The 144,179-nt window shown below is 37.4% G+C and overlaps 2 protein-coding genes across 2 annotated transcripts; one reads left to right on the plus strand and one right to left on the minus strand.

Annotated features, from left to right (window-relative positions):
* The first annotated feature begins 12,828 nt into the window (after positions 1-12,828).
* SGCG (sarcoglycan gamma) lies at positions 12,829-63,608 on the plus strand. The gene is made up of 7 exons (XM_062514665.1): positions 12,829-13,023; positions 25,391-25,492; positions 29,073-29,160; positions 39,449-39,568; positions 44,961-45,033; positions 61,809-61,932; positions 63,435-63,608. The coding sequence occupies exons 1-7, from the start codon at positions 12,829-12,831 to the stop codon at positions 63,606-63,608; spliced, it is 876 nt and encodes a 291-aa protein (XP_062370649.1).
* A 7,104-nt stretch (positions 63,609-70,712) lies between these two features.
* On the minus strand, positions 70,713-93,212 carry SACS (sacsin molecular chaperone). Its single transcript, XM_062514666.1, has 5 exons — positions 93,182-93,212; positions 91,944-92,090; positions 89,175-90,657; positions 86,181-86,272; positions 70,713-82,273 (listed from the first exon to the last, which is right to left on the minus strand). The coding sequence occupies exons 1-5, from the start codon at positions 93,195-93,197 to the stop codon at positions 70,713-70,715; spliced, it is 13,299 nt and encodes a 4,432-aa protein (XP_062370650.1). The 5' UTR covers positions 93,198-93,212.
* Positions 93,213-144,179: the final 50,967 nt, after the last annotated feature.

A 144,179-nucleotide genomic window follows, 5' to 3' on the forward strand; every position in this document is an offset into this window, starting at 1 on the left:
GCACCACAAAAGGGAGTTATTTTGTAATTGTGCTGAAGTCTACTAAATGAACTGGAAGTATACTTCTCAAGAGGTAACAGCATTCTACCTGGGAGTAGCACTTTCATAAAAGCAGCAGCAAGACAAGGAAAAAGAGGGGAAAGTTATGCTAGGGTGTGTGTCTTTATGTACTTAAGTAGAGCTATTTGTTTTCGTTCTCACCTCTTCCGAGCTCTGATGACATGAAATACTTTTCCTGCAAACAACATTGAGGATAGTGTTAAAGGGCTTTTGCTAAAAGCCCTCTAAAACAGGACTTGCTTTAGGAACACTATGAGATGCATTTTGGCCTTGCTGCTGGTAATCACTGTGGTATGATAGGAAACCTCTTCTAAAAAAATAAAACATAAATTTTTAAAAAAAAAGTATAAAGAGAAAGTTATGCAATTGCTTTTCTAAAAAGTATCTAAATTTATTCTTTGTCTGGTAAACGTATATACAAGATTATGACAGCAGAGATTCTTTCATCAGTTGCCTGCATCAGAGGGATTGCTTTCATTTTCTTCACATTTATTTGGCATTTCAGGTCTTTTGTTGTGTTTTCAATGACCCTAACAAAGATTTTCCCATTCCTTCCCGAGTTAGCTTTGCAATTCTGGTCATCGTGTCACACTTCTAAGTGTGACAAATAACCAGAAAAACATGACAAATGACATCAAGTATTTTTAAAAAGTTATGCCTTCAAGTGTTTTGGGATTTCTGGTGTTGTCTCCAGTGAAAGGAAATTGAAGGCCACAAAACAATTTTTATTTACATTTAATGGTGCTTAGGAAAAGAAATTTGGTACACAGATTTTCCTAATTTTTGCTGCAATTTGAACTGACTGGCTACCACATCCTGTCTGCACAGTTTAACTTTGGTGTGGATGAAAGTAAAACTTTGTGGTTCTTTCTTTTCTTATGATACTGTACACTGATGATAAAGGAGGAATTAAAAGTAGCTGAGAGCATCCAAGTTGTACAGTAACAATGCAGAGCAAAGAAACCTAATTTATAACAATTTAAATGGCAATACAATGGCATGGGATGTATCCATTGTCAGATACTCAAACTTCTCTTAATGTCCGTGACACCCAGGACTTGAAAACCATTCTAAAGGAGGTAGAATTCTGTTTAATCACCTAGGTTAAGAGTTTGAATGTGGTGACTTAAGGGGAGTTCTTAGATGTTATTTCCAAATAGGTAGTATGCTAAATAAGTACTCCAATTTGTCAAAATTTTCACATTTGTGAGAAAAAATGTAATTTGTGAAAGCTATGTGAAATATTACTCTACAAAAGGTTGCTATTGATATTTCATTCTGGTTGAATTTTCTTTTTTTCTTATTTAACTGACAGAATTCAGCTTACTGTTGCTCACCTCAGAGTTTTGCTGCCTATCCCACCCACCACCCCCCCCCCCATTTTTTTTTTACTTTGAAGGCAAATTTGAGTACGATAAAATAAAGGCTTAGAGGTTTTCAAGGTAATTAATTTTTTCAAGTTTAGTGAAAGTGTCTTGTGAGATAATGCCCTCATCAGAGGAAAACTGTCATGGTACTTTCTGTTGGTATGTGAATAATATCTACTGGATCAGAATACACAATTGAAGTTAGCTAGTATTGATGTGTGTTATATTTGGCTCAGGAAATTTTTATAAAGCACATGGATAGAACAGAATTAACAAGATTACTGTGTTGATGTGAGTACTTAACCAAACATAGAAATCTGTACAGAATCTGTACAGCCTCATCACTATTTCTGCTTATAGTACAGATTGTTAATTAAGCTTTCACTGTTTCTTTGCTGTTTTTAAAGGATTTGTAGACACAATTGAAAGCAACAACAAACATACACGGGTCCTGTAGTCTAGTCTCTTTTTATTCCCCCTGTACTTTGCTACTAGCTTTAGTTTCATCTCTGCTGCTGATTTAAGTGATGAGCATAAACTGGGCTTTGAGTTTGCCCTTTCTCAGTGCTTCTCCCAGATGAAACAGTTACCTCCCAACACAAATCCTGAATTTGTTTCAGAATATTATTGTTGCGTTCTTAAAAGATGTCCTATATGTTCAAGTACCATGTGTGACCTACTTCGTGATCAGAGGTAGTGAGGACCAGTCCCTCATGCCTTGTGGCTTTTTGTAACATCTAAGAATTCCTGTGTTGGGACACTCTGAGGTATCACAAGTCACCTTTGATAGGTGTTAAATTAGTATTTAGACCATAGAAACTCTGCTTTGTGGTACTTCCTGAATGACTTTGTATGTACCTAGACACACATGAATCACTGTCTTAATAGCGATTTTTTTTTTTTCTACATGGATTTTAGCAAAATGGCCAGAGAAGGTAGACTTGAATATCTTCCTCAACAGAAGATGTGCAGAGTTGGATAACTTCTAGCAGTCATTTACCATGGGTGTTAAAAATTATTAAATACTGTGAAGAATGTTTTTGGTGATTGATGCTGCAAGTATCTTACCTGATACTTTAGAGAAGAGCATGTAGTCAGAAGTATTTATTCAGTTCCTTTATGGGATAGGGTTTTTTTTAATTGACTTGTATTTGTTTTTGAATATTAATACTATACATTTGATTACTGGGTATACACAGAAGATTTGTATTTTGAGTGCCTGAACAGAGATATCAGAAATAAAATTCTAAAGGAGTTAACATCAATGTTCCCCACTGAGGAGGTCTGGGAACTTTCTCTATATACCTTTTCATTCTGGAGGTTGGCTCTGAAGAAGTGTCCCAAATGAGAAAAAAATCATTAGAAGATATTTTGGGACAAATCAATAAAACTGATAGTAATGATTTTTCTGTCATCAGGACTAGATGTTACTCATTTATGTTCAGAAGGCATAAAGTTCTTCATGTACCTTTCTGGTAAAAGAAGCAAGATAGCACCAGACATGGCTTCATCTTAATTTTGGTCCAAAGAACTTACAATATATTTAGGTATTGCTGACTGCATGATTCTAGCTTTACTACCACAATATATCCCCACTGTCCATTCTTCCAAGAGTTTGAGTACAGAATAGAATAGTGATGAGAAACACAAATAAATCTTATAAATATTATGCAATTTGTATTCTAATAAATATTATGCAATTTGTATTAATTTTTATATGCGAACAGGAAGTATTTTGTCGTTGTCAGAGAATACCCCCAGGCAGATTATCCCTATCTTCATATTTTGAATAAACAAAATAGCACAATAATGTCAGTTTAAGCCAAAATGCAACTTCTGTTGTGTTTAGAGATGGTTGTAAAGGGATTGTACAGGAAGAGCCACTTATAAGTAAAATGTAGAATAGGCAAACAGAGACTATCAGATGTTTGCAAGCAATTAGGGGAGAATGTTTTATGTTACAGCCATTGAACAGAATAATTTACAATAAGTTTAGAACTTCCAAAAGTAACGTGGACATCTCCATAGTCCATTGCAAAGCAATGTGAAAACCAGCTTTTCTCAAAGGCAATGTCTTAAAAACACATATTTTCTGTAGCTGTCTCTCAAGTGCTGTAATTTTCTGGACTTGCCAATGATATTGTAAATCTAAGTGAAAGAGTTTTTCTCTGGAGGACAGTAGGGAGTTTAATGTACAATTGAGAATACAAGAATACTTCTGTAGAGCAGTCCTGGAAATGAACAGCAGACTCGCATGTCATTTTCTGTCCAGCACTTTCTGTCAGGTCTGGATGTATTGCTTTAGAAGACACAACAGCTTGTGGTGTAAAAATATAGTATCAAGAGAAAAATTTGAATTTCATTAAGTGTCTTCAAATTTCCTAATACAAAATAGAAATGTATCTCTAAATAGCACAATATGTTTTATCTTTGCTAGGAATTTCAAATATTTAATAATTTAAATTATTATTAATATTAAATTTTAATTTAACAATTTTCAGACAAAAACTCTATTTGGAGTTTTTAATGAAAAGGCTATAGCAGGGAATTAAGAAAAATCATGCTATAAATATCAGAGCATATTCCAGATTTTTTTTCACTTATAATGATGTCTTTTGTGCCCTACATACAAATCTAAGTTGAAAATACATTTTAGGTATATGGCCCTACAGAGCTACTACATGATGCAAAACAATTCAATTCCTCTGTACAAGTTGATAAAACGTTTTATGTTTCAAATGAGGAATTATCGCCTTTTATAAAAGCAATAAGTTTTCTCTAAGAAGAAGACTTGAAATTGTATAACACGTGGCATTTTTGTTCTCCACAGAGGGGTTTTTATAATCTTAGTAATTTCCTCAAGTATTATTGACTTCCTTGGGTAGGTAGATACACAACAAGATGTTGCTAAATCTTGGTCTGAGTAAATATGTGATTTTAATTGTGATGTTTAACTTCTGATTGCGCTGACTTTTGTCTTGCCTGACTTAATTATTTTTAGTAGTAATAAAAAATTGGATTTCTGGAATAGATCACATAAGATAACACAATTTATATACTGTAGTCTGTAGCCATCACATCCTTCTTTGGTATTAGATTTTGTGTATATGAAATTTTACAAAATTATATAATTTGATGTTTTATTCGGAATTTTGGTCACCAAGTTACATGCTAATGACCTTCAGAATTTGATGGCAGACTTTTGCAGTAATTAACTATAACAAGGACTGAATGGAAAGACTTTATCTGCATACAGTGTAATGTGCACATCTCTTGTGAATAAGGAAATCATTTAGCTGTCACGGAATGAAAGAACTAAAATTCTAGTGAGCATAAACTACCTGTGGTAGATTATAGTGAAAGTTCCATAAATTTGACAGCCACCTTCTCTTCATTTCTCTCCTTGAAGTGTCAGATTATACGTAGATTTCTTTGTAAGTCTTTATTACTTGCAAGGAATGACAATACCAAAGGAAACCTTCCACTTTCACCTGATGAAAAGCCCTTTGACACCTGGAAGGATCAAATGATCAGAATAAGAGAGCATGCAGTGTTAAGTAATTTTATATTTTTTTCAAACTATCATTTTGTAAATTAGACTTGGAAAGTTAAATTAAATCCTCAAGACATCCCTGTGTGGTTTATTTTATTTTGTCCTTCTTAGTGAGAAAGCCCTTTATACAGGAGACTAAACGCACACGGTTCTTATTTTTCATAAAGACAGGATTTTTATTAAACTATAAGGAGACAAAGAGGGATTCTCCTAGCCTTTCCATAAGAACAAAAAGGCTCTCAGTATTCCTTGCACATTAATATTTTCCTTTCTTCCACCTATCCACCACTCAATACAGGTGCTACAGATCTCATGCTAGTTGTTTAAAAACTTGCCCAGACAAACCCAGGCAGTTAAAGTTCATACCTAGCTTAGTTATAAACACTTTCTTAAATGCACAATTAAAGAAAAAAGGGAATCTAGGGGAACGGACCTACTCTGGCTTGTGCTTCAGAGAGAGAAACCTCACAGCCAGAAGACTAGAATGATTTCTGTTCTGATATTCATGGCAGTTCATTATGTATCTGGTGTACTTGCAGTCCTTCGAGGAAAAAATAAATCATGTTGAAGAGCAGCTACCAGGAGGGAAAAGTGCATTGGACTTTAGAGGGCAAAATTTATTTCACAATTGAGTTCATTAAAGGAAATTGTTCACCATCACATTTTTATCCTCTACTCGAGGCCCATGAGATACCTTCTGAAAGGGGTGGGAGAATAAGAACTGTAAGAAGAACTAGTAAGAAGAGATTTAGTTACCTGTTGTAGGTTTGATGTTTTAAAATGTCTTTGTGGTAATAAACACCGTTGAAAAACACTGAATGACATTCAACAGTACAAGACAGTGTTTTGCACACTGAAACAATGAACGTTCATTATACAAAGAACAGTAAGTAAGGAAACACTTAAATGATCTTGACACCATTAATGGGCCTCAGTCTTTAATTGTTAAGTGTAAACAATGGCTGTGCAGACCACTCTTTTCTCTCTTCTTAAAGGATTATTTCTAAAATCTGTAATAGTAATGAGAGCTCCACAGGGTTTAAACAATAGCCTTATACACATCATCATTCAATCATTTCTGCATCAGTTATTCCAAGTTCTTTGTGTTTTTGTTTGTCTACCAAGACGTTGATATGTTGATATACGTCTTGGTCATAACATTTGTGTTGAAAAACCCAGAAAAGTAATTTTAAAAATTGTGACATTTTCATTTTCCTTTCCTATTATGGTACTCAAGGTCACTTAGCTGTAATAGTGACTGAATTTCAGAGGGACAAGATTCACTTCTTTTTTTTTTTTTTTTTTTTAATTGAAATGATTTCAGGCATTTTACATAAAAGACAGGAAATTTCTCATACCACAAATTAGCTACTTCTTCAAATGTTCATACGTAAGTAAAAAATTTAAAATAATTTACAAAAAGTCAAATATTTTTGTGTGTGTTTTTTTTTTAATTCTGGGGGCAGTAACATGATTTTTTTTCCTTATCTGATCCATGTTTTTGGAATTTTTAAAGGAGGAAGACAAATTGAAAAATAGAAAACAAAGCTTAAAAAAAGTACTATAAATGAGATTCAAGAGTGGACATTAGACAAAGAATATTTTATATAGCACATTATATTAATGTTATGCTCTAATACTAGTTTTGCATATATGTATGTAATATCAATAATTATGTAATTCATATTTTTATAATATTATGCTGTCAGACTGACTTTCAGCTCTACTTAAAATGTGCAAAGCTGTTAATTGTGACCATGTCATAGTTATTATGCAAATGGACCCTGCAGGGTATGCAAACAGTTAACTAGGCCATATGAATTTCTTCACTGGTTTCCACAAATCACACTGCAGGGATCCAGCTCTTTTCAGGTGATGGTACTAGTTTGCAATTCAAACTTTAATATGCTACATAACACAAAAATTTCAACAAAGCAAGGTTGGGCAAGATTAAAAACAATATAATGGAAGGGCTGAAAGTAATTATAAAATTTTCACCTTATCATGAGTCTGATTTCTCCCTGCCTTTCTGTTTTTTTCTGAAAGCTTTTCCATATGGATTCCAAAGGTTTCTCATTATTTTGTCTGAACAATAGGATTGCCTCAACTGTCTTTCATCTTTCAGGAAAACTCTCCAACAGCACTTCTTTCCTATTGGTTAATCATTGGACTGCTTCTGTGTTCACAAAGGCAAAAGTGTGTGTGCCTGAATGCACTAAAGTGTGAATTATTGGTGTGCTTCTGATGTTCCTGCTGTAATAATACCCATTTAGCCCAATACAACATACACAGAAATGAACGTAATATTCCATGAAGATACTGTATGTAGAATGTAAAAGTAATTCTCACTTGTCTCAGTTGACAGGTTGTTTAATTTCAGTTTAGAGTTTGTATACAGTGGTGCAAGAATTTAGTTTAAGAGGTTGAAATGGTCTTGTCACTGTACTGTTTTTGCTTAGCACTATCACCTCTTTCATGGCTACACATACTGTGAATTTTCTTGCATGCAAATGAATATACTTCACGTAAAGAGGTGTCATGGTTTAGGGCTGCTGTTCTCCAATTCAGTATTCCTAATAAAACCATGCTACCACTTGCTCCCCCTCCCCTCCAACTGGAAGCAGAAAAGACAAGGATCATGGGTTGAGATAAGAACACTTTGCTGGAAACAGCAATGAAATAAGGAAACAGGAACAGCAACAATATTAACAAGGGATGGTATAGCACAAAGAAATTACTTTCCCAGAAAGCCTGCAACAATAAAAAATACCAATCAGTTATTCCCAAACAAGTTTTCTTCTGCTGAAAGGAATGCCCTTTTCCTCAGAAGCCAGTCCCTTCTCCCTCACCCCTGGCAATGGCCTGCTGGGGTATAGAAGAACATTAGGGTCTTGGACACACCCCTTCAACATCTCCTCCTAGCTGCTGCAAAAAATCAGCTTTGTCCTGGCCAAATCCAGAACAAGAGGGAAGAGTAGATGCACTGAGGTCTGTTCATGAAGAACAACGTGCATGGTACGAGCACCAGTGGTGCAAATTTCATTGTCAAACCTCACCAGTTGTTCTAAACTCTGATTTGAAAAGGTTTTATTGAATGTTAAGCTTTTTGTCTCTTTGCTGAAAATATAAAATGGTTGATAATTACATAATTATTATTGGAATTACAGCTGGTTATTAGTATTAACCAACTAAGTAGTTTCGTATTTAAATTGTGTTTCTAATTGTATGTTATTATCAGTTGTTTTATGACAGCATGACAGAGCACTTTAGTAACACAGTTCTGAACTGTGTATAAAGGGGAATTCTATTTACATTAAAACAGTAGCCATATATTAACAAAAAAAATGAAAACTTATTTTTTCAGTTGAAATATACTGAGATTACTTATTTTAAGTGAATTAGTATTCAATCTTCAGTATTTCCTACAGATAAGTCACCCCTGAAAATAGTAAGAATAACATGCTTTTACTCAGGCTTGCTTTCCAAAGCAGACTAAAGGATCAGTCTTCAAATTACTTTTTAAAAATGCTGCTGTATTAAGTAAATATTTCAGAGCTGTCAGAATAGCTTTTTGAACTTGATGCCCAAACTAACCTTAGTCAAATAGCAACATTACTGATAGACAAGTTTTTCAATGTCTTTCATTAATCAATATTAATATAAACATCTCCTGGACCTCAGTCACTCAAATAACAGAGACCAGTTTCTAAGTCTTGCATGGAAAAAGGTGCACTAGAGCTAGGGAATTGTTCTGTGATAGTTATGTGTTTTTAGAGGACAATTTTAAGTGTGAAGAACATACAGGTCTTTCATGGGCAGCTCATATGTATTACTACAGACAGGAATCTCATGCCTTACACGCAACACATACAATGTCTGAATGAACACACGGGAAATCTCACGAGGCCAAAAAATCTGCGGTGTTACTGGTTGTTCATGAGTTTGATCTATCATTTAAAATCTGTAAGAAATCTTTTGGCAGCTAATTAGCATTCAGTATCTGGTTTAAATCAGCAGAGAGGCAAGAAGCAATTGGATTTAAATGGATTCCAGTAAAATAGATTATGACAATTAGAAAATACTTCTAAATAACAAGCAAATCCTGATAGAGCTTGATCCCATGAATTATGGCCTAATCTACAAAATTCCATAAGGAATGTGCTGATTGTGTTGGCACTTGAATAGGAACACCAAGAACTTCCAATTAAGTAGTTTATTTGTAGTAGCTTGTTTATTATGGTACTGCTGACCTGATGCAAATAAGACATTTTCATGGCCCATTTGAAAGATGTAAGAATTTTCATTCTGAAACTCAATTGCCATTTTATCTGCACTGTAGGTTGCCAGTATTTCTTACTGTTAGTCACTGTCTGCTACTTCCTTGTGAAAGGCTACAAAGATAACATTTAATGAAGTCATTGTGCATTCTGCAGGTTTCTTGCTTCTACTAATACAACTAACTTGGGTACGTCACTTATGCAAGTAACTTGTGTAAATCACTTGTGTGCACCACTTCCTTCTGAATGCCTGTTTAGAATGCTCCTACACAACCAGTTTTATGGTTATTCCACTTACAAATCACATTTCTCATCATAGTACTGCCTGTTGTTCTTCTTCTGTGAGTCTATCTTGAATCTTGGCAGACTTTACAAAACTTCACAACCATGAGGTCTGCCTATCTAAGGCTTTGCTTTCAGCCCACCTTTCTAAAACATGCCAGAATTATAAAAAGATTTCTCTGGGTTCTCCAGACAGGTCTGAGATTATTTTCCTATGTAATTTCAGCTTGTGAACATACAAGTCAGTAATATGGAAAGTTGATGCTCCCAAAAGAAACAGTCCAACAGTATCAGTTCTGAAAGGATTTCAGCTGTAATAGTTGGACACTAATTCTCTTAAAAATCATGAAATATTATGTTAGTTAGAAAAACTTAATCCTTCTCAAAGCATTCGGTTGTCTAGGCCATCACTGCCTGTTTACTATGACCAAAGCAATTTTTGGCAGTATTAATAATGCTCAGAAACAGCAGAACTGTTTTCTGTCAGGAAAAAATAATTCATGCAGGGAACAATGTTGTGCTGGGAGATGTCCCCTGGGGAATTTCTGCAGGGCTGAAAACAATCACAAAACTCATAGGCTTTTTGCTGAAATGCATAATGGATTTTGACCTCACCTCATTAAACAGCAGTACATAATACATTATGTATAAAACCCTCAACTCACAAAATAAACATTTTGCAACAGGGTAAAAATGGAACAGAGGAGAGGAACATGAAATAGAAAAATCCTATCTTGTTAAATTACATGCTTTTGGAAATCATTCTAATTGAAATGTCTACAACATATAGGCATACATGTATGAGAAAAACATCCCAGGCTCTCTTCCTTTCTCTTTTGATGAAGAGAAGGTATGTTCATTGGATGTCTAAAGTTCACATCTAACATAAGTCAGATAAATAATTCCCAGCAGGGAGACCTATCTCCATTAACCATAAAGGGAGTCCAGGTTGACTGGCTCAGATATTCAGAGCTAAATTGTTCGTATCTAACATTGTGAGATGAATTCCAACCTCAGAGACCACTCTAATGAGGCTGCATAAGAACATGAAGATATGACAGTTAATTAATTCTGTGGCAAATGGTCTCTACTGCAGAATTTACTTTGCGGGTGTAGGGAACAGCAACACAAGGAACAGGCAAAGCAGTCTGCCCTGTGAAAGGGGAGTGGAAGAGATGCAAACAAATTCACATGTGGGTACTCACCACAGAGAAACTGGCAACACCCCACCGCTCACCTGTGTCCAGCAGGACCAGAAGGGATCCACTCTCTTCTCCACCACCCCCTGCACCCCCTGAGGTTGTGTAGGATGACCTCAGAGTCCTATCCATGCCTCTCCTGGATACTGCAAATACTAACCATGTCCTGGCCAGAGCCAGGACATAGCTGTACTACTCATGGGCAAGAACTGCACAGCTTATTTCTCAAAGGTCGCCTCTGGTTGTTACCTGATAAGAGTTACTGTATCCTGTTCTGTACCTTATGTGTGGAAAAGAAATCTGTGTGGAAGTAAGGGTAAAGGTTTGTATAAGCATCTTATGGAGCCCCATTGTATGCATAAATGTCCCAGTATCTCATGGCAGTGCACAGTAACAGAGATTTCAGATAAGGGGCAACCTCTGTGTGAGTAATGTGCTTTACTACACAATAATTAGTAGAAAACAGGATAAAATAGTATCAATGTATCAAAACAGCATTCTGTAATCAGTACTGTGTGCTTGAGTATTACATGGAGCTAAAATACATGATCTGATATTTTTAAACAAGCACAGTTTATGTGGTGAATATTAAATAACATTTTGTAAATCTTGTAAATAATTTTTCACTGATATTAAGCCAAGTTATTTCAGAATCTATTAATTCCTCAGTAATAAATTGTTATACTATTTTCAGCAATGAAAATATTTATATACATACTCTGTGAGCAACTGAGAATGATAGTGGGAAAAAAATTATAGTATTATGCCATAATGTCTGTAAGCAAAGTTACATTATGAACTGTGAATTATTTGGTCTAATTTTTGGATATAAATAAACAAGAAATATTTTTTTTTGTAGAAGTGAGGAAATGAATACTGCATATATACAAAGGGCTAATGCATGGGCTTTTGTTCAATTGTAAACCAATATGGCATTCTCTGTCTTGCTAGGAAGCTACAGGAACAAAAGATGACATCTTTAGAAAGATGAGAGTTAGAACTGAGAGCCATAAGCATGTTACAGACACAGGATGGCTCTGCAGGAAACTTGAACAGAAGCAATGATGTCATTTGATCATGTTTTGAAAGCTGTGTGAGCAGAGCATGGCGATCTCATTGATAGGAGGAAATTCAGAATTGAGAGCAGACCTTGTGTGAAACCTTTCTGAAGGCACTCTCATTTGGGAGCATTATATTATAGGAAAGTGGAACAGTTTTTGGGTGTAAGATGGCCTGTGGCCATGCCTGGCTCATGGGAATGGCTTGAATTTACAATACCTGTTTTGTTTCTGACATCTATGGTTGGGGTTTTTTTGCTTTATCTCAGTATAAATGAGACAGATATTGATTGCCCACTGTTGTTCTTGATAAGCAGCTTCAGCTGCTGAGCTTTTATTCTTTTGGCCAAAATTGTAAACTTTAATGAATGGTTTGAATTGTTGGTGATTTCTGTGCTGTAAAAGTGGAAGATAGTGACTATTCTCATGTTTTAAGGAAGTGCAACCTTGTAAGATTCCTTTAAATTCAAACAATGCTTCTTTAAGAACTGTAGTATGAAGTGAAGGTGTTTAAACCCAGTAGGCAATGTTTCTAATGTTGATATATCTTTAAAATGAATATCTGTTGAATTGAGAAATCATTATTTCATGTACTTCATAAAGAATAATTTCATTTCTTTATATACATATTCTGAAGCCTAATATATATTGGCATTCCAACTGATGCACACTTGTGAGCTGTAGATTATGATATGATTTCATGAAATATTTTATGATGGGAGAAATAGAATATTATGACAAATGGGAGGAAGGTTTTACCATTCTTTATAGGATGAAATAAATTTAAGCCTCCTGAAAACAGCAGTTAATGCAGCTCATATATTAAAAGGTCACATTGTGTGTATCAAAAACTAAGATGTAAGTTGAATGGGGCATGATGAAAATGCTTTCCAGGTAAAACTTTATAAGAGTTTCTGGTTCCAAGCTATTACAATTATATCTTCATATTTTCCTTGGAGTTGTATATAAATATTGTCACTTAAATTAAGCAACTAAGCAGTTCCCTTTCTCTTTTTTTCCTCTTCATAGCAGATGGTACGTGAACAATACACGACAACAACACCAGGCACGAGCCTAGAAAGGCCGAAGAATGAATATAACTACAAAATTGGAATTTATGGCTGGAGAAAGCGTTGTCTCTACCTGTTTGTTCTCCTCCTGCTTATCATCCTAGTTGTGAATTTTTCTTTGACAATTTGGATTCTTAAAGTGATGTGGTTTTCCCCAGTAAGTGTCTTCTTTAATTTTCCATTTTTGTCTTATCTTCCCTGCCTCAGCACTTCACTTAATTTGTATGTACACCAGCTTCTCTGTAGGTAATGGATGATTCTTTTTCCTTTCTTCTCAACTGTGATTTGTACTTTGGCTGAAAGTTGTTAGAAAAATATCTTTGAATCTACTTCCTCATATGTGATTTCTGTATTAGTAATAGTTTTTGAAATACTGAGGTTGTTGATGTTTTAGATTGCAGTGAATTCTAACCAATCTATGAGAATGTTTTTTATCGTTGTCTCATAATCTCTGTTTAGTTGATATTTTATAAGTGTGTTTGCTGTAATTTTATCTCATACAGAATTCCTTAGTTAAAATATTGCTGACAGTTTCTGTGGTTTTTTAGTTTCTTACTCATATTTGCCAGCATCTAAAATTTAACAATGTATTTGCGCAATTAATTACAGCTCAGAGGTAATTATCACTACTTCATGCTTGAATCTAAGCAGCTATATAATTCAGAAGTAAATTTAATAGTTTTCCGCTGTCATATATATTTTAATATTTATAATGTAATTTTGCATGTAGTAGATTAAAGGGTAAGTTTCAGAAGTCTGCAAGATACAACTTTAGTCAGAATGCAATAAAATGCATCAGTGAATATTGAAGCGAAGCTAATTTGCTCCTAACATGCAGCTGTGATACACAGATGATTTGAATAGACTTGTTACAAGAACAAAAATAATAATAAATTTCTACAGCTCTGCCCTAGCTACTGAAGAAAGTTGCTGTTATCTATTGTTATTACGCCTCTGTCACTAAGTGAAGAACTCTTTATCTTAATATAAATATTTCTATACTCACTAAAAAGATTGTATGTTAATTTTAAGTCCTACTTACTAATACAGATTTTAGTGCTTGAATTCCTGTGAAGGGTCTTCCCCTACATGAATTCTTTACAGCACTGGTACTGTCATATAGATTGCAGTGCAAAACGTCTTAGATCACATGTAATTTTTCTCTTATGCAACTCACATGAAAGATATGCTTTTAGTGCCTACATGTCATAAATCACAGAGAACATGAAAAACATATAATTGTTTTCTGGGTGTCTCAGGATTTTATTTTTAAGGACTTTTAAAAAATATTTTATGTTGATCTGATTTCTACTTATGAGCCTGGGTATTTCTTGTCTGATACCAGTGAGGACTAAAAAAAATAACTTTAGAAAGTCTACTTTTAGGAATGGCTATCTCCTTGTAGTTCCTGTGTGGCAGACACCAAATGTCTTGATCTGCTGAAGGGACAGTGTCCTTCTGCTTTTGCAACAAGAGCAGTGTTGGCAACAGCTCTAGCAGTGCAGGTTTCCGTCTTTTCACAGAGTCGGCTGTGAATTCCTAATTCTGTGTTAAAGAATCTGTGTGCCGGGCAGACCCAATTGGATAGTGATTAACTGTAATGTTTTCATTAATTTGGATAATTTTAGGGAAATACTGAAATTCAGATAAATATCACTGTAAATGCATTTGTGCAGAGTGCCCATGTATGTCACAATCCTCAGCAAAAGTATACGTGACGTCGTCAAGAAGAGAGAACTTTTTTTACTGGATGTTGTTTTAACAGACTACTATCTCTCAAGAAGTAACTCTGAGGTTACCAGAAATATCACACAGAGAATCACAGAGAAGCACCACTAACCACTGAGTCAGAGAAAGATGTTTAGTGCACATTCAAAGTCTGGAAGTATAATTGAAGCTTCACTGTCCTTTCCTCTGTCTAAGGAAAAACCAATTGTGAAGAACTAGTGTAACAGTCATAAGAAATTTTTAATGCTATCATAAAACATTAAGCAATTATGCCTCCAAGTATTTTGCTACTGTTTGAAAAGAGAGGTATCAATATAGTGTCAGAATTAGATTTTTATGATTCATGAGTTCCAAGCTTGACAAGTATTTTCTGTTTGGGAAATGAGTTGATCCATGTATATCACACTTACCCAATTAGGCATTCCCATGACTGGGAAGAGTTTAAAAGTAATTGTGAAATATTATCCTATGCAATCATCAGTTATTTAGCAAATATTAATCTGTCAACTGTGATAATGCTTATATTTATTAATTGTAGTCTAGGTATATTGTGTCCAGTTTATATGACTTATGTTTAATACTCACAATAGATATTGTATTTCTAGCTAATACTTTAAAAACATTTAAAAATACATTTAAAAACTAAAAAAATAATTAAGATCACTTAATATCACTCTTGACAATATTTAAATATTGATAGCTAATAATATATTAACAGGTTTTTTCTCTGTAAAATAATACAAGAAGCAAGTTGTGTTCTCACTAAGGTTGCTAAACATACTTGGAAAAAAAAGGTTGCAAACATTTTAAAATATATTTTTACAGTAGAGTCCTGAAGTGGGTTTATGCTGAAGGAAAACTTTAAACATGACATGACAACATATAATTTTATTAGGAAAAGTTTTTCAGTAATAAGGGAGTTGGTGCTTTAGTGATTGGTCAACATGGTTCTACAGCACAGCCCTTTCATAAGCCCACTCAGAGCTAAAAAATTGGTTATTTAGACATCAAAGTTTCTTTTGTTGTATAAGTGTTCTCTTTTTCTATAAAGCATCCTTGACTCTTTCATTAACCAATAACTTGCAGTATACAAAAATCACATTCTACCTCTGTTCAGACATCCAAATTAAAATAATAATTAAATTATGAACAGAGTTTGAAGAGGCTCTGGCATTGAATTAATCCATGCACACATGTCTTGCCTTAACCCCCATAAAACCAGACCATGTGATAAGTGCTCACAAAGAAGCTAAGCTGATAAAGGAGAACATGAACCAGACATGGATATGCTGCAAGATGAATAGATTTTGATCTCCTTGTAAGAATGTGGAATGATGAAAGACAGAAACTTTTCTAAGCTGTATTGTTTGAGAGGCCTTCAGCATCAAATGTAGATTACTAAATTGAACAGAATTTCATTGTTTCATTTCATTTCATTTCAGCTAGACTAAAAGAACAACGTGAAAAGAGAATATATCCCTTTTTTCATGCTGCTCCAATTAAAAAACATGTGGGCATCTCCAAATTGTGCACATTAATTCAAAGGTATCAGCTGTGTCTCATTCCATTTTTTTCCCTTTTCTCTCTTGGAGTTCAGAGGGACAGGGTCTCAAGTTTTTTTGTGGGGATGAGCAAAGAAACCTGTGAATTCATTATATTCAGCTGTTTCAGAGAAGGCATTCAAATAATTATACCTTGAGCTTGGTGAACAAGGTGAAATAGAGTAATTTAAAAACTAGCATTATTTCTGCACAAAAATCAGTTTGAAAAAAGGTTGGATTTTTTCCCCTTGGACAACATATCACTTTTTTGCATATAATGGAAATTTCAAATTCTCTTTTTAACATAATGAGGTTTTCTGAGCACTAAAGGGAACTGCTAGTTTTAAGATCTAGAAAACTAAGAGTCTTGAGGTATTTGGGGCTACAAGGATCAGAAGTCCTGTGGGCAATTCTGAAAGGTCCAGTAGGTCTGAAAGAGGGGAAACTTCGATGTCTCTGATACATGCTGGAAGACAAGCATGGCAGGATGGAAGCAGTGAAGATTTCTAGAGGTGTCAGCAACAGGTTCTGGAGAGTCCAACTGAAGGTGGCACACAGCTGGATCTGCAACTCACAGGATCCCATGGGAGCCAGATCTGAAGGGTGAAGTTACCCAGAAAAGCTTGATCAAGTTTAAGGACTATATCCTCCAAATGCAGGAATGATCAGTCCTGATACTCAGGAAGATAAATATCCTGGCTTAGCTAGGCAGGTTACTTGTGATGGAGCCTCAATGAAAAAGCAACATAGAAGAGTTGGAAGCAGATAAAGGCTACAAAGAAGAAATTTCAAAGCAGTGTCCCGGCCAGGAAATGTGTCAGGCTTTCTGTGTCAGGAATGCCAAAGCTCTGATTCACTTAAGAATTACAAAGGGCAAATGGCAACGAGATGGTGTGCATCCATTGGTGCAGAGACAACTGATTCTCTTGCAGAGTCACCTTCTGCAATGTTTGAAAGGCTTTGGAGATTGGGGAGATCCTTGATTTGGATTTTCCCCCTTGACCAGGAGAATTCGAGTGTTGCACTTGTCTTTAAAAAAGGGGCCATGGGTTTATTTACCAAGGGTGAATTATGCCTGACCAATCTGATTGCCATTTTATGATTAAATGTCTGCAAGGAATTACAGATGATGGGAGGACACAAAATATCATTTACCTTGACTTCAGCAAGGCTTCTCACTCTCTCCCACTATATTCTTTTACCTGTAAATTAGGATATTACAGCCATGAAGAGTGGACAAACAGATAAATATAAAAAGTAAACTGCCTGGGTAGTCAGGCTCAGAAGGTAGATACTAATGTGTTGTGGTCTGCATGGAGGGCAGTAATAAACATTGCAGTTGTGTTATCCTGGGTCTTGTCCTTTTCAAAAACTTAATCAACGACTTGGAGGAGGTGACAGAATGCTTGCTCACTAAATTAGGGTTATACCAGCTGAGGGGGGGGGGTGCCATTCAGTACTTCCAAGACTCAGGCTGGAGGTCACATTAGCTCTAGTCCAAGATTGTCATGCTAAAACTCAGGCGTGAAAAATGCCCCTGATCAGGTAATTACCATTCCTGATTCTCTAGCAAATCTTTTTCAGAAACCCCTCATTAATTCAGCATTATTTAGGTTCTGCCATATTATCATAACACCAGGAACAGTTTTGTGCCAAAGATAATTTCTAATTTTTTTTTTACCTCTGATGAAGAAACCCATGTTTTCCATGGATTTGAGTGGATGCCCCAGCTATCATGGTCTCCTGGAATAAGAAGGGAAATTGCACTGTATTTCATTTTGATAAGGACAGATAGTAATGCAACTGCAGTGTTCACCAGGATATCTAGTTGCCTTTCTTCAGTGTGGAGTTTCCTCTGACAAACATTTTTAAGCACAGTGTAAGAGAAGTAGACAGGTCTTTATAGTTTTAGATGTACTGTTAGACAAACATAATTCATATCTGCGTTCAATCTCAAGTTCTCTTGCCATCTATATCAAATTTTACTTGGGTTTGAGTCTAACAAGAAGAAAATCAAGGCCTAATACTAAGCCTTAGAATAGCCCCCAGGTCACCTTATCATGACAGGGAATAACTTGGTCTGTGGAGAGCAGTGTCCAATGTCCAGTCCAACAATCCATATCCTAAGCATGGTTCTTCTTAAGAGCAGGACAAATATTTAGCCTGCTCTTGTGCCTGCACCTCAGCTGGACATAGAGACAAAGGCAATGAGAAACGGACACTGCAGTGGTTTCTGCACACTTAAAATAGATTGTGGACTTTTGCTTTCCCAATTATTCACATAAATTTCTGGCAGTGGGATAAATAGGGCAATTGCCACAGCTGTAGAAAAACATAGAGTTTTCTAGATATTATTGACAAGTGTTTTCTTCTTTTGGCCTACTTTTACTAAGGGAGTACTCTTCCCATGTAGCCATTCCCAGAAACTTTTATCACAGACATAGCACCCTTCTAAACTTCTGCAGTTCCCATTAAAAATGAATATAGGCGAAGTATTAAAAATTATTTTTTACTTCTTTTTCAAAGTTTTCTCTAAGGAAATAGTAATTTGTTGATAGTTCATTTAATAAGATATGTTGAAAAGCCGACTATATATAATCTTGCTATATATACATATTAGCTGGCTGATAATGGTAACAGTCTAAATCTATAAATACAATATGTATTTTGAAATTTAAAAACTGATTTTAATGTAATAGAATACTTGTGTAAACAACCATTTAAGCACTTGATAAACTCAGGCACTGAAGATGGAGGGAATTACTTAAGGAAATATAGAAATATGAAACTTGGAACGCAATGAATTAAGAAAGCAAAATTTTAACAGAAAATCAGTTAACGCTTTCTGACAGTGAGACTTAATAGACTGTGTAATAGCATGCCTTATTTAATTGGAGATGTTCAATCATTTGAAACACCTAAAACCAGAACAGACAGCGATGAAAATGTACAGTAAAGAACACTTACAGTAAGTTCTCCTTCACTAAAGACATCCATTAGTGAACTTGTACAGCCTTTCCATGCATTTTGTGATTAACAGTGGGTGCTCCATGAAATTAGTTGCCATTTTGAGAATGTTGCATAACCTTAATACTCAAATTAAGTAAATTATTGCATTTTTCACCAATTCTCATCTAAATTTTCATGTCAGAACATGAACATTCCATAGTTTCTATTTCTGAATAATCCAAAACATCTGTATTTTGTAACTTTTCTATTAAGTACAATTTGCCTCCAATCAGGCTACAGTCATTCCCATTGTCTCAGACAAATATTTAAATATTTTATGCAAAAAGTAATAATTTAATAGAAAGATTTTGAGATTCGTACTGCAGAAAGCTTTTGCCAAAGAAAGACTTTTCAGTAGTGATACATATTTTCATTTAAATACATTTTCTTAAAACATTTGATTATTCAAAATTATATTATTAATTAAATAATGTGGGTGTAAAAGGGTGTGGAGGAACACTTGTTTTAAGTGGACTGTTGGAATAATCTATAATATTAATAAAGAGTTATAAAAATCTGAGTATAGTGAGATTAGAGTATACATGCAAGTTTAAGAACTGGATTTAAGAAAACCCTTTTGACAAGCTTTAAAAAGCAAAGGAAAATATTTAATTCCATTTCTTTAGCTAAGTTGGATAATTACAGAGGATAATAAAATAAAATTAATTACCCAACTTACAAAAACCTAATTCCTGAATAAATACATGTAGCAGTGGGAGTAGCAGCCTATTTCTTCAGTCTGTTTTTCTAACACGGGAGGTGTAATGCCAGATGTAATGGTATTTTTTTTAGTACCTGCACAGTACAGAACCAAAGACAGAATTTGGTCCTTGCTGAACAAGGAAATGAAGCTAAAACTGAACCTCTTTTGAGAATATGTTATTTCCTATTGAGTAACACCTGTTTTAATTAATACTTTAAGTAAAGAAGTTTATTATTCTGTATATCTGGACAAAGATAAACTGAAAATATCTTGAAAGTATGCATCTTAAATATGAATCCTATTTTATGAAAGAAATGTTATAAAAATAAGCAAACGTCTGTGTTTTGTTAATTTGCGTAATTCATAGCTGTTGTCTTACAAATCTGTTGAATTCAAAGTGGCCATCTACTTTTCTAAATCTCAAAATATTATCTACCCAATTTTCAGTCTTGTCTGCAGTAGCATTTTGGTTTCTATCCAGCCCTGAGCCAGGTGCAACTAACTTCTCTTCCAGGAGTGCTTGCTGTTGCCAAGGGCTCTGATTTGACCCATGTCTTTGACTGAGATGACTCCACTGTCATATAAGCAGATGAGTCAGATAACCTCTGTCTGAGCCCAGCAAATAGAGTCCTTGCAACTGAAAATGAGACGAGGCATCAGTAATGTTATTATACCAAGCACGTACTTAGCTCCAGAATTGATATTGTAAGTCAAACAGAGAGTTTCATCAGATTCATTACCAGTCCTGTTTTGCTGATTGGTCTTTAACAATCTCTACCCACGGTCCTATTATCTCAATGAAACAGTACACTCTTGTTTGCAAAGCAAGTTCTCTAAATAGTAATTGCTGCAGGAAGTGCTGCAGTGCAAGCTGGATCTATAAAGCCATTAATTGAAGTAGCTTTGGGGCACAGCAAGTGATGTCTTGGTCTGAACTTGCCAAGGTCTTTCTCTGATCTGGCCTAGAAGGAGGATGTAAGGATCCTACAGGAAAGAAAGGGATTTAACTGAGTGGAAATGCTGCATCCTTTCCACTCTGGAGTTAATACCATTACTGGTTTCATTCAGCCATTACAGCATGTGTGGACTTTTTAATATATGCAAAAATTGAATATTCAAGGAGCAGATACTGCAAATCAAACATGCTTTTAACTCCTGAGACAGAAGCTACTTGATTTGAATTGAATGTATGTTAAAACTAATATTGGAATCAACTTTGAGAATTTTTTTGTCTAACCATGCTAACACATGGGTCAGCCTGTCTTTCCAGCATTTGATCTCTCCCCAAAAGGAGAAAATACACATCTTCCCTTGCAGCTATTAGCTGATACACAGAGCAGAAGTTCAATTTCTCTTATTCAGAGGAGTTTGAGGGACTGCCTTTGAGTCTAATGCTAAGAAGGTGCAGAAACAGTGATGATGTGGTATAACATATGATTGACCAAATATAGTGAGCCAATGTGTATCAGTTTCAGTGTTGGTAGGAAAATAAAGTTATAATTGTTGATTGAATTTAGGTGACTAGAAACACTCAATTTTAAACGGAATGATTGTTCCCAATGCGTCAGGCTTATTTTTATGGGACACATGCCTACAGCAGCAGACCTGCATTGTCATATTCCTGGGAGGTAAATCCCAAATAAATGACCTGATCGTCTTTTGCTTCCATATGCCATAGGCAGCATGAGGCTCAGCTACCTGAGAGCAGCCACTGCGAGTACAAAAGCCCTAGAGCTGCATCTGCTTGTCTTCTACTCCTAGAAGTCTGGAGTCTGTGTTTAGAGTCTAAGAGAATGATAACACATCCAACATGGTCCTCCCATCCAGATGTTTCACAATACAGTGCATCTTACCTAGGATTCTGCAGTGTTGGATACTCATTTCAGCTGGTTTGGAGTATCCCTATGTAGATAATTCACTGAAAAGCTAGATGTCAAATTTCCTTTAGACTAAGACTTCTCAATCAAGGAGTCTTTTGATGAGCTTTTATGAGAATTCAGGGATGGATATTTTTTTTGGTAGAAGGCTTTGTCTCTTTTCTCCAAGCACTTACCTGCTTGGGAGCATTTTTCAAATTATGAAAAAATGCTTCTACTGTAGTTGAAGATATTTGGTTGCTGCAGTTAGAGTAAGTCAGTTCTGAAATGAAAACTGGTCACACCTTTGTGAACACTAATGCTAAGTTGCATCTTTGGTGCATAAGACTTCGGCAGCTGCCAGCAGTTTCCACGCTAGTCAACTCCTTGCAGCAATAAAACCTGATTGCTGTCTACAGAGATGTCATTTCATCCTTCCGTGCAGTACAGCTGCCTACCTGCCTCACTGAGGGCTTTGAGTAATTACAAAATGTGAGTCTCAGCTATATCTGTATGTACAACAGTGTGTTACAGCTCAGGGCCAGCAAACTCAAGCAATGAGAGTCACCAGCATCAGGATAACCAGAATCCAGACTTTCCATATATCTCCTGTGTTTGATGAAGCACTTTTTTTTTCTTCACCCTGAGCAACGGCTTACTGTACAACTGCATCAAAGTCCATATCTAATTGATATTGTGTCCTTTTTCTCAAGTCAGTAGAAATATTTTTATTCAGTTATTTGAATAAGAACAGAATCAAATCCTTGAAACAGAAAGCATCAAGTTTGTTCATCACTGAGGAAGCCTCAATACTCAGTAAATAGCAATTGGTAATGTAAGAAGCAGAGTGGTTGTTGAGAGAATATTATGTGTAAGTATGCTCTTTCATGGAACTTAGCATTGGATCTTAGTGCATTGGGGTTGTTGTTTAGTCTTAATCCCTCTCTTTTATATTCTGTGTAACTTCAATTTGCCAGTTTTAGAAGGGGCATAATAGAAATCCCCTATCTCACTGTACTGTATAATTCGGTACTTTTACAATATTAAGATGCTCAAATATTGTGGTACTTGGATCATAATAATTGTTTGCAGTCACAAAGGTAATAGAAATGAGTATCATTATATACAATCCACATTTTTATTGTTTGCATGCATGTTACAAAGTTTATGTTAGTCTTCAGATTGTCATTTGTGCACATAACCCAAATCTAAATTTCCCTGGGTTTGCACTTCCCAAGTAGTCAATGAGAATGGATAATGAGGCTGTTAGGCAAATATGTGACAATGTGAGCTTTGTGTCAATGCTTAAATTAAATATCTTACGAAGAAAATGTGGCATAGTGGAGGACATACTTATACAAAGTAATCCTGAGGGATATGACTGGATTTACTGAAAAAGTGGGAACTTTTAGATAAGTTGAAAGTATTGAGTTTTGTCATGTGCCATACTGTTCTTTATGTCAAAGACATTTCTTTGTCTATATAGCATTTTCACAATAATAATTGCTAGGAAACCTGAATCCTTTAGAAAGAGAGTGCTGAGTAAATCGCATAATTTTTTTTTCCACGTGACCTTTTTTCTTTTTTTTTTTTTTTTTTGGTCTCTACTAAAAATTTCTTCCAGCCAAAGGCAATCTGCTTCAGACCAAAATTAATTGCTACTTCTTCCTCTGCCTTCTTAAATTTCAGATTTGTAAATGTCATTTTTTTGTACTTAGTCTATAATATGCTACTTATTTATCTCTTTATATTCCATAAAAATATGCAATCTCTGTTTAAACCTGATACCTAATATAAACTACTTTCACTTGATGGGAAAAGGTATGAACTCAGAGCAAATAATCAGACCATAAATTTGCTTAATAAGAGGAGATACTTGGTGGTATTTCTTTAGAATATCCTGATATTTCACATCAGTTTTTTCAAGTGTTTCTCTTAAAACCTGCGTGTCTTTGTAATGTTGGAGTATTGCAGGTTAGAAAAAAAATGTCCATAGTCTTCACTAGAAAAACATACTTCTAAATCAGTCAGTGCTGGCTAGGAATTGTCATTATAAAAGCTCATTTTAGGTATTATTTCAGTTTTGCCTTATGGGTTGTATCAGTATATACTGGGTACTTTTTGAAAGCTTTGCAATGGTCTAGTATTTGGAAACCATATCTGTTTTCACTGAGAAAAGCCACTACTTTATATATTTCAAAACAGTAAAATATTTGACCCTGAAAAACAGGTTCCATAAATAGCTGTTCTTAATGCCTCTTTGCTGAAGCAGATCTTGCTGAGGAAGAGTCATGGTTGTACTCTCCAGTGGAGTGAATGAACATTTCTCACCTTATGGAATTTAAGCAAAACTTGTTTCTCTGTCTCCTTTCAGGCCTGCTAAAATACAGCTATGATTTTTCATGGAAGGCTGGTTGGATATGTTACTTAGCATTGCATGTATACATATATAATCTGATTAGTCAGAACATACATTTGAAAGCAATTACCATCTCTTCAAGTATAACTTTTAGCTGTGGCAAGCATAATCCATTAGATTATGAACAATTTATTGGTGTCTAATCGGTGTTATGTGTCTCTTCTGCTTACATGGAGAACTACCTAAAAACTGTTTGGAGTGGAAATACTTTTCTGGGTGTATTGCTTTATATTTAGCCCTCCCCTCTGTTCCTTGTAGTTTGCAGCAGTTGTCTTGAAATATTTTCATTTGGCCAAGCTGGAAGTCTGTTTTGGTGGGGGTTTTTTGGGGGTTTGTTTTGGTTTTGGTTTTTTTTGTTTGTTTGGGGTTTTTGTTTGTTTGTTTGTTTTGGGTTTTTTGGGGTTTTTTTTTTGTTTTTTTTGCCAGTATTCTGTCACTCTTTGTGTCAGGGAAAGGGGTGAATCCTTTACAAATTAGCTGAATACCTGTGAAATACCTTGCAACTGAAGCCTGCATTTCTTCAGATGTACTTACTGAAGTAAATCCTCACTCATTTTCCACATTATCAATTCTGTGATAATGATGAAAGGAAGTAAAAAGAAAGAAAGGAGTTATCAGCTGGAAAGAATAATTGGGCTGAAAGCAGGAGGGAAGGATGAAGAAAGGATGAGAAAACTGAAAAGCAGGTGATAGAGAAAAAGGTACATGATAATGAGATATAGAGCCTTGACCTACAATTAAAGGAGAAAAAAATCTAAACCAATGAATTAAAACTTAATTATAAAGAAGTAATTGCTGAAAATGAAAGCAAATAAAAATCCCTCTTTGCCTGTTTTATAGGCTTAAATTATTGATAGAATGAACCCTGAGATGTTAATGTAAGGTTTTTTATGTGTGTGCTCATATGTAAAAGTTTATTGTTCATTACATTTTTAGAAGGCAAGTACAAAATCTGTTTTAGCACAGCCAATACGAATGCACTTCTTTTTAATTTAATGACTAAAACTGGATTTCCACTCCACACCATGCTCCACCATAAAAAAAACAAACACCAAGTTTAGTAACTTCATGAAACTTGCAATTTCACACAGAAAATTACTCCTGTATAGAAATAAGGAATTCTCAGCATTTTAAATGCATTACTGTTTGTATATTTATCAGTAGACTTGAGGCAGGCAGCTCTTGAAAGTGTTTAATTCATGAAAAGAACACAAAATAAATACAGCAAGAATAGTAAATTTTGCATAATTCTCATATCTTCTCCTCAGACTGGAATGGGACACCTGCGTGTTACAAAAGAAGGCCTTCGACTGGAAGGGGAATCTGAATTCCTATTCCCTCTTTATGCCAAAGAAATCCATTCCAGAGTGGTAAGTGGGTAATCTTGTAATAATGCTAAATAAAATGAATGCACTTCTGAATAATTGAACTTTCCATGATTTATGTCATGGAAAAAAAATATATATGCATGTATATCTGTATACACACGTTTTTCTGCACACTTTACAAGGTCAGTGTTATGAAGCTTTGTCAGAATTAAAATTTATCTCTTAGGCATGTGATAAGCAGCTCAAACAGGAATTATAATTGTTATCATATGTAAGTAATGCTAAAACTTGAGGAGTGTGTGGAAAGGTTTTTAATTATTTTTACTGAGATTATTTTTAATGTAGGTTTCCCTGGGAAACTGTTTTGTTTATTCAACCACTGCAGAATAGTTTCATTATCTCTAAAATTAATGGATCCCAATGGAAAGTTATAGTTTCTCTAAAATATATATGTTTTTTCAAGGACAATGCTGTGAAATGTCCAGCATGTTTATATATTTATGTATATAAAATTTACAAGTCTAAATGGAAAGACTTAGTATTTAATCTAGTTCACCTAGACAGAAAAGTTTGTTGTTATTACTAGTGAGGTAAAAAAGGAATTCCATATTTGGTCAAATATTTATCAAAATTATTAACTTTAAAATGTCACCAAGAATGGGAAAGGAATGGAAGTTGTGGGTTTAGAAAAAGGAAGTGAGAAACTGATCTGGATTTTTTCCAGGGGGACTCTGAAACTTATTCCAGTGTTTTTTTTTGTAGAGAAATATCTGCTTCTGGCCAATAAAAAAAAAAATTCAGGACTGTTATCCATAGTCCAGTGTCTCACAAAATGAAGTTTTATGTTTTGTAAATATTATTGTCAATCAATGGAGCATTTCATTGAATTCCGTGACAGTAAAAGCCAAATATGGCTCTTACATAGGAAGAAATGGCCAGTCATGAGACTTTTCTGAACCTAGGAAAAAAGCTAGTGCTTATACTGCTATAGCAAGAGAAAATGTACATAAATTGATCAGAATGAGGTTCTTAACACGCTTGATTGCTAAAATTTAAGCAATGCAAACATATTTTACTTATATTGGGCTTTTCTTTTTCTCTATTTTTGCAACAAATATTTCCAGTTTCAGGAACAGCTCTTAATTAAGACACTGAAATTCCTTTACTGTATCTGTATTTCCATTCAGCTTCTTATGCTATATTCTTTTCTGCCTCACAGGCAGTGAGAAACTATTTATGTGCTTTGGTGAATTTCCCTTGAGGTTGTTTATCCAGTAAGACATGTAACTTTTTAAGACCAGCACAGCTAATGTTGAAGAACTCCCTCTAGTCCCAAAGATCGTTATGCAGTGTTAAGCTACCATCTCTTAATATTCCTTTCAGCTTTTTGTGCATTTAATACAAAGAAGAAAAAGAGGTGTGGCAGCATCTCATATAAAGTGAGCTGTCCAATGACCCATCACAGTTATTAGTAGCATGCATTAATTAGAGCCTTCAGGCTACTGCTTCTCTCTGCCTACTGACAAGTCATCAGTTTTTTGTTTGTATCCTTGCTTTTTTAAATATTTGAACTCTCTAAAGGCTTAGTTGCCTGCAGCTTGGTCTCCTGAGTTGCCATTTGTGTGTTTATTCTCTTAGTTACTTATTTGTTAAGCTTTCTTTTTCTAAGTTTGGGCCCCTCTCAGCTTTCAAAGAAGCTTTCTCCCTGGCCTTAATAGTTTTCTTCTTGTAATCTTCTAACAGATTTTCTCACCTGATGAGATCTCCAAAGTGCTAAGAAAATATGTAGAAGAAAATCTATGCACTTGCTCTGCATTCTCTGGAGCCTATTACAAGTTTATGCCTTCATTATGAGTCCAGCACAGAGCTGTGGGCAAGACCATTGCACCTTTGCTAAAGCTTCTTCATGGAAAGATAAAAGACAACCATTTTTAAATATATTACTAGATTTTAATTAGTCAAAACCACCTATGTGGCAGCAGCAGGTGTAGAGTACAATTTATTCACACTTTCATTTGATATCACAAATTAATAAATTATTTCTTTAATCAAATGGCAATCAAATAAATGTAAATAAAGACACACAGATTTGTGGGTCATTTAGCAGATTTACTTAAATGTACTATATTTACCCAATCCCCAATCTTTGTTGACCTTCCTTTTCCACTTCATGCTAGCTTATTACCATTAATGTTCATTCTAACACAAGCCTTTTTTCGTAAGACTTTTCATTATTTGTGTTAATTCTGTGAGCTTTCATGTTTTTCTGATAAAATTTAGAAAGTGAGATTTGTTTATTTTGCTCACTTAATGACTTCATTTGAGAGAGCCTTTCTACCTACTGGCAAGGTACCGTTTGTTTTCTTTAAAAACAATGTGTAAGTTTAAGTCCAAATTGTGTGTTGCTTCTATTTTGTCATTTTTTAATCAGGTTTGTGGTTCCGTTACTAAATAAGTGTTTGTAGTAAAATTCATCACGTAAAAAGTGTTTAAAACTCTCAGGTTGTCTCATACTCTAAGCATTAAATTGAGATGAGAACATGCCTTGGGTTATTTTCAGGGGTTAGCCCTTCAAGGTAGTGCACAGTCTCTGGTGAGTCCAGAAATACAACTAGAAGCCATTGCTATGAAAGAGGCTGATCTTTTAACAATATTCCAGTGGTTAGAAACTCACTTTTTTAGGAATGGGTATTTCCACAGAGGTCACAAGCAGGCAGCTGGCTGATATCCTCTTCATATCGTGTATTCCCTGATACTTTGGCAGCTGATATCTGCGTAGGCACTTCTTATCACTTACTGAGTTCTTGTCCTTTAGACACAAAGTATGTTTTAGTATGAGAGCACCTGTACTGCAGAAAACTTTCTGCCCCTTTTTGAAGTCTATCAGTGTATTTACAGTTTTCTGATCCAAATGAGCGTAAGACTTTGTGCCCCCAGATAGTTTTCTGATACTTTATGTCAAATAAGGACAGTGGCCACTATGATTACCCTGAAAATCACCTGTACTGTCATCTGTTAAAGTCAGCATTGATCTAGTCAGCCTGCCACTCTCTCCATCATTCACTATGGCAGCTTCCTTGTCTGGAGAGTCAGTTCCAGATGCCAAAATTAGGCCACAGCCTAGAGACTGCATGGACCATTGAGGAAGCAGAATGCACTTGCATATTTCTCACCAAAATAATACAACAGTATGAACTCTCAAAGTGGTGTGCTCACACTCAGTTAAATGGCTGTCTTCTAGGAGTCTCAGTTATGTACTGAAAGGTAGTAGATCTAGTACTAAAGCATTTTTTCCAAAAGATAAAATGTTAGCAGCCATGTTCATTGGTCCAGTAACAGGTTTTGTTCACCTGATGTATTCCCTTTAATTATTTTTCTTACTTTAAATCTATAATTGTAGTAGATATAGTAGCAGTAAACAAAAATATCTGCCCACATTATTTGATGAGAGCAGTAAACAAAAATATCTGCCCACATTATTTGATGAGATCTGTGGGTAGTTTTGTAGCTTCAAAGACTGTTCAATGACTGTGTTGATACCAACAGTAGACTAAATTTTGATAATCGTTCAAAATTTTAACTGTTCTGTCCAACATAGTTTTTTTCTTTCTCCATGCTTCAGGACTCATCGCTGCTTCTCCAGTCTACTCATAACGTGACTGTGAATGCTCGCAATTCAAACGGGGAAGTCACAGGCAGATTAAATGTGGGTAAGTCTGAGTGATTATTCCTTGTCCACTGCTTTGGAAACACTGTAGTGAATATTTGTACTTCAGAACATAAAGCACTAAACACACGATTATTTATTACTATTATGGTCATATTTGAATAACCCACCTGGCACTCAGTGAAAAGCAGCAGTATATTTTCAATTTCTCATTTAAGCATTAATTCTTTAAATATTTGAAGCACTTCTTTATTGCAGAGTTATGCAAGAAAGGTCACTTTCTTGCAAAAGTTACCCTTTTTTCTTCTGTAAATATCTATCAGTAGTTGCAAATCAATTTCTGAGAAAATGCAACAAGGACACATGGCTAGAGTCTCTCTTTATTTCCTAGTATTCTAGAAACTAATACATTTAAGCAGACATCGTAAAAAAAAAATTCAAGTTCAAAACTCGGACATTTATATCTTTTACTATCTGTGGTAGCAGTAAAATACATTGGTTTACTCAGTGAAATCTTTAGATCTAGACAGATGTGAGAGATCTTGGCAGCAAAACTAAGCAGACCTTACTCTTTAAATCATATTTTTAAGGGAAGAATGACAACAAGATGAGCTATGACAGCTTTTTTCTTAGCTTTGTTACTATTTTTCAACCTTTATTTGACATTGGAGGAAAATGTAACAATTTATTAACTCATTTCTTACAGGGTATTCAGGTAACTAAGTAGAAATTCCTGGTTATTTAACTGTAGCCTAACCTGATATGTTTAAGTAGTTTACTAAATTGGAACCCAGCAGAGCATGGGTGAGCAACTTTTCCATGCTGTTGAGACTATGTAACTTCTGTGACAGCTCCTGTTTGAAGAATTGCCATTTCAATTCATAGAATGTTTTGCAAGATTCACTGTGTTCGAAGAAAAATAAAATATATAAAGGAGCCTGTTATTCCCCTTAAAAATGTATAATTGTACACTTAATCACAGGTCAGCCTTTAAATGTTTTCAAATACCCTTTTATAAATTCAGTCAGTCGTAAAGATCTGAATGACTTGTCTTAAGAAAATACTCCTAAATATTTATCAAAAGGAGTATGATAAATAGGTGTATGGCATGCTTACTTTATATGCACAAGCCTTTTCTAAAGAGTTGATATCTTCCACAATTGCCAACATGCTGGAATTATGTCTTAAAACTCTAGTCATCTTATAAATAGGACTTGATGCAATTGTGTAGGAGTCGTATAGATAAGCTTGGAATTGTTCCAGAGATGACAATGTAATATAACATCTCTCACAAGATTATAACAAAAATACCTTTTAACTCATGGAAATTGTGATTCAAATTATCTGTTAAAAGAATTTAATCAGTTACTAAGAATGATTTAAATACCCAATCTTCAACAGAAGTAATTCACAAGAGAGGTGTGAAATAAATCTTTACTTGAGTTTCTGTGACATTCCCCCTATGAAGATAACAGGCACACATTATGCATTCCCTCATGAATCACAGATATACTAAAAAGACATAAAATGTGAGCAACTTCCAACATGATCACTCTTGCTTTAAAGCTTCTACATGCCCCTTAGTTCATCTGCATGAAATACCTCTTGGAGTTGTTTGGATATTGTTTTTTAAAACAAAATGTAGATGTTGAGTTTTGTACCATGACCCATAATCACACTGTTTTCAGAAGTCTCACTAAATGCAAATACTTTAAAAACTGCTTGCCAGGAAAATTGTACTTTAGAAATAATAGGGATCATAATTTTTTAAAAAAACAACCAATTACGTTCTTTACAGTTTTTTTTTTTTTACTTCAGTGGCCCCCTGGATGACCAAAATACCCATTTTGTTTTAATTTCTTTTTACAAATAAACAAACAAGAACAAAACAACAAGACATAAAAGGATATAAGAGCTTTATTTAAGGGAAGTAATTGCTTTGTTAATATTTGTAAGAGAAATGGGACTTGAAAGAATGTTGGCCAACAGACAGCGAAGAAGGAATCTAAGCAAAGCATTGTTCTGGGAATGTACAGGCTTGATAGTCTTAGGGAATTCAGAAAGTTGTGGATAGAGTTGAGTTGTTTATAGGCAAGACAACAATGTATACAGAACAGATAGTAAATATTTTCATTAGAATAGCTCCTCTCCTTAAAATAATGAATATGATTCTAGTGTCATTGTTACGGCTTGCTTATCAACTTTGAAAACTGAAATATCTGGGACTTTCTTTGGTAATCCAAGAAAGCTGCTAATTATGATCTCCAAGATTCTTGTTCTTAACCACCTCAAAGCTGTATTCAATTCTAGAATAAAAAAACAATGCAGAACTTTTGATTTATATTCTGACCAATAATAAATCAACTTAGGAATCAACTTAGTGCAAAAAACTTGTCAAACTTTTTCAATAATGAGGGATGATAAATATGTTATGTGTAAAAGAAACACAGAGACTATATAGCCAATAATCAAATCAGTAAGAGCAACATTGGTATCAATCAGTAAATCATGTTTTACCTAGGCTATGTGTACATAGGCTTCTATGTACAGGTTATCAGCAGATGAAAATAATACAGTCAGCTTTTCCAGTTGTGTTCCAGTCATGGATAATAAGCCAGTGAAGGGCAGCAGGTTTTTAGCTGTCACTGCTGAAAAGTGGGGCCAGGTTTTTAAGATATCTGTCTTTCAAGGACCATGTAAGGAGGCTTCAGCCTACAGAAGACCCTAAATTCTTGTGATATGTCTTTTTCAGAAGATTTTTTTTTTAAATAATTAAAAACTTATAAAGAAAGATGTTTCCAAAGTCATGAAAGGTCTGTGAGAACAGATTCCAGTTCCAGATGCTAATCCTCATCCTAGTTCAATTTTTTACACCAGGGAATAGTAACATCAGTAGCTTCAGGTCAGGGGTTCAGTTTAAAGTGTTTAAAGCTTGTAGGAATTTATTTAGCTAGTTGCATTATGAAGCTGTTCTGCATTGTTAAGCATGAAATCAGCTTCACCCAGAAAGCATGGGAATATGGTGAAAGTCAAAATGGCTTATGCAGTGTAAAAACAGAATTGCAGTCAAAATTCTGCTTAGAGACTATTTTCATGTCTGTAACATTAATCTGAACAGCTGTTACAATGAGAGTATTTGTGCTATCTCCTTTTTCAGACTGGAACAACATTCTGAGGAAACAGATGAGTGTCAGTACCTCATACGTTGCTTTAGCACTAATAATTGCCATTTAGAAAACTACTGCTTTCCAGAGTCAAATCATGTTCAGTGTTCTTACCAGAATTTTAATTTTTCATTTTCAAGTGATGGTATTTTTTCATAAGAGACATAGGAAGAAGAAAACAGTGCTAAGGAAGCATGATGACTCTAAGAAGAGTTTGATCTTGTTTTCACAGGGAAGACCCTGAAGCCAGTTTCATAAACTTAATGACATTGTAAAATCATTTTGCTTTTCCTTCTTTATTTTTCCCAGAAGTCTTTCATTAAAAACCCCATTTTTGTCCAAATAAATTCCTTCTTATCTTTAAGATAAAAGGCAGAATGTTTTTCTTGAAGATCTTTGTCTGCAAGAAGATGATTATTTGCATAACTTTAATTGCTGTCCATCTGGGCTATAAGAAAGGAAGATACAACATAGGAGCAATTAATAGATAAATCTGAAAATTCATTGAAGTATTTTTGAGGTGATTAAGTCTTCCTGTGATCATGAATTTACACTATTTATTCCAAGGAGATTAAAGTAAGAATGTTTACTCCCTAAAGTATAAAAATTTAAGCTATCAGTGAATCTGATCATATCAAGACACACATGCTAGTTTATTTTAAAGTATGATTTGGTTAGATATATAAGATATAGAGAATGAAAGGTGGCTGCTAAAACATCCTACAGACATTTTAACCAATTCTTTTTTAAGAGAATATGCATTAAAAAGCATATTTAAAAGCATATTCGTGCTTTTTAATATGCATTAAGTGCAAATGCTTTTAGTCTTTTGTGAGACCATTGTGTATTTAAATGTGTATCATGTTGAAAAGAATTAAAACAAAGATCAGAAAACAGTAAGAAATATTCAAGATGCATTTAAATAAGAGCTAGCTAAGCAAAGTAAACTGCAGTTTAATATTTAGACTCAAATGAAAAGTATCCTCTTCTGAAAAAAAAAATACCACTGATGGTCTATGCACCATGTAGCATAAGGTGCTTACCACAGCAAGATATGCACATCCTGTCCCCAGATACAATAATCTTTATGGATAAATACATGATGATGTTCACAGTCAAACAGGCTGACTTCAGCCAGAATTAAAACATCCTCTAGGAGTTAATCAGGTAGTTATTGTGAGGGTGAAGGGGCACTGGGACAGCATGCCCAGAGAAACTGTAGCTACCCCCTCCCTGGAAGTGTTCAAGACCAGGCTTGGATGCAGCTTTGAGAAACCTGATCTAGTGGAAGATGCCGCTTCCCATTTCAGGGGGTTGAAACTACACATTCTTTGAAGTCCCTTCCAACCCAGACCATTGTATGATTCTATGGTAATGTTCATTCCAACTTGTTAAATATTACAGCATCACAACAAGGGGAAATTTAACCTGGCCCAAGGCACTTGAATCCTACGCTGTGACTTTTCTTCTCACTGAGTCTAGAAGAGAGAGTCTACAGAGTTTGGTTCCAGAAAAAAAACCACTAATATTTGGGAAACCATTTTTTATTTGGAAAATAACCATTTGGGGGATACCTGTCTGTCATCAGAGAACAGTTACTCACTTGAGTAGCTTAATTGCCCCTTTATTCCAATGGAAGGAAATAATTAAAAATAGGTGAAAAAGGGGGAATTATTAAAGAATTTTAACCTTCTCAACTTTATTTCATTGAATTTGAAATCTCAAATGTATTTTGGTTTCAGTCATCATTAACATAAGTAATTAGGTGGTAATTAGAAGGTAGTAGTTACTGCTAAAGGTGAGGATAGTTCCTGCACCAAAAATAATTGAATCTTTGGCATTGGTTAATCCTAGATGAATTTATAAAGGTTGGCTTAAAGTAGCAGAAAATTACTGAGACTATAATCTAAGATAGAATTTGGATAGTTAAGTACAACTAAAATCCTAGTCACTTCACATGCAATGGTTGTTTTGAACCCTGATGGCAGCTACTGCCCAAAAAAGGAGCCACACCCCTATCTTTGTGCAGCCGGTCTGCAGAAGACACCCCCAGTCCTGATGGACAATTTGAACATGTGCCTGCAGTGTAGCCTGGTGGCATTGAACACGAAGAGCACACTGGGCTGCATCATCCCTCACCTGGGAGGCTGAGGCTGGAATACTGTGGAGCCCTGGAGCCAGCGGAGGAGGCGCCTACAGGGAGCTGTGCAGATAGCCAGGGCGTGGAAGCACATGACATATAAGAGTCTGGAGAGGTTCTGTTTGTTTAACCTGCAAGAAAAGAAAGCTTAAGGAGAGCTTCTGACTTATGCCTGATACTAGGAGGGCTAGAGACAAAATAAATCATAAAATCATTAAGGTTGAAAAGGCCTCCAAGATCAAGTCCAACCTTTGACCAAATGCCAACTAAAGCATAACACTAAGTGCCACATCTACTCATTTTTGAACACTTTTGGACTGACTTCCCTGGGTAGCCTTTCCAACGTTTAACCACTCTTTTAGTGGAGAATTTTTTCCTGATATCAAACCTGAACCTCCCTTGGCTGAGGCCATGTCCCGCTGTCCACTCCCTACCGAACTTGGGGTGCACAGCAAGAGAGCAAAAGGCAATGGTCATGGGGTTGCAGAGAGACAAAATGGAACTGGATAGAAGGTCAGGGGAGAATTACCACTGTTAGAATGGTTAACCATGGGAACAGGGAGGCTGCTAAATCCCCTTCCTCAGACTTATTAAAATTTCACCTGGACAGGACCCTGAGCACCTTTATCTGGCTTCCAACCAAGCTGACTCTGATGTGGTTAGGAGGTAGGGCATACAGAGTTGACCTTTGGTTTGCATTCTCCTGTGATTCCATCTTGCCCAATCTTCAGCTGACACGCTGGAAGGGCTCATGTTGCTTACAGACCCCATGTCAGACTTTCTGGTCTGATATAGAAGTCGTGGATACTCTAGGACATCTGGAATAAGCTGAAAGCCAAGCAGAGAATGTATAATAGTACTAGACAGTGATGCTGTGAACTGAATCGTGCCCCATCTGTTCAGCTGATCCTCTCACACTGTCCTCTGCCCAGATCCAGTAGGTATGCTTAGAAAACTGCTGAAACACAGTGCAGGAGTTGACCTTATGGAAGTACACTCATGGCTTTCTTTTTTTTTTTTAAAAAAAGAGGAAAATAGGAACAAGGATATCCATTATACAGACGATAAAGTAGTAAAAGTACTCACTTAGGAATGAGAGACTCAGATCAGCTATCCTCTCTGCATACAGGGTTTCAAATTATCATGCCTCATCTCCTTTAGTATTTTCCTTTTCACCTTATCTTTTTGAGAACTGTGTTTCAGCTTTTCCTATTGAAGTTCTTCATTATGCAACAGAATTTGGATTCATTAAGCCTGTGAGAAAAGGTGACCAATTTTTTAAGATCTCTAGACTTGTGTTCATTCAGATAACAACAAAGCATAAACAGTGATGACAGTAAGGCCCTCTTACTTTGATCTGAGAGGACATATTTGTTTCATCCATTGCATAAAAGCAGAACTGAGAGAAAAAGAGGAAACAGGAGCAGCAAGTGTTCTATTAATGTATTAGAGTTGTTCAAAGATATGAGAGATGTTTGATATGGACATAAAATGTGTATTTGCAACGTGCTGCATATTATTTGTAATAATGCCTTTGTTCTAATGAAATACCATACCATTCCATATGAAAATATAGCTAATTTTATGCTTCTGGAAGTAAGGACTTTACATTTATTGGTATTGTATTCTGTCACTCATGGAATGAGAACTGAATCTGTAGGAGTATTATATTTTTTAAACACCTTTAATAGATCTTTTTTTAAGTAAGGTGCTTTAGTTTAATAAAAATTAACCAAAAAAGGAAATTGCATAGGAATACCAAAAAGCACTCAGGATTTTGATTTATACCCAATACTTCAATGATTCTAGGTAGTATGAGAAGAGCAAGGCATACAGAGTAGCTGACAGCCTTAGTAGCTGCCGTTAATTTGAAACGGCAGATAAGAAAAGAGATTAAGAAAATAAAAGATATGAAATTACTTTATGATAGAAGTAAATGCAATGTTGGAAAGCCTTTTCTTCTGAAAGATCTAAATACACACTAAAAATGCTTAGTGTTTGGCAGAACTAACTATTTGAAAAGTCTGCCTGCTGGTAACATGTAGGCAGACTCTTCAAATTTCGGACTCCACAAATTTCATTGGCATTAAGCATTTGTGGATATTTATTTTATGGAAGGCCCTGTTTTTGACAGAAGATCCTTTGCTGTCTGGTACATCTATATTTGTATTGGTCCAGAATTCAAAGGTTGTATAGCAGTAGAAGGCCGTTTATTAAAATGCTTTTCAACTGAAATGGAGTTACTAAACAAAAGAACTTCTTTCCCTGGAAAATCTCCAGGGAATTAAAGAGTGAGGAGGACAAATGCAAAGGAGGACTGTTTAGCCGTATGTCAGTTTCTTTTTGGAAAATAAAAGTTCATCATTTAAAGCAGCGTCCTCAGTGTCAAGAGGTATGAGATGCAAAGATCACTTACAAGGTCTGCTTCAGGCTGCACATTAAAGGAGGAAACACACAGAAACAATGGGCAATAATCGGCCTGATTAGCAAGAATAACCCATTGACCTGGAAATTCATGTGACACATCTGACAGCAAGCAGAAAACAAATACTTTCTATGTCCTGCATTCAGTCGGGTTGCATTTTTAATCCTATTTTTGGATTTTATCAGCAAATGTGATTATATAGTCTTCGTTGACTTACATGTAGTTGAATATACTAGGGTGGTAAACAAAACACATTTAGGCATTAGGAGATTACACTTTCAGAGGCTGAGTTTGGCTGCTGTTTGTGAGTTGAAAATTAATCTCACTGGGATTACAATGCAATTAGTGTTATTGCAATATAGCTAGTTTATGTGTATTGTGGAATACCATTAAGTAAAATTAACGGCTAGTCTTCATTACATAAAATTATTCCCAATTATGTAAAAGTCTATTATTTCTTTTTGAAACCCTGAGATGTCTCATCTTTAGCATGAATAAAGCATATGCTTGAATTTTGTTTACCTTGGAATTCCCTCTTAATATTTAAAATACATCAGTTATTATCCATACCATTCTCTGATAATGAAGATTATCTACAGGACAATCCTTGTCTCACATTAGTGGGGCACTTGTGTTAAGAAAACTGTGGACCTAAAGATTCTTGTTAAGGACATATTCAAATGTGCAAGGTCCAGGATCTAACAGTCTGAATGCAAATCCAGCATGGGCAAGGCCATGAGCTGGAGTTTCAAAGAGAGACAAGTTAAAGTACCTTTGGAACATATAAATATATGTTCAGTGAGCCCTCTCACAGTGCCTGCAGAGTTTTTCTTAATTCAGCTAGTCTTAAAAATTGTGGAGTTGGATGAATGGTAAGGATGAGGGACCAGCCCCTGCTGCACCAGTGAAGTTGTTAACATCCATTTTACGCAGGCCTTTGATTTGTTTGAATACACAGGGATCTAGCTACACTACATAAATGGCCAGTTTAATTATTGTTGCTGGGCACAAACAGGGACAATCGATCACTGAGCCATAAAATGGCTTGGGTTGGAAGGGACCTTAAATAAAACCTTAATCTTAATCAAGATTCTCTGGGAAACCATTGACAAGGATCCATCCCTGCCTCACTTACCCAGAACTGTTACTTTTGATGTAAAAAAATTTTTTGAAATACTGTTTAAGGCCTTTTCACTTGACGAAGATATTATCTGATCTCACTTTTTGCAACATACTTCTCAGAAATAAAGTCACAGGCTTCAGAATAGCTTTAGAGAAGAGCCAAATTTGGGTCCATAGTGTTGTGCTTCGGTGCCCATGTGCAGCAGAGCATAACATAATGCAGAGCTCAGCCCTCTATCCTGACCATTTTCAGGTAGAATCAGTATTGGCTTTTATGCCTTAAAATTGTTGCCCTAGTTTAGGACATTATGGCTTCTCTAACTCTTTCTGTGTTTAGTGAGCAGTTAAAATCAATGCTTTGCATCTGCTGAGTGAAGCAGTAAGCGATTTGTATGGACCCTCATGGTGCACATCTCTCATACCAGATTTTGTGAAATACCTGCATGTATTTCATAGCAGTATCAATCATCTGTCACCTAATGCCCCTTTAACATAAGATTAAAAAAAAAAAATTCCTATTTCTTTTGAGAATTACTGCCTGGAATATATTTAACATTTATGGGAGCAGACATGGGAAAACAGGTTCTTAATGGGAAAGAAGCAGTTCAGTGCCTCTCAGTCCTGTGGGTAGTCTGTGAAATACATTTATTAAAAAATGCTGAAAATGTGTCTTAACTGCTTTGACCATTCTCTGTAATTTTAATTCTGAATACAGATTTATGATGACAACTCTGTGTAATAGATATTCAGGCTCGATGTGGTGTGAATTTTAATTGGTCAGGTTGTTAGAAGAGGGAATATTAAGGATTTGATTTTGATCTACTTACCAAGCCAGTACTGTAGAACAGGATGTTTTAGTGAATTTAGGATCTGCAAGTATGCACAGACTCTCTTGTTTATATTATTTTCATTTTTGTAGTACCAGAATCAGTTGCAAATATTCTCGTAGCTTTTTGAAACCCTTACATGATCAGGAACGTTTGTTAAATATGTGGAACCAAACTGGCATCTCTTATGAAGAGCTGAGGTCCTGCTCTTACATGGGATGTTTGTAATTTTAAAGCATTTGAGCTCCCTAGTGAAAAGAGATGGTGCTGGAAAGACCTTATGATTAGTCTCTTAAAAAATAAAAAATTGATAGAAAGATAGATTGATTCTGATCAAAGCAGTTTCAACACCAAGAACATGAGTGTTTGTCTGGATCGATTTGTTTGGAATTTTCTAGATTCCCTGGAAACCTAGCTATAAAGGAAGACTCCACGCATGGTTTTGAACAACAAATTAGATCACATAAATAGACTTAACCCAAATTCAGAACTTACAAGGCCGCTATCCATAGAATATCTGAGTGCATCATGACCTTCAGTGTACTTAAACGAGTCACTACACTATTAACACACCAATTAAAATTATTAATAATTTATATAGAAAATTGAAGAAAGATGATGAAAATATTGCATTATTCCACTTTGTTTTGCAGGTCCTAAAATGGTAGAATTCCACAGTCAGCAATTTCAGATCAACTCAAAGGATGGAAAGCCACTTTTTACAGTGGATGAAAATGAAGTTGTAATTGGCACAGATAAGCTTCGAGTCACAGGTTTGTAATGGTTTAAGAAGTGCTCAGATAATACCCATATGAAAAGCACGATAAGAATGGCATTTTTAAATATGTTGTTACGTGTGAATGCAAGTTCTGGTTTTACCTCATTAGGAAAGACTAATATGAAGATAATCTGACCATTTTCAATTAATAATCAGTAAAATTGTTTGGCACAAAATTTTATACATATATATATATGTAAATATTTCTGTATGTGGGTATTTTATTTAAAAGCCATTAGCAACTGGAACTGTAACGATACATCTTTTTAAGAATTATTTAATGTTTCCTGTGCATGATGTCAGAGGCTGAAAAAATTCTAGATATACCATTCTGAGTAGTAACGAGTCTGATCTATGTAAACTTCAGGGAGAGAAATATCTCTGATATTTTTATGTGGTTTTATCTTTCAAAGTGAAAGTTACTGTATTTCTGTTGTGTGAGTAGCACATATGTCACAGGAAGATATTTGTAGTATATCTTAAATGTCACCTGTCAGGAGAAAAGTTTGGCTTAGGCTGTTTCTTCAAATCACTGAAGTACTCATTTACAAAGTAATATGTCAAAGTTATCACATGAAAAGCTGCTTCCTTTCATACAACTTGATAAAGTCAACTTTCATTTTCTTGGTGTAAGGTTGCATTAAAATAGAGACATCAAGGTGTGATTTCTCTTTGAGCAGAAAGATCCATCAAAGGAAATACTGAAATTATTCTGTAATTTTTTTTCAATTAACTTTTTAATATTTTTACCTGATTGTGACTATCATGTTTGGCTAATTACCAGTCCTCTGAAATGGTGAGGTCTTCATTTTAATGAATAGATTCATATTATTTCACTGTCAAAACTATAAATATGGTAGTAACTATACAATTAGTGTTTCAAAGCCAAAGTTAAGTTATAATAATTGTGTAAATACATTTTGTTTACCCCTGAGGGTCTTATCTTAAGTTTTTTTTTACTTTTTAACCTAATTGAAATTACAACTTTGTTTAACCGGGAAACCATATCAAATAATTATTGTTTGCCCAAGGGATGTTAAACTTTAATAGAAAAGTGTGTTTAACAAAGATATGAAAAACTGCATAATTGTTAACTGATTTGGAAAAGGTCTGTCTCTGCTCAAAGTAAGTAAAAATCATTATTACACGAGTTGAAATTGTTATGCTAATATTAATGACTCACTCATCCAATATTAATCTTTACAGTGTGTTGATAATTATTTACTTCAGCAGATAGTGTACTAAGACACATTGCCTGTTTCTTTTTTTGCACTGCAGTAAAAATTCAAAAGCAAATACATTAAAGTCAGTAAGGTTATTTCAGTGTAAAATTAATGTAAGTGAGAGGAGATTCATGCCTACTTTGCTTCAAATTAATTTATTAAAATTGTGATTTAAGTGATACTATTAGCATGAAGGATAAATTATTGTGATTTAAATGATGCTATTAGCATGAAGGATAAATTAGTAATACTTTGCATGCCGAGATTATTTTTAAACATTTTAGATAGAGAATAAGATCAATGTGGAATAAATTTTGAAAAGTTCATACCATAAAAAACATGGGCTTAAAATGCCCAAAGAACATTCTGCAGTTTTTACGCACAGTGTAGTGAACTATTTGATTTTACTACTCCTTATTTATGTGAATTATGAAAAGCTCAGTAATGATTTTTAAGAAAACCTGGCACTTTTCAACTAAAACATAATATAGCGGAGAGCAAATATGTATGATTCATGATATTTCGAGACGAAGGAGGAAGTCTAAGAGTAATATAATCCAATCCAACACCTCAAGAATTGTCATTTTCCTACAAGTTAATATGTTTCAACTCATGCTATTTCAGTCAGACATTCTCTGACCCCTGTGTAGAATAGAATAGTGCAAATCAAAGAGGAGCAAACGCCTGGGGAAAGCCTCAGCCAGGAGCGTGCCTCCGATAGCCCGCAGGGTCACTGCCTGGTCTGGGTGGCCACATTCCCCTGGAGCACGGAGAGACGCCAGCACCTGCCCCAGGCAGAGCTCTTGAACCCACCAAATGCTGTTCTCTGCTTTGGGGAGGGCTCCAGGGCTTGTCATCTCCCTTGGATGTAGTGGCTAGAGGCTGAGCTGATGTGCTCAAACATCAACATCCAGCTGTGTGTGAAACACCCTGGGCTGTGTGAGACACCACATCGTATCACTTTACCTCCAGGAGATGTTTCCTGTGATCGTGGCAGCTGGAGGCCAGTCAGGATGCACAAGGGTGATCCAGATGACAGTAAGTACATGCAATTAGGCAAAGAAACACTGCCTCTGGCTCATCTGTGACACCTATATCACATACCCATTTCAGTGTGTACAAAACTGAAGTTCAGCTTAACCCTTCATGACAATTACTGCTCCTGAAGGAGCATGGACTCCAACTGCATCCTCTTTAATATTATTTCAGTAAGGACCTGTGTTTTGCAGGCATTTATAATGTTGCTGTGGCAGTACTGAACATCCATGTTTTGCTCTGGGAGGGTTTTGTACAGTCAGCTGGGATTGGTGACAGTGAAACCACCTTGTAACTGTATTGGCTGGCAAAGGTCTGATTGCATTGTAATGTCATCATGGCAGGCTCATAGAAACACAGAACTGTAAAGGTTAGAGAAGATCTCTAAGATAACATCCAATCATTAACCTAGCACTGCTGTGTTAAACCACATCCCCAAGTGCCACATCTATACTTTTTTGGTTTTTTTCCTTAAAGAAAGGTTGGCAGGGCAGAGAGGATCAGTATTTTTCTGGAGAAGCATATTTATATGACCATTTCTCCAGTTTACTACTTGGCCTTCGGCTTGTATGACTTCTTTAAAAATCTAAAGTATTTGCAGATTATTGTCTGTGAATTTCTAGTGCTCTGTTCTGTGCAAAGGTTTTCAGTTTGCATAGCTAATGCTAAAGTGCAATGTGACAGTGTGAGCTTAATTTAAACATTTCTTCTCAGAAGGTAAGTTAAGTAGGCGGCAATTTGAGGGTATGAGTAAACATTCTGTTAGACTTTGAGGAGGCAAGTGGTCCTTGCCTGATAGGGTTCGTGAGGTGTTAATGAATCTTGCTGACTTCAGTCCTCTCATTGAGAAAATTCATATCTTTTTATTGGGTATTTTAGGAATAAATTACAATATCTTAATAAACAGTAGTCTATAAAATAGTAAATATAGTAATAGTCATACTGCAGTTAAAAAGATAAAGTAGGAAAGGAAGACAGGAAATCAGTTTAGGGCCATTTTCCAAAAAAAGTTGCCCTGAGATTTTTTTTTATTAGTGGCATACTGTTAGAAATTAATGCTGTTTCATGAAGACATTTTACACACATTAAAGGCAAGGTTTTACCCTTGCTTAGAGGTCACAGCTCTAGAATATGGAAATAAACCTTTTCATTCCATTTTATACCACCTGCCCACTGCCCAGAACATGAACACTTATGATTCCTGCTCTCTTCCTTCCATCAGCCCCTATTTCCATGAAACTGATACTATCTCTGTGACCACTTACTCATCTTTACAGAATCATAGGATCATAGAATCACTTAGGTTAGAAGAGAATTCTTAAGATCACCAAGCTGAACCATTAACCCAGCACTGCAAAGTCTACCATTAAATCCTGTCCCTAAGTGCCACATCTGCACTTTTGACATATCAGGATATCCCAGCAAAATATCTTAGTTGTACCAAATCAGCATTTTCTGATAAACATTTTTAATTCTTTAAGGTGCAGAATAATCTTATTGTTAATGAAAATGAAATGAAGTGTTAATGAAGCAGGGTTAAAGCTCTGTATGAATTAATAAATTTTAAGTTTTCTGGTATTATATCCATGCCCGTTTGTAATTCACAGAAAGATTAATCCATTTAAATTGATGAGGAGGGTATCAACAGTTAAATAAAACTTAAATTCAAGCTTGGTAAATTAATGAATCCTCAAAGTGCTGAAATTATTTAATATGGTAATTCTTCTATCTCTTGTGCTTCTCTTCCATCCAAGCTGAGAATATTTAATTCTAAGGAATCGCAATTTTAGCTAAAACCATTCTGAAAAAGCAGCACATTTCATGCCCTCTCAGGGCATCCTGAGAATTTTCCTGCAGTCCTCATGAAGTGACAGTCTTCTTATCAGTCATCTCAGCAATTTATTAATTTTTCATGTTTTTTTCTTGATTTCACTTCTTTTCCTTTTACCATGTTCTCTGAGATTGCCCTAACCAATTTTTAATTCTCTTTTTCCCTTTATACCATGCTTAATACAACACCACATATATACAGTTTACACCACGCTTTTTGATCATCCATTGCCATTCTCTGTACAGACAGAGCTCAAATCCCTAATGTAGGGATTTTTACAGCCCAGAATTCTTTGCAAAATGTAATGGCGTAAAGACAAGCCACCTTGACCAATATCCTATCTATTAAAATATATTGCCTTGCCACATATTCACCTGGGAAGTGCTCAGGTATGTGAACCCTCAAAGCCAGAGAAGATCTCTCAACCTGAGAGCTCTCCAATTTTTCATGAGTACGTTCACCAAGCCAAGGAACAGAAGTTGAGAGGCTCTGTCCGCCCTTGCTGTAGAGGGTGGTGTTCAGCTGCTTTTTTTGAGCTGACTCTGTTGCTGAGGGGCTTTTGTCCTACATCAGACAATTTCCTGATTCTAGTGGAGCTTAGGTGGAAGGTGGTCACCGGGCTGGTGATACCGAAATAATGCTGATAATCAGCAAAGCAGAAATTGAGGTCTTTGGAAGATTTTCAGGTCCAACAGGGAGGCTCCTGGTGAGGCTGGGTGCCCACTGTTTCTTCCCCTTTGGAATGAAACTAGTTGTATATCAAGATGTGAACTATCTGATCCCGTAGTCATTAACATTGGGCATGCAGAAACACCATTTCGTATTCAGGGAGTCTGCCTATAAATAGGGGAAAATCTTTCTTAAAGCTATATGACAGAAGTTGTGGTATCTATGGAGCAGTCTAAAATAAATATGATTATGTGGGACTGTAGTATTTGCAAAGGTTTTGTGGAATTTTAATTATCTTTATTAATTGTAATGAAAGTTACATTATATAAATCTTACTTACTTATTTTATTGTCCAAGTAGTTTAAAATTTCTCTATCTTCAGACTATTTTGGATTTCATTTTAAGAATTTCATTTACAGCTGTACATTTACATTACTTATATATTGTATTTTCCCAACCAATACTGCAACAGTAATAATGGAATAAGCTATATTTCAGTTCTCTTATAATTTTTAACATGTGTTCTCTTCTTTTGATTTCCAACATCAAAGTGGCCGTATGAAAAAAAAAACTTGCTATTTTTGTGTTATATTTGCACTGTTACATTACAGTATTTTTCTTTTTTACAGGGCCTGAAGGAGCACTTTTTGAACATTCTGTAGAAACACCACTTGTGAAAGCAGAAGCTTTTAAACAGCTTAGGTAAGAATTTATACATAAATCTGATAAGTAAATGTTATTTTCTGTAAATATTCACTTTTTTTGACCATGTGATTTTCAACACAGGATTGCTAATAATTTTTTTCTGGTTAATGTGACAAGTTGTTATTTTGAAGAAGAATCATATATAGTGTTGTGCAATTTTGAAATATTAATTACTTGTTGCTAATGGTGAATGTATTTAAAACCCCTGTGGAAAGATTTTCTGTAAACTTCTATTTTTGAGTTTTGAAACACTTTTGAAATTTGACTTTTTCTGCTATGTTACAATATAAGTTGCTTGTCTGCAGTAGCTCATCAACCTGTAGTTAGTCAGGTTTTTGAAAACTAGTATCTGAGGAAGCAGGCTAAGAAGAAAAGTTTGGAAATGTATGAAGCTCTAATGTATGAAGATAATTAAAGATTGGTTGGGGCAACCTCAGAGAACATGGTAAAAAGAAAGTGGTATCAAGAAAAAATATTTTAAATGGCTAAAAGCAGTCTGGGCTGAGAACACCATTATTAAGTACTTTGTATGTTTCAGAGCTCCTTAATTCTGGGATACCATTTCTTTGTGCATTACTCTATTTCGAGTATCCCCAGTTAGTTTATAATATGCTGGTTATGATGATGTAATAAACTCAAATAATATTCTCTTCATGAACATGTTATCTTTCATTAAACCAGTTGAAAGAAAGATTTGAAATGAAAAAGGATCTCTTTAATGATTGTATTGCTGTCCTTACATACCTTGACAGTTTTCTACTTTCTGTCATAATTTCTCTTCTTAGTTCTCCTGTCCAACAAGGATAACTATAGATAGTACTGGAAGCTGGTGAATACACTGTCTGTATCTTGCTGACTGAATTTTGAAATTGAGAATGACAAATGAGAGAGAGACTGCTAAGACAATTGTTTTCTCATTTATATTTAAGATTGACTTTACATTGTGCTTGCATTTGAAGACAGTGTGACCTCAAGACATTTTTAACACACTAGTGTCCACTTTCAAAAATGTGTTTCTTCTGTTATGGTAGAATTTGGATGTGAGAGACTTTGACCAATATTCTGTATTTTAAGTGTACGCAGTCTGGTTTTGTAGGGAGTGGATTCATTATGTTGTAAATTTGACATTTTCTGTGATTATCTTGACTTCAGTGAAGTAGGAAATCGAATTTTTTAATTGGAAAGTCAAGAAGCTCTCCGCAAATTTTGATTGAATACTTATCTCTTATTTTCTGTGGTTGTTGCATTGCTTCAAATTCATTATCAATTAATATTTTAATAGGCTTTATATAGTCTTATTCTACATCTGTTATGCACTGTTTTATTTTGAGTTCTTATTTGCACTTTTGTTTAACAACAGTTACAGTGTTCCTGACTACACACAGCTATTGTTAGTGTAATTTTTCTACCTTTTTTTGAAGCAGGAAAACAGTAGGAAGGAAAACACTTAGCTTAATTCAAAGTGGTCCTGAAGAGTTCTCCTACATGGATGAGTGTACCTCACAACTTACCTCTTTCAGTGACTTTTATCATGTCAGCTATAAACACACATTTTGATCTAGAATGTTGCTATTTGTTAGCAGAGCTCAAATGTGACACATAAAATCTCACACAGTTCTGTCTTTGGTGAACTTAAAAAATGGGAATTACAGAGTTTTCCAGAATTAACAGTAGTTTGCTAGTAATTATTGTGATGTCAGGGAACTAGCAACATGGCCACTGACACACTTGTGACTGTATTTGACATGAATCCAGAGCTGTTAAACATCTGTGTTAGAAACTGAGTCAGCTTAACCCTACAAAATCTGGTTTTCTGGCCATGAGCTGTGCAATGTATGCACCACTCACTTGTGACAGCGTAGAATAACTTGTGCTGGAAGGAACCTTAAAGATCATCAAGTTCCTGCCTTGGGCACCACCCACCTGACCAGGTTGCTCAGAGTCCCACCCAGCCTGGCCTTGGACACCTGCACCATCCACAGCTTCTCTGGGCATCCTGTTCCCTAGTGCCCTGCTGTCCTCACAGTAAAGAATTTTTTCCCTATATCCAATCTAAATCTTTCCTCCTTGTTCTATCACCGCATGTCCTTGTAAAACATCCCTCTCCTCTCTCCTGTCCTGGTAGGCCTTTACCCATAGCAGTTTAGGTTACCTCAGTCCTTTGATTCCTTTTCTTTTTCTGCCATAATCAGTGTCAAGTTTGAAAGCAGTGATGGCAATGATTTCATTTTTTTCATTAAGGGCTTCTGGGGAGGTTTAGGAAGGAAATGCACTGGTTTGCAGTGCAGATAGTAAATGAAGATGTAGGCAGAGAAGACCATTTTGTCAAGCTGGAAAAAGGTTACTTTCAAGGGTAATCTTAAATGTCAGCATAAACAAAATTCGTGTGTTCTGTTGTGAAGGAGTTCAGACAAGTTTACCAAAAAAATTGGTATTTTTTAAAGCTTCGTAAACATTCTGTTTCATTCCACACTGTTAAATACAGGTAACCACCCACTGAAAAGGACTTCAATATGAACATTTAAAAGGCAATTTTAAGTATGACTTTCCTATTTTAGATTTGAACATGCTTCCTTTCCAGATTAGGGTAGTGAGTAGAGAGTTATAGTTAATACAATATATTTGTTTACCTTGAGCCTTATCTCCACATTTTCACTATCTATTAGTCTTCTGCTATTTTTCCTATGTTTTTCCTTCAATGGTTGTGCTGTGCCATGTGTATGTGATATGCTGAATGATATGGATGAATGTGTTATAAAGTGCCATGGAGTGCAGCATTAAATGTGGGGAATAGTGTTTTGAGAGACCCCATCCACTATAAATGGAGTTGCAGGTTTCAAGGAGCTGTTTGGAGAGCTGTTAATGCTCCTAATTTTTCAGCTTGTGTCATATGAGCAGGGGGCACATTCTTTCTCTGTCATTCAGATTTAGAGCAGGATTTCAAACAAAGCTGACACAAATGGCCTCTGAATTACACATTCTGCTGGCTTTCTTGTCCAAATGCCGAATTTCAAGATAGGCTGTTTTTCTGGAAACAAAGAGATGTGTTAGAACGTGTCTTTTTGTAGCTAACTTACTGAGACAGAGCAATGCAATTGTACTGAGGTCAGTGACTGTCTTTTCATTTGTAATTTGAAGGAAAATTATAGAGTCCTTTTCAGTCTAAAAGATCAAATTTTTGACTCACTCATAAAGAAAAGGAGATGTGATTGCACTTGCTTCCGACTGGTAGGAAGAATTAAAACAACAAAATTACGTTTCAAGATTGTAGCTTTCCTAAGTTTAAAATAACATTGCCTACTTTTTAATACCTTTAATGGACTTCTTATATCTAAAGAAGATACATAGTTTTCATTTACAAAATCTTTTAAAACTTTAGGACCAGGTGGGCACTTATAAACGAGGCTTTGCAGGTAATAAGTGTCCAAGAGACATCTCAATGACATGTTTGCAATCAACAGGGAGGTTTGGATATATCCAGGAAATAACCTTCCCAGACAAATACCACTGAGGAGGCACCTTGTTGAAAACAGCCAATTGTCATTAGCAACAGCAGAAATATGTCAGTGATTGCCACGATCCAGCTCTCTATCTTTGCCAAGCAATTCTGCAGTCTTTTCCATGGCTCTTCATTCTTGGACTTTGGTGTGTATTTGGGCACCTTGAGAACTTGCCCTCAGTCAGGTCTCCTGGGGCTTCCCAAGAATTTATTTAGCTGACACCTATAACTGGATCACAGTAAAACTTTAATGGAAAACAGGTGTTTGCTTCCCAGAAAAACACAAATTTAAACAGAATTAGGAAAGCTCATATTTAGACAGATACCTTGTCACCCAAAATGTAGGTCCAAAATCTATAACAGCAACTACTGGACCTAGATGATGTAGACAGAGACATTTGTAACAGTTTCCTAAAAGTCATCTTTTCCCCAGGTTCCATGTTAAGTACTAGAAGTAGCCTCTTCTGATGTTTATGTCATTTTGATACCATTCACTTCTTGTGATCTACATGGCTTGTGGTTTTCTAAGGGAGAGCAGTGGATCAGCAAAACTCTTTAAATATCAAAACAATGTTCCTAATCTGAGCATTTGCATTTCCCCCATTTACAAAAATGTGCCTATGAATGTGGCGTTTTTCCATTTATCAACTAACTGTATACTATGAATAATTTATATAATGCTTATGAATTACTACTATCTTTGGTCTCATATTTGCCATGTATGGCTGTCTGACAGCCAGCAACTGTGCCTTCTGAGCACAAATCCTGTGGGAAATTGCTTCTGGTATGCTCAGCCTGTGGTGTTCTGATAGTCCTTTAACTGAGGGTTTACATCCAAGTTCAGAATGAACCACATCACTCTACTACTCTTGATTTTGCAAAGCACTATAGCAGGAATGATATCACTATTCCAGAGAGTCAACTTTTGTCAGAGTATTATTATAAATGTGTAGAGAGATATATGTTACCAGAATATGGGTATATTTAATGGTTTATGGGTATATACTGAAAATATTTCAGTATTCCCCAGGGAAACTGGTGTATTCTAAACAAATGTATAGTATTGGCATTAAATAAAACTTTAAATGTGTAACTTAAGAAGCACTGTTTTATATTTAAGTGAAATATCTGTCCAACACTTAAAAGCATAGAAATATGTATTTACTGATATGTGACTGACATCTTATAGAATATTGATAATTTGAAAGTGAATTCTATGGTTTCTAGGTATCTGATATGGGTAAATTACTGCACTCATGGTAGACTTTTCCCTGTCTACATATTCATCATTGACATAAACCCTTTAATTTTACATCTGTTCTGTGGCATCCAATAACTCTACTGATGGAGTTACAGCTTCTGCTTTTCTCAGATTTTTTCTGAAGTTTTATTTTTATCCTTTCCATTCCCCTTTGATATTACTTTTTCCTTTTGCACTTGAAGTATTTGCTATGGTTAATAAGACTGAGAGGAAACTGGAACGTGAATTTGTGGAGTTTTATGGCTGTATGAATAAGAACTATGAAGGAAATCTAGAGAAATGTATAGAAGCCAACCAGGGGAAAAACATTTGCCAAATAATTGCTTAATCATATTTGTAATACTAATGCTTACATGCTAATTGCCTAAAAATACCATCTAACCAATTGAAGTACAGTCATTTTAATTTGCATTCATTATGTAAATCACAACCCCAGTCATTCAGAAGAGAATGAATTACATAATAGAAAGTAAGACTACGGTTATGATTCAGTGTTTGCAATGCACCTCTGCTCCCTGTGAGCATATAGTGAGATATTTCTACTGCAGTGTAATATTATGAGCCCAGGCCTTAATTTGGTAGATATAAATTTCATTCATATACTTTTCATAATCAGGTTAACTTAGAACATCATCAAATATGTCTTTTGAAAGCTTTAAAGAATTTCTTTCCATTCATCTGATGGACTCAAATGTGTAAAAAGGTGTAGTTTAGAAGGATTGGCTAGTACAGATGTACAGATCATCTTTTCAGAAGCATTTCTGACTAAAATATTGTTTAAAAAAACTCTTGTAGCAAAGTCTTATGTATTGCATCACATCTGGTTGTCTTGTAAGCAGTGTTTTTACCTGCAAGTGTTAGTCTTAAAGTGAAAGGAGTTTTGCTAGTACTGTCATAAATGATTTTCACTTGATCCAGTCACCTGTCTGATGTTCTTCCTAAAGCCTCAATTTTTCAGAGATGTCACTTAATACATTAAAACCAATGGAAGTTGTTTCTGCTACTTGCATGGAGCAGTCATTTGAGTATTTTCCATGGCTGCTTATGTCAGTAGCACAAAGAGCAAAGTGATTTAATGATTAGTGCACGTGTTGAACTGGGTCCCTGACAAATGTCAGACTGCTCAGTGCATTTGCTGAAGTGAACTTGTCATCAGTGATTACAGCATATTCCACCAGAGCACAAGCCTCTGTGAAAACTTAGTCAGTGATTGTCACAGTTTTAGACACCATGTTGCAGGTGACCACCTGGAGCACTGTTTGTAAGCCTGATGGTGCTGTCACTGATCCAAGTTGTAATGGTGAGTTGAGCAGATCATCCCTTACATTATCTTTCACCTACCTACCTATGTAGATGCACATATATCAAGAGAACTGGGGAGGAGGCATGAAACAGGAGACACCCACCATAAGGGTGTGGCAAGCACTGGAAAAAGAAGCATTTCCTGATAAGAGTGACTTTTCCAAGATGTGTTGCATATGTACACCATCACTACTCCCTCTTTCCCCTCTCCCTCAGACTGTGTGCACAGTTGTGATTATTCAGTTGTGAAGAATCTGATGACAGCATGGCACATTCAGCCCCTGCACTAACACAAAAAGGAAAGGGTATGACCTGCCTCTCAGCAAAGCCTCTTCACTTGAGTGCTTGTTTTCATGGAGAATGTGTGGACACCATGAACAGCATGTAGTGAAGAACTCCAGTTACTTGAAATCTTGCTGTGTTTCAGCATATTAAATAAAAAATTGTTTGACATACATATAAAAGAAAGGCATGGCAAATTTCAACCTGGAAGATAATTTTATGAAACTACTCATAAGGAAAGTACCCTGTTTTTTGCGACAATGATGCAAGTGCTGCTATTATATGAGATTAAAATTTTATAATACAAGACATTATTTTATAATAATATTAAAGTAATTTGAAAAAGATAGCTGTGCTGGAAACATCTGTGATGTGCCAGATTTAATCACATTCACTGGGGCCTTGGTCATTTTTAATTACCTGGAGAGTCAGCGCATCATAAAATGGAGGTCATCACAGAGACCTCTTTTGAATTAGCTCTTACCACTCTTCATCACGACTGTCAGTCTTGAGAGAAGCTTCTGTTTTAATCATGTCTCAGTCTTATCTTTAGTCTTCATTCCTTCAGTGACTTTGCATTGAGTGACAGTGGGCAAACAGGAAAAAACACCTCAATATTTAAAATGGATGGAGAACTAGTAAACGAATAAGTACACTGTCATAATCATATCTGCTATGTTTTGGAATATGTTATAAATGTTGTTTTAAATTGATTTTAGAGCCTTTTCAAATTGCCATTAAAACTGGGAGCTGTTTTATTTAAGAGAACACAAATTCATTTGTCCTAGAACTTTGAACACTTCTTTTATGTGGCTTACATTAAAAAAAAAAAATCTGTTAACCAAAACCTCGGGAGCTAGAAACATCTGTTATTCAAATCTGGCTTTGTAATTGTGCTTGTACACAGAGATCCCCCCTAAGCCATAAGCAGTGTTAGTGCCTGCTGTGCTTATGCTGAACAATTCCCTTGAATTCACTCTCATAACTGAGCTTTACTGGAATCATCTGCTTCCACACATTTCAGATTTACAAAGTAAATACAGAACTAACTTGGAACACAGGTTATTTCAAGAAATAAAACTATGATTATTTTTTTTAATTTAAATTGAAGGAAAGAACAATATGCAGAGGAAAACACCAGCTGACACCTTCAAGAGCAGCAGATACTCCCAATATTTAAGGATGGCACCAAAAAGGAATGCAGAACCTTAGGGTTCTGCCCTTGATGATTATCCTTGATCATTTTTAGCACAAGGCAAAGTGAGCTTATAAAACCCCAGTAGATTTATTTATTTAGAAATCAACTGTGCTCCCTATGCATATGGAGTAGGGCTAAAAACTGAAAATGTACAAAAACCCCTTCATCTGCATGTGCCTAACATTTTTGCTGATTCTAAATGATTTCTTCATTGTCAATGTACATGATTTAGCTGATGGTTCAGCACACACTCCTGGTTATCATTCATCTGTTACATATTTAGGCTGCATTCATACAACAGAGTCCAGACCTAGAGGACCTCTGTGTGCCCAGAGTAAGCAGATGCATTTTAGATGTCCATCCAGGTTTAGAATACTCCTCTGTCTGCAAGCAAAATCAATCATTCATTCATTCATTCATTCATTCATTCATTCATTCATTCATTCATTCATTCATTTACTGGAGTGGAAAGGGATCCTCCCACAAAGCCACCCACACAGAAACTAATATTCCTGGAGCGTGGCCCTGGGGGTTTACAACTGTTTGGGCAGATATTCAGGTGGAAATTATTCCATTTATTTGAACATCTAGGTGCAGATACCTGTACCACATCTCATCACTTTTGGTGGAAAGCAACAGGTATTGTGTGAGGGTACTTTACAGAGATATCTAAAACAGAGCAGATTATTTATGTTCTAGCACTAGTTCTTTCTTTCTGTTAATTTTGAACAATGCACAGGGGATCAATGGCATTTATTTAGGAATTGTGCAACTTGCCAACTACACCATGTTTGGTGAAGGTCTGAAGAAATGAAAATTCATCATAAGAAATGAGAAACTGTGCTGGGAAATATTCAAATTGCAGAATAAAGGCTTTCCACTTGGAGCCTAGTATTTAATAAATTCATCTAAATTCCTAATTATAGTTTATATAACTATGTGACTAGGATTAGAAAAATGCTGTCAATTAATAATTAGCTTGTAGGCCCAGCCATGCTATGAACTTTTTCTTTTCAGGAAAGTCATGACACCATCATATTTACCTAAAAGAAGTATCCTTTCTTAGTTGATAAAAATCCATGGCTGTCTTATACTCACTAAAGACATAGAGAATTTCAAATACAGTCTAAGCATTTTCATTGCTATCAAGTTTCTGATCTCTTCTTCCTTGAAAACCTTCTCTGCATCTTCCGCATCAAATTCAGACTTCTTTTTAATACTAATGTTGATAATTGTGCATCCCATGTATTTACATTTATTATCTTCTACAGTTGTCCCCTTGGCTCCTGCAATTCTTATTTTGAACATTTTTCTGGTTTTCTATCCTACACTGCACACTCTTCTCCAATGTCCTCTCGTAACTGACTTGTTTCTTAAAGCTTATGAATACTCAAATATGTATCAGGAAAATAGCACAATCTTTCTTTTCTTGTAATCTGGGGTCATCAGACTGCCCACAGCCTGAAGCACAACAGAGGATGAAAGCTTTATATTGTTAGTGCTTTTCTTTCATAGAGTCCTTAGCACATAGATCATTAGAGGAGCACAATCCAGGTCAGTTTCTTGAGTGAGTCCTGCATCTCTAATGTTGAAATATGTGAAGGTTAGACACCCTGATGCAGCAGTAGGGCATGTAACTGACTTCATATCCAAGATCTTTGAGCTATAAGCTTGTATTAAGTCTGTGGGTAAAATTATTTAAGTACAGGAGTAAATAAGGATAAATTGATTAATTTATATATTAAAAATTAAATTTACCATAGAACCTGATTAATTATTAATTTATTTTTCTACAATGATTGTCTTAACATAAGAAGCATAGAGTCTAAGATCAATTACTGCAGTGGCTCATTATTCCAAAAGGTCATTACAAGATTGTTTTAGCTTTGGAAAATGCATTCCCTGTACACTGCTTATTTGAGCCTAGTGAGTATTTGTGATCAGACTTCTTGGTTTTTGCTGTGACTCCCTTTCATTTCAGGCAAGCTCAGTAAGCCCAGCTGTGCTATGTGTGATGAAAACTCCTTCCCAAGAGCTAGAAGAAAGGGAAATATGAAAGTGGTTCACTGAGGTCCTTTTACCCTCCAGATATGAGAATGCAGCCCTGAAATGGTTCAGTAATGAAGAGCTCCTAGGCTTTACCAACACAGACCTCTGGAAGGGGAGTCTAATAAACATGAAGGAAAGGATCCTGCAGCAGTATTACACATGACATACAGAAGTCCTGTGCTCTATTAGTAATGACTTGCTTGTGTTTCACACCTTAGGACTGACTGTCTATGTGCATGAACTTGATTGTCCAGAGAAAGACTACCAGAAAAAGCAGACTACTAAAATGCCTACTACAGCATTCTGTAGTTATTTCAGGATAGTTCTGCTGTTATGAAAGTATTTGAGATGTTTCAGTGCATTACAAGGTACATTTCTGTATATTTTCAGAGGTCAGAGCTGTTACCAAGCTGTCATCAAAGCACAGCACATTTTGAGACTTCCCCAAGTGATTGGAGACAAAATGATGGACCTTCCAAAATGAAATTTTCATTAATGCATTTAAGCAATAAGCAGAAGAATCAAGGAAAAAAGGTTACTTTTAAAATCAAATTAGAACAGATTGCTCTATCATTTTGTAGTCCCTAAGTTAAAACATAGGGTCAATGAAGTTTTGGGGTTTTTTTAAAAGTTTTGGAATTCCTGGAAAAATTAAGTGCTTTATGAACAGCTGCTTGTATTCCAGCCAAATAATTTTTCTCTAATGGAGCTCCTGTGTACATACACTTGCCTCTAAACAGATGTTTTCATAGTATGTTCCTCTGAATTCACTTGTACTCTATGTGTTTTCTTACAAAGAAAGAAAACTCCTCTGTATTTTCACAAGATAGTGGTGATCTTTTTTATTACTGGCACAAAAACTGAGTTAATAATTTTAGCACAGTTAAGTTGAAAGCACAGTTTTAATATTAAACTGTATCTCATGCTCCTCTAAGTTTTCCTGTAAATTTTTCTGCAATGCAAGCACCAGATTCACTTGGTAGAAAATGATTAAATGTTCTTTTTTTAAGTTTAAGCTAATTGCTGTTAAATTTTGTTTCATTAAAAACAGACTGGTTTGAGTATTATATTTTATTGTGGCATAAATAATAAATTAACTCAGTATTCAATGTATAGGCGTTGTAGATAATGACATTGGTCATACTGAAACAAAATATGCCTCCTAGTTCAGACAACTCCCAGAGGCAATCATCCTTGGAAAATGATTTTTTTGAAATAAGCTACAAAAAACTGGGCAATAGATTATAACCACTGACCAACTAATGGGCTTGACAAGGAAAAATGGATGAAGTTTTTCAGTCAGTTCTTCTCATTATGTTCCATTTAGTATAACTCAGTGAAGTTCGAACTTAGAATATCAAAGTGAATGCAGGCAATATGGAAGACAATATCATCTGGGTGGGAAGCAATTATTCCACCTCTAAATGAAGGAATTCAATGGGTGTGATGCAAAATGGGACATTTTAGAAAGAAAAATCAGTCAACATTTGAAAGATTCATAGAAGTAACGTCAAATCAGAATTTTGTGCTAAGGCCTGACTAAGTAACTGCTGTATTTCCATTATGCAGAAACTGATTGGGGAAGAAGATTTAATGAGTCATTAGTATTTTCTATTCTTTGACATTCAGTAAAAGCTATCACAGTTTACTATTGAATACTGATACTTCCATGTCCTTAAGATAGACACGGTTGCTGGAATATGCTGTGAAACTCATTTTTCCTCTTTGCAAGGAGATGTAATTTTAGGAGCTGTTCCAAAGAAAATACTTTTACAAAATACAGAAATGAGGCATATATTGAGACAGATCTCAGTCCTGTTGCTTTGTCCTTCTTTGCCTTTGGATCTTCTGGCAAGCAACCAGAAGCCACAAGGCAGAACACCAAGATCCTCAGGTCTGGGTAATCATATTCTTCTTGCTACATCCTGACCGCCCACTCCACTCACCCAACCTCAAAACAGCAAGATGCTGAGAGATAAGTGAATATGGGTGAGGATTGGCAGCAGGCATTACTCTATGCCTGCTGCTCACTCTCCACCCCTAGCTTCAGCCCAGTTTTGCTCAGCTCTTGTCAACAGGAATCCAGCTTCCTCATAAAGAAAGGATATGGTTTGAAATTGTGTATATGGCACCATAAATTAATGCTGACAATCTCTTTTTCCTGTGTGACTAGTGCATGCTCTGCCTATGGTTTACTCTCTTACAATGTCTAGCTGCATGGCTGGGGAATTAGACTGCTTTCAGACTAATCAAAAAGTCAGTATACTCCTATTGCCTTTTAAAGGTTAACATGCATTCAAAAAGCAGGGCTCAAAGCAGACATCTACAGAGAACCAAGGCCAATTAAGCCCACAGAATCCTCTAGGTTGCTTTTTTTGCCTTTCAAAACATTAGTTCCTTTACGGTTAAAGATTTTCCTTTTTCCCCTTTTTCCCTCCTGTATTTTCTTTTTTCCGTCTTAATTTCTTGCATTTCCTATTAATCCTTTGCTTCATGACCTCTGTTCCCCTTTGACCTCAGACGAACTCTGACTTTGAGGCAGGTGCTCAAGGCAGGATTCCTTTTTGCACACCAAATGGATATGAGGGTCTCTTCCTTACCTGATGATGTGAAAAAGATGTTTTGATTATAGAATCACAAAATTATTTGTGTTGCAAGGGTCCTTAAAGATCATCTGGTTTCAACCCCCTGTCATGAGCGGTTACACCTTCCACTAGACCAGGTTGCTCAAGGCCCTGTCCAACCTGACCTTGGATGCTTCCAGGGATGCACAGTTGTTGGATGCACTACAGTATTAGAGGTAGTGTTGATCCCAGACCTTTTCAGTTACAGTAACCCTGATCTTCCTTAGATAGGTGCTGGGAAGAACGCATACAGATGGGCAATTTCTGTCTAAGGTCATACCACAGAATTCTCTTCCAATTCAGTTTAGTAGAGATGATGACTCATGAGCTGGAAAGGTCAAAAAGGTCAGAAGGAAAGGATAAACAATTACCCAGGAGCAAGCTGGTTGCTCTGTCCTGCTCTAAGGGTCAAGCAAACTGCAAGTAGGAAACTTGTGGTACTCTTTCTTCAGTGCTAGAACCAGCTTTCTCATGTCTTGTGGTACTTACAAGATCTGTAGGATATCCTTCTGACTCCTGCCAGACCAGGATGAAAAAAGAGATCAATATTCCTGCAGCACGCACAGGCAGTGCCATCTGCTTCTTTACCAGAACTGCTGCAGGCTGTCACTGCCCTCACATCCTCTCTAACAGCCAACTGAGCAATTTCTGGTGATCTGACATCTCCACGAGTTAGCAACACGCTCATAGGAAAAGGGAAATCTCCAAGCCTTTAGGTTGTTGGGATGGTTTCAGATCCAGAGCCTGGAGGCTGTTGCGGCTCCCTCAGAATATTTTTCACACAGTCCTTCATGAATTATTTGGCACAGCTCAGCACCAAATTTCTTTGGCAGCCAGACAAGACAATATAGTTGACTCCTGGAACCCTTATCCACAGGTAAGAAGACAGCAATGAAAATACTGTCTTTTCTGCAGTCAATTGCTTTAGTTGCAATGGACTACAGAGAACCAATATCCAGCAAATGACAGCTGTAAAATATTACCAGGGACCACCTATTCCCTCACCCTTCTCTGCCTTTTGTAAGCTGACGTGGTGCAGTTTCTCAGGCTGCAGGGATTGGAGTGAAGGGAAGCAAGGCAAAATAACTGTCCTGCAAATGGGCCCAGGTGAGGCTTGCATTGCCTTACAGTCTGTGGGTATGTCTACTTGAGTGCATTTAGAAACATGCTTCTGAGGGAAATCTCCCAACAGCCTGGGAAATCTCCACATCTTGATTTTCATTGTGGAACTGTTTGGGGTACATGGACAGGGTGACATTTGTGTTAAACTAATCTGAAAGCTGTGATCTCTTGGAGAACACCTAATGTGCTCCAACCTTTCTGGGCATCCAGTTTGTAGCAGCTAGTCCAGAGTACTCCTCAGGACACATATAATGCACTGTCAGGTCCTTGGCATCAAATGTTGTGCTGCCCAGATCGATTTCTTTTGCACCACACCCCTTGCTAATTGACCCTGGCAGTTACCACAGTACCTAGAAGCTACCTGTAAGTACAGAATCCATCTTCCCAAGTGAGATAGAGGCTGTGACAGATGTCACATTTAGGACAGCAGATTACATAGATTAATTCCCCTAGATAGTAAAGATCATTCACTTCATCCTCTTAAATGTAATTTATGTGTCTGTAAGTTTAAAAAAAAAGATAAAGTGACTGGTAACAATGTATTCCCTCATCATTCTAATGCACAAATTCAAACACTATGAAGTGACCAAAAAACTCTAAGACAATTAATTTCTTCCCTCTTACTCTCCAAGCACCTTCCGTCATTTGCAAACAAACTGAGTTGTGCCAGGACACCTGAGGAATGCACATCAATGTGGGGACTGAGAAGGGACATTCAAAGTCAAGGTTCAGCTCCAGCTGTTTTTACACTGGGTGCCCATTTCCCTTTGAGTACATCTGGACTTCAGACACTGAACCTTTGAATACTGTATGAAGAAATGCATCATTAGTGTTATTGACTCTTGCCTTTGCTAGAATCTCACGTATTACAGTTCACGTCACTGATTCATGACAGTTTGCATTGCCAGGAAGCTTCAGTGACGTGCTTAATTAGGCAAATCCAGGCTGAGTTAATCTAGAAATAGGACCTGTATAAACAGCAGAAATTTAGCTTTGTGATTAATATAGCAAATGTGATTCTGCAATGTAATTTAAATTATGTGTATGTCATATCATAAATCTAAGTGCTTCCGAAGTCTGTAGACTTCATGCCATAATTAATTTTTGTAGAAAGTAAGAAACACTTCTCTTGTGCTTGATTACTTTATAAACTCCAGGTCTTATACACTCTCAGAAATTTGTCCCAGTCTACTTCAATGAAGTTTAAAAATAAAAATTTATGCCTACATATAGTTTGCTTATGTAGGTGAAATACTTTACAAAAGAACATGAGCTATTTCAGAGTTTAAAGCTTTTTGTCAAGACAAACTATGGCAAAGTTATATTTGACTACCTTGACACTAACTTATGAAAATGTATTAAATTTAAAAGATTGAAAATAGAAACTGTGTTTAATTTTGCAGTATATAATGCATACAAATGCGCACTCAGAAATATTCCCATGAAGCAAGACCTCCTACATTAATCACTCAGGGAAGAACTGATTTTCTATTTCACAGAGGTATAAATCTAGAGATCTAAAGCAAAATTTCCTACAAAAGTTGTTAAATTTCAAACACTGCTTATAAAGACTACTAATACTAATATTTGCTGTCTGATGCAGAACAAAATCATACTCATGCCCTGGTACAAAGCACGGTCGTGACAGAGGTTTGTGCTATCTCAGATTCATGGGATGAGGCATCAAATTTTTTTGTGGATATGGTCTCAATATGGGGCCATGATGCATTTACTTATTGTTAGTATTTTATTTATCTATCAGTCTAGACTTTAAACTAAGTGAATGTGATAAACCCAGGAGATGTCAGGGAGAGGCTGATCATAGAAATATGAAGTCACAGAATGGTTTGGGTTGGAAGGGACCTTTGAAGATCAGAGAAGATAGAATATTTTGCTAACTCTGGCCAGCAGTGATAAGCCAATATTGCTTGAGCTATTTTCAGATTTGAGGATAAAAAATGAAGTTTCAGTGACTGTGCTTAGATATCATGGATTTAGGTTTTCAGTTATCAGCTGGATTTAGCTTCTTCAGAATTCAAAGATACAACTGAACTTTCTCACAAGCACAAACTGTCTTCTTTTACCTTCTAATTTTAATGAAAGAGCAGGAAAACAAAAAGAAAGGGAATAATTGAAAGAGTCTCAGTAAATTAGACAAGTTAACTCCTGCCAATAATTGGCAGTCAGAGTCTGGACTCACTACACAATGCATTCCCAGTAAAGGACTTGCTTGGGCACAGCTTCCACTCACCTGGACTGGCAGCTGTGGAGCACCTGTGGAGCCAGCACAGCATCTGCTGGGAGTGCATGCACACACACACACACACACACACACACACACACATACACAACCGTCTCCATTTCTGGAAAACACAGTGGGTGAGAACATGCAGGATTGGGAAGAAGTGTGTCTGTGTGGATGCAGCCCACATTCTGTGGTATGTATCCAGGGAATAGGAAAGCTAACACAGATGCAAACAGGGACCACCAGTTGTCTCACTTTCTCTAGCCTTCATATTCACCTGTTTAGTGTTGGCTGGTGTCATCAGGAAGGATGAGTGAGTACTCATGATCAAAACCTAATAGGTAACAATTCTGATCCTGCAGTGCCTCCATATGAAGCAGTTCTAGGTAATGGTAAAAAGAAGCAACATAATCACTAGCTTGTTGCTAGGATTGTGCTTTTTCTTTCCTTGTGATTTTAAATTAGTACTTCTATCCCTGCTACTTAGTATGGAAATGATACCAAAAATTCGGAAGAAACAAAGCCTTATCTCTGAAAAATAAAAATCATTATTCCTGCACAGCTGATCCGATGAGGAGATTACTCAGATAATACAGTGCCTTCCTGCCATCTTGTGGCAGTGCAGGGTTTGCAACTCCATTTGTTATACTGTATAATTTCTATTCCAAATTAATAGTTTTTACGTTTCAGATGTCATCTATTTAAACAATACACACACACATACACACACACATACACACACACACACACACACTCTGAGTGAAATCTTGCTCCAACTAATTGCAGTGTCAAAAATCTCATTGATTAAAAAAAGTTCCAGATTGTATTAATTGTATTTATTTCAATGTCTTACTGTGTCAAAAATGAAAAGAAAATGAAACTAACTAATGTAAAACTGGGTTTCGGGTTAATAGATTAAGTTACTGTTATAATGAAATAATATGCAGTTATGTATTAAATAATACCTTGCATTTGTATTATTAATTAATTAATCTATATTTTTCATTTGGGATTTTTGTTGGTTTCTGAAATAGCTGCCTCCTTTTTCAAGTCTGCATGAAGGAAAGCTGCATCTTTTATATGACTTCAGGCAAGAGCTTGCAAAGGCATATTCAATGTTTACATATTTCTCTAAAATAAAGGAACTTGTGAGATTGTGTTACTGTCCAATTTCCCACTCCTGCTTTTAGGCTGGAATCACCAACTCGATCTTTGAGCATGGATGCACCACGAGGAATTAATATCAAAGCACAAGCTGGGAATATTGAAGCTCTTTCCCAGATGGATATCAAACTACACAGCAGTGATGGCGTGGTGAGTGCAAGCCCTTCTTTTCCATAACTGTGGTTGATTTTCTATGTGACTATAACCTCAAGTCTTTTTTTCAAGTTCTGTAAATTTAATTCCTCAGGTTTTAGATGACAGGATAATAAAATTATTAGTGCAAATAATAAAACTTTTACTTATGTAAATAATACTACTAACAGACATAATGTTGCATTAGCTTAGAGAGATGTTTTCTAATAAAACTTGGATGCTGCTTTGTTCCCCACTAGCACAGTGATTCCCAGGTGTGCCAGAGGGAAACGGCTCAGAGCAGATGCAGCCCCAGAGTGGCAAAATTTAGGCATGAAGCTCTGCAGACATCAACAGGAGGCAACATGCAGCAGCATATCTATTCCCTCTGGAAAGTTGTACTGTGCCAGTTCTTCCACAGAGGAAGTACAGACCACCCCACATCCATCCTTAACCAGCTGGCTCCGCAGTGAGCCTCAGTGCTCAGGCCAGGACAGACCTGGGTCCAGCAGCAGTGCTTGTGTCCTGCTGTTCTGTGCATGGGCAGGAACCCTGCCACTTACCTTAGAATCACAGGGAAGGGACCTGGAAGATCATCCTGGTCCAACTTCCCCTGCCATGGACAGAGACACCTTCAACTAGACCAGGCTGCTCAGAGTTCAATCCAGTCTGGCCTTGAGCACTTCCAGGGATGGGTCATCCACAATTTCTCTGGGCAATCTGTTCCTGTGCCTTACCATTGAAAGAAGTTCTTTTTTATATCTAATCTAAATCTGTATTCTTTCAATTTAAAATCAATATCCCTGATGAAGGGTTCCTCCTCAGCTTTCATGTAGGCCCCCTTTAAGTACTGGAAGGCTACAGTCAGGTCTCCCCAGAGTCTTCTCTTCTCCAGCCTGAACAATCCCAGTTCTCTCAGACTTTCCTCATAGGAGAGGTGCTCCGTCCCTCTGAGCGTCTTTGTGTCCCTCCTCTGAACTCACTTCAACAGGCCCATGTCTTTCTTATGTGGGGGACCCCGGAGCTGGATGCAGCACTGCAGGTGGGGTCTCACCGGAGCAGAGCAGAGGAGCACAATCCCCTCCCTTGCCCCTGACCACGCTGCTCCTGTTGCAGTCTAGGATGTGATTGATTTTCTGGGCTGTGAGTGTGCATTGCTGGTTCATACATAGGTTTTCATTCATGAATACCCCCACATCTTTCTCCTCAGGGCTTCTCTCAATCCGTTCATAACCCTGCTTGTATCTGTTTTGGGGATTTCCCCAACACAGGGCCAGGACATTGCACTTGGCCTTGTTGAACTTCACGAGTTGTCTGCTAAGAAGAGTGGGCACCAGCTTATTCCTGTCCTGTGTTCATGTCTGCCAAGAGCCTAGGGCTCAGAGAAACTTGGTATATAACAAGTCCTGTGTAAAAGGCCATTCTTATGGCTCTGCCTGGACAAATTCAACTTGCCTCATGGCACGTTACCGCTTTATTATCTCTAACAACCTGATTTGTCCTGCTTTTTCCCCACACAGCTCTTGCTCGATGCTCAAACTGTGCGACTGCCCAAGCTGCCTGAGGGTGCAAGGGGTGGATCCGGGATTTCTCAGGGGCTCTATGAAATCTGCGTGTGTCCAGATGGAAAGCTCTACTTGTCAGTGGCCGGCGTGGGCTCCACTTGCCAGGAATACAGCCGAGTGTGCCAGTGAGGCACCCGAAAAGGCCACACGCCCCCTTGCGCATCTGAGTTTTGTATTACTCCTAAAGAGGGATCGTTACTGAAAGCTATTTTTCAGCATTTTAAAAACAAAGTACTTAAAATTTAGGCAACAAATCTGCATCTGCAGTTCTGGAATACAGGGTGTAAGGGGAAGAAGAGCACAAATGACATTTCCACTTCAGAAGAACGACTTGAATCAAATTACAAGTTTAGTCAGTAACACTTGGAAAACAGCCTTACAGAGAGCATAAAAAAATAAAACAAATATGTTTCCTTGCTGAACTATTATTCATTCAGACAATTATGTCATTATTCATATTTTTGAGATCCGTGGGTTTTTCCTCTCACTACATGTAAACACTTACTGTATTAGTGGGTGAAATTAAATTGAGGGAACTACTTGAATTATTTGTAAGATAAAGCATTATTTGGAGAATTCAGAAAGTGCCAGCAACTGGTCTATGCAATTTTGTTCTTGCAATAACACAAGATAGAAAAATGTGGTATTTGTATAAGTTCTGTGTAAAATATGTTAATTTGCTATTAGCTTTCTATTTTAATTTGGCAACACATATGCTGAATTGCTTACTGGGATTCATATAAAAATAACTAATGCAAAATGCTCCAGAAGTCATGAAGGCCTCTCTATCTCTCAAATCCATTCACTATACAACAAAGAAATATGTTATTATATTTTATAATGGCAATTGTTTGTTCTACTGCCTGTACCGTCATATTCATTTAAATCCTTTTTTTATTTTAGGACATGCTAATTCAACAAGGCAATCTGTTGTGCTAGCTGAACTAGTAAAAAATAAAAAACAAGTGTCTTCAGATTGTCTGATGCAAGGAACTATTTGGGCAGTGGGAAAAAAATCCTTTTATGCAGCCCACATAATTAAGAGGAATATTTCATTTCCATTTGCACCTGTTGACTGGTATTTCTGATACTGTCAGAGTGGGACTCAACCACAAACAGAGAGTAAAACTGTTACCACTTTTTACATTAGGACTTTGGATACAAAATAAATGCTCACCAGAGCTGACAAACCATTTATTGGCCTTGTAAAGAAACACAACTGCAGACCCGTTCCCCTGTATGGTGTTGCATTGAACACAAATAAATTGTTTGCACACCTCTGGGTAGCAAGATTTCTATTTAGTAGTCTGTTGTTTAAACCTTGTGGGTTTTTAATTCCTTTGATGCTGTTTTGTATCTACTTTATGATTTTACTACCCAGGAAGGAGCTATCATGCAGTGCCTTGGTGTCTATTTACAGAAGGATTTTAACCCATAGTGTTAGTAAACCTCAAATATCCACCTTTTGGATAAAAATTATTCATCATCCTTAAAACAGAAGAATCAGGACAAAATAACTACTAACTTTTTAAAAACTTGCTACTTTGGCTCTAGTGAACAAGGGAAGAAAATCAACACTCAGATGAGATCCCCAGGTAAACACAAAAACCTGAGCTGAGAAAGAGTCCCCTGTTAACATTTACCACTATTATTGTGGTAAAGCCCGGGGCAGTCCCTGCTTCAAGTGCTGCTTTTGCAATTTTCCTGAGTCTGATATACAGAACTGAAACTGCCCTTCAGCAGCAGGACACAGCCCTCAGTATTTAATGTTCAAAGAGCTTCAGTAGTGCAAGTAGGAAACACTCAAGGTGAGCCTAAGCAAGTGAAGCAAGGTTTCACATGTTACCTTGAGTGTGCTCCAATTGCTGTTACACTGCCTAAAGGTGAAGTAGGAAGCCACACATCTTCCATATCTAAAATCTCTTCTCTCAGGCTTAGACTCACTCACTCACTCACTCACTCCTGTCTTCAGGAGTGAGTCCAAGGCTGTTGGCCATAAGGAGAGAAATGTTTATCTCCATGGCTGTATCTCTTGACTGTATCTGTCTCTACAACTAAGCTCTCATCTGAGGCACGCTTCAACAGAAAGCTGTCTTCAGTATTCCTTTAAAGTCAGTTTAGGTGGTTTCAGCTCCATGCACAATCTTTTACAAACCAAAATACAAGTAGACTTAACTTACTCATTGGATAAAAAGTATGAGTAATAAAATAAAGGTCAGCAAATACCTTTGCATGTGCCAGATACCTAAAAACTGCTGCTACAAGGAACTTGGAGAACTGTAATGTCACCAATCTCTTACAGGTGTAGTATTAACAGCAAAACTGGGACTTGAATCCTTAGAAATTTCAGCCATTTTTCTGACATCAAGGAACATGTGCCCACTTCCACGGAGTATCAAACAACTAATTCACCTAATCTAACCCCTAACTATTAGCCAGATACTGCAAAATAATTAAAATCTGCTTGTTCTGCTGGCAGTAGAAGCACAGCACTTTTATATTACACATTTTAAGCTTTTGTTTTGGAGGCACATTTTCAAATGTGATTTGCTAATTAATTCACAGCAAGGGATTGAACTGAGGCTATCCAAGCAAGATTAACCTGACCCCTAAAGAGCAAGGAAAAGCAGGGTGCAATCCCCAGGCTGGTAACACTATTAAGTAGTATGGCACTTCATCTAGACACTGCAATAACTACCACCCTTGTGGAGATAAATCCTCTGGACTTGCTTCATTTCACAGGTGGATTCTGAGTAGTACCAAACCTAAAGAAGTCTGCTGTAACCTCAGCACTGCCAACAGCCAAATCACCAGTGTGATCCTTTTCATTGCTTACATTTCATTCTTCTTTTCATTATGCTACAACACTGACATCAGAAGTATTGTTCCTGTATAGAAGTTGTGCACATTTTTTAAAGCATAACTGGCAACATCTTGTCACTATTTTTTTTTTCTTTTAGGTTAATAGAGAAACAAAATTTATGCTAAAATTACCAGAGTGTAATCAGCTGATGCTACAATTTGAAGTGCTGTTAATCTCAACATAGTTCATTCAAAATTACTGTTTCTACTTGAATCAAACTTCAGTAAATAGTTACACAATAACAGAAAGTTATGGCACAGGGAAGTGAGCATGGGTAGTTCTCTAGTTTATTTCCAAAAGTATTATCCAATGGGAGAAGAGGAAAAAAAACACTGCCAGCAAACTGATTTGCTTGCATATTTACACCCTCAAAAAGAATTATTTACAGCAGTTCTTGTAACTGGTTGCAATTGTTACACAGTGGAAAAATGATAGAAAAGCTTCACTGGTGATTGCCCAAACACGAGCTTTTTTTTTCCATTTCACAGTCCTTTAGTATTTGCATTTGTCTATCTTTATATAGCTTTATGGAAAAGGAAACTGCAAGAATTGGAAACTGAGTCCTTGAATAAACTTTATACATTTTGAACAGTCTGCTTCTGCTTTTGTATTGAAAGGAAACAGTATAAATTAATGTTTGCATTATTAAAACAAACTTATTTTTCCAAGACTAAGAATGTGAAATGCACATTATTTAAAATATGCACAAAAGTCTTGTTCCCAACTAAAAATGTACTTTGCAGAGTTTACAAATGCTTTACAATTAGGTTTCACTTGACATCTAGAATTCCTTAATCAGTAGAAGGTGAAAGTAAACAAATTATGGCAGTGCTACTGAATGAATCATCCAGAAAACAAAACAAAGATAAACAGTTTTGATTAAAAATCCATTGACAAATCCCTTCATGTGAGAAAAAATTGTGTGTCTTCAAATGAAAACATTTACTTTGGCTGCCAAGCTTAGTTATTTTTTAACTATTTTTTCTGCCTTTGTTCCTCAAGACCAATCCAGCCTTCCTCAAAGAGTTTAGATCAAGCAACAGAAAATCTCAAAGGTGGTACTGCCCTCATCTACTTTAATTGGAGAAATTACAATAGATTTAATTACAGCCTTGTTTAAAGCAACCCAAGTATACCAGTACCAAGTGAATGCATTCCTTATAGTAAATTTTAAATCCTATTTCACAAATCATTACAGTAACTTCACTGATAATGATTTGAGTACAAATATTGCAAAATTGCATTTTTTACACGATTAAAACATTTATTTTTCTTCTGGTAGTCAGCTACACAAAATCTATGTCCTTAAAAAAAAACTACAAACAAAGGTATTTTTCTTGTCACTAATTGCCGAGGCAAGTGTCCTGTGCTTTTTAGAATAGTTATGTATGCCACTGTTTGAGAGAAAAGCTTCTAAAGCACAAGATAGTAATAAGCCTATCAAGGCTTATTCCAACTGCAGTTCCTTAGATTTAAGCTGCCCAATGTATGGTTAAATCAGCTTCCTGTACCACTAACTTTTTGTTAAACTCATCAACTGCAATTTTGGAAGACAAGAACTGAAGCTGCTTTTCCTAGATAAACTGCTGGTACCTGTGGGAGGTAGGAGATAGACCTGAATGAAAAGACATTTTCTCCAATGAGAACTCATTTAATGCACAGAATCAGTTGTTAAATGTATTTTTGTGGAACCTACATGCTAACCCTTTACTTCTACGGACCCTTACTACAGAATCATCACATCCTAACTGCTGTAAGCTTCCATACCTGACTTAGACACATTGCCAAATCTCCCAACTGAGCCAAAGAAAAGAATCAATTAAGTATTTTAGTTATTTTATTTTTAATCAGAAATTAAATGGCGCTTTAAAATCCATGTTCTGTCTGAATATGGTTTCCTAGTCCCACAAAGTCTCTTTATTTAGGCTAGCTGTTACAGTGAGTTAAGCAAATAAGAAACTAAGGAACTTTCAGCTGAGACACCACTCTTGACTGTCTCTCTGCAGCCAAATGTCAATTTTATTATTAAGTTTCAATTCAGGAATAACAGAATTAATTAGTTTTCCAGTGGCATTCAAGTTTGCTTTCTCAGTTTGGCTCATGGTTTAAAATTGCTTTAGACCATTAGCTCCCTAAGAACTGGGACCCTTTTCTTTCTCAGTGTCAGTGTGCAACTGCATATATAAAATGAACAAAATAAAAAATAGAATAGCTTAGTGGTTCTACACAGCCATTTTAACAGATCATAATAACAATACTGGTTAGGCAACATAAGTTGCTTATAAAACACAGTTATACACTTAAAATTTATTTTCCTCCTCAAGAGCTCACATAAAAACAGGAAAGTGTTCATGGTGCTCCTGTTACACTTTTGCTTGCTTCCATGAGACCTTATGTTTCAGCTCCATTTAAAATGAAAAGCATGAGAGCTGTTTCCTTCTCAAGTATTCTGCTTAACCTGAATACTATTCATCTGACTTAATGCACGAAGCTAAAAACCACAAAGGAATATATTTTAAAAACACAGGGAATTAACTAAGCTTATTTATTTCATGGCACACCAGGATTTGTGTTTTACTTGCATGCTATTTATTGCAAAATATCAGCAAAATGTACAATTTGTTTGAGAAAACTGCAAACATTTGTCATTGCAAAAAAAAAGTTTCCTTTTCAATAGTATTTTAATATTTGTACAGTTATTTAAAATTAAAAAAAGACTGTGCATTTACCTATATAAAAGCTTCAAATAATAGGTAAAGTTAGCTTACATTATAAAACCAAAACACATCGAACTGAAATATATGTTTGCATTTTTCTTTATTAAATTTATGGCACTTAATAGCAGAAATAATAATAATAATAGGGCTCCACAATCAGAAGCAGTATCACCTTCCAAAAGTCACATTTCTTGAACAAGGCCTTTATAATTTACTCAAAACTGAGACAGACCTCATAATGATTTTTTCATTTTTTGTATTACAACACTATCACAGATGTATCAGCCTTGCAAGCTTGCTGTTGTTTCTTTTCCTTTGTATTTTGTAAGTTAAATTGCAGTTTCACTGTGCTGTCAAGTAGACAAGTGTAACATAATGCCACTGGAAAATGTTTGACATTTATGTTTAATGTGGCTGATCCAGCAAAGAAAAATCCTTCCATTTAGCATTATCCTTCCATTTTTTATTTTTAATTTTTTTTTACAAAAGGCTAATGTTGAACATACTGAATGACATTACCAAAAGTATTACAAACTATAAAAGAAAGTGTGAACTAATAATCGGATTTCTCGAGGGCTGTAGTGAATAACAAAATAAAACCAGCATTACATTGCAGCACCTTTAAACATGTAACAAGAAACAGTGCTCTGTGAACACCAAAAATGAGTTACTGAGTTGTACTATTAACAATGTTTGTGGAAAAATACATATCTATGTACACACACAAAGGCACACATGCAGGGAAAAAAAAAAAAAAAGGAACTCAAGCATTTAGGCATCTGAAAACTGAGTTTTGGTGTTCCAAAGAAAATCATAAAACACCATATAATAATGTTCACAGATTTTATATCATCCACATGCTTTATCATTAAACAAAAAATGACAGGTTCTAAAAAAAAAGTAAATTAAATACTTCATTGTTTAATAATAAAGTAAATGCAATCAATGCATGACATGATGTGGCATGTTAAATCAAGTATCACTATTCAGCATTAAAATAACTACCAGTTTACAGGTACTAAACTATCCTTTAAATATTTACAGTGTGATGCTGCAGCAAATTTTTAATCAGATCCAGCTGATAAGAGTATTACTATGAGTGACATGAATGTCCACAGAATGTAAAAGAATACAGATATGCTTTGGAGCAATATCTCCAAAGTTATTTTAACTTCCACCCCATTTCCCATTTCATTGTATGTCCAGTCTTAAGATAAGTACATTGAAAACTGACATTACCCTTTCAGAAACATTACATTGAATGAAATAAATCTAATAAGGAGTTATAATTACAGGCTTCATCTAACAGAAAGCTAAGCTTTGGTTATATAAAGTGCAGTTCAATAATATGCCAATTAATCACAATGTTGTGCATACATCTAATTTTTGCAGCTCCATTTCCTTGCAAATTCGAAAAAAATATTCAGGTTTTATAGTTTGCTTAACAGCAGGCTCAGTTAAGAAAAAAATCAATTTAAGTAAATTTCAGTTCTAAGTACCTCTGTACCATCCACCTTTGTGCACTACACTTCTAAACTACTTGGCACCATTTAACCTCTTGGACATTCCATAATCTGAACAATTGCATTTGTATCCCACCACATGAAATGCCTAAACTCTTGACAAAACAGTCCCCTAACCTCTTCAAATCATTCATACTTTTTGTTGTATGAAGTTTTCAAGTTTTATTATGATACAAGCAGTACATTCCATCACTCTCATAGCAACTTCTGAAGTAAATCTATCGTTGGGAATCTGTGGAAAAGGAAGTAAGTCGGGATATCTAGTTTTTAAGCTATCTACTCCATAAGCCTCCAATGTCTGAACATCATTTGAAAGTCCTTCAAGTTGCTGACTGTACTCCTCTATTTTTTGTGCAAGAGCTGCTGGTTTTATGTCTTTGTCTGACTTGCCCTTCACAGCGTAGTCAGCTGCAATCAAGGCCAGTTTAGTAGAAAGGTAGCACTTAAAGCACACCCATTCATTGGCATTTTTATGAAGGTCATTTCGTGCAGCTGAGAAGTTGGCTCGGGCCTGCCTAAGCCATCGACGTGCCTCCACAGGATTGCCAACAGACCTGAATGTAGGTGGGACGAAAAAGCGTTGGGAGTAGGATGGCCCTGTGGAGGAGGGACACTTCTCTTTATACTGTTGCCTTTCAGATTTGTGGCTTGTTGCTTCCTGATTCCATGAAGTGTAAAATCTCTGAAATGAAAATTTATCTGACTGAAATCGAGAAGCAGAAGATGAAAATGGTCTCCTTGAGGCTCTGTCCATGTTTTGATCCATAAAGGCCTGTTTCTCCATCCTGTTAATCTCATTCTGTAAATGTTTGAAAACCTCATTAGCTATATCAAGATTCTCTGCGTTTTTATCTGGATGCCATTTAAGATACAGCCTCCTAATAATCTTTTTTCTTTCAGATTCTGGAAGCTTCCAAGCCTGTTCAATCACAGATGTCACTTCTCTTAATATTTCTGGCAATGAGTTTGACTTTATCTTTTTTGGAGAGTGGTGTTTTGAGGACATTGTTTTGTGGCTCTCTCTACCAGTGAAGATAGGTGGAATTGCCCTTGGTCCATGTGCTGGAAATTCTGTAGGACTGGTTGGGGTAGAAGGTGTGCTATCCTTGCCTTGAGAACTTTCCTCTGGTCTGGAAAATTTGTACAAGTCAAGGGAGCTCACTATTTTGTATTCACTATATCCAATATCAATCTGATAAATCTTCCCTAGAAAACTGTGGCTTTCATCATCTTCTCTTTCTACTTCTTGCACAATGATTGCATAGGTATAAGTAGGTTGATATGATCCATATATATCACCACCTTCGGAATCAACAAGGTAACCAACGTACTCACCAGGATAAAATACGTTCATTGGATCCATTAGAAGTGTATAGTGAATTTCAGCTGGTATAGGAGTGCCAGGTGTTGGTAGTTCAAGTTTTGATGGCTCAGAAGAGTCATACTTCACTCCTAAGCTGTCAAGCTTTTCACTGATCCGATAAATATCGTTGCAACCCAGCATGGCAATTAAATATGAGGTATCAGAAATCAGGTTGTCTGTTGCTGATTTTAAGGTCATGGCTAATGCTAAGAGGAAATTTATGTCCTTGCTGTCAGAATGCTGTATGTAAAGCAATATAACTGCATTTCCATATCTCTTCAAGAAAGCAAATGTTTCACTTTTGCTGTGGGGAATAGGAGCAAACCCTTTAACTCTTAATGTTGTTTGCAACTTCTCGAAACAGGAAACTTTCAAACCTTCTCGCAAAGCTTTGCAAAGTCTAATTGCTTTTTCTTCGTTAGCCAGGAAAGCATTGTCATTTTCATGCTTCATAATCCTAATGAGTCCTGTGATGAATTGCTCTGAAGACAACAGTAACTGTAACCTTCCCTGCAAAGAACATAACGCTCCAAACTGACAAATTTTGGGAGACTCCTCATCTAACTGTTCTTCAAGTATACTACTAAGTAAGCGAGGCCTCAGTTTCTGAGGGAATAACATTATCAATTTGGTGTGAAAGCCATGGTCTTTGCCTAAGTAACACTGGCTAAGATCAACGAGCATCTGCACACCAATGTTACCTTGGATTCTGCTTTTGTAGTGGGGTGCATCATCAAAAACTAAGATACTAGACTTTACCAACCTACCATCTTGACTGGGAAGGTAAAGGGCAAAATCTCTCATATTCTCAAGGTCATTCCTAACCTTTACAGAATCATTCTGAAGACTTTTGAACAGGCCTGAAACTACTCTTTTAACTGTGCGCATTTCATTAGGATCCAATTGCTTTCCTTCTGAGCTCTTATATATGCGACCTAGAACTTCAACATACTGCTTTGTTGAAATAATGTCTTCAGTACCCAAATGTTTAAATAACTGGTGGAAAGTACCAAGCTCTAAAGGAAGTTTGTAAAGATAAGGTTTAAAATCAGATTCATACTCAAGGTTTATCACAACCTCCTCAGGCTTAAGGAGCTTCCAACCTTCTTCCACCATTATAAAAGAAACTCCTCGAAGCTGAAAGCGGAATTCCCTCTTCTCTGTACTAAGAAACTCATAAATGCTTCTTAGGACCTTGGCCCTTGTTTTCACCATGTCCTCATCTAAAGTTGTTATATTGCATATGTTCCTGCAGTTATTGATAACTTTGTCCAGAGGAGGGTCCAAATTAACATTCAGCATGGCTAGAACTTGCTCAAGCTGTTCTTGCGCACCAAGACTACTCCCCTCTTGCTCTTTGATGCTTAAAGGTGTTGCTTTCTCAGGAAGAATAGGACATGACGTCCACAGCAACTGCAATACATCAGTCTGCTTGAATTTAGGGTTCACCTGTGCCCCATTGAATCGTATAAGAGGAAGAGTTCCATTAACTTCTTGATACTGAGGATGAAATCTCACAAATTCTGCTGGAGCTCGTTCAGGGCATAGAAAAGGAATTAAAGACAATTCTTTCAGAAAATTTCCTGAAAAAAGGTCAGTTCTTTCTTGAAATATATGATGGAGGAGAACATCGACAGTATTCTGTAGTGTTTCTTTAGACCAGTTTTCTGTATTTGCTCGCATGCTGATTTCCTTAGCAAACTGCAGTAACTGCTGCTGTGAAATGATGAATTTCAAACCGATATGTCGCAGAAAATTTACCCATGATGGAAGGAACACAGCTTGATTTTTTGGTTTTGTAAGTTGCTCTAGCTTCTTAAAAAAGTCTTGAGGTATAAAGAATTTTTCAGGCAGCATAACTTCAAAGACTTTTACAGTCCTGTCATAAAAGTATTTTGCAGGTTTTAACCTATTGCTTGCATCATGAATGATCAAAATGCTTTCAAGCTTTTCGAACAGCTGCTCTTTCATTTCTGAAATTTCTTCAATACTAGTTAGCCTATTCTTTAAGTAGATCAAATGTTCTAATTTTGCATCATAAGACAGAGTTTCAATTTTTGGCAAAAGATGTTTCAAGTACACTTCAAGATCATCCACAGAGACACAGCCAAGCATGGTATACAAATCTTTCAAATGAACCTTCTCCTCAAGAAAAGCCGATGAAGTTGACTGTGTCCATCTGTCTACTTCTACTGATGGGATGCTTTTCGTGAGGACGTAACATGTCCCATATTTTGCAATGCTGATGTATCGGCCACTGATTGATTTGTAACATGGAAGAGACTTTAAAATTTTAATGTCATCCTGAGATGTCAGATGACATAAATTGCAATTGAAGTACATTAGGAGAGCTTCAAAGTCACTTTCTGCTAACTTTTCAGTCTTAAAAGTTGATGTCTGTAGCATATATTGTATGGCTTTCAGAATGCTGGAGGGATTATCTATGTTTGCTGTACGTCCCGACAACAAAGGCACTAAAGCACTGTCTTTGGAGCAGATTTTGTTCAATGCCAGCTGAATACAGCCTGTTTTCATTAAAGCATGGAAGACTTTATCACTCTGAGCATTTGGAAAGACAGCTATGTGCATGATGCTGAGGGGCAGCAAAACATCACACTCTGGCACAACCAGTTGATTGGTTGAGACAGTAAACTTTACACCTGGGAGCAAAGTCCAGTCCTTCAAAGTTTCAATAACGCCATCGAATTTTGCTTGTGTATCTTCTTGCTCTTCCTTAATATTTAGAGACTCGGTGATAAAATGCCAAGCACTTTTAAGCCAAGATTCACTTGCAAAGTTTTCCTTCCATTTCATACAATTTCTAGTTTTATATTCTCTAGGCAGCACAGATGATAACAATTCAGCAAAACTTTTGATATCAAAGACTTTAGCTACTTCACTGCTGAGCAGAATATTGTTGTATCTCAAATACAATGTGTTCATAAAGAGATCCTTGCGAGATGGAATCAGTTCATGATATGTTGTCAAGAACTTTGGTCTCTTTGAATCAAAAACTTGCAATACATTGTCAAGAGTAATGAGGAGCGGCAAACCCTCAATTTGGATTTCATTTTCTTCTGCATCTTTGAAACAGTAGTCAACCAGGAGTTTGAGGCTATGGAACAGTTTCAAATTTGTCTGCTGAAGACGACAGGGTAACTTTCCAATGTGGCAATTAGAGTCTGGAAAAGAAAATGTCATCAAAAACAATCGGACATCAGCAGGTGTCACATAGGTGACAGGAATATCTGCATCTACCAAACAGTGGTAGAGATTTGCAGTCTCATCACAGTTATATACCAAATTAAATCCAATTTCTAAGAGCAAATGCTTCAGTCTGTAAACATTTTCAGCCACTGTCTTCCGCGTTGTGATGTTGTATTCTGTATTTTTGAGGTGCTGCAATTCATCTTGTAGCAAATTGTCAAAGAATGGTCTGCCTTTGTTCACAGTAGACATGTTAACCCATGTGATGATAACAGCAGAATGCAAATCAGAACCATCAACATTTGGAGCTCTCATAACAGGTAAAAGACGCTTCAAATCTTCATAAATGCAACTGTAAACTGCTTTCACTAAGCAATACCAGTCTGGTTGAATATCAAGTCTATTAACTGGGAAAAAGGATAAAAACTTTTTTAAAGTGTCTTTCACAGCATGAATAGGTGTGTTTTGCAGCACTGATACCGTAGGATCACTTCCTGGAAAATACCTCTTCTTCAGCTGAATCAGCAGTTCAACATAGGCTGGTGCTATCAGTGCTGTCATTAGACTACTATTCCAGTCACTTCGTACTCCAACACCGTTATCATCACGCCACAGATTTCTTCTTGCAGAGTCCAGAGCAAAGTGTCCATTCACATGGAAAGGTAACCCAGTTTCTAATGATAAGGGCAAGAAACAGAATGCTCTGTGGGGCTTTTTGTAATTATGAGTAATGCAAGCTGCTACACCACCACGAGGGAAAAGGGTAATGTCCTCATTCTTGTGGGCTGAAACCACACTTTTGGATACCTTTTCCATGGCAGAAAAGCCTGACCTGTTACAAATTAACCAAGTGGTGAGGTTTCCTTCAGAGTCTTCAGTATCCATTGTGTAAGTAATCTGCTGTACAGGTATTTCACTTAGCTGCCTCTTTTTAGTTACACTGTCGATCACAGATGCATGGAATTGCTTTCGCTTCAGTCTGTCTCCATCAGTGATTTTGCCTTGTACAGAATACAGGACATTCAGTGCTCCTGTTGCTTTTTCTACCTCACAAATAGAAATCTTTTCCATATGGTTCAAAAACATTAGGAGTTCTGCCCCATCTGTACGCAGCTTATCCAAAAGATTTTGGACCATTCTATCTGAGCATGGAACTGATGAAATTTCTGATACTTTTGCCATTTCTCCATTTCGAAGAGGAAACCTAAACATTGTACAATTGTCCAATTTAAAGTGATTTCCTAAGTAGAGATCCAGTACGTCTGAGAACTGTGTTCTGAAATCTGCATCTAAATCTCTAAACATGCGGCCAGGACTTGTTGATGTTGAACCTGGTGCATATCTTGCATGAGGATCAAAAATGCAAAGTATATCATTGCCAGACAGGAAAGAAGGGCAGTCAGTAATGTGATAAACAGAATTGAAACCTATACCATACTGTCCAGTTTTACAGGGATTTCCTACTTTTGTACCTTTTCCAAGGTTCTGGATTCCCCGAATATCATCTTCTGTAAAAGGCTGATTGTTGTAAACACACAGTGCTGGTCCTTGAAGTGGTGCCCATTTCTCATCAAATATTCTGTCAGCTGGATGCTGTCTAGGATCAAACACAAAACAGATCTCCGTAGCTTTCGCATCATCTGCATTCTGAAGGAGCTCTTTCAGCATCTCTTTTTCTGAAGGGTAAGCATTCAGAATGCTTTTAATTCTACTGGTCAATTTTTCTTTCTGGCCAAATTCTGTTCCAAGGGTAGTAAAACAGATATTTGATGCATATCTTTCTAAAGCTTTATGGCGTTTTGGTATTGCTCCAAGCTTCACTGCAACTTCTCTTGGAATATCACCATGACAATATTTAACGGTTGTGTCTTTAACTTTTATCCACGGACAGTCATTGTAACACAAAGATTTTGCAGGTAGAAGTGCAAGACGAGTATCTGGCAACAAAATCTCACCATACTTTTTCTCACAAAATTCCTGCTTCTTCTCTCTAATGAGGCCCCATATTCCTTCGCTAATTATTCTCCTGCAGAGCTGAAAGTTGTCTTCTGTTAGTTGTTTGGTCCCTCTCTCCTGATTTATTAATTCCAGAACTACAGCAAAATCTTCAACTGTGAAAGCCTGTCTTACACCCACACTTTCAAACAGCTCACGGAAACTATTTTTATATTTGTTCGGCAACTGATAGAGATAGGGTGCTGCTTCAAAATTCAAATGAAAAGACACTTTTGATGGATCAGCGTACACATTCTCAACCAAAATAAAACTACGGTTTGCTAGCTGCTCAATTATCAGGGCTTTTGTTGATTCACTCTCTAACATCGCCTCATGCAGATATTTGTAACAAGCGTTAGTGATATTTTCTTGATACAATGTGATTCCATCAAATGACTTTGCAACTTCTTCTAACTGATTTATGACTAAATTAACAGCTGGTTTCTTAAGTAAACCCAGAAATTCTTTGACAGCTAAAGACAAAGTACCACAACCTTTAAAAGAGTGGGAATTTTCATTAAGAATTGGTTGTGTGAGGCAAACTATATCTTGATGATCAGCAGTGAAAAGATCATTTGCTGAAAACATTGCTTCAGGCTGAAAATCACTGCCTTTCCAGTGCAGTGAGAAGCCTGCTGGTTTGCTGAGGAAAGGAAGGAAAGGAATGTTTTGACATTTTGCAGCAAATTCTTTAGCTCTAGGATCTACAGATTTTAATTTTTCGTCAATAAGACTCAATATAATGCTGCTCCTGAGACAAGCTGCAGCATGATCAGTCTTGTTAATTTCAGCTACTGACTCTGCACGTTCTATCAGATCTTCCCATAAAATATCATCTTTAGCCATTCCCAACTGCACAAGTTTAACCAAAATAACAGGGTTAAGATAATCCTGAGTGGTACCATAAGGAAATCTTCCATCCTCAGCATCATACAACTTTGCAACTCTTCCTTCAGGATGGATCAGTCTTGATGGTGTAACTAATGAATGTCCATCCAATGAGCAGGGAATACATGGAGTAGCACGAAGAATTCCTGAGAACTCCTCAAGTTTTTCATTGAGAACATAACGCATCAAAGGATCACGCAGCTCTGCATCAATCTCCTGAATATTAGGAAAAAACACCTCAGAAAAGAACTGTTTCTCAGAGAAAGTGTTCTCCAATAATATGTATTTGCATCCTGCTTCTTCAAACCCTGTCTTTACCCATGATGGAAGATCTACAGCACACAGATTTTTGGAACCAGTTTTTTTAAGGTATTTCAGAAAGATCTTAAAGGCTGATGGCCCAACATCTGGCCGTTTCAGTATGGAGTCATCTAAAAACCTTACATTCTTCATGGAAACCCAAGATGACCCATCAGAAAACACTTTGATCCCTTCTTTGCTTTTCATATGAGCTATGTCCTCATAAAATCCTTGACAAATAACAGAAAAATCATCGTGAACTGAATCAGGATCTGGCCACACTGCACAATAACTGTAGTCAACTAGCTCACCATTGATTGCCATGTCACGTAAAACACAAAGGGCTTCTATGTAGGCTTTTACAACAACATGCCTCATGAATACTGTATTCCATCTTCCTTTTGTGTCTGTTTTCCAGATCTCTTTCCGATTTGAAGTAACAGCAAAGCAGCCATTTATGTGGACAGGTAAGCCTGTTTTTATTCGCAGAGGTAAATAGCAGAATACTTCACCTATGTTGTTGCAATTAGGTTTCACAATCCATTTTTGATCCTGTGTTTCTGACAGCAACACTCCCACACCACCACAGGGAACCAGGCCTAGTCTTCGTCCACTTTCATGCAAAGAAAATTTCAAAGCATCTCCAACATCCATGCTAGAACATATAAGCCAAGTTGTTGAATCTACTGTTTTCTGTGGCAATTCATCACCTGATCTTTTTGTCTGTCCCGATTTAGCCATTTCAAAGAAAGCAGCTGGATCATCTTCAGTACCTCTGAAAAGTGGAGACTGTAAATCAGCAATCCGCCTAAACACATGGTGAAATTCCTCTACCACTATCTGCAGGATACATGATGACTTTGGTGCTTCAGTGGGAAGCTTTTTAGTACTGCTGCTGCACACCTTCATGAGTTTCGCCGCCTCCTTTAAAATGCTTACATTTGGTGCAGTCAAGGCTTTGGAAGAACACTGATTTTTTCTGATAGTGACAACATCTTGTGCCATGCTGGGATCATCTGCTTCAATTTTCAAGTATCTCAAAACCATTGAACTTACACTCTGAGCAAATATTATCAGTCTATGACCACAAATGCTAAATTCATCCACAAGAGAGTAAATATCTGCTGTATTGTAAGATGCACTGCTGACTTCACTCACTTTAGCTTCCTGCTGAGTCCTAAAGGACAGCCTGAAAAGTGTTCCTTTGTAGCTATAGGGAGATTCTACTGTCAGTGGTAGCTGGCAACCAAAAACTCCTATAAATGGCTTAAACTGATTTGGAAATTTTCGCAGTCTCTTCTGTTGCTTACTCCAGTTGATTTTGATGCCAGGGTTAGATTTATCTCTGATATGCTTACTTATATGGTTGACATTTGGATCAAACACAATCATGAACTCCCGGCTCAAAATAATAGGAACATCAGTGATATGATAAACAGAATTGAATCCCAGTCCAAATTTTCCCACTTTGTCAACTTCGCTCCTTTTTAGAGACTCTCCTAATCGAGTTATATTAAGGAAATCAGAGTCGGAAAACTCAGAATTATTGAATGACCACAAAGCTGGACCATGACATGCTGCCATTCCCGGATCCAGAAGGTTCTCTCTTATATCCATATTTCTTCTCATGTCAATCAGGAAATTACATTCCGTTGCATTAGCATCGTCAGCATTTTGAAGAAGCTCCTTAAAGATATCTGAAATGGAAGGGTATTCTTCCAAAATGTTTTTAATTCTCACAGTCAGAGGCTCTCTTTGCCCAGATTGCTCAAACCCCATATTTTCTGGATTAATCAGTCTTGTGCTAAGGCATGGGACATTTAACCACTCAGCAGTTTTCATTGGTATGTCTTCATGCACCAAAATTATGGGTTCAACAGAATCCTCAAGCAAATCATTTAAGTCATCAACTTTGATGTCACAGTAACAGCACTCATGAATTGGCTTCATTGCAAGTTTATAAGGAAGTTTGCCACTGTACAGCGGCATGGGCGTATGCAGACTCGCAGGGATCTGATTGCTGTACAGCCATCTTATGATGCTCAACATAATGTGAAGGCTTTGCTTACTCTCTTGTTCCGAGAGAGACTGCTCACTCTTCAGATATATTTTCTGAATGACCATAGAAACGTGGTCTGGTGTTAACTCCTCAATTGAACCACAACATTTAAACAACTGGTGAAACTTTGCCATAGTTTTTGGTACATAATGTAGATAAGGCTGGAGATCAAGATCAGGAACCGATTTTATAACTGCTTGTGTTAGGGAACAAAACGTTTTACCTGTCCAAACCCAGGGAAACTTCAGGGCTTTAAAAGCTTCCTTGCCTTCTTCTAGATGATCATGCATAAATCCATAAATCTCAAGCAAGATATGCTGAAACTGATAGTAGTCCTCATCACTGAAGGTTTTAGAACTATGCCAATCAACTACCACTTTGAAATGTTTCAAGACTGCTTTTATGCTGGGCTTGGTGGGGATGCCAAGTGCTTTTTCTATATCCAGCAGTACATTTTCCACAAGAGGAACTGAGGAACCAACTAAAATTGCATGTGATATATCACACATTTCTGGTGGTGAACACAGATTACAGTGATCTCCTTTCCAAACTAAGGACCCTGGATAATTTGGAGGCCTTTCCTTACTTGCAGGAATCCACTTTATCTTTTTCATTACAGCTTTTGTTTCAGATGATTGAAGCAGCATATGGTTTTTGTTCAAAACCGTCAAGAGAGTTCTAGCTTTTCTTAATAGCAAATCAGGATCAGTGTTAGAGTCAGAATGCAAACTTTCAATTTTTTTTGCTACTCTCAAGATATCATTTTCCTCAAGATGGGCTTCATTTTTTAAACCTATTTGTCTCAGTGAATGAAGACTATCTGAGGATGTAAAAATAACAGGGGGGAAGCAACTTTCCTCCTCAGCATAAAACAAATGTTGCAGAAGTTCTACCTCAGGATCAAAGAGTTCATTTGCTGACATTATCTTTTCCGGTGAGATCTGAATAAACTTTAGTGATGTCAGCCAATCTATCACATCTGTATTCTCATTTTTAAGAAAAGTGAGATTTTCAAGAACCCATTGCATTATCTGTGCTGTTTCATCATATGAATAAAAATCACTCCTTATGTCCTCTATAACAAACTTCAAGCAGTCTGTGCTCTTTAGCTGTTCTATTTTCAGCAAATTAGCTAAGCGAATAGTTGCTTCATCACTGCTGTCAATTATCGGAACAGAAAACCTTAGACCAGGAGGAATTTTGGCAGTGTGGTGTAATACCTTACTACCTTTCAGCCCAATAAAAACAGGGGCACATTCATCAGATGATTTTTCAATTTTTCTAAATATTAGCAACTCCTGAATAATTCTCCTGTCTTTTTCATTTGCATCTGTTAAGCTAGCTAAGAATGCCCTAAGAGCATCTTTATGTGTTGGCGGGAATGATGCAACCTGATTACATAGTTTTTGTAAGGACATTTTTTCCATTATTTGTAAAACAGCACTTGGCAATGGTGGATGCACATATTTTTTTATAAGTGGATGTTGGATAGAGATATCCAGCTTCTTAAGTACAACTCCACCAATTCTCTGAATAATATCACCTACATATTCTGGGAGCTGAGTCTCAGATTCATCTTCCAGAATGATGGGTGATGGATTCCTAAATCTAACCAGTTCCACTGATGTTTGATTTTCCTCCAGCAGCGTCTTGGGGATAAGAGGCATTTCATCAAACACACTCAAGTCATCAGAAAAATGTATATATAGATTCTTCCAGACCATCTTCAGCCAGGAAACTGATGGGTGCTTCTTTTCTTCCAAGCCTGGATACCACTGTACAACTACATCTCTCCCAGGCCACACGCTGTTCATAACTTCTTTAACGAGCCGGGCAAACCTTTCTGGGTTCAGGAGCTGCAGCTGAGTGCATGGCCTCCCTGAAATTACAGCAAAAGGGAAAAGATGTGAAAATCACAGAGCACAGTTACTTAGCAAATGGCTTCGGGGGGCAAAGAAAAATGAAAACAAGGGAAAAAAAGTCTAATCTGTGCCCTGTCTTTTTGTGGGAAAAAACAGGTTTGTTAAGCAGGAGTCCAGATACCAACTTCCTTTGCTTTCAGGAGGTAATTAAAAGCAAACACATTCCATATTAGTATGAAAATATAAACAAATTGAAAATTATCAGTATGTTATTACATTTGTTAGTTTAACACAAAAATTCTCAGGCATGCATAGCAACTAGATATTTAGAATTGAACAAACATTTTTTTTTGTTTAGTTGATTCTTTACTTATTTGCCTACTGTAAATAAAAATCTAATCCTTTATTTGTCTATAACTGCAAATGTTCAAATGGATTTGAAATATTTTTTATTAGATATAATGCAGTGGTTCAGGTGCAGCTGATCTTACAACTAAAACTGACAAACTAGACTCAGGCAGAAAGTGCTGAAACCAAGTCTATATGTTTTTATTCTTATTATTGAAGTTCTCAGTAAAAGAAATATGTCTTTACACTTGTGTCTTAATTATCATTAGGGAAGTTTATACTTTAAAACTACAGAAATTCTGGGGGTAAAATAGCACAGAATAAAACAATACCACTACCTCCCAACACATCAGAAGTAATGACAGAAGTGAAAGCAAGACACCTATTTGAAATTCAGATCTTTCATCACACATCTAGATAACATTGCCATTTTCTTGAAGGCAACAGTCCAAATAAACTTTAAGAGCAGTTATAGATGTGCTTCAGAAAAAAATCTCTTTGCTTTCACTTCATGCCTACAGAGCTATGGATTGTGATAGCTCTACTGAACAGAAAACAGGCAAACACATCAGTCTTTTGAAAGTCAGGAAAACTTGCAAAAGGGGCCCAAGGAAGAATCTACTTAAAAGCTAAACTTAAATCAATTTTTCTTTATTTGATAACAGAAATTTAAAATACTGTTTTTAAAAATACACAGGTAAACTTTAAATACTGAAAATCTTTCCGCATGTAAAATTATTAAATATATATAAATAAACCAATGAAAATATTGATAATTTCCATGTAGCATAATTGCAAGGCTTTCTTCATCAATATGCATTTTCCCCTCACCTGTATTTAGAAATCTTTTTATAATTATGTTAGGTTGCTATCTCTTGGCAGCACTATTTGGCAAGGTTTTTTTACAAGAAACCTGGGGCAATGAGAAAAGCTAATCACCAAATTCACACAAATATCAAGCTTCAATCCAAACCAATATATCTTCAATTAATAACCATACCTGAAAATCCCCAAAGAAGCTGTTGGGCTAGAATATAATCAAATCCATTTTTAGAAAACATCCTGTGAGCTACACATTAATACACTAAGTGTAGAAACAGTTACTAACTAGACAAATACAGTTCACATTTTAGGAGAAGAAAAGTTAGATCTGTTTGTCTTTGAACAACAAAATAAAAACAATTGCACCCCATCTCAAAGAAATAATATAAAAAGTTTCTGTTTCTGAAACTGTATCAGAAATCTCTCTGATGTAATTTCTAAGGCTATATAAATAAAATTCTTGACATATTAAGATTTCTAAATCTGTCAAAACCCCCTCTAATACTTGATAGTAACATACAACTTTCATGGTAGTGCATTTGTACAACTGTGCAGAATCATTGAACAAAAAATAATTTAAGAGGAAGCAGAGTGAAAAGTAGGACACCTGAACCTTGTAAAGGATTAACTAATAGTTTTTAGTAATATTGAGAACATTTAGAAGAATACTCGCCATATTTATTTACAAAAATATGTTCTTCTAATGAATGAGAGGCATGCTACCAAGAATAAGTCCCTAGAAAAATACCACAAAAAGAATCTGACAGAATAAAAGAGAAACAAAAGCAAGACTTAAATGTGACCTAAAATCTCCCCAGAAAATAAAAGGACTAGAAATACTTCATTGCAGTTCTGAGACCAAGCCGGCAAGGAAAGAAATGTCCTAGAATTCAGCAAGGGACTGGTTGGGGTTTTTCTGTTTCTTTCACATCTGTCTTTTCTGTTTAAGATGTATTCAAGCATATACTATATTTTGTTTTGGTTGCTTTGCTCTGTTTTTAATTTAAACCTGCTTTTAGACTGCTTTGTGACATTCACTTGGAAGAAATTGCCTAGGAAAGTACATCTCAAAAATCAGTTTGAGGTTTCATCACACAGAACAGGCATTTTTCAATTTACATAAAAAGAAATAAAAAGAATTTACATAAAATCTTCATCCATCTTATCTCACTCTGGTTGTCTTGATATATTAAGGAATATATACCTATTCCTTAAAGGTACTATTAAACAGTAACTCCTTATGGTTCTATCCTAGATCACAAATATTCTGTTTGGATACATAATTTAAAGTAGTCATTCATTTCAACAGTTTACATTCTGTTCAAATACAGTACTGAGGGAAATTAACAGTAAAGAAAAAAAATTAAACCAAGCATATTCTACTGCATTAACAGACACAACATCCATCATCTAATATGCTGATAGGACTTTGAAAATTCTCCTTTTTAAAATAAAGGTTTTCTTTATAATAATTTCAAACCTGATGTCCTTCATATTCAATTAAAGTCACAGATTTAATAAATTCAATACATTTTATATTAAATATTTGCATGTTTTCACTACACAAAAAGATGCTCAATTATTTTATTTTTTTTATAAATGCTTTGCCATACTTCAAAAATTTATCACCTTGCCTCAGGATTAACTTTTTTTCTTTTGCTTTTTATAATGAAGGAATGATCAAAAATTGAGAAAGGAGGAGCTTTAGAACTCAACAAAAATAATAATAAACAGGAAAGATTTAAAGGACTTAAGGGGAAAAAAGGTCAAAACACAGAAGAAATGGAGACTAAATGACTGAAGACTATAAGGATATAAAGGATATAAAGAAAAGTAAATCAAGACTGTGAGCAACTATTATACACCTAATTCTAACATCTTCAGTCTAAGAAAGAATTTGATGAATCAAGTACTTTAAAAACAAAAAGAGGGAAGAAGCTTTTCCTGAAAAGTACATTTTCTAGACACTGAAGAACAGCTTACTTTTAAATAGTATTAGTATATGGTGAGCTAACAATTGACTTGTTTATATGAAAATATTTCTGAGATGTAGGCCTCAAATTTATCAATCAAATGGTAAACACAAGGGTGGAAAGGTTAGTGCAGACAAACTCAAAGAAGAATAGATAACAGAAAAAAATAATTGTGAAGATTGTTAAACATAGAGGTATCTTATCTACACATAAAACAAACTCCTTCACCATGTCTTTTGATTGTGAATTGGGAGTATTTCAGTAGGTCCACAGTGACATAATCATAAACCATGAATTAAGAATCAAGAAACACATGATGAAACTATTTGATCTACAGCATGCTTGAGGCTGGATACTTAAACTGATTTAATCTGGTTTAAAACAAATGTACTGAAGTGATCACCTACAATTGTGAGTAAAAAGATGATCCACAATACTAAAACTATGACACAGCTATTGCATATATGCAAATACTATAAATACAGAACAGAAATAAGACTGTCTTAGGTGGAAGAATACTATTTTAATAGAATTCTTCATCCTTGAATACCTTTTACTAAATCAGTATCTATTATTTTATCACAAATTTTCATCCTTCTTCTGATTTTTGTTCAATTATAATTTTCATTTGTATCATTTCCAATTCAAACAAGTCTATCATATCTTAATGGGGTTTTTTTAGATTACTGTCTTATTTATGGGACCTCAACTTCAAACTTAGGTTTAGAGTGAGTCTGTTTGAACTATTAGAAGTTCTGTAAGAGAATACAAAAGACATTACCTCGACTTTTGGCAGCTTCTTTCAAAGCAGCAAGGACCTCAGGCTTCAGGTCATCAGAGAGTAACCTTCCCTCCAGGCCAGGAAAGAGTGATCTAGCACACCAAGAGAAAAGGGAAAGGGAAAAAAAAAGGTCCCCACACTTTAGCACTTCAACAAAGCCTCCTTCATTTATGTTACTGTACAGACATTACCAGCGTGGTAATCATCATTAGATCAGTAGCATGCAAAGCAATCATGTGCATATGCAGAGCAGGGCTTTCAGTGGGCATTATACATTTAGAAGTAGATATTAGTAAGAAAGTAGTTTTTCCAACTACTCTTCTTTTCAAAGCAGGCCCAAGCAAGTTTTCTTTGATAGAAAAGCTGGGATTAAAAAACTGTTTCCACCTATTTGTATCCTAACAAAAAAAAAAAAAAAGTTAAACCAGCACCTACTATTCTATGTCTCTTAGAATTTTGTTTGAAAAGTTTACATAAAATACAAAACATAATTCTAGAATGTCACACAGATCTGTGGATTTGAAAAGATCTACAGATTTCAGATCTGCAGTCAATACTTAAAATTATTGTGCCAAGAGTCAGTCTTATCCTCACCTTCTCTTGCTTTGGCACTTAAGACTAAATCAGTTTTCAGGGCTTTGGTCTTTGTGAAATAAAAAATAAATATCCAGTTTAATTCTGATCACGGGTATGTTCATTAGAAATAAACCAACACAGAATCTTGCTCTTCCAGTTAGCAGAAAGAAAATTTCTAAGCGCTTATTTTACCTTCTTAGCAGGCTCCAAATTTGAATAAGAGCCAATCTCCCAAATTGAAAGGGTTTTGAAACATCTAACATGCATAATTTATCATGCTTAAAACATTAGAATTAAAGATACTTGATGTAGGCAATAATAGAGACAAATAAAGCATTACTATTTCATATTTCTGTTTCATCACAGGTAGCAAGGAGATCTATGCCTGTTAGAATATGCTTTTGTATCAGTTTTGCAAGACTAATCAAACCAGGTCCATTACCAATGGAACATGAACTGAATAAGAAATATTCTTCTGATATCCTTAAGTTTCAAAAATTATCTTCTGACTAGTCTGAAGCAGGCCTCTAATTTGTTAGTCTCATCATGGGAATGTTTCCTCTACTTGTATACTGTCTTAACTTCTGGAAGGATTAAAAAAGTGAAATAACAACAAAAGATAATTCAACTCAAAATAGATACTAACCCCTTTTTCTTTTTTTCTTTTTTTTTAGAAAAAGACAATAGAATCATAGGCTCTGAGTAGCTTTAATCCCCTGATAAATAACCTCAATTGTTTATAGCAAGAAAGGATTATGGGTTTATGATTATGGTCTTAAATTTATGGAGCTCCTGGGGAGTGGGTCCAGCAGAGGGCTACAGAGATGATTAAGGCATTGGAGCATCTCTCCTTTGAGGAAAGGCTGAGGGAGTTGAAAGGGGACCTACCTCATCCATGTCTATATGCATCTGAAAGGAGGGTTATCGAGAGGGTGCATCCAGGCTCTTTTTTGTGCTGCCAAGGATTCAGGCAATAGGACAGGAGGCAATGGGCAGACACTGATGCACAGGAAGTTCCAGCTGAACGTGAGGAAGAACTTCTTCACTGTGCAATGACCTAGTACTGGAATGAGTGCTGATAGCTCAGAGAGGCTGTGGAGCCTCCCTCACTAGAGGTACTCAAGAACTATCTGGACACAATTCTGTGCCATGTGTTCTGGGACAGCCCTGCTTGATCAGGGAGGTTGGACCAGATGACCCCCTGTGGTCCCTTCCAACCTGACCCATTCTGTGATTCTGAACTGATTTAGAATGTAGCAAAAAAAGAACAGCAGCAGGCTTGAAGATATGCAAATTGTTTTCAAGAAACATGGGAAGTTACTTGCATCCAACTGCTTTTCTTTAAGATTGGCTGTCTATACATATATTCAAAACACTATTTACACAAGGACCTCACTTTAAGCACTTTTTATCTTAATAATACCTATATAGGCACACTCCAACCCACCTCTCCTTCCCTTTTAAACAGTCTACAGAGCAGTAAAATCAACAAAACATATGCCAAGTGTCACATTCTCTCAAGTTGAGAGTCTGGAAATTAGTGGAACTCTGAGGCAAAGTAGGAGGTCTCATTGTAATCATGTATAGAAGTAGAGTAAGACATCTGGTGTGTCTGAGTGATTTCAAGCCTTATGTCTTTAGTCATTGTGTGCAGAATGGTCCAGATTTAACCAGTATTTAATACATGCCTAATTTAGTACAGACATAAAAAGCAGTGGTCATGCTTTCTCCCCAGTGACTCCAAGCTCATATATTCCAGCTAGCCTGCTCTTTGCTATCCCCTCTCCAGTGTCAGTGTCACCAAGTTCTTTCAGCTAATGAAATGTGAACCAAATTGGAGCACTGATGCAGCTGGGAAATAAGCAAGGAAAAAAACTAATTGGAGAGGGACTGGAAAGAACAAAGGGACAGCAGATGTAAAAGATAGATCATCATAGTATCTGCTTATTTCCTGAAACCAGTTTTTAGTACAACCTCACTGAAATTAAATGTGATTAAAAAAAGGCCAGATGTAATCTCAAGCCTTAAGTTTAATAAAAGCTCTTATCATTACCTAATTTAATGAACTTCCTAGTATATATGTTTCTAATCACCTCGTATTTGTAACTCCAAGAAGAAAATTAACTGGAAATGTATCCTGAGGTATTTTCTTAGAGTGTAGATCACACAATTCTTTTATAAAGGGTTAATGGCAAATGGGTGTCAAACTTTTCAAATGAGATATATGCACACAGACATAAACACATATACAGATAATTGAGTTCTATCTATGCCTTATTTCATCACAATACAAGCTGCTGCATATCTTGTTTGCTGGCAAACAAAGAACAGTCTGAAGCTCTGTTTTACACATAAATTTTAAAAAAAGAAAAAACCTAACAAAAAACCTCCCCACAGTATTACACATATTAAGCATACCTGGGATATTCTTCTGAGGTTATGTAAACGACATCCTGTTCTGACACAGATGAGGAAAACGGAATAAAATTCCCATTCTGTAAAGGCAAAAGCTCCAATCCAATCAGTTCACTGTAGACTCCATCAGAAAGCACAAATTCTAAAAGGTGAAGCTTTTCTTCAGCAGGTCCACTGTGTCCAGATTTCCTTAGCACTTGCCGCACTACAGCAGGAGTCACTTTTTTCACAGCTTTAGCAGTAGAAATAGTAAGATGCACTGCACTAGCAATATTTGCTGGTACCTTGGCAATCTGCTTCCCTGAATTCTGGAGGTAGTTGAGAACAGACTGTGTGCACTCCAAACTCTCATCCATTTCAGAAAAGTGCGCCTGCTCCACCTTTATCCACTGATTACTCACTGAGTAAATAACTGCATGCTGGAGCAGGTCTTTAAAGAGAGGTACTACAATTGGTTTCCAGGGTACCCTGATTTTGTTCTCATCAGGCCATAACCTATAAATTCTTTCAGGTGACAATGGAAAATCTGAATTCCTCTCAGTCTCCATTCGTTTGATAGCTTCCAAAATAAGGGTGGTATATGCCTTAGGCACTATATTTACCACAAGAAGATCATTCCACAAAGCTGCTGGATCTCTCCACTGATCCAACTCTCGCCATTTGATACTCCTCCTGTTGTCTGTGAGACCAAAGAAACCACTAACATGAACTGGAAGTCCAGTTTTGCTTTCTTCACCTGGAGGCAAAGGCAGAAAACAAAATGCTCTTCCTGAAAAGTCTGCTACAGCTCCATTTTCCTCCTCGTTAGTTGCTAAAGACATGGCTATTCCAATAGTAGGAACAAATTTCAAGTCATCAGCTAAACAATCCAGTTCTGTACACATTCCTCGACCACCCACGCAATTACACACTAACCAAGATGTTTTCTGTGCGTCCTTAACACTCTCATCTTCTACAACTATATTTACATGGTATGTCACACATGTTATGCTATTGCTTGGAACTCCCTTACAATACTGATTTATTGCAGTTCCCAGGATTTTGATAGAATTGGGTCTTTCGTGTTTCAAGGCCTTGTTCTCACTGGCAGTTACTCTAAAAACCAGCCTTTCTGTTCCATCAGCTTCCCGAACATGCAACGAAACATCCTGAACACTCTTCAGGAAAAGCAATACTGTGTCTGCATCTGCTCTGAAGGATTCAAACAGCTCCAAAACCTTCTGTTTGTCGTAAACATTGCTGCTCAGTTGGGAAGGCTGCAGACGAAGTGGGAAACGAAAAAATGTACCAGGAAAGTTTCCATTCTTAAAGGTTTCCTTGGTGCTGCCAAATACACCAATGAAAGGCGCAAATTGATCCGTAAGTTCATTTATTTCCTTGCTATCTTCTTTTAGATTCCAACACTGGCCCGACTCATGAGGTCCAAAGAGGGTTTGATGAGGATCAAGCATTCCAATCTGGTCACCACTGAAGATGCTAGGGACATCTGTATACATAAAAACGAACAATTATGATTAATCCTAAAACAACATACTTTATAAATACAGTTAAGGAATAAATTTTAAAAGGGCAAGAATAAAATATTCTAAAACTGTGATGAACTGAATACAATTCTCAGGGAAATGTCTCAGTCACCACCCCTGGAGGTATTTAAAAGACATGCAGACATGACCCTTAGGGACATGGCTTAGTAGTGGACTTGTTACCATTAGGCTTATGGTTGGACTCAGTGTTCTTAAAGGTCTTTTCCAACCTACATGATTCTGTGATTCTGATAACATAATTCAGTGCTTACTTACAGGGAACAAACAAGCACACACCAATTCTGCAATTGAATATATAAATACTCATTCAACCATTTGAATTCTAGCAGACAGTGAGCAACAGCAAGTACAATTTCTGTCAACCACATACTTCCATGTTTCCATTGTTTTCAAGGAAAAAACCAACAAATTTATTTACTACATGTGTGTTCTGTTAGATTCATACTTTGCAGAACTTGAAGGCTGGCAAACAGTAATTCAGTACATTTAAAAGCACAAACTCACCGAATTATCAAGCCACTGAATGTATTTATTTAATTCATGCTCAGCTAGGTAAAATATTGTTAAAAATACCATGTGTCTTAAAAAATCATAAGGTAATTTTTTTTTTATTTCAGCAAAAATTTGCCTCTTATCCTGCACTATTATAACTGTGGAGACTGTAAGCATTATTTATGCTTCTTCTGTACCACAATAAAACAATCTGGGAGAATAATAGATTTCAAGACTGAATATTATAAGCTTGCGAAACAGTATGTACTATCTCTTTCAAGTGTAAATGTGCATATATCTCTATTACATATCTTTTCTAGAAAAAAATAATAATAAATCCCTACTAATTATACAAAGAACCTGCAGAAGACTTTCAGTCTAGTGAGTAGAACTTCCACACTTCTGCTTGGATACCTACCCTATATTATGAGCCTCTATAAAATGAGCAGCAGTGCATAATTGAAATACCAGTGTTAAGGAATGTTCATTTTGATATAAAGGACTAAGTACATAATGATGCTAATAGAAAAATCTTCTTCAAAAATCTTCCAAATCAAATAGATTTGATTTGATTCATATGGGATTAGAGAAAAGTAGGAATGCTTCATAAGAAAATCTAGCCATGAACTAATTTTAAAATACACTACAGAGAAAATATTAAATGTTCGTGAATATCTAAAGTCATTTAACTATTTAAAACTTCAACTTCTTTTTTTTAAATAACTACTAAGAATACCTGTTATATGATAAACTGAATTAAAGCCAATTCCAAATCTTCCAACTTTCAGGGGATCATCCTTCTTCCTGCTTCTTGCTATTTCCTGTATACCATGCCAGTCCTCGGGGGTGAAAACTGCATCATTGTATGCATAAAATGCTGGCCCTGTAATAAACAGGCAAGAGTTAAAAAGATTACAGAAGAAGAAAACTATTTAATGTTTAAAATTTCTAGGAAATGAACTCACAGACCTCAGAAAGCATTTCTTTGAAGTATACGCATGTGTAAATTTAATGGGGAAACTACGAGTCTAAGCTGACATCAAATTATGCCTGGTAATGAAAAAAAGAAGCAAAATACAAAAGCAAAAGCAAGGAGATGAATTTACCTTTGTAAAGGGTACTTAGATTTATATTCTAATGTGTTACTTAATTCTTGCATCCACATTTTAAAAGAATGATTCTGAAAAACTGAACAAAATCAGGAAACAACGAAACTTCTGAAAGAAGTATCATGTGGAACAAGGCTTAAACTTAACCTGTTCAGACTATCAAAAAGATGTTTTTAATAGTCACAGACTAAAGATACTTCCACAAGAAGGGAATATAAGGCAAGATAAAACAATAACCTGTGTCTAGAAAGTAAGACAGACAAATTGACATTAGAAGACATAATAAGGCTGATTAACAACTGAAAACAGCCAGAAGAAAGAAGTAGTGGATCACTGAAACTTCAAATCCCAACTGAATGCCTTTCAGGATGACCATGCAAACCAATTTTAAAATATTAATAATCACTTTTAAATACATAATTGAATTTAAATACATACTTATATCTCACAAAGCCATAGTAAATTATATAAAAACCGTGAAGTTTGAAGAAACCGGATTTGCAGTATGCAGACAACATGGAGTAAAGTTGGGTGTAAGGTCAAGAGAAAAAGGGATGGGGAAGAAAACTGAACTGCCTGGAGAATGCTGAAATGTAAAGGGGCAAAGGTCATCTTTACACTAAAAACTGGTGTGCTGCCTTGGGCTTCATGGTAGCTGGGGGCTATGTTTTGGATTTGTGCTGGAAACAGTGACGATAACACAGGGCTTATGCAGAGCCAAGACCTTTTCTGTTTCTCGTGTGGCCCAAACAGCGAGTGGGCTGGGGCTGCTAAGGAGCTGAGACGGGACATAGCCAGGACAGCTAACCCCAAACAACATGCATATTGAAGAATAATGGCCAAATTTAATAAAACTTATACTTACCCTGATATTGTGCCATGTCCTTTGACCATAATGTTTCTGTTCCATACTGAGTTTCATCATATAGAAACCTAACCTCCGTGGCACCAGCATCTTCTGCATTCTGTATCAGTTCCTGAGGTAGACAAAATAAATCAAAGTATAATGCAGTAATGCATATTCTACCAATGGCTTTTGAACTTACACAGTAGAAAATAACAAGTGTCTCAAGTGCAATTGTTTTCATACATTTCAACCAAAATGGTTTTATCCAGCTTATATGCATGAGAATAGTTATCCTTACAAAACAAATATTCAGTAAAAAACTATAAATATGATTTGAATTTGGAGCTCAAATACCATACAAAAGCAGTCACAAAGTTGAGAAATAAGCTATTGAACTGTTACTACTACATAATCCTGAAACAAAGCTGTACAAGTCTCGAAACAAGGCAGATGTGAGACGCGAAAAAAAATAATTTTAAATTTATCAAAGTGTATTAGCTAACTCCTTACAAACAGTTGTACAACAACAGTGAGGCAACCATTCACAAAAGGGTAATGCACAGCACTTTTCTTTACATCTACTGAATTAGGTTTGAGTTAACATTTCACAGCATGAACCAACCATTCCTGGGCCATGGTGCCCATGCTTCTAACACCCCTCCAGCAAAGGGGTGCAAATCAGTTCTGACCAGTAGCTCCCTAAGTCATGAACCAACAGAGCAGCAACCCTGTTGAATGAAACCCACAGACTGGAGAGAGGCTTATATTGAGTATCTTTTAAATAGTAGCAGCTGTGGTGAGAGCTACAGAAAACTCCAATGTCAGTAAACCAGTTCTGTAAACACGACCATTAATAAAATATGCCTATCCAGTCCCGTTTTCATCAACAGAAGACACGTAAGCATGATTACCTACGGGATTACAGCTTCACACAATGGTCTATTTACACTGAATCATCACAGTGTATCAGGGCTCCAGGCACATAAACACGTGTGTGTGTTTATGTGGGGGTGTGCAAGCTTGACATAAACAAGTATTTCAGCTGAACTGAAAAGCAACATAGATATATCACATGCAATGTATTCGTACTTTATTTTAATTCAGTTATACATAAAAGACTAGATAGCAAGATGAACTTGTACTTTAAAAATGCATCAACTAGCAGCAAGTATTTCAGATTAGGTTGACTTCAAGTATACTGTTGAGACTTAAATAAGCTCACTGTTATCCAATATCTGGTTCCAAAATTATAACCCTTTTCTTTTGCAGTTTTTGACAGTATGTTCAGTCTATAATGTATATTATATTGTCACTTCTACATAGTTCTGAAGTATTATGAGATAGCAAGAAATATAGCTACAGTTAAGCATAAATAAATGCTTAAAGAGCCTTCACAAGATATTTATATGCAGTTGTTCTTCTCAAAGAACAATCATGATAGTCCTTCATGAGGACACAGTAAAATAGCCCTAAGTTTCCATGAAGTTAGACTTGCATTGATGCTGTGGCACATGGGTTAACTGCTACATTCAGCTGTAACAACATTGTATCTGAAAAATCAAAACACTGAAATAAATTTTAAGGTATCAGCAAAATTCCTGGTAGTAAACTCTCTCTAACCATCTGTTAACCCTAAATTGTAAACTGAAAATAGCATCACTTCTACTTTTAGATTTACCTATCTTATTTCTTCATTTTGGAATGAAAGTTTGGGTTTAAAATGTTGAGGGGGTCTGAACCTTCTTAATTCAAATGCATTTTACAGATGCATTTAGTACTGAGAAATAATAAAAATGTAAGCACCCCTCCTAGGTACAGACACAGCTCAGAACATACCCAGGAGGCAATTTGCCAAAACAGTTGAAGATATGCTTATCTTGGGCATTCCCACTACACATAATCAGCTTCTAGGTCCATGGTTGCAAACAAGACAACAGACATAAGGAACTGTCATCATCTGTCAGCATTTGTATTTTGTATGTATGAATGTTTTGTATGTATGTATTTATAGACAGATAAGATATATCTGTTTCAAATCCCATTAGTTAGAATCTAGTATTCCCATACAGTAAGAAAATTAAGTTCCTACCACCCATGTGATGAAGCATGCTGGAGAAGTTTAACATCCAACTAATCACCCCAGATGCTCTTAAAAAAAAAAAAAAATCAAACTGCTGTTTACAGACATTAGCATAAAAAGCTATGATAAATCACACAATTCCTCTTCTCCTGAGCAAACTCAGAAATATTTAAAGAGAAAAAAAACAAACAAAAAACCACACAAAGCACACAGCTCATTTTGCCTTGTCCACAGAAATGGAAACATATATCCTCTGTAGTACAGTGAATATAAGATAAAACAACCACAAGATTTGCTGGGAAGTGTTAAACTTTGGCATTATGTCATGCATATTAAATGACTGTTAAAAACACTATTTACAGTCTACCTTAAGAATCTGTCCTCCTTCTGGGTATCTTCTCAATATGTCCTTTAGGAAATCAACAAGTGGAGGAGTTGTTTGTCCAAAACGACCTAAAAACAAACAAATCAATTTTTTAAAAGCTGTGTATTGTGCTACAATGCACTTAATTTCAGATTTTAAAAAATGCTAAACAATTACTGGAAACAATTTCTTTAAATTAACTCAAGGCTCATTATTGCAAAATCTTATCTTTCCAGAATCAACTGAAAATCCCACATTATAAATCTTTTCATTAAAAAAGGTGAAATAGCAGTCTTGATGTTGAGTCAAGGAGCTGTTTCATATCTACATGAAATAGATTTGGGGGGTAAGTCTTTGCAACAGTTATACCAAAATTCCAAATACTGGATGTTCAAAAGCAGCAATTGCTAAAGGATTACTACTTTTTAAGTAGCAGGACAGTATTCCAGGGCAGCAGTGGCTCTAACTCTTTTACAGCCAGTGATGATCCCTACTGACAGCTACACACACAGGCACAGAAGGTTTTGGCTCTAGTGTAAACTTCCTGTTCTGACAAACTCTGGGCATGGACCTGGTGACAGCCTTGGTGTTGCCAGGGCCTAATGCTGGAGGGAAAAGAGTCCTAGCATTATGAACATCTGCTCCAAGAGAATAAGTCTATCACAAAATGAAAGGTTCAATACTCTTAATTCCAAACTTCAGTCTGAGACTAAAGGGCAGCTCCCTAAACCAAACCTTCAAACAAAGAGCAATGACACAATCCTCACAAGAAAAACAGACCCCAATGATGCCCCACCTAAAGCTTCCTTTAAAAATTATGAAGTAATTATGCTCTCCCTCTCTTCTGCATATATGCATTTTGAAGCACACAGATTCAAACTCACTTATTATGTATATTCTGTAAAAACACACTAGGATAATAATTGGGAAAAAAGGGGACAAACAAGAGTTCCATTTGTGGAGAAAGCATCAAGTAAAAACATTAAATATTTTGTCTTCAAAATTTTCTTGTGTCACTATCTAAGGTAACTTAATAGCACCAATAAAAAAATAAGCAAGAAATTGCAACTGACAGCTGAATGTGTGAAGTATTTCATAACTTCTATTATTTTTGCAGTATACAGAAGTATATGAAAGTCAATACACAATATGCATACCTCCAAAATAAGGTGAACTCATCAACAGAAATTATCTTAAATCAAGACAGTGATCTTCTCTACAGTTGGACAGGCAGGTGGAAGTGTTTAAACAACACATTTCATTCACCATGGGAACCACCACAAAGACAAATAACTTCTAAGTGACAGGAATGAAAATAGACTTTGTTCTCTTTAAGAGCAGTGCTCTATGTATGTCACAACAATTACTTTGGCTATAGGTTATTATTTCTGCATCCTATCAAAGGCTAAACTGATTTTTCTAGAGTATTACAGCTGTTCATATTTAACACAAAACTGGTACCACAAATTTCAAGGAGAAACTTGTTCTGCCATAACAGCAGTCAAGCACTTAGGAGCCCAGAAAATCTGTGCTGTCTCCATCCTCTTTCCAAGCTCAACCAGATCAACATTCGAGTGACCCGATCTGACCTCAGAGCTGCCCAAACTCTGAGCAGCAGAGTAAAAACCTCCTGACATCCCCTCCAACATGAATTATTCTGGGACCATATGAAAAGATCATGCATTATTTGATAGACACCAACAGTGAATGAATACAAAGGGGACACTGATAATCTTCAGAGTTCTTCAGCAGCCCATGTGCTTGGTCCTACTGACCATGCACTTCTAAGCTAGAAATTCAGGGCATGTCTTGATACACCTGCTGTAAAGAAAAACCTCTGAACTGGAAGACTCCAGAATGAACACAAAAGGCTGATACTGAAGCCTTCAGATGTTTTAGATTGACTTACTTTATCAATCTAAATTGACTTACTTACTCAATCTTACTTTAGATTGACCACTTGAACTGTGGTCCAGGAAAGGTTAAGTACTTTATCTAGACATAGATCGCTCACAGTGACATCTCTAAGAATCTCCAAGCCTAGGCACAAAAATACAGCAACAGCTTTTCTTTCCCATGACAGATTTCCTAGGGCCACTACAATTTATTATCTATATACTGACATGGCAGAAAATAAGACTCTTTTTATGTAGTCTACCACAGCCTGCACATGCCAAAACATCAGAGCAAGCAGTCAAGAATGACAGAAACAAAAAATGTTTGATGCCATAGAACCATGAGGTTCATTTTCATAGGTGCTTCCTAATTACTCCAGATTCCAGAGCATGTGAACATGAACTTCCGCCTAATATACAAACTTCCCTCTGTCACTAAAATCCATAATCCAGTATATACATGCCTTGAACAGGCTAAGAAATACAGTATTTTGTGAGACCAAATAAAATAGCTGCATGAAAGGAAGGATTTCCTTCTCCATCATGCCATCTGATTAGCATTTATTTCATTGCCTTACAATAAAGTTATTGTGAGAATATTAATGCTAGCAGTCAAATAAAATAATCATGACAGATTTTAATGATAGCATTTCTGAAGATATTCAGTTATCAAGATACTATATGAAAAGATACACCTTCAGGGTTTTTCTTTAATTAAAAATATAAATAACAGACATAATCAAAATAAAACCAAACTAGCAAAGAAAAAACCCTAAAACAACTGAAGAAATCCAGAAATTTTCACCAGTGTCATAATTTCTTAGATGGTGGTTATCAAAAAGATATCCTTTCAGTATCTGAATTATTTTCAAGTATCCAGCTTATTTTATATGAGACAAGGTAGCTACAATAGTACTGAAAGAGAAGTCTTTTTGATTCCAAAGGACAGCAATAACTTAAATTCTACATGTTATATCACAGGAAAAAAAATTAACACCAAGGCATTTAAAAAGAAAAGTTTAATTTTTCTAGACCAGAATGAAAAGAACAAGTGACAATCCTAGGACTTACATGAAAAATAATTTCTTCCCATATAAAGAAGATAAGCATTTCAATGAACTCCATATTGCATCAGAAAATGCTTTGAGCTTCCAGTTTATAAACAGAGACAAATACTTTCCATACCTCCTCCTTTCAACCCTTTTGACTGAAGTTCTAGAAAAACTTGATTTTGAGACTTCTGAAGATCCACAATCTTGATACCATCAGATAACTGAAGGAAAAAATAAGACAGATTTTGGTCAGAAGTTTCAGTTTTATATTAACAGGACCAAAACAAATCAGGTGGAAAAAATGCCTATAGAAGTATACTAAGAGCAAGCCACGGCCTCTTGTCTCTACAATTGAAAAATTTTGTATTCAGGGAAGTTCTGGAAACACAAAACTAAAGCAGTTATTATTCTAAGGTGCATGCCCACAAAAAAAAATAACATATACAGGAAGTATATAGTCTGTACACTCCACAAGTACATCTGGGTATGCAATTTCATAGGGGGCTTAAACTAAGCCATATCAGCTCAAAGCAGCTTGCAAGACACCGTGAAGAGACAAAAGTGTGTCAGAGAAACAGCCCTGATGAATTCAACAGCCTCATCTCCCATGACCTCTATCTACATGCAGACTCACCACAGTATGATCAAGGCTGAAGGGAGCACTGAAAGTCACCTAATCCAGCCTCCAGTGCCCCACCGGGAACATCATAGAGAAACTGAGGCAAACTAAGCAACACGTTCCTTAGCAGCCATGGGGAAAGCTATTAAGTAATCACAGCACATAAAGGTTTTGTTGCAATTCTAGTTTCATATGATGTGTGTCTCATTCATATACAGTGTTGCTAGAAGACTCATATAAGACATATGCTATCCTACATGCAACAACAAATGCAGAATTAGAAGGTCACTGTACTAATTAGAAACTACATTCAAATATTACTATGTGAAATTATGTTATTATATTAGTGTCAGTTTATAGTAGATTTTGGATATACTCCCTCATTTTGATGGGAAAAAAAAATCACTTGAAAGCACTTGGTGTTCACACAGACATAGATGCTTACAATCTAACTACATTTAGTAAAAGACAGTCATAGTCCAGAGTATGTAATCATTATTTAACAACATTAGTAAGAAAAAAAATACTTACATTCTTTTCACTTACACCAGTTTTAAATAGCTATTAAAACAACATTTGGTTTATTGCAAAACTGCAGAAATACTGTGCTTGAGTTGAACTTTTTTGAGACATAAAATTGAGTATAACTACCCCGAAATCACTAAAACATAAAGCAATCCACAGAATGCTGGAACCTATCACCAAGCAAAAAAAGGGACGGACTAACTGAATATTCTAAGGTGCAAGTTTTGTACCAAGACACCACCAGAAACTTGGGCATCGAATAGAACCAAATCAATAGTTTAATATGGTAAGGGACTATGAGAGAAAAAGATACTGGACTTTACTTAACATCTGTAAATTGTACGTAACAGTTCTCATGGAAAAAAAATATTTGTGGATGAATATTCTACTACTCAGAAAATTAAAAAGTTATTTGATCCCAATAAACAGTTCAAAAGTTTATAAATGATTTTCAAATCTGCTACAGTACAGAATAAATATTCCCATATATATTCTAGTTTATGATAAAGCAAACACCAAATAAACAGAACAGCAATTACAGTCTGCTTACTGACTGTTCCCTGCAAAAGATAAGTTTTCTGTGCCAGTCAGACCTGTGCTTCCAGGCAAATTTTAGAAAGTGATACAGAGTTTGTCCTCCAAAACAGGAAGGCCTGGTGAGAACAAAATCAAGGACACATAAAAGCAGGCAAGAAAACAAAATATAAACTACACAGCAGTTTGCTTCAAACCTGAGCCCTCAAAAACTCCTTGTGCTACTTAAAAGCTTTCCGAACAACACAACCAATTTTCCATGTATGACAGAATGGTTTGAGCTGGCATGGGGCATTTGAAGAACCTGTAGTTCCGTTCCCTTCCCACCATTGCCATGAACAGGAACTATAGCAGGTTACTCAAAGCTCCATCAAACCCAATCATCAACACATCCAGTCATGGGGAACCCACAACTTCTCTGGGCAACTTGTTTCAGTGTCTTATCATCCTCATCCTAAAAAATTTCTTCCTTGTGCCCAATCTAAACTTAGCCTTTTGGTTGAAAGACATTCTGCCTTGTCCTTTCAGGCCTTGGCAGAAATATCTTTCCATCTTTCTTATAAGCCCCTATTATATATAGAAAGGCCACAATAAGGTTTCCCTAGAGCCCTCTCTTCTCTACACCTTCACAAATCCCCTTGCCCTATTTAATACTAATTTTCAACCTCCCCTCCCTCCTCTCCTTGCCTCTACCCATCCCATCCCATCCCATCCCATCCCATCCCATCCCACCAGGTCTCCAGGTTCCCATTTCCCAAGAGCACAGCTAGAAGCACACAAAGCAGTACTGAAAGACTGACACCCGGCTGATGCCTTCAACAGAACAAGGTCATTCATTCATTCATTCATTCAACTCTCCTGTGCCCAGACCTCCATTTTTAACTTGTCACTTTCACCTCACTGTGATGTCAACTCTGCTCTTGAAACTCGCCAGAATGGCAGAAGGGCAAAACAAACACACCAGCACTCTCCGGTAAATTTCTGCTCTCCCCAACAACTCCCCAAAGAAATCAGGACAAAACACAGGGAGAACTCTAAGGAAAGAAAAAAAAAAAATAAAATACACAAAAACTCGGATGATAAAAGCTGGCACCGTCAAGAGCGGTACGAGGGTCGTCCAAACGAGAGGAACACGCCACGCTGCCCACGCACGGCGCGATCCCGGCTGGGGGCTGCTCCCCGCAGCCCGGCGGTGCCAGAGGCGCCGGCCCCGCCCGCCCCTCACCTCTCGGCCGCGGTGCCACAGGCGCTGCTCGCCGCGGGGCAGCCCGGCCTCCGCCTCGATCCGCCTCTTCACGTCCCGCACGGCCGCGGATGGCGGCAGCTCGAAGGTCCTGCAGCCCAGGCAGTCATGGAGGACGGTCACCCGGGCCAGCCTGCGGCAATACGACAGACACCAGATGAGAAAAGGCTCGGAGCGCCGCCGCCCGCTCGCTTCCCCCTCGGGCACCGCGAAGGCCTGAGACGGGGGCCGGAGCCCTCAGTCTGCAGCGACGGGCGGGAGGGCGCCTGTCCCGCTCTCCGAGGGGAAGCAGCGAAAGCGACCCCGCAGCCGCCCGGCCCGGCCCGGCCCGCACTCACATCCCGCTGCCGCCGCACACAAAGGACCGCTACCCGCCCCGCCGGCGGCGCTCCCCGCACGGGGAAGGGGTGGGGCCGCGCCGCCCGGAGGCGGAGGAGGAGGCGAGAGCGGCGGAGGTGCCGCCCTAAGAGCGGCGGCCGTGGCTGCGGAGGTGTGGCGGGGCCGGGCGGCTCCTCAGGCTGGGCGCACGGAGGCGTTTCCCGGCTCCTCGGGGCCGGCCCTCGGGAGAGAGAGCTCGGGCGCCTGGGGCGAGGCAGAAGCTGCAGCTTCGCATCTACGGCGTGAGCCGTGCCTGAGGGTGAGATCCAGAGATGGTACCGCGGGCACATCCCTCCTTCGGCAGGGAGGCACGCTGGTGGCTCGCGTAATTCACAGCATCCAGGCACCACCGTTTGGAGCACACATAGTTACAGCTGATAAACTTCATTTTTTCCTCAAGGATGCAAAACACAGAAGGAAACCTTTTCGGCTCTCTGTCGGAGAGCCTGTCAAAAGTCTTACCTCCTGCTTTATCTCACAGGGTCTATGCCAAGTCCTCATACCATTCAAGACTAAAGGAAAGTGCTCACGCTCCTGAAAGGTGAGCCTTAGCCTGCCTGTGGTCCCAGTGATTTGAGGGGGCACTTTGAGAAACTTATGGAGGGGGCCAGCAGAAAGGCTACTGCTCATCCCGTACAAAGTTCTGTGCCCGGGGCCATGGGCTGTACATCAGTGAGGGGCTGAACAGCAGCCCTGCTCCCAAGGAATTGGGGGATACCAGGTTTTCCAGATCAGGGAAAGCAAGTCTCTGCTCAGTGCTGATGAAGCTGGGTCTAGGATACTGTGACCAGAGCATAGTGGTGTTTTGGGCTTGCTTTTTTGCAGGCAGGGGGTTACTGACATGGTCAGGGCCCCAAAGCACATGACCTACAAAGGGTATATGAGGGGAGTTGGGATGTTTAGTCTGAGGATGAGGCTACCATGGGGTGCAGTATGGTAACATCCTGCATATATCTGAAGGGCAGTTTCAAAGGCCGTGGGCCGCAGATCTGCTTAGTACTGCAAGACTAACAAGGGGCAATGGCAACAAACTGTATCTTGGTAGGTTCTCATGAAAGAGCAGGAAAAATCCTGTCACTAGGGGAGGAGCTGTCTAGAAGAGGTACATGACTGACCTGAACCAGTACTGATCCTCCTGCTTTGGGCAAAAATATGGATTACAGACCTCCAGCCAACAGTCCTACGTCATTCCAATAGGTCCTCAATTCCTATCCATGACTAAACTAAAAACATTTAAGACCTTACTCAGTGACAGAGAGCTAAAACTGGTGCCTGACAGTCAAAGGCAACAGAGTTTCCGTGGAAGGGGAAAAAGACCCAATGAACCTTTGCAGAAAGTGTATCAAGCTAAGAAAAAAAATAAGCCCACTAAAATTGATAGAAGGCTAAAAAAACCACAAAGATCAGATGGATCAGGATCCAACGTGGTATCTAAGTAGGTAGACACCAGTGCAACAAGCAGATTACCAATGCTACAACAACTGATTTTATTAATCCACAATATTTGTATATTGTGTATTGTATATTGAATTCTACAGGATTATAAGAAAATGTTGACAATATTGTGGATCTGATCACGCTTTCACCAGAAATAACACAAAAACTATTTTAACATAAACAAGACATCTCTCTTTGCTTTGGTTTAGGACTTTGTTCTTTTTTTCTATCATTTTTGTCCTTTCAACTTTCCATTTTGTTACATCCCCTTCAGAGTTCATCACACAGAATTTTTCCTATGTCCAAAAGAATGAGAAGGCTGCTTTCTAATATCTTAATGTTTATCTTTTTATGTCTTTATACCTGCAGAAGGGACACAAATGAGGGTGACTGGGTGAAATGGAAGGGGTTGAAACCCAATGCAGTTCCACCCATATTAGCTACTAAAATGCTCCCCAGACCCGTTGTGAAGCACCAAGCCACACTAGCAAAATCAAATTCTTCTCTGGTTGGGATCACGGGTGTGATTTAGCACCTTATGAAGCATGCACGATTGTTTGAATGGGACCCTAGAGAGGAACAAAGCTATCTCAAGTAACAGCCACCTCTCCTTGTGAAACTTCTCAGATGGTGGGACACATCTGGGGCCCTGGAGCATCCTGCTATCAGTACCAGGCTGAAGTTCCCCAACCTATGCCATGTCACATGACAAGACAAGACTGACAAATTATGTCCTGTGAAGATTTAACATCAATATTAGAGGAAAAACACTTTGTATACCACAGATTCTGTCTAGTATGTGACCTCCTAGTAGAAGGGAAGAGTTGGGAGGAACTGGTAAACCAGAAGTGGAATCTTTCAAGGTTCTGGACAAAGGAGTTGGACTCTTGAGCTATTGGAAATTAGCCATGCCTGTTCTCACAAATCTGATCCACTTACTTTTTCTTTATATTTAAAGAAAAATATCCTAGAAATTGATGATACAGAAATCACACTGACTGACTGGGGAAAAAAAAGTGTACATGTTCCAGCTTGTAGATTTTTGCAACAACAAGAACAAAAATAAATTTTAAAATCTCACTTATCCATTCGAAAACAGAACTTGGAAGCTGGGTAATCCTAGCAGAGTTCAAGCTATCATGTACACATTTGTTATGAAGAAGTACTAAAAATTATATGACAATGTTAAAAAAAATCATTTGACTTTATAGCTAGGCATTTTTTTTGACTACCCATGGTAATTAAAAAAAAAAACAAACCAACCAACTTTTACATATAAAAGGATTTGGTCTGATTTGAGAGTTTTTAAATATAATATCTGGAATTTCCTATGCTAACAATTTTATAACCATTTTTCCAAGCAAAACTGCATTTAGATTTAAAAGTATGTATTGAAAGTTCTCCTGTGGCTATAAATAAATTATATTTGGTTCAGAATGAAGTCATATAAGCCATACAAGAAGGGACATGCAATAATTTTTTTTTTAACAAACACTGAGTCTCTGCAACATTAAATTATTTTTGTAAAATTAAAGCCATTTTCACAGTAACATTTTCTTGAAGACAGAAAATTCTGCATTGCAGAATCACCTCATATTTCCAATTATTTAAAATGAGACTGCAGTATAAGAAAAAAGATGGATGCAAGTCCCTTCCATTCTGTCAGTGTGATTAGAAAGATGGAATGGAGTCTACAGAAGGGGTGTATGCTGTGATAAGATACAGACATGACTAGGTCACTCCTGCCAGAGGAAAACCCCTGCAGCACAGCAGCTTCCAGCACAGCAAGTAACATTCTGCAGTGCTGGCAGGCAAGGAGCAGTGACTCAACAACTTCATCTGGGTTTGAGACAGTGCACACCAAACTTATAGCAAAGCTTTCTATGACACAGCAGGCACTGACCTTCATTCTTAAATCAACTCCTTAAGTGTAACCAGAAAATGTTTTAAACATTGCCCTGTAGGTATTTTCCAGCAGTCAGGGATTACAGATTGAATTGGTTTATGGTCACTGCCAGGAGGTTGCTTTACTCTTGGTTGCTAATGGCTTTTCAAGAAGTTTGAAAATAAGCCTACCATTTGTTGATGACACATGTGCTACTCATTGGCAAGCCACCCCTTACTGTACAGTTTCTGTTTCATTTGAATAGTTCCACTGACATTTTTTTCCTAGCTAGAGTTCTATCCAGTACAAATGGCCAAAAAACTCCCAGTCTATGTGAAGTGTTTGGTCCAAACAAATATCTCATTTTTCCTCAGCTCTTTTACACAAATTGGATATTTTGATGAAACAACTTATTTTAGATTGGTTGCAGTGAGTTTAAATAAATACTCCTACTTTGCACCCCACATGTGAAACCATTATTAGCAGTTTCTAACCAAAATATCTATATGATCATAGCTTAGTCAAACCTTGAAGAACTGAAGTATTATCTTGTTTCTTTTTCAAGCTGATATGTTTCTAGACATCAAATATCAACAGAACAGGATACTTTTTATACTACTAAAAGTGAACAAAACCTTTAAGGGTACAGAGACCAGCAACAGACCTTTATTTTCTGTTATATTAATGATATTTGATAATACATCATTATCTAATGATTTTGATCTCTCTGTGATTTGCTTTAGTGTTCAAGTGAGCTACTGGAGGGCACTAAGCAAATTCTATGGAAAATACTTAAACTACCTATGAAGTTGTTTCAGTTTATTCTTTGCAAATAAAGAGCAAAACAAAAAGACAAAATTAAATTACAAGATTTCAAAATTTCAAATGCTGAAGTAACATTTCCTCTTTGATCCACCTTTAAGGAAATACTACTTCCAGCTAAGTCCTTGAAGAGACAACTGAACTATAGAGCAGTAACCATTACTCCACGAATTTGAATTGCTGAGAATCACAGTGTTCAATTACAGATGGTACAAATAATAAAATACCAGTACAAAATGTTTGACATTTCAAAATATGCAAAAGATTAAACCAAATTATAAAAATAAACTCCTCAACTGCTCTTTAATGATTGCAATAGGAGGGACAATAGTGTTGCAAGAGCTGCTGTTGGCATACATTTTTTAATAAGCAATATGTTAAATTACTCATGGTATTTTCTTTTGGCCTTTGGTGCCAATAAAAGGGACAGATTTAGAACATCCACTCTAACCTTGAAACATCAAAAGAGCAGAGCATAAATTTGCAAATTGAATTCAGGCCCTAATGTAGGCTCCTAAAAGCATTCATTATTCCAGGCCTAGGTTTTTTTCTTCCGTTTAGGACACAGATTCATCAGGTTATCAAAGCTACGGTTTTTCCATACTACTTTAAGACATTTTTCCTATTTTAATTTCAGAGTTAATGAAGCCTACTGTCTTTCCACAGAGGAAAACCAACTCAGTAACTAAAATGTCCCAGATTACACATGCATTAAACATTTTAAGTATTATTTACCAATCCCTATTTTTTCTAAACACTGCATCTAATCATGCTTCAAAGTTTCATAACATTTTCTAGGCATCAGTGAACAATGTGTCAATCAGTGAACAGAGTCCTTTGTATTTAGAGAAAACTAGAATATAACATAGAAGGAAAAATACAAGACAAGAAGTTTCAATAATTGTCAAAAAATGTAACTTCAAGCACTTCTGCAACTGTCTTCACCAGACAGTGGATGATATCCAGTGTGATAATTGATAAAATATTTGTGTTAATCATAGAAGTTTTGGAGTTTGTATAAACCAGAATACTTAGATAAGACATGGAACTAGATAAAGGGAAATATATTATTAAAACCATTTTGTTTAAATCCCCCTGTTATGAATATTGTGTTTTCTAAGTAAATTGTATTTGATACCAGTTTGTAAAATGAGTTTTCCCACAGCCTGAAAGATTTTGCAAGATCAGATTTCCTGCCTTTGTGTAATCAATTGCAACCTATCTGGTAAGACCAGACTTCCCACTTCTGCTGTTTTTTATCTACCAAAACCAGATGGTTACTTGACAAATTGTCCAGAGATTTCACCCACGGATGTTTTTTGAACCACCACTGCTTACCTGACAGAATTATGACAACAAAAAAATAACAATTATTGATTACTACAAAGAAAACTATACTATAAAAAGGAGCTGCAAACCAAGGTTCAACAGACCGTGGAGTGGGCAGTGACCCCTCACATTCCCCAGTGCTGTTTGCTCCATCTGTATCAAATAAAGCCATCGAAATTTTGCTAAATATCAAGACTTTTTGTTTCTCATTTATAACATCCAGCAATATCCTTCCAGATAATCCTAGCTCTTTTCTACCTCTGTATCAGTTCTGTCTCACTCATAACACAGTTCCATACAGAAATGCAATCTACAATTTGTCCTTCAGGAAACAGAAGGACAGGTGGCACAAAAGAAACATGAGTCACATGTAAGGCCTAGTAAGAGGAAGGGAGAAAAAGAGGAAGAAATCACACAGGTCATACTCTTCTGGCTAAACACAGGGAAGTGAAAAAATCCTCAGAGATGCCCAGATGTGTAAGATTTGCATTAGAACAGCCTAGTTAACTAACCTACAAAAAAAGATAGAAATTCAAACCCCAAAATCTTTTCTCTCACTCACCATCACCTAGCAAAGGAAATACATAACTTCCATGAATTTTCACAGAATTACCCAGGAAGCCAGTGGAGCAGACCCTGAAAGAATAGTCAGCTGCTGCTAACAACCACTGTCTAACACAGCGCAAAGCCCACCTTCTTAACACACAAGAAAAGGCAGAGGCTGTACATGAAAGAGCTGCACATCAAGGGGAGTTGTGCAGATTGTAAGGCTGAGGGTGGAAGTTGTCATCTTCCTGCAGGCCCACTGACAGCAAATAAGAACACTTCTAATTACAACTTAATGTTTTGTAACTTTCAACAAGTAAATACTAATCTCATAAAATTTGTTTAGACAACTTCACATAAAGAACTTGCTCTGCATTTTAGCTGTTGGCAAGATTATACATTCATCCTATACAATATGTTGAATTCAGAGTTAGGCAAGCACAGGAAGGAAACTTTCACTTGTTTACAAAAAGTGCTATAGTGAATGGAGACTGTAAATTGAAAGTTAGACTATGAACCCTTTAGTCACAAGAGTTTTTTCAAGCAGTTCTAATTAATTTCATGGAAATAATTCATAAGTAAATGCAGCAGAACCTGGCACCTATATAATATTTTCTAATTTAAAAAATTATTTAACCTTTTAAAATAACAATTTTTTGCAAACACTAGGCAAGTTTCATATTTCTTTAAACTACTGACCGTGGATGTTTGAGCAAGAACATGCCAGCCTAACAGTAATTTTTTTCAGAAGGTTTTTTTTGTTTGGTTGGTGGTTTTTTACCTGTTCTTATCCTTGATCTCCATTGTCTCTTTTTCTTTGATATCTTCTTGATAGGAACATGAAGCAGATATGGGATTTATAAAATAGAAAGTTGATTTTTAATCCTTTTTGCTTATCATCTCTTCAGTGGACACCAGAAAGCCCAAGCATATGAAAGTCAACACAGTATTCACTCCATGCCTTTTCTACCCAGGATGTCTCTGCATCACCATCTGCAACTTCTCTAGTTTTCTTTTAAAGCCATTTGCTAAATCTTTCACACAAGTTCATTCTCTTATAAACAAGAACAGATGCAACAGGACAGATCTCAAAAAGCAGAGAGGTCTTGTTCAGTTTCTTTAATATAGCCTGGATTCAGGCTATATCCTTGTGCAATTGATTTATATTTATCTTCTAGAAAAGGAGTGGGATTCTGGAAGCTGCTGTTTCTGCTTCTTCTTCCTTTTTTTTCTGGAAGCAGGCACAGTTGGAAAATTATTAGTGAGGCCCAAAGGCTAACATGTCTTCTCCGTCACACCTGCTAGAAGATATTTCTTAACACCAGCTCAGGACTTCTGGAAGAAGAGACACAAGGGAAAGGGGGAGGGCCATTAACACAAAACAGAGTTGAACCGAAGGGTATGAAAAAGCCATTTCCTTTGAGGGCATGGTTGCAGTTACCAGGATTGAGTGAGTCATGGTGCTAATTATAAACTGCCTTGTGTGCTGCTTGTAGGCACACGGAGGGAGGGCTGACACAGAGCACTGAGGTTTCCTGCTTCTCCTCCAGTTTAATACCATACAATCAGCACAGTGACAAACACGCAGAGCTTTAAGTATGCTGACTGAATGGGTGTCATGGTTTAATACCAGCTGGCAACTAAGCACCCAGCAATTGCTCACTCACTCTCTCCCAATGGGATAGGGAACAGAACCAGGGAAAAAGGTAAAATCTATGGGTTGAAATAAGAACAGCTCGATAATTGAAATTATCATTAATATTAATAAATGAAACAATGGCAATACACAGAAATACAACAAAAAGACAGAAATAAAACCAAAAAAGAAAAGTGATGCACAAGACAACTGTTTACCACCCACTGACCAATACCCAGCCCATCCCTGAGCAGAGATCCATCCCTCATGGCCAATACATCCCAGTTTACATAGTCAGCCTGATGTTCTATGGTCTGGAACATCCCTTCAGCCCCTTGGTCTCAGCTGTCCTGGCTCTGTTCCCTCCCAGTTTCTTGTGCACCTCCTTGCCATCAAAGCACAAAAAACTGAAAAAACTTGATTTAGACTAAGCACCACTGAGCAACAATGGCAACATCAGTAAGTTATCAACATTTTTCTCATACTAAATTCAAAACCACAGTGCTGTACCAGGTACTAGGAAGAAAAATAACTCTATCCTGGCCAAAACCAATACAATTGGCAACTGTTGAAGGATATATATTTCTCTATGATAGATACTACAGTCTGGATATAAAATTATGCCATCAAGGAAAATAACAGGCTGGGCAGAACATTCGTGGAGAAGGATTTTGCCCTTCTATTTAAATGGCTTCCAGGTAGGGGAAGAGATTGACTAGCTTGCAATAACTTTCCACGGGGAGGATTCAAACTCTTCCCAGCTAATCCCCAGTCCCAAGCTATATAGGTCAACATCTACCCTATGCCACCTTTGGGAACTATTTCCACTCAAATTCTGTAGAACCAGAACAGTATACAAGTGAGGCAAGACATGTGTTGTCAAGCTGCAGAAAACAACAGACTTCAATATTATTTCCCAAGGAAGATATGTTTAAGAGAGCTGGTAGTACTGGAGTGGTGTTCCATTATTGTTCTGCATCTGTGCAAATGTAAATCCTTCTCTGAGCCTCTGACAGTTTTGGCAAGTCTTTTCATAATGTGCAGTTGCATATGTCTCTCTTCAAACAGCAATGCACAGGCATTCCTTCCTGACCCAGAAAGGAAAACAACTGTGGCTACATCACAAAAGATTAATTAGATGGAAGCATGATACTGAAATACAAGAGGTATGAAAGAAAGGGAAGTCGAATTTGTGGCTTGAATTCTCTCCTTTTTTTAATACTTAAGGATTTTATCTACTCAGTAAATAAAATGTTGAAATGTGTGAATTCTGAATGTGTGTTTACTGTGACAAGTATTATGAATAATTTAAGTTAGCATAAGGTGTTATTAAGGGACTTCAATATATTTTTTTCTTTCTGTGGATGCTGAGATGGTTATTCACCTTATAATCCAAAGTCCACACCTAAGTCATACTTAAGTAATAAAGACTGAAGCAAAGGGTCTTGCAAATCCAGCCCTATTTTCCCAGATGTTAATGATTTCAAAGAGAACAAAACTATTGCAGCCCAGCTGCATAATGGGTTGCAGTTGGGAGGGGAGTGCTAAGGAAAGATATTTTGGCTGCAGTGGAGAGCCAGGCTCAGGAAGTCCAGGCGCTGTGTGTGCACCCATGGCTAGAAGACAAGGGTAGTTTATACCAGTTCCCATAAAATGTCATTAGAAAAATCACACACGAAAAGTATTTAAAGTTATTTGAGCAGCTTCAATTGCCATGAGGAACAATAAAGGAAAAATACAGTATAGTAGAAAGTAATAGAAAGCTAATTATGACTTTAGGAGACAGACTCTCCATAATTAGTGAGTGACACACTTTCTCAGACTCCATTCTATTTCTAGACTTAGTCCCTCAAAGACTGTCCTTTATTATGTTGCCCCCTTGATCTGTTACTTCTCTTGGTAGTGACACATGCTAGGAAAACAAAAATATCTTCCAGGATTTTTTATAATGATACCTTGTTCAGAAAATGGTAGAGGTCAAAATTACTTTAAAACAGCCTAGAATTGATACAATAAATAGTTTGCTTAGCAGAAAATCATGTTATAGCACAGCGTGCAGTGACATCTCTATACCAGTAAATAATTCCAGTAGTCCTCGAAGGTGCTTGGTCTTGCCAGCATAGATGTGACCAAAAGGTGTTATCAGTTTGGTACCAGATCACATTACAATCCTAGAAAGATTTCAACACAGTCATGTCTATGTTGTCTCCCATGGTAAGAAACAGAGCCAATTCGGCTGCCAGATACCAGATACAGATTTATCCTGGCATACTTAACTTGCTGACCTTACACTTCCCCAGTGCTCGAGCTGGTCATACAGGTTGCTTTATACTTTTATACGATACTTAGGGGCAGCATCTGAGAACATCCTCTAATTGAATTTATTGCTATAGCCAACCATAAATCTCTCGTGGGGGGAAAAAAAAAAAAGGTTACCACCAATGCCTATGCCAATTTTCTGCTGTGAAATTTATTACTTTTTAAGATAAAACACCTTTGCTGGAGAATTTAATATATGTCTTTAATTGAATTTTGGTGGAAGAGGTTTGGCAATCGAAGTGCAAAAACCATCTTAAGCCATGGAGTCAAGGAAATTTGTCTCAGATATAAAAGAATAAATTAAGTCAAACCAAAAATAGGTCCCATAAGAATTTTATCTGTTTCTTTCTTAGAGGAAAAAAAGAAACATAATTCTTAAAATGTAAATGTGCTTAACACAAGACCTGCCATACTTCACTTATGGAAAAGGTGACTCAAGAAGTATGATTACTTGCAACAGTAGGAAAACTCTAAAAATTACTTGCAATAGTATGAATAAGTTTGATTCTATGGTTTTCGAATGACCTCACAGTAACCATTTGGGACTGTGTGGTTGAATTATTCATAAAGAATCCTTTCATCTAATTCTGATGACATAAACTCAGATACCAAATGACAATGTCTCAAAGTGATTTCTCAACAGTGCAAAGCAGCTGGAAGAAAAGTCTTTAAAAATCCCCACAAAACTGAGATAAGGAGACTCGTGGTTAAGACCTCATTGCTGTTCTCCAGAAATGTGGAGATTTTAAGACCTTTCCTCTGAAATTTAAAGCAATGGTTGTCATTTTAAAAAGGACAAACAGAAGGCGAAGCATTTGTACTTAGTGTTGGTTCTGAATCTTTTAATGGGTTTTCCAATGAAATGGGAAACTGACACTGCCTATGAACCATAATACAGAAGCCTCAAGAACACTGCAATCACAAAGATATATAAACAATGGGCTATTAAGATGAGGAAAATATAGCATATGTGTTATGACTTGACTGCATAATATGATGCCTTTAGAGATACACAGCTTAACTGATAAGCTCTCCTTGCTCTAAAGCAGGCTACACCAAGTCTGAGCTGAACACTAATTTCTAGTGTCTGAAACAGTCGGGACCATCCACCATAGCAACACACTGTTCTGTGCAGACTTGCCAATGCAAGAGTTTATGAATTATCTAACAGTGGGGTGTCAGTCTCACGAAACCCTGATGAGAAACCAGATGAAGGACAAGATAGGAACAGAGTCCTTATACAGAAAATACTAAAAATTCAGAATTATTGCATAGTTTTTTATTGAACTCAGCCTCTGTAAGTGATACAGGGCTGGAAGGAAAAGGGGTTGGTCAAGTGCTCTGAAAATACAATTCCACAGGAAGGAAGGGAACTGAGTACTTTTACAGATTTTCTTTACTCTCTCTTTTTTTTTTAGTTAAATTTTGTTTGGATTTAGCTAAAAAAAAATCTGCTTCAAGCACTTTTCTGAAAGAGCAACCTGGAAAACTCACACCTTAATTAATCTTTTGCAACATTACTAGTGGCTGAAATACCTGGAAATCCAAACACCCTTCTTGGTTACACAAGGACACTGTACTGTGCTGTACACAGAAAACCATTATAACAGGTACATGAAGTCTCACAGTGCACCTGAAGTACACTTTGCAGAAAAGCACTTAAATTAAAACAGTAACTGAACTTATTCCAAAGATGAGCTTAGAATAGTTATATACGATAAGGTCAGTTATGCCCTAAATGCTGAATACCTAACTTTGGTATCCAAATTCCTTATGCATTGCCTCCTGCACTGTAAGCTAACAGGCAGTTCAGGCTTAGGTATACTGAAATATACCAAATAGGATTACTTGATTTAGTTGATTTTGATGTACACAAATAACTCTTTACTTACATTCCAATGTTTAAAGCAGAAAAAAAATATACTTAGGAAATTTTCTTACTTACTAAGTAAATCAAACTCCAAATAACTGTAACAAATAATACACATACATGAAAAGTTATCCTTTTACAAATTGTATCTAAAGTTATTTTTGTTTTTATCCTTGAATAAAGGGTTTAGCTATGTCCAAACATTGTTACTGATCTAACTTTAATGTTTCAATGAAAAGTAGATGGGTTCAGTTCTTTTAAAAAATTATGTTCACTGAGCAAAATGAATTGATAAGATGAATTGATTGATTTAGGCCTTACTGTTCCCAGAATGCTATCAATATGACAGGTGGCCTCTCTCTGGCCTAGCATCTTCCCTTTAGGTCACCTTCCAGCACAGATGTCCAGGAAGGAAGGATGCCTGATGAGAAGGATAGCTGTGTTTTTAGTTGGACTTTCTGTCTTCAAGGACAGATAATAATGATAACAATGATAAAAATATAATAATGATAATGATAATTATTGTTGTTGTTGTTGTTGTTGTTGATTTTTTTGTTGTTGTTATTATTGAAATGAAGATTGGAAAGGATTGCTTATCACAGTGGTTTGAAAGTCCTAAAAAGCAAAGCTTTATCAAGTGTAGAAATATTTTTTCCTGCTTTCTCTAAATAAGTATTTGTTATTATATGGAAGTTCCCCCTTTTGTTTACAGTTATTTGAATTCAGGAAAATTGATAGTGAAAAAGCACTAACATGTATCAGATATACATACATGTGAAAAGTTTGAGTCAGTGTGAAATTCTTAGACTACAACTCAGAAATCTGCATTTGACTGACAAAAGCCTGACGAGAGAATTTCAAGTCTACAGTAACAGTATATTTCCAATGTTTTCATGGAGGGGAAAATATTAACAACTCTCAAAGGAGCATTTATGAAGGCAAACCTTCCCCTAATACTTCTCCTGGCCTCGATTATTCTTGGAAGAAACTTTCTTCACATCGAGTTACTGGAAAGTTTATGATGAGGTAATCTTGATGACATCATGAGCCTGCCAAGTCATTCTGTCCTTTGGGAGGGATGAGATATGCAGACAACCCCAGTTTGAGGGATCTCCAGGTGAGACAAAAGTGTATTGCTGACATAAATAGGTCTGACGAAATTGAGCTCTGATGCATCTTCTCAGGACAGCAGTTTAGGACTGCAGGTTGTGTGCAGTGCACTTGTTCACTACATGATGCATCTCCTACCCTGCAATAGCTTCCAAATTATTTCTGGGTACAATTTGAGATATGGCCTTTTTAATCAGAAAGCCTAATTCACAAACTTACAGAGCAAGGTAGCAGAGGCAAGTATCTTTCCCTGTTATTTTTAGCATTCAACATGGGAACGGAGATGACATGGCTATTAGAAAAATAAAGTGCAGAAACTGAAATTCTGTAACTGAGCTAGGAAATAAAGTTAATTCACTCTAATTGGAAATAATTAGATTATCTCTGACATTTCCGTTTTTGTGGGAAATATTTTTAATGAATCAGAGATTAGTACTATATACTGGGAAAAAGTGTCCTGGGCAGCTACAGATCCTTTGTGCACCATGAGTAGTGCACTCATGCTTCTCAGATTTGCTAAATGTAGGCTATAAACCAAAAATTAATGGCTATATTAAGAAAAACTGCTTTAGTGCGTTCTCCTGAAACATAAACTCACAGTTATTCAGTCAGCTGGCGGAGAATTTCGACGTTGATGACTTTGCTCTGTTTGCTTGCACCCAAGCATACCACAAGACTGCTCAACTAAGGGTAGAAGAGCAAAACAAATCAATTTTGCCTTGCACCCAGACACACCACAAGACTGTCTGACTTAGGCCAGGGAGCAAAATATTTTGCAATAGCTGTTTGTTTCATGTAGTAGCACTGTAGTATCAAATCTAGACTAAAGGCACCCAATCTGCCACTATTAGAAGTAATCACATAATTTGGAACCTACAGATACATCACAGCCACCTGAACAAAGAGACCAGACTTGTGCAGGGAGGAGAGAAGACAAAACATTACTATGGACCAGGCTGATCCTGACCTATGGAAAAGTGTATCAATACTCCCTCTTTTGCCCAGCTGGTGATGCTGTTTGATGCATCTGGGGATGGGGTTTGCCCTCCTGGCTCACTGCTGACTCCCACTGAGCTGCTGCTCACCACGAACCCCAAATCCCTATCTGTTGGGCTGCTCTCCAGCCACTCTTATCAGGGTTTGCACATGTGCCTGGCATTACTTGGTCCCGGCTGCAGAAACTGGAATATCAGATATGCACTGACTCACTATGCTCAAGGTCAGAACTAGGCTAGATTTGGGCCATGCATCCACTGGCTAGCTCTGCTCCCAAGTCTCTGAGCCACCTATAACATCCCAGTGATCTTCAGAGATTTGTGGGAACTTTGAAGAAACAGGGATCATTTTAGATCAAAAGACCTGAAATAATGATGGTTACATTGTGTAAAAATGGTGCTTCTTTAGCACAGAGTTACTAGCACAGACTTAACTCTTTATGTCTCCATGACTGGTATTAAGAAGAGAGGCAAGTCCATGAGTCAGAAGTGGGGAGTATTTTGCAGGCTATCTTCTTTCTCCAGAACAATTCCACATGGTAATCAGCCAAATTTCCCTGCAAAGGACAGGGAGCTGTGTCAGAAAGAGACACAAGAGTGAGATCAGCTCTGATGAGTGCTGTTCATATACCTAGCAAAAGGTATTCAGGCCAACAGATAAGTGCTTCTGTAGCGTTTGTTGCATGGCTAACTTTTCTTTTTGTTTGGCTCCTGATGTTAATTAAAAAACAAACAAACAAACAAAAAAAACCCCACCTCTTTTTAATCTTAATTTCCTCAATTTTTTAAATTAAAAGTATCAGGAAGATATTTTTATCATCACTACATACGTGTACAAGTATGGATAGGATTTGACAGACATGACCAGAAGTGTTTTTTTTTCCTCTATGTCATTTGTCAGCCACAATTGATGACAAATGGTATGGCATTTTCTGTCTATGATTAGTATGCCTTTAAGAAGGGAATTCATCTGTATTAATTTCTACTTCATAAGTGGGGGGAGATTGTCTCTAAACTGGGACACATTATGCTGAAAACTTTCAACTAGGAATGCCAAATGTTGCAGAAGCAAGGAGATTAACACAGTTCTGGCTTGATACAGCATACCAAGACAGTGCAGAGGAAATATTTTAAAAGCTGAGACTACCAAAGTAAATTACAGATGCTGCCAATTGTGAAAAGCACTGAAATGTCACCTGTCTATCTAGCAGGTGCCATTCATTACAGCAACTGTTGTTGAAAAACATCCTTTAAACTCTGCCAAGATTTGCTGTGCCCATGACTTGACACCACATCCTTCTTTTCCATTGCTTCACAGCATACCCAATTCTACATAGTACTTTCTAGAGGGACATTTTAATGCCCTCTTTTCTTTCCACCAATCAAAAATGCTCAAAAGGTGGCCTAACACTGAAAGAAAATGACCAAGGTTCGGAACATGGACTTTTCAACACATGAAACAGCCATAACAGTATTCATAGAGAGCTATATTAAGCATCAGATGTTGCATAAATAAATAAAGCTGCATTCATGAATGTATGCAGAGTGTTTTGAACTACTTGATTAAAATACACCTTATTAGTGAAAATTAATGATTAGCTTATAACAACAAAGCTCTCTCTGCAAACACTACAATGAAAAGAAAGAAATGAAAAGTACAATTCAGTTTGCAGTTGCTATGATAATAATAAATGAAACCATGCTGAAAGGGTATGTGGAAGATTTTCATATTATAGAGTTTAGGTTGGCCAAAAAACAGTGCAATTTGTTCTATTATTTCTTGGGGTTTTTTGGAAACAGTAAGACTTCTTTGTCACTTGTATTTTGCAACATGATGAGAGAGATGCCAAGGATCGAGATAAAGGGTCAAGCAGGAGGCCCTGGGATAAATACACTTAAGGGAGTCTAAGCAGATTTGTTGCTCCATTATGTTCCATAAATTAAGATGGTGGCTTTTCCATCCAGCTATAATATTAATCCATTAGCTGAAGAGGAGACAAGGTCCTTCTCATTTATTATTTATAAGACAGGGAATGCACAACTTGTCTGACATCATCCTTGTCACAGCTAATGAGAAGCTGCAATAAATCCATCTATAAATGGATCTCTCACAGAAGATATGAAAAATCCCAGATCCAATGATCCATTTTTCTGCAGTAGGGAAGGGCTTGCTAACCTACACAACTAAATAGATTATTGTATATCGTGTATCCCAAAAGGATGAGCTTTCCACACCACTACTGCTGTTTGAGGGACATCCTTGTGACCATATACGTACATTGTATAAACATCAAACAACCAGCATGAGTCAAAGAGATGCTTTTACCATCAACAGGAGTAACCAAAACAAACCAGAAATCAATTTGAACATTTTAAGTTCCTCAGCTCTTAAATCTACTTTACTATGGTGGATCAACAGTGTTAGGCTGAGATCCTGTCTGGCACAGGGTGGGGTAACACAAGCCAATGCCAAGATCCAGGGAAGCAGTTCCAATACCAGTTCAATATGAGCATGAAAGTCATGAGCTGAAGTATGCTGGCACCTGGAATGAGGCTCTACATCACTCTATAGTTCAAAAATCATCCTCCAGTGCACATCTTGCTCTCTCTTTTACCCATGGACTGCCCTAGGCTGAAAGCCTGGCTCACAACATGCAGGCAGGACTTTGGCTGCACCTCTGAGCACAGAGAGCTAAGTATTAGCTAAGCTAATACTTGAGTAGTATTTCATTCCCTACCTCTTATTTAGCAGTCCATCTGTGGCCTGGAGAGTAGGAGAAATGCAAGATGCTGCCAGAGGATTGGGGCATGCTGGGGACACTGCTGTTACGAAAAAACTCATGGGTGTCGGTCAGAAGTCTTGATTCATGTAGGAATTGTCCTGGTATGGTGACAAAGAACAGTATGGAGGGAGAAATTTGAGAAAGAAGGAAAAGGTTTACAGAAGGCATTTTATGGGGAAAGTGCAGGTAGCACAAACAAGGATCGAGGGCACAATCCTGCAATTCCCCTTCTCTCCAGCCATCTGACATTAGTAATTTCTTTCATAGTGCAAATTATTTTATAGAACAGGATTTGGCAACTGCTGATTTTTTCTTGTAAAGCACATCAGACCACTCTGAAGCAACTATCACATTCCCCAGGATCTCAGCTTACATCATTTAAAATCTGATAATAATTTTTCTGTTACCTCTGCAAAGCTCCACATTGCCACATATATAACAAAGAGATAGGTAGATTAGCCTGTCCTAAAAAGAAAAAAAAGTACAGGAAGTTTCTTTTGCTTCACTGAAGCTTTAACTAAAACTCTATTGTGGTTTAATCCCAGCCAGCAACTAAGTACCCCACAGATGCTTTGCTCATCTATCTTTCCCCCAGTGGGATGAGAAGGAGAATCAGAGAGAAGGTGAAACCCATCGGTCAAGATGAGAATAGGTTAAGAAATGTAATTAAATAACAATAGCAACAACAACAACAACAAGAACAAGAATAAGAATGAGAGTAAGAGTAAGAGTAAGAGTAAGAATAAGAATAAGAATAAGAATAAGAATAAGAATAAGAATAAGAATAAGAATAATTATTCTCATACAAAGGAATACAACAAAGAAACAAAACCCAAGCAAAACAAGTGATGCACAACACAGTTGCTGACCAATGCCCAGCCCAACCATGGGCAGTAACCAGCCCCTCCTACTAGCTTATATACTGCACATGATATTCCATGGCCTGGAATATCCTTTTGGCTAGTTTGGCTCAGATGTCCTTGCTCTGCTGCATCCCAGTTTCCAGTGCACCTCCTTGTTGGCAGAGTATGGGAAACTGAAATGTCCTTGATTTAGAGCAGGCACTACTTAGCAACAACTACAACATCAGTGTGTTATCAACATCATTCTCATACTAAGTCCAAAACACAGTGCTGTGCCAGCTACCAGGAAGAAAATGAACTCTATCCCTGACAAAACAACAATTTAAATACTAACGTTGTTATTTTCTTCCTCATGGGAGATCAGAGTGCTAAAGCTCTGACCTTTGCTATTTTCCACCAGCTGTCATATCTGAAAGAGGTGGTGATTGGTATATGCAGCCAGCTGTAACATTCTCCTATAAGAAGAAAGAAACCAAACCTTACCACTTACCATGCCCTCCTGTGAGGTCACCAGAGGAGATCAAAACACCATCCTCTCATGAGTATAATCATCACCTATCAGAAATAATGCCTTATTTTGGTTTCACATGGGCAGAGAAAGTTTCTACAGGTAATTTTAGGGAAGACAACAAAGCCCTATTTATTTCTAGTCTGACCTTCATGGCTGCACATTTTTTGCACAAAAACACACATAGGTCCTCACAGACAAAGTGAAACCTTCCTTTCTTACAGGTCTAGTGTACCTCCATCACAACCAACAACTTGCTAGAAGTTCCAAACAATGAACATCTGCTAAACTGACCAAAAAGACAAAATATGCTAATGGACTAGATCACTCTATTTAAAGATTTAGCTCGAGACTGCTCAAGTACAAATATGTCCATTAAATACACACTTAGAAGAAAAATGTCAACCTACCATACCAAATACTTGTGTGAGTTGTTATATTTCTTAGCTGAGGCAGAAATAATTGCTGAATAATTGTGTGTATAACAAAAAGTATTGCTGAGTGGATTAACACTTTTTTCAAAAAGGACCAGATCTTCCAAAAGATCAAGTATTTCAAAATCTGACATACATGTTCTCAATTCTGTGTATTATTCCAAGGGTTCATATAAACTGAGGAACTAGACACTGTTTAAACTCTCCAAAATAATTCTCTTTATCTTTATAAAGCCTACACTTTTGTATATTTTAACATAAAAACTAATCCAGTACTTTTGAAACTCCGCTTTTGAGAGTAGGGTCCAAATATTGTGAAGTTCAATGACCATGGTAATATGGTTTTATATATGTGATATATCAGTTTTTTTCTGGGAGTGTTGCTGTGCTTCCATTAATGAAAAGAAAATATGGTCGAAACTGGAGCTTCTTAGGTCCTTTAATTATACTTAATAAATCTGTGCCTGTTGCCTTGGAAGTCATTAAAAAAGCATATCTAAGGAACAGGAAAACAATCAAGAAAGAAAGACAGAGAAACAAAAGGTTTTTGAGTTGGCCCCAAAAAAGTCAAATACACCCCAGTGTAATTTTGCTGAAAACAGTGGAAGTACACAGGAGCTGAACTTCTCCCACTGTCTTAACACAACAGTAAGCAGCCTTTAAAACTATTTTATCCAATAGTCCTTCACATTTTCAGTAGGTGAACAGAACTTCACTATATGGAACTGAGAGGTTTCTTATTATTTTTGTATTCTTGCAAATGATTACTTTCTTAATCTTTGGAAATCCTTTTTCCAACCAGAGATTCTTCGTGATGTTGAGAGGGTGATGATCCTGACACAGGAGAGGAAGGGACAAGAATGAACACTGACAGTACCAAGCCTTAGCATTCACAATCACTGCCAGAGCCCTCCCTAGGCAACAGTAATTTACTATAAGCCCCTTAAGGGATAAATTTGGCTTCTTACAATTCAGTTTCTGATAGCAAGCAATAAGAAGGTTTTTTTCGAATAGACAGCTGATGGAGCTCTTATACCTCTGGGAATACAAGGTGAGGGCAACTTTCAAAGCAATGATGGTAAAACTTCCCTGTGGGTTCCTTGGTGTGAAGGAGGCTCTGCCTTACATCCCCCCCTCCCCGAGGTGATCAGTGTAATGGGGCAGAAATGCATTCATTACCTTGCAGCCCTCAGCACCAGGAGCTGCAGTTCTGCCAAGTCCCAAAAGATGCACTAAAGAAGTCTCCTCCTTGCAGCAGCTACCCACCCTCCTCAGCAGACCCACACAGGCTGCTCATCACCATTACCCTGCTGTCACCTCCCCAGCACTGGAGTGAGATCTGTCAGGCAGATTCTGAAGGAGCTGTGTTAAGTACCAAGGTGCAGCTGCAAAGGACATCAGATAGATTATATTCTCTGTCTTACAGCAAATCACCACAGCTTTATACAGTACTTTGACAGATGAAAGCAAAATTAATATTCCCGTGAAATAACAAGGAAGTACTAACTCCTCACATTTTTTCACTCTGCTAATGTGTGTAGTTTTAGCTACAATAAAAATTTTTGTCTGATAACCAAAAAATTTGCTGAGAAATGCAGTGCAGTAAACTTGTCCTAGCTCTGCTTTCTCTCTTGCTTTTAAAGCCAGATCATTACTAGATCATTAGGGCATATGCAGAGTAAAAAGCAGCAAATCATTTGTCAAAGAGAAAGACATTGGATTTCTGTAAGGAAAAGGCTTACATTTAAAAATATATACATCTACTTCAACTAGCAACAGACCAAAGATAGGAGAGTGTACATTCCTTTGAGTAATAAATCATACTTGGCACTCTCCTTGGGAGAGCTATGTTAAGAACTAGTCTCCCTATAGTAACACACAAAGCTATTGAAATTTCATAAGCTTTCTACAACTGCATGCATGAGAAAAAATAAAAATAAAGCAGTAGGTATCAAGTAAGTTTGTATAACAAATAATTCTAGGGCGTGTGAAAAAATGTATTGTGCATCCCTGTGCTTGAAGGCAGAGCCGAAATTCAGTGAGAGGCCTTTGCACAGGGAGGGTGGTGCTGCAGCAATCTGCTAACACATCTATAGAGCAGAGCCCAGACAAGCCATCAGGAAAGGAGAATAAGCTCGTGTGCACAGTCCTATTCTTCACCCACCCTACCAACACACTGCAGCCTGTGAGTCACTTAAAAATCCTGTAGAGACACAGAAAATACAGTTATTTGTTTAAATATATTATGAAGCATGTCGCAGTTAATGCTTTCTCCACCTGCTAAAAGCATCAGGGTACCCATTAACATCTCCCACAAACAACTGCAGTGACCACGGGATCTGCTGTTGAGCTCCTACTTACATTACAGCATGAGCTGGGACAAAGCTCGGCATTTAACTATTTCTTCGTAAGCTGCTTCCACATGCTTGTCTGCTCATTGTACCATTCCTTCCATCGATTGCTTGTGTTTGACAGCATCTGGACTGCAAAATGATCTTTTGCCTCTTCTTTTGCAGAATCAGCAGGCTGCGGGGGGATGCGTGACCATTGCTGCAGCCGATGTATCCAAACAGCCCAATGCAGCAGAGGCTTTAGCTCCCCCTTCCTAGCCTGGGTTTTTTCTTTCTTTGTCTGAGTGGGTTTTTTTTTAAAGAGATATGGTCCTGACTAACCTCAGGTTTCAGGAGCACAGTACAAGCTCCAGGCACGGGGCAGTCAAATAGATGTGGAAGGATGACAAGGCAGAAGGCCAAAATAACACAATTTGAAGAGACGTTTAAGGCATAGCATGTATTTGAACTGTTTCCTGTAGCAGATCAAATTTTTTTATTGGTCCTGTTTAATTCAATTTTTTCTTGACATTTTGCTGCTTTATTTCTTCACTTTTTGCATTTTCTTCAGCTTATACAATAGAAATAATAAGTTTTACGCTTATTTATTTCCCTCTTCAACTCTCCTTCTGCATCAAAGAATGTTTACATTTTAAACATGCACAAATTGAAGAAGCCTTCTGTTAAAACTTCTGTCTATATAGCAGTTTTAGCAAATCTTTACTGTTCTGCCTCTGTTTTGCCAACATAGTATGCTCACACTCTTCTTTAGTATTTCCTTAAATTATTTTTTTTCGTGCTGATTGTATCAAGAGTCTGTGGACTACCAGTAGCATCCCAAGCTTGGTTTCACCTTTCCAAGCTGGCACAGGTAGACATTAGCACTTCCACATTTTCAAAATTTTCTCCTTATTAACTTCACGTTCATATTCCTACCCATGTAATCAACTGCATAAAGCAGACCTCAGCATTTAAGGTGTTTCTAAGATTTTTCATTATCTCCCCCCATAATCACTCATGCTAACATGTCAGGTTGTCCTCCAGGAAAATCAAGAAACCTTTCCTTTGAGACCCCTTCTAATCTTGCCAGTTGTGTTTCTTTTAATTCCACAGAGCAGTGTAGAATGCTGCCCCTTCCCTTGATCCAGTAGCCTACTGCCAGAAACACATCATTCCAACCTGTCAGTCTTCATTTAAAATGTTGGACTAACTCAGAACTTCAGAAGAGCTTCAGGACTGGCTCAAAGGATGAGGTTAGGGACTTCTAGGGAGTCTGGAGCTCTCTTTTCCCTCTGCAGTCCTGAACTGCACAGGTAAGGCACTAGAAATCACTTCTCTATAGGGTAATGACAGCAGAGGCAGAGAAAACAAAGTGCTATTGCAGCTTTGTACAGACAGAGGACTCCTCCTTAGACAGCTCCTGGACTTTACTACAACTCTGCTGGTTACTGCAACTCTCTTTTGGTTAGAAAAACCTGTTTTCCTGCCAAGGAGCTGACGCTGACTTCTCTCACGTTGAAGGTTAAAGTAACAATGCAAACACTACAAGGCTACTGCTTCATTGTATAAAAGAAAATAATTATTCTTCCAAGGAAAATAAGCCTGTTTCATATTAAAAGTACATCTGTTGGTAAGTGAAATTATTTTTTATCATAAGCAATTTACCAGAGGATGACAACACCCTTGTATTTGGAGTCCTGATCATGTACGGTCAAGAGGAACTGAGCATAAGTAAGCAACAATATTGTCCCTGCAATATTGCTTTTCATTGCATAGAAATCAAGGAAAGCACATTTTTCTGGTCATCACATCTCAGCTTTTACTTAGAAAGAGTAAGAAATCCTCTTTGAGTTCAAGTAAACAAAAGCACATTATGACCAGGCAGAGCAGACTGTTTAACCAGGAAAACATGCAGTGCCAGTCTCCAAAACTTTGCCCGGCTGGACAAACTCCTGCAGCACAGTGATCTGCCACAGCTGTTGTATTGCTTCTGACTTTCACTGCTGAAAGGATTGGCCCCAGTGCAGTGGCACACTGAGAACGACCTTCCTGAGCAGGGCATGTGTGTCTGCCACAACTGCCTGTGGCCATGCTGGCCACATAGGCCAGTAGCAGGGTATCAGCCCTGTTTATCAATGTCACATTCTGTAAGTAGAAAAAAATCCATATGGGGGGTGGAAATAAAGCCACAGATAACACAGGAAGCATCGCAAGGATAGGAGACAATGGGGGACTGGACATCGAAATAAAAATGCTTTAAAAGCACTCTCTCACAAAGTGTTCAAATCCTTTTTAAGCAGCAGGCATAAAGAGCCCTCCTTTGAAATTCCATTCCTAGAGTGAAAATAGAATGTGAATGACTAGCATTGTTAGCAATCTTCTTGTAGAAGAATGTCAGCTGAGGGCAGCCCTGTGTCTGAAAACTGAGACTGAAAAAGCAGCTGGGCTTCCCATATGGGAAGCAGGTGAAGGGCAGATTTCCCCTCCAGGGACATTTTAAAACAGAGGCAAAAATAAGTATTTGATTGATGCATTCAGCATCCCAGCTGTGAAAATCAAGTAAAATTAAGAGGCTCATTGCTGTTGCTGCTGAGTTTGGTATGAGTTTTATTAGCGCTGACGTGGGTGAAATGCAGCCAGCTACTCAAATTGGTGGCCTGTGAAGCTGATACCTTGTAAAGTTCACCTGCCTCCTCTTTCAGTCAGAAACATTTTTCTTATTTCTCTTCCTCCTTAATTTCACTTCCCTCCTCTTCAAATGGGACACCTCGTCTCACACAGCACCCTCAGCATTAGCAGCCTCTCTGTGTTGTCCGTGAAGGGAGAGGCACAAAGTCACATCCCCCAGTGCCTCCTGGGCATTCACTGTGGCAGTGGCAGAACGGGCAGAGCTGGGTTCCCACTGGGTAGCAGTGGGCTGGAGGCAGCCAGAAACACCAGAAACATTCACCCTGCCATGTACAGGGCCATTGTCACATGTCAGTACAAGTAAATGGTTTCATCATCCAGATGCAGCCCACAGCCAACCCCATAATGAGGGGAGCTGAAATCTTCCTCAAGTGGCAGTGTATTGCATCTAGGTATCAGAGCCAGTTCAGAAGGTACAAGAGAGCTCTGGCTGCTTTAACAGTGGAAAACCTCATAAGAGCTGAGCCAACCACTCTGAGAAATATGAAACAAAATTCAAAATACAAATCAAAATTAATTTTTATAGTGAGCTCTATTTCCTCCACAGTTTTATTAGATTTTTCCCAGACATTGCAAGACCACACTCCTCAGCTGTAAGAGGAGGACTGGCAATTTTTTGTTTAATTCTTCTCCCCAGCCCCCAGCATAGGCAACCTTCAAATAAAGGGAATAAAAATGAAACCTAGCTATGAAACCTTCTTACAAAACCCATGTGTAAGAGACCTGCACTGTGTAACAGCAAAGATTAAGTGGGGTCTTTGAAGCTGGTGAATGTATAACATAACTAATCAGTGACATTTGATGGTCAGAAGAATTGTTGGCAACCTGAAAAAAAAATTTTAAGTATCAACAATAGTGACAGGTTTTAATCCTCTGAGGTTAAATATATAGAATTGCATTAGCTGGACCTTGTAGTAAGATCACTGTAATATTTGGAACAGCAAACTCTTCAGCACAACCTGCTTCAGCTGTCTCAAGTGACCCATATGTGCTTTAAATCTGCTGCAAGGAAAAAGTTTTTTAAAAAGATGGAATATGAGAAAGAGGTGACCTAACTGAAAATTCTCCAGTGCTGTAAGTGACAAAACACTAGATTTTCTTCTGGTTTAGGTTGAAATTGTGATTTCTGCATTTTGTAATTGATCATATCTGCAGTAGACCTCTTGTTAACCTAGATAAAAAGATAAAAATGTTATAAATTAACATTTCTAGGCTGTGATCCAGGATGATTAAAATACCATCTTGCCCAGGCTATTAGTGCCATAACAGTTTTAATGCCAGCAAGGCCAGGCAATTAGTGTTTGTGTGATTAAAATACCAGCCTGGTCCTCAAGAGCCAGAGTGATTAGTATATTGCCAGTCCTAGCTATTAGTGTTAGCACCACCAATGATGTGGAATTTTATAGTCCTTTGAGAAGCAATTTAGGCTCATATTAGCTTGACATGATTCTTTTTCTTTACCTATACTTTAACTCATTGAAATATATATATGCATATTTCAAATATATATGTAATCATAAAAAAAAGTATTTTTGCTTTTTTTTTGTACCACCATGATAATTGGAGATTTAACATATTGTCTGTGTAGGGGTAGTCATGAAAAGACTGGATTATGATGTAGGAATTCCAAGCAGGGAAATTAAAACAATGATGAAATTTGTTCGCCCTCAGACTAAATCTTAAATGCCAGCTCAGTCAGTCCATGGCATGCAGCCAGGGCCATGCAGCCTGACTGACCCCATTTGCCCAGGGCAGTGGATGCATTAACCACTGCAGTGCAGTGCAGCTCCCTCTGCATCCCAAGGTGGGTGCAGAACATGTGGGTGGGTCCATGGGGAGAGCTGGCACCAAGTGTTCAAATTCAGGAGATGGGCTTTTTCTATGATAAATACTGGCAAGACCAATGAGGGGCAAAATTCAACATTAAGGGCCAAAATGTCATGGCAGAGACCTTGGCTAAAGCTGTCCAGGAAAAGAGGGGCCATGAAGAACCACCTTTGTAGAAGCAGATACCTACTGAAGGCTGAAGCTGTGTCACAGCAGATTGTTGGGCTGTGGTGCTAAGGCCACCAGTGTTCAACTCAGAATTGCACCTACACTGCATCTTAGGATCTGTCTAGTGTTTGTATATATGCACACTATGTACTCTCTATATAATTATATATGCATATTGACCATTTACTGTAACTTTGAATTTTCTACTATTTAATCAACTCTCCAGATATCCATGCAGTCTTATTCTGTGACCGCTGTGAATTCCTAAAAAAACCTTCATCGGTGGACTCAAATGCCTTTGGAACTCTAGGTAGACAGGATTTCCTGTAACCCCTTATGCTGTTCCTCTCAGCATAAGTAGGTAGAGACGTATGATTTGCCCTCACGAAATTTATGTTGACTTTCTCACAGTCATAGTTATCCATGTGTCCTCGAATTTTTTTCTTTATTATAAATCTTGTGGAAATATCCTGTAGAGATAATGAGCATGCCACTCTGTAGTTCCTCAGATCCCTGTTGGAATCCTTTTTGAAAAATGGTCCCATCAGTTGCTTTCTAGCAACTGTGAGAAGCAAAGCGTTTTGAAAGAAAAGCTGCAAACGTGGACAGCCATTAAGGTATTTCCTTTAAGAGGCGTTAAATTAATTGATTTTTGAAAATGTCTAGGTCCTGTTATTATTCATTTTCTCTACTGTTCTATGTATATTTCACTCTAAAGGAGCAACTCTGTGTAGTTTCTGTCTGGAAGGATGCCAGCATGGAGATTTTCCTGTGCTTTATTGTGGTGAATAAAGATACAAATAACTGAATCAACTTTTCCTGTGATGAGCTTATTTGTTTTGCTTACCATAGAAGAGTTTGAAAAACTAAGTAGAATTAGTTTTATTAGTAGAATTTATTAGTAGAATTCCACTTTTGCAGGCTGTTCATCAGCAATCATCTCAGAGCTGTGTCACTTCCAGTCTCGGTTTACTTATTAATTCACCTCTCCCACATGAGAATATGTTTCACGTAAGCACTGGTAGCTAATACTTTCTTCAACATGGTATCACAGAGTGTGTAAAGTAGGCATGAGCTAGCATGAACCACTGTGTTCAACAGTCAGGCAGAACTATGCTTAACATGTTATTTTCCACAATTAAAATACCAAAGAAATTTACTCAAGAGAGGAAAATGAAGACCCCATACATAACCATGTACAAACCCCCAATGGATGTGAGTAAAGCTTTAGAAAACATTTTAGGGGTCTCTCATCTTTCTCTCTTGTACTTGCTCACTAGACATCATGACAGGACAGAATAGCAGGCTGTGTGAAATGAGGGGTAGCATGAGTCAGATTGCAGTGTCAACACTCTGCACCCTGCCTCCATCCAGCAGTCAGAGAAAATATTATTGCAGTAAAATAATTGCAGAAAATTATTGCAGAAAATAATAGTAAAAATAATATACAAATACGGGTATGTTATATATTTTGTGTATATTCAATAGATATGTAAATACAGTTAAATTTTATGTATTTACTTATAAAGAAGTATATTTCCAAAAACTACAAACCAGTTTGGTAATCTTAATAATTATTATAAAAGTGTTGATAACTATTATATGCTGGCATTATGCAGCCATGAAGAAGGAAGGTGTGATCTACAGGGGACAGAAGAAGGTAAGTTACTAATGAGTGCAAGCTAACTACAAGATTCCATCTGATTCTGATTTAGTCATAGTTAAGTAGGATGCCAAGAAGTCATGGAGAGCAGGTTCAGAGAAGCCCTAGCAATACAGTTAGAGAAACAATATTTACCTTAAAGGAAAGAGATCAAACTTGCTTAATTTGTTTATCAAAAGGAGGTGAAAAAGAATATGACTGATCACCAGCAAGAGCCGTGGATAGCCAGGAAGCAGAATGTATTTTGAACCTACTGGACAGTATTAATTTCTTATTCACAAATTTTCTCCTCATTTTTTCATACATTTTTCCCTTTTCTGTGTGTCTCTTCCACACTTCACAATTTTTTAAGCAAAACTTATCCTTGAGTGTAAAGTTAAGAAGTATTTCCCTCCCAAACAACCTTCCTAAATCAGCTTTCACAAACTTCTTGGTAACCATCTTTGCCTTTTACCTTCCAAGGGCATGTAGGCAGGACAAGGGGCAGTAGCTTTAAATTGAAAGAGGGCAGGTTTAGATTAGATATTGGGAAGAAATTCTTTGCTGTGGCAGTGGTGAGACCCTAGAACAGGTTGCCCAGAGAAGTTTTGGATGCCCTGTCCTCAGAAGTGTTCTTCAAGAAGGGTTAGATAGGGGCTTGTGAGCAAACTGGTCTAGTGGAAGGTGTCCCTGCCCACAGCAGAGGTGTCAGAACTGAATGATCTTTAAGGTCCCTTCCAATCCAAACCATTCTGTGATTCTGTGAGAATTGTTCCAGTGAGTCATATCAAGCTCATGAGCCACAGGATCACCACTGGCTGTGCAGGGACATTTGGTCAGAGCTCCAAGTTACATTCCTGGCTCTCTCAGGCACAGTCCCTGATGGGCTTGGCACCTCTATGATGAGCCTAGAGAAAATAGATCCTCTGCACCACTCAGTGGTAGTGGCACCAAGTGTCTGCTGGCAAAAGAAACTGAGCTGCTTTAACAGCGCTGATACTCACAAGGCTTTTAGTTACCTGCAAGAAGAAGGGGGCAGCTTGCCCCTCTCTGAGCCACCTTGAGTCCATGAACTCAAGAAGCCCCCCCTACAACAGTGGCAGAATAGTTCAGATTTTTTTTTTCCTGGTCTCTTTGTCAAAACAAATTTTATTTGCTTATTTGTGCTTTCTGAGGGAATTGTTTGACAATGACAGCTGGCTAGCAGGTCCTTAAATGGTGCGTAAGCTCTTAGGGGGCAAAACTGGAGGCTACAGCAAATGAACCACATCACTGCATTGGTCGATTCAGAGTCTTCACAGTAGAGTTATGGCTTCTGAGAATCCAGGACACTAAAACAGAGCAAATACTGACTATTTAGCTGTCATTAGCATAATCTTGATCCCAAGCTATTAAAATCTGCTGGGAGGCAATGTATATTACCTTAGACTGGATGCCACTTAAATACTCAGATCAGAAAATGAGTGAGCAGATGCTGGTCTACAAAAAATCGTGTAGCCGTATCATTTGCCACCATGAATGGATCTACTTCTAATCAAATTTTGCAGATGACACCAATTTGGGGATAAATTAGTGAATACACTTGAGTACAGGCCATTCAGAAGGATGAAGACAGGATGGAAGAATGGTTCAGCCTTGTGAAATTCAAAGACAAATGCAAAGTCTTTTTCCTGGAAAGGAAGAGCCTCTGGCACCTGTGCAGGCTGATCCTTCCTGGCTAGTGACAGCTCTGTGGAGAAGCAAGTGAGCAGCAAGACGAGCATGAGCCAGCAGTGCCCTGGCACCAAAGAAAGCCAACAGATACTGTGCTGGGGCAGAGCCAGAGACGAAAGGAAGAGATTATTCCCTTGCACTCTGCACTTACTATATTACTGCCAGGCCCCAAATACAGGAGAAGCATTGACTATAACTAGATCAAGTTCAGCAGAGGCACCACTTTGGTGGGGGCTGGAGCACCGGCCCTATAAGGAAATGCTGGAGGAGTGGGATTGCTCAGACTGAGCCAAGATGGCTTCAGAAGACCTAACAGCTCCTGGAGCAAACAGGGAGGTCACTGAGGGGGAGCTGGGTTCTTCATAGCAGTGAAGGATAGAAAGATAGGAGCCAGCAGGTATACTTTGAAAGAATAAAGGTTTAAAACATTGTGCTGGTTTGGCCTGGAATAGAGTTAATTTTCTTCACAGTAGCTGGTAGGGGCTGTGTTTTGGACTCATGCTGGAAACAGTGTTGATACCACAGAGATGTTCTCCTTACTGCTGAGCAGGGTTTGCACAGGGTCAAGGCATTTTCTGCCTCTCACTCCACCCCACCATCAAGAAGGCTGAGGGTGCACAGGGAGTTGGGAAGGGGCACAGCTAGGATATCTGACTTCAACTGGCCAAAGGAATATTCCAGACCACATGGCATCATGCTCAGCAATAAAACTGTGAATGGAGGCTGGCACAGAGGCAGCTGCTAGGGGACTTGACCATGCGTTGGTTGGTGGGTGACGAGCAACTCTTTTCATTTTCATACATAACTTTTGGTGTGTGTGTGTGTGTGTTTTACTTTGCTCTCTCTTTGTTGTTTGGTGCTTGGGGGTTTTTTCCTTACAATTAAAAAGACAAAGCAACTTTTTAAATATTGAGCAGGTTTTATGTGAACACATTAGTTTCTTTCTCACTTTTACCCTTCAGGTTCTTTCCCCCATCCCACTGTGGGGGACTGAGCATGTAACTGTGTAGTGCTTTATTGCTGGCTGGGGTTAAATCACAACAACTGGATAGAAGCCCTGTCCCTGTGAGGACACCCAAGCAGAGGCATGGGTTGTCCAGAGAGATGATGCACTCTCCATCTTTGAGGGTTTTCAAGCCCTGATGGAATGAAGCCTTTTTCAGCCTGGTCTGACCTCAAAGCTGACTCTGCTGGGAGAGAAAGGTGAACCAGAGACCTCCTGTGGTCCTCCTTGTGGTCCTTACATTGCAGTCCTATGATTCCATGATCTTTCAAATCCATCCTCTTGAAAATATGTCCCTCCTGTCCATTAAAATTCTGGGCAGACATCACAGCAAGAGCTCCACTTCTATCCTGGAAGTGTGTGCTGAGTCACTTTTTGCTGTAACTTACCTTGTACTTGCCCGAGGTCCAATCTCAGCAGTGCAGCTGCACTTCAGCAAGTTGGCTGAAACAGATTTCTTTGGACAATGAGTGGGAGAAGCTTATTCATCCCTCCTTACAGTAGTTCTTGGTTAAAAAAAATCCTGAATGAATAAAGAAATAAACAAAACACTGCACCTTTACCTTACTTTCATATATGCAAACAGGTAAAAAATGATTGATGAAAGCCCCTTTATCTCTCTGTTAAGAAGCTCAAATGGGAATTTGGGCTATCTGCCTTGAAGACACTCACGTAGGTACATTTCCATTAGATACTCCAGAAGGTAATATAAAAACCCACTTGTGAGCAGTATGTGAGTTTACATTTGTGTCTGATTCTATTCTCAGTTTGTTTCATGCATAGTTCGGGTCATGGCTAAAGAGATTTTTCCCAGACCAAATGCATTATTCATAATTTTTTAATGGAACTAGAATCTTCAAATTTATTCAAACTCATAGTTTAGGTATTTTTGATTGAAAAAAAATCCAAAATGCATTAAAAAACCCAAGAAATACGGAATTATATAAGCATAGACTGACATTTCTTTAACTCCACAAAAGTAATGCTATGGGAATAGATAAAAAATTGAAACATTACTGCCAGAGGGAGGATGAAAGTATGTCCCTCAAACTGGGATGAAAAACTCTTGTGCTGGGACTGTGTGTCACTGAAAAGACTGTAAATTATATCTGTACAATGAATATAGGCACTAATTACTCAAAAAGCCGTAGATTTTCATGCTGTATGTTTTTAAAATATAGGCATGTGCTCATGTTTGCACCAGCACTGGCATTGAGTAGTAGTCATAGAATCACAGACATAGAATCATAGTCATAAAAAGCCAATCATACCCTGGGCTGCATCAGAAGTGTGACCAGCAGATCAAGGGAGATGATTCTGCCCCTCTACTCCTCTCCCATAAGATCCCACCTCAAGTGTTGTGTCTGGGTCTATGGCTCCCAGTATGAGAAGGACATGGATCAGTTGAAGCAAGTGCAGAGGAGGGCCATGAAGATGATTAAAGGGCTGGAGCCCCTCTCCTGTGAGGAGAGGCTGAGGGAGTTGGGGTTGTTCGGTGTAGAGAAGAGAAACCTCTGGGTAGACCATCAAGCAGCCTTCAAGCACCTAAAGGGAGCCCACAGGAAAGTCAGGGAGGGACTGCTTATCAGGAAATGTAGTGATAGAACAGGAGTGAATCATTTTCAACTGAAAAAGAGTTGATCTAGGTTAGAATTAGGGGGAAATTCTTCCACTGTTGAGGCAGTGGAACAGGTTTCACAGAGAAGTTGTTTCCCATCCCTGGAAATGTTCAAGGCTAGGTTGGATGAGGCTTTGACCAGCCTCATGTCTTTCCTCATGACAGAGGGTTTGGAATGAGATGAACATTAAAGTACCTTCCAACCCAAACCATTCTATGGGTCTGTGATAATCATAGAATCGTGAAATTGTTAGATTGGAAAAGATCATTATGTCCAAACTTAACCAAGCACTGCCAAGTTTAACAAAAAAGATGTTCCTAAATGTCACATCCACAAATTTTTTTAACACTTCTAGGGAAGGTGACTTCGCCACATCCCTAGCCAGCCTCTTCCAACACACAACCACCCTTTCAGTGATGAATTTTTTCCTAATATCCAAAATAAACCTTCCCTGATGCAACTTGGGGCCATTTCCTCTCATCCTGTCATTTTTTACTTCGGAGAAGTGATCAACCTCCACCTGGCTGCAACCTCCTTTCAGGCAGTTGTAGAGGGACAAGGTTACCCTCTGAGCCTTCTTTTCTCCAGGCTAAGGAACCCAGCTCCATCAGCTGCTCCCCATGGGAACTATGCTCCAGACGCTGCACACTCCAACACCTCAACGTCTTGCGGTCACGGTGTCGTTTAATTTCCTCTTGTTCATTTGCACTTGCATTCCCTTTTTCACTTCCAGTTGGCTTCCCTGGCCATGGCAGCTTCGCTGTGTGTGTCCGGGAGCGGAGGAACCGAGGGCTGCTCCTGCTTTGTCACCACGAGAGGTCCCCCCAGCCCCGCCAGCCGGGGCTGCGGCTGGAGCATCGCTCACAGCAGCATCTTTAGGAACACACAAACTTGGGCGCCTAAAGTGAAGCTCCTGGATACTAAATTTATTTATGGGGTTCTCCCTGTCAACCCCCCCCCCCCCCCAATAGATGTATCTGTATGGGGAATGGTGGCAAAAGGGGAAATAAGGTATTTAAAATAATGGTATTTGAAAATCCCTGCCCTTGTAGTCTCATCTTTGTGCTTATACGTGTGCCTGTGTTTGAGAGACTGCAGTTACATGTGGTGCTCTTTTAATACGGTAAGTTGGAAAAAGAACAAAACAAAAGTAGAACTAGGAGGGGGAAAAAGATATTGACTAAATATTCTGAATAATTTAGAGAAATATTCTCTCTGGTAAGCCCTCAAATAAAACCAATTATTTTCTCTTCTCTCCAAAGCGGTTTTGAAAATTATGATGGGTGTGCAAACATTTTGCTGCCAAGCCTGGGCCCCTAGAAAATGGATGTGCATTAAACTTTTTCACACAGCACTTGTCATTGAATCATATTAGGAGCTGCATTTTGGAAGGCATTGAGATGACTTCAGGCAGGGGTGTGTTCCTGCTGAATTATGAATGTGAATAAAGGTCCATGGTAGTGTAAGTGACACATACCTCTGCAATATTCATCAACATGAAAGGCAGGTGCAGGCAGCAGCAAATTAACCATCCTGTTAGGTTTGGTCAATGCTGCATCTCAATGGTTGTCACTCATTTTTAAAAAATTAATTTAATGTCTTGTGAGAGACCAACACATTGCAAATTAATTGCTATTGCAAAAGGTAATGGGTGAGGAACAGATTGACCTAGTTGTACAATTAGAAAGAACAACGGGCTAAATTTGGTGAGATTGTGCCCTAGCCTTAATCCAACAAGGCATGCATTTAGTTTTAAGTTTGTAAGCAATTCACTGACATCAGTATGATTATTCTCATGTTTGAAACTATGCACCTGTAAAAATGCCATACAGGATTGGACCTCTCCCTTCAATATCCTCAGAGTGTTCACACAATAGCGCTCTTTGTAATGTCTGAAAATCTGGTTCCTCAGCTTCCTTTGCCTGCAGTGATACTGCCTCATATGAGAAACAGGTCATTTTGGGCCCAGTCCTGCCATGAACTCCCCTTAGGCACATTGCAAAGTCATGAAGAGTTTCTATAGCCCAAACCTCTTAAAACCTCATCACACTAACTGCAGTGATGAATCCAGGTGCCTGTTGCATTCTTGCTCCATCAAACTGAGTTTGGAAATATGGCAGAACTACTACAGGTAATTCAAGATCATTGCTGCATCAGGGGGAAGCTTTAGCTTGCGTAAAAATGAGACAGTGCCTTGTCTTGACAAAATGCCCCGTTCACTTGCAGCCTCAAAATTCCGTAAGTGACTTATGATTAGGACACTTTAAGAATACAGTCTAGTAGACTTAAATGTTTGTTTACCTAAGCTCCCTAAAACTCTTGCTTAATTCCCAGATAAAAAATGTTCAGTAAGTATACAGCACTGTTACCAAGTGAAACTGGGGGACGAGGCTGTGCCGGGATGTGCAGGGCCTTGGCAACAAACCTCCGAGAGGTACTGCAACACTCAAAGCACAGCGTGTGTGTTTTCATGCACTAGCCATAGACACTTCAGCTTTAACACTGGATGACCCAGGGGGAAATGAAGTAACCTTGTAAGTGGCTGATTAGAAGGGGGAAATGTTGTCCTGCCATTAAAGAGTGACTGAAGAGAGAAGTGAATTTCCAATCCCAAGATATGAGCTGAAAGGATTTGAATTCCTTTCTGATGCTAAGTATATCAGGCTTTTGGATGGTGGCCATCACTGCAAAGCTCCTGTGTGGTGAGCCAGGAGTCAAGTTCACCACGGAACTGTCACCACGGAGGAGTGGGTGAGGAGTGCCCTTCCCAAAAGACACTGGCACAGTGGTTGCATGGACTTGTGATAGAGCTCAGTCACTCAGTAACTTAGAAAGTGCCTTACAGTAATGCCTTCAGCCACAGCACCAGCTTTTTGTTCGGATATCAAAGAGACAGGAAAAATATTTGAGTTCGTGTGTATTCCTACTGGTATTACATTCCTCTCAGAGAAAATAGAACCTGACCCTTAAGAGAGGCTGTTGCAGAGATTAGAGGAGAATTTTCAGAAGCACTTGCCTTGAGTCTTCCAGCTTTGTACTCAATCAATTTAAAGTTGTGAAATTCGTGTTCAGTAAATATTTCTAACATGAATGGAAAGTGCAAGAGATGGCCTATATACAAACAGAGTTTGGAATTTTGAAGCCAAATGTCCTCTAAAAATCTTAGCAATTGTGTAGAAAGAGCTTGAACAAACCCATATGTTTGCATCAGCTTTGAAGAAAACATATGAAAACCTTCTTAGGGCACACATTTCTGTGTGTTATTAAACTATTTATAATCACACATATTTGTATAGAAGGGCTTTTTCACTTCTTTCGTATTTCAGTGTCTTACTTTACAATGGTTAGTAACAGAATTACTGTAGAAATGGGGAAACTGTAACATATAAATTGTATATATCAGCAAAAATTCATCCATGGAAGCACATGAAATATGCAAATAGATATAGATATAGAGGGCATGAGTAAAGTCTCAGTAGAAGTGTGTGTGTGTGCACAGTTATGACCACTGCAGTCACTCTTTTTTTCTTCTTCTTTTTTTTTCTTCTCTTCCACAGCATAGAAACAGTGGTTCCAAGATATGGTTGCTGCCATGGGGTGCAGAAGGTGCCATCCATCCTTTGTCTTCACCTTCTGCACAACTTTGACTTTACATTAGGGAGTAACCCTCCTGCTGCTTTATGAGCTGAAGCCTAGGGCTGACTTCTCCAAAACAGACGTTTCTAGAAATGCCCCATTATTTGCAAAAACCCCCAAGTCCCTGAATATATTTCTTCATGCCATTGATATCAATTCAAATCTCATTGCTGCAGTACAAATTACAGCTGAATTTGGCCTTTGCTTGCTTTGAAGCAATAAGGGGAAACATGTGTGTAATCATTAACATCTGTGAATTTGCACATTTTGAGGTTGGTTTATAACTTAAATGAATGTGCTCTCTGAAGATCTTATTAGTTGAGCAGGCATAAATCCTATGGCTATATTGAAGTCTGAGGTGCAAATAAGAGTAAAGCGTTGTCTTCAAATGTTCAGAAGACTTTTCATAAAATATTCTACACTGGGCAGTAGCTTTATCATAAAAACTTCCAGAAAAAAATTCAGACCATTGTGCTGAGAGTAGGACAGATCAGAAATAAATACAGAAAGACAGTATTTTTAGGAAAAGATAATAAAGACCATATTTGGATAATATAGACCATAATACCTCTATTCATATTCTGCATCTTGCTTATGTCCTTAAATGGTCCCTGCTACTGTAGCACTAGAGAGCCCCTGAGGCAGGATTCAGAGTTTAAAGTACCCTTTCTTTTTTTTTTTTCTTTAATAAATTCAAAAAGTTTTAACACATCTGGGAGTTCACCAATAACCCAGCTGTGATGTAGCAGACATTTTATTTTTAATCATCACACATTTGAAAATGCTGATCAATCTGCTCTGTGCCTCTGCTCATTGAAAAGTGTGGCTGCACTTCAGTGGCTGCACTGAAGTGTTGTTCCCACAATTCAGCAAATGGCTCAACACAATAGTGGAAATATTCCAGCCATCACCCTATTTAAAACTGCATCCACACACTGAGAACCATTTAAACATTTGAATTCTGTGAAATGTTTGGACCCATAGAGGACAAATTTGTGCCTAAGAGCTGGAGTTACCCCTTTAGAGGGGTTTATTTTTATTTCTTGTGTCTCTGCCTGAAGCACAACTAGTTGCCAAGGTGCTCCATCATCTGCATCCAGCTCCCGGACTGGCCAGGCATCTCTTGGAGCTCACTGTAGCTTTAGCCTGGCTAGGATATCCCCAGATGTCCTTTCTATGAAAACCAGGTATCTGAAGTGAGATGGCTGGCATGCACATGGGTTTACTTCAAAATGTGGTCCAGACATGGCCTTTGTGCACATTCTGAGTCAGAAACTCAGATATTTCCTGGGTTATGGTGTCTAGACATAGGCTTAATGCTTCTGGGACAGTAATTTACATTTTCCTACACATAGGTTTCTCATCTGCACAGTGGAGGTAAAATGGTGCTGTCCATTATTTCTTGTTGTTGGGGGTAGGAACAGTGTTCTGAGTTCCTTGTTGAGAGTTAAGACATGCACACTCCAATTTCTGTTCAGATCTTTAGCCAGTATTATAATTAACACCTGCCCAATAATTTGTTGCAAAGTGTTATAGCATCTATACAGAGCATAACATGCTTCATACTATGAGAAATCAGAAGGGCAGATTAAACAGAAGTTTGATCTCTCAAGGATATGTATGTAATGTGTGCTTCTGTGCTGCAACCTGACTGTGGTGATGACTGTGGTGATGCCACATACCACATAAATGCAGAATGCTTATTAAAAAAATATGTCACACCACCTGTTCTCATCCAGCTTTTCTTTTTTTAACTAAAGCAACTGCAAGTGAAACACAGACCTTCAAGCCAAAGAAACACTTCAGCCAGCATCCAATTTCAAAGGGTTCATATTAAAATGGTATGAAGAGAAATCCAACAGGAATAACTCTGGAAATTCAAAAGCACAAAAACTGGCAGTTTCAAATTCCATTCTGGAAGATGACCTATTTTTAGAGACAAATGAAAAGTTCTGCTTCACTTTAAAACTGTTCTATTTCTGGAGGTCCAGCCAGCTGCCTTCTCAATAAAAATGAGTGATAATAATGACTACAACACGTGAACATCGGCCTTCTCACAAGGGCTTGCGATGTTAAAAACCACCATTGCTGACAGTCGCTGCAGCAATTGCACCCATGGCCACACTCGCCATAAGTGAAGGTAACTTATACTTTTGGCAGCAAATTTTGTCAGGAATTATTCTAGGTAAATAAATGCAATGCAAACTGTCAGGAAAAGTGTGCTTCTGGACACCTGTTTTTCATTTATAATATTGGATTTAGTTCATCGCATCCTGAAGGCAGGAAAGCATCATCTGAATCCATCTGTGAGAAACTGAATAAATGATAACTTATGCAAGAATGCAGAAATTCCCTTTCAACTAGAGGTAAACAAAACGGGTCACTGGTAATTAAATTATTGATTAACTTGGCCTGTCACCCATTCCACAATGCTAACTGATGTTTATGCATTTAGACAACACATCTCAGCACACTTTTGATCACGGGAGCCCTTGACCATTTGAATGGGTGGTTACCGCACTGTTGATATAAGAATATTATTTTTAAAGCTCAGTACTTTCTGGGCCAGAAGGAAAAAGAACAAAAAATGGTGAGTTTTAGTTGTGTAAACAGGGTGATTCTGTGGCTCTCTGAAGTCTTTTCTACCAGGAAATTTTCTTACCAAACTCCTTTGGCTCCACATTCAGAAGGGATTTATTACAGCTGCATCAATGATACACACAAAAAACAAGATGCAAGTGTGGGGGCAAGTGTGGGGGCTACACGCACGTGTGCATCACACACTCATTTACACACACAAAGCCGTGTGACAATTTTTCATCCTTCTCTATATGAACATGTCATAGCTGTTGCCTTCAGCTAATGTGCAGCATCCATATTATGCTAATGTCCCTAATTCATGGCTGATGAATGTGCCTTCAACCAGTGAGTTTGGCAAAATAAGTAAATACACATATAAATGCTCCCAAATTAGTATCAATTTTGCCCAGAAGTTAATAAATTACACTCTTACAACAGTGCAGAAGTAGAGTATCACAATTGCTACATCACTCAAATTATTTTTTCAACAAAGGGATACAACTCTCAAGTAAAAAGTTATTGTTGTGAAAGATGGCATAACTGTCTCAAAATAAAATTAAGGTAAATCCATACTTACGCAGATAAATATGCATTTCCTTAAACAGTTACACTTGTGAAGAAGACATTAATTCAGTTTGTGGACAGAAATATTCTCAAATAAATAAAAATTATTTAATCCAAAATTAACTCTATCTCAGCCAAAAACAGGACAGCCTCTGTTTCAGTGTGTTTGCACCTAAATTAGTCCTTTTTTTCCTCATTAGTTCCTGTGTTGTTAGTTGCCAGTACAGCAACTCATTTTCATTGCAGAAATCTGAACTGTGAAACAAGAGCAATATAATAGTTAATCAAATACTATACAAATAGAAGCATTTGTATCATGGCCTTAAGGGCATTGGCTGATTTTAAATTCAAGATTTATCTTGCATATCATATCATCTAGTGTAAAATTTGAATATAAGTATGAGTGAAGATATTTAGGTAAGCTATACCAAAGAAACTTCGGCAGCATCTCCAGTGTCTTGATTTTGCAAAACAGCTGCATATAAGACTACTTCTTTCTTTCTTTCTTTATTCATTATATCCTAACGTTACCTAGGCTTACCCATTTTGGGGTGGTTGTTCCAAATCCTTTTTTGGGAACATATCAAAGTGAGAAGCCAAATACAGTTTCTGACAAGAATAATTCAGCAAGACTGTTCTCAGAGAGAGACCCTTAGATGGGTTCATTATTTCATCCTAAGCAAAATTTGCAGCTGCTAGGTGCTGACTGAAGATCTTCCAAATGTTTCCTTTTTGTTGTGGATTTTTAGGTATCATTAGTTTTGTATATGTCTGCCCAACATGTCTTGACAGCTACTTGATTTCTTATTATCTGATAAGAAAATGTAGAATAATTTACTGTTATTAATTATAAACTCTCTTAAGTGCTACTTTGCAAATGCAGAAGAAGCAAAGTGTACTCATATAAAATGAGCAATATATGAGTATGCCCTGACACGTTTTGCCTTTATTCCCAGCAAAACCTCTTTCCCTTATGACTTCACTCCAGCTGGTTCTGGGGAAAGAAAGATAAAAGGGTACTGGGCTCTGTTGCACATGCTCTGCTCAGCACCTCTCTGAGCTTCCTCAAACCATGCAGGCAACCCAGCTGTGGAGATGCTGAAGGCACTCTCTGCCTCTTGGTGTCATGCTTTTCAGCACTCATAGGGCTGGGAGCATCCTGGTCTAGAAATACAGCTGAAACAATAAAAGGGGTGGAATAAAACTTAAAAGAAGCTATGTAAAAAATCAAAAGAAAGCCAAGTTTGCCACTCTTTCTACAGCTGCACAGAGGCTTGTGGGCATGTCTCTGTACTTTGCTACCAATGGTTGCACATCTGCCAAACCCATCTCCCCAGCCTGGCAGACCTTCAAGGTATCTGTATTAACAGAGTCCTGAGTTTAAGGGAAATAAGATTTTCTGGGAAATATTAAGTATCTCATACTACACTAGCATGTTTGCATGGCTGTCAGTCCTGAACTGGCCCTTGTCTGACAGGTTCAAAATGCAAGTGCCCACGCCTGCCCATACAGACACTGCACAGGGGTCTGTATTTTTCTGCTCTCCACATATATAATTTTCTGCTCTCCATATGTATATATATATGCAGATACATCCCTTTCGAGTCCCTCAGAAGTATTTTTTCCAATGAATTTAACATCACTAGCTCTAAGATAAAGCCTTCGCTTTTTTCTTTTTCATTAAACTAAGTTCTCTCATGATGAATATGGATGTAAGCCTGCAAACTATTATTTCTTTCTCTAGTCTTCATGGATGAAATTCATCTCTGGCACAGATGGCTGTATATATCATCTTTTCCTAGATGAAAAGATTGCAGAGAAAGGAACTGCAAGATTTTCTATCCAAAGCAGCTCAAACTCTTAGGAGAAAGGTCTCAGCTCCACTGCTTAGCTGGCTGCATAGGGCTACAACCTCCAGCAGTGACTCTGGGGATGTGTTGCTGTGAAGTCAGGGATCCCCACAGCTATGCACTTTGCCTGGCAGTAAGACATGAAGGTCTAAGTCTGCAAATGCTAAACCACAGGCTGCTCTCTCCTAAACTCTCTGTGCTGTACTTCTATTACTGTTTTAGGAATATTTGTAATCTATCTGCTCTCGGCACATTTTTCCTCAGACTTCAGTAACAATGCTCACAGCAGCCTAAGAGCCTACAAAACAAAAAAATCCCCAGTTATCAGGAGCTTTTATAATATAATATTTCAATCTCTTCATGGATTAAGCTAACTAAATGGAAGTAAAAAGTGTTTTTTCTGCAATGCCTGTTCAGCTGTGAGGTTCCTGCAATTTAGCATGAAGGAGCTTTATCAAATCCCCTGTTAATACACTACAGTACTGAGTCCCAAGCTAAGACTGATGGAATGAAATAGCTTTTGATTACAGAGCAGACTTTCAAATGAAACCATAAATGCCTAATTCTTTGCCTTGAGATTATATCTGAACAGTTTTTACAGATCTCAATCCCTCTGAACTTTAAAACTTTACAATAGCATAGTTGATTTTAATCTTTCCTAAGCACTTATCTGATATATGAAACTAGATACTTTATATTGTGGTTCAGCCTTCAGGCTTTAAAATTTGTAGATATAGTTACTGTGAAAAATAAAATGTAAAATCAAAAATTCTATCTCTAATGACAGTGTTAGATTTCTCAGTTTATGGTTTTAATACTGTGATTAATATACAGCCCCTGTGCTTGATGTAAAAGGAGCCCACAGTTGTGAGATCTTCTGTCCGGTGTAGCACAAACCAGTATTAATAATTGACTTCATTGAACCATATTGCCAAGGACACTAACTCAGCTATGCAGGAGTGTTTAGAATACGAGATTTACAAGATAATATTTAGGATCTTCAGCATTTCTGCCGTGACTTATGTCATTTTAATGCCCAGTGATGTCGAACTCCACAGATGAGTTAAATGCTTGGAGCACTGCTGTGGAGTAAGGCCACATGAACATCTAGGTGATGGGGTAAAAGTCAAACTCATAACCAAAATTAGATACTGAAGTGTCCACACTACCTGGTGAGTCTGAAGTATTTACAAATGGGATATTTACAGGAGAGTACATGGATTGGGTTGACAAACACATGAACCAGTAGAAAATGGGGAGAGAAGGGTAGGTCCCAGTGTCTTCCTGTGGGCCTGAGGATGCAGCACCCTGTTGCCAGATCTGGCTTGCAGCCAGCTTCAACCAAAATCGTGTATGGACATCTTTTGATTAAAAAAATAATTGTTTGGATTGCATAAGAATTTTGGATTAGATTATCCCATCTTTCAAGCAGACAGATTACAAAATGGATTGGCTGCATTCAGCCAGACTCACTGTTTCATCTACCATCAGTGAAGCAGAGCAGGACACTTTGGGAAGCTACTTGCAACTTTTGGATTGTATACCTAAATTTATCCTGCTTAGACTTGCCCTCACCAGAGAACAACCATGGGTCATGAGATCCTCTACAATGTCAGGGCTGGCTATGATGAGGGCAGAAGTGGGGAAGCTGGAAAGCAAGAGGCTTAGCCCTTTCATCAGTCTTTATGCAGTGGAGGAATATTAAAGAGCTTTCACCAAATACAGCTGCTCCACTCATCCAGAAATTGTGAAGGCAGTTGGAGCAGTCAGGTGAATCCCTCCAGGGCTCACTTGGCCAATGCTGGCATAAGTAGATGTAATTTTGATCTCACAGGTCAGCAGAGGTGAAGTGGTGAATGGATGTCTCTCCTGCTTTTAGGGCAGGAAAATCATAAATTATAGACTTAATGTAATGTCTACAAAAAGCTAGCTCAAGTATCTTCACGAAGTGGGGCCGGTCTGCCCCGACCCAGGATGGTGTTAGTGAAATGGCTAAATAAATAATAAAGGGATGGGAATAACTAAAGGGCTAGAAACTGAAAGCTTTAATATAAGGAGAAATAAAAGGGGGCACACAAGGGTGCAACATAAAACATAACCTGAAATGCCTGCTCACAGCTACCTCTAAGAAATAAAGTCCTTGCTCCCTAGAAGTCTGATGTTCACAGT

This window comes from Cinclus cinclus, chromosome 2 (genome assembly GCF_963662255.1).
Source record: "Cinclus cinclus chromosome 2, bCinCin1.1, whole genome shotgun sequence".
NCBI classification, from domain to species: domain Eukaryota; kingdom Metazoa; phylum Chordata; class Aves; order Passeriformes; family Cinclidae; genus Cinclus; species Cinclus cinclus.

Bases quoted from the DNA above. Each gene is read 5' to 3' on its own strand.
- SGCG (XM_062514665.1), top strand. From the start codon at position 12,829: ATGGTACGTGAACAATACACGACAACAACACCAGGCACGAGCCTAGAA. The intron at 13,024-25,390 runs GTAAGTGTCTTC...TCTTCTCCTCAG, and splicing joins AAGTGATGTGGTTTTCCCCA to ACTGGAATGGGACACCTGCG. The intron at 29,161-39,448 runs GTAAGTCTGAGT...TTTGTTTTGCAG, and splicing joins CACAGGCAGATTAAATGTGG to GTCCTAAAATGGTAGAATTC.
- SACS (XM_062514666.1), bottom strand. The intron at 90,658-91,943 runs GTATTCTTAGTA...TTATGTATACAG, and splicing joins TTCAGTTTATCATATAACAG to ATGTCCCTAGCATCTTCAGT. The intron at 82,274-86,180 runs GTAATGTCTTTT...CTGTAATTTCAG, and splicing joins AGAAGCTGCCAAAAGTCGAG to GGAGGCCATGCACTCAGCTG.